The sequence below is a fragment of the Mirounga angustirostris genome, unplaced genomic scaffold, assembly GCF_029215605.1.
Source record: "Mirounga angustirostris isolate CCGP_5_RB_7025 unplaced genomic scaffold, mMirAng1.0.hap1 SCAF_4, whole genome shotgun sequence".
Taxonomy (NCBI): domain Eukaryota; kingdom Metazoa; phylum Chordata; class Mammalia; order Carnivora; family Phocidae; genus Mirounga; species Mirounga angustirostris.
Genome location: NW_026991712.1, coordinates 26812852 through 26957030, shown reverse-complemented (window position 1 = coordinate 26957030; position 144179 = coordinate 26812852).

The window sequence follows — 144179 nt, the reverse complement described above, 5'->3', positions numbered from 1 at the left end:
TCTTTTCAAAGACCAGCTCCTGGTTTCATGGATCTGTTCTATTGGTTTTGTTTTGTTTTGTTTGTTTGTACTTTGTTTATTTCCTTCCCCTTATTGGTTTTGGGCTTTGTTTATTCTTTGTTTTCTAGCTCCTTTAGGTGTAAGGTTAAGTTGTTTATTTGAGATTTTTCTTGTTTCTTGAGATAGACTTTAAACTGTCCTAGTAGAACAGCTTGTGCTGCATCTCAAAGATTTTGGATCTTTGTTTTTTTTTTTTTTTGTATTATTTTCCTTTGTCTCCATGTATTTTTAAATTTCCTCTTTGATATCTTGGTTGACCAATTCATTGTTTAGTAGGTTCTATTAAGCCTACATGTATTTGTGTCCTTTCCAGACTTTTTTTTTGTGGTTGATCTAATTTCATAACATTATAGTCAGAAAAGATGGATGCTATGACTTTCAGGTTTGTTTGTTTGTTTTAATTCATTAAGACTTGTTTTGTGGCCTGATATGATCTAATCTGGGGAATGTTCCATGTGCAATTGAGAAGAATAGGTATGCTGTTTTAAGATGAAATGTTCTGGATATATCTGTTAGATCCATCTGGTCCAGTGTGCTATTCAAAGCCACAGTTCCATGTTGATTTCTGTTTGAATGATCTATCCATTGTTGTAAGTGGGGTGTTAAAGTCCCCTATTATTGTATAACTATCAATTACTTCCTTTATGTTTGTCATTGTTTTATGTATTTGGGTAGTCCCATGTTGGGTGCATAAATATTTACAATTACTGTACCTTGTTGGATTGTTCCCTTTATGATCATGTAGTTTCCTATTTTGTCTCTTTTTACCATCTTTGTTTTAAAGTATATTTTGTCCAGTGTTAAGTATTGCTACCCTGACTTTCTTTTCACTTCCATTTGCATGATAAATGCTTTTCCATCCCTTTACTTTAAATCTGCAGTGTCTTTGGGGCTATAGTGAATCTCTCATAGGTAGCATACAAATGGGTCTTGCTTTTTCATCTGTTCTTCCCCCAAGTCTTTTGATTGGAGTGCTTACTCCACTTACATCAAAGTAATTATTGATAGGGGTGTACTCATTGCAATTTTATTACTTGTTTTATGATTGTTTTTGGAGTTCTTTGTTCCTTTCTTTCCTTGCCCTATTCTCTCATTGGTTTGTTGCCTTTCTTTAGGTATTTACTTGGATTTTTTCTCTTTATTTTTTCCATATCTATTATTGGTTTTTGATTTGTGGTTACCATTAAGTTTGTAATAACATCTTATGTATACACTTATCTATATTAAGTTGATGGTTGTTTAAGTTTGACCCAGTCTTTATTCCTCTGCCCCCCATGTTTTAGGAATATGTTGTCATACTTTATTTCCTTTTATTTTGTTAATCCCTTGACTGATTTTTATAGATTTAATTTTACTGTTTTTGTGCTTCCTACTTTTTTTACTCCTGCTTATGGTCATTCCTTTCCACTCAAAGTGTTCTTTTAATATATCTTGTAAGGCTGGTTTAATGGTGACAAATTCCTTTAACTTTTGTTTGTCTAGCGATATCTTTAGCTCTCCTATTCTGAATGATAGTCTTGCTGGATAGAGTATTTTTGGCTGCAGTTTTTTTTTTTTTTTTTTTTTTTTTTTTTGGTTTCTATCTTTTGGCACTCTCTTCTGGCCTGCAATGTTTCTGCTGAAAAATCTGCTGATAGCCTTAGGGGGTTTCCCTTGTACGTAACTGTTTTCTTTTGCTACATTTAAAATTTTCTCATTATCACTACTTTTTGCCATTTTAGATGTTTTTTGGTTTTTTTTTTGGAGGGGGAAAGGGCAGTGGGAGAGGGAGACAGAGAATCTTAAGCAGGCTCCATGCCGAACATTGAGCCTGATGGAGGGGCTTGTTCTCACAACCCTGAGATTATAACCTGAGCCAAAATCAAGAGTTGGTTGCTTAATTGACTGAGCCACCCAGGTGCCATTTTAATTTACTTTAACTTTTTGCCATTGAATTACTATGCGTCTTAGTGCAGACCTCCTTGGGTTGATTTTGCTGGGGGATCTCTGTGCCTCCTGGATTGATCTGGATTTCTGTTTCCTTCTCCAGATTCCAGTCATACATTGTTAGCAAGTTTTGCTGGGTCTGCTGTGTGAGGGGTCCTGGAGCTGAGGACTGACTGGAGGGGACATACCCTCAGGAGAAAACATTGGTGTGGCATGCTGTTAGCAAGTTCCATAGTGAGAGGTGGTGCCATGCTGGTTCCTGCAGGTGTCCCTATACTTATGCCAGGGAGCAGGAGAGGGAAATGGTGCCCACCAGCTCCTTTGTTCCTGGAGAGGTTTCCCAATGATCCCTGCCCCTCCAGTATGTGTTCTGAGATCAGTAAATAAATTCCTTCCTGTATACCCAAGGTGTTTTTCTGCTTCTATGCTGTATCTCTGAGGGGCTGTTCATTGTGTGGTCTAAGGGTAGGGACTCAGTTTCCTCTGACCCTCCTGGTTCTTCCTGGAGCCTGCTGATTTTTAATATTATAGGTGTTAAGTCCTGTTGTTTGTAAGAACTTGCAAAATTTAGCCCCTCTGGTTTTCAGAGCCAAGACCCTGTTTCTCTCCCTTCTACATTCCCATGGTGTTCTTCCTTCCTGTGGACTGTCCCACCAGTCCTGACCATGACTCCACCTACCTTCTTCAATGTGGTCTCTTGTGTACATTTAGGTGTGGAGAGTTTGTTCTGTCAGTCTTCAGGTGGTTTTTCTGGCCATTGGCAATGATGTGGCTGTTATCTAGTTGTATCTGTGGGAGGAGGTGAGCTTAGAGTCCTCCTATTCTACCATCTTCTCCAGAAGTCCTCTCTTTGTCTTTCTTTTTTCACAACAAAGCAGAGCATCCTATCACATAACATCTTCAAATTCAGACCATGTAAATAATTTTTTGCTTCATCCCAAATCTCCCATTCCTGTAAGCATTAAAAGAGATAGAAAACTACCTGCTCTTAAGTTTTAGGGAAAATGTGTTAAACTTCCAAGCTGTGTATTGTATTATATAGTGTAGTTACACTATTTTTTTTTTTTTTAGCTATAGTGAAAATAACATCCCTACATTGATGATGTAAACTTAAACCTATAAAATTGTTCCCCTAGAATTATGGTACATTTAATTATTTCAGGATTTTCTCAATATCTCTCTCTCTTTTTTTTTTAAGATTTTATTTATTTATTTATTTGAGAGAGAGAGAGAGAGAGCGAGAGAAACAGCATGAGAGAGGATAGGGTCAGAGGGAGAAGCAGGCTCCCTGCCGAGCCAGGAGCCCGATGTGGGACTCGATCCCAGGACTCCGGGATCATGACCTGAGCCGAAGGCAGTCGCTTAACCAACTGAGCCACCCAGGCGCCCTCAATATCTCTCTTGACACCACCACTAAAAATGCAATGACAAAATAAACCTAGAACATATATTGACGCAGTTATTTAAGGTGAAAAGACTAGGATATCCACTTTTCCTTGACGTCATGATAATGCTGAGCATTGAGTATCATGGAGAGCAATATTATATATTATAGCTTATAATATACTGTTGACGTGGTTTGAGAAAATCATCCTCTTAGAATAAAATTTTCCTCATCTTTTATAAAAATAATATAATTTATATCCTGTTTCTCCAGTATAGTGCTTGAAATTTTCAGTTACAGAAGGATTGTCTGATCTAATTACACAGATGTTAAAGAGTCATTTGTTTCTATGGGTGATTTCTTACTAACCTAAAAAAATCAAAATGTATATTCTTCCTATTCATAAGCCAAATATTATAACAAAGATTCATTTTATTTTTCCAATCATAGAATTGAACTATGCTCTATTTTCCATTCTCTTATGTTATAAGTGACAAGATAACATGATGATTCATACTAATTATCTTATGATTTTGTATCATTAAAAAGTCTAGACCTTTAGAATTACATGTAGAAAAATATTATTTTTAATTTATGTTATTTAAATTCAATTAGTTAACATATAATGTATCATTAGTTTAGATGTAGAGTTCAGTAATTCATCAGTTGCCTATAACACCCAGTGCTCATTATATCATGTACCCTCTTTAATGCTCATCACCCTGTTACCCAATTCCCCCACCTCCCCTCCAGCAACCATCCTATAGTTTCCTATAGTTAAGAGTCTCTTATGGTTTGTCTCCCTCTCTGATTTTGTCTTATTTTATTTTTCCCTCCCTTCCCCTATGATCCTCTGTTTTGTTTCTTAAACTCCACATATGAGTGAAACCATATGATAACTGTCTTTCTCTGATTGACTTATTTCACTCAGCTTAATACCCTCCAGTTTCATCCACATCAATGTAAATGGTAAGATTTCATCCTTTTGATGGCTGAGTAACATTCCTTTGTGTGTGTGTGTGTGTGTGTGTGTATACCACATCTAGAAAAATATTCTTAACCCATAGCTTTATATAATATGTTGGAAAATTACTGGATCTCATGGGAAAATATGTTTGTTCAAGCCAGAAGTTTTTGGTTTTACATTATTCTAATCATTATGATTTTCTTAATCTCAGTTCCTTTGTATAAAATTAAGATGATGTTGACCTTAATACTTTCCATATAACCATTGTAAAGCAAAAGTAGCATATGGCACAGTGTTATATAAAACATATTGATGGGGCACCTGGGTGGCCCAGTCCTTAAGGATCTGCCTTTGGCTCAGGTCATGATCCCAGGGTCCTGGCATCGGGCCCCACATTGGGCTCTCTGCTCGGCGGGAAGCCTGCTTCTCCCTCTCCCATTCCCCCTGCTTGTGTTCCCTTTCTCGCTGTGTCTCTCTCTGTCAAATAAATAAATAAAATATTTTTTAAAAAACTGATTTTTTTGTAGCCATATATACATAATACAGAAAATTATTTTAAAGCCATTTAAGTAATTATCAGATAATATATTTAAATATAACATCATAAAATAAGTTAAAATGTTGTAATTTCCCAATATTGTACTTTGTTTTAATTTTCAATTTTTATAATCTGCAATTAGATAAGCAAAAGTACTTAGCCAATCTCTTGGGTAGAGTTTAGTAGAGTCCTATAATTTAGGTATTTTTTTTCCTTATTTTTTCAATACCCAAATGCATTTAGTACAATTCTTTTATTACATTCTTGTATTTTCCAGCAAATATATACAACCATAAAGTCTATTTTCTTTCACATTACTCTTATAGTATAGTTTTCTGCATTAAAGCCATGAATCCAGTTCTTGGTAGTATTTTCTATTATCCATATTTTATATATTATTAAAATGAACATCTGAATGTACATCAATTGTTTCATACCTGCTTTTCTTTTCTATTACCATGAAACTTATAAAGCTTCCCCTTTACCATTTTATTTCAATGCCATCCCTGTAATACATAGTATATGTTGCTGTAGTTTTATTTAAGTGTTTGCTTCTGTAATTGATTACTTAGCAGAAAATGACATTGATCATGTTTAAATGTAATAACATGCCTTTTAAATAAGGTACACTTTATCTGTTGTAGGCATCAGTTATTTTATAAGGAGATTTACAGATAGATTGATTTATATCACCATAAATCAGAAAATAAACATGCATTGCAATTAAGCTTTCAAATAATTCAAAGTTATTATTAGTACATATATGTTGTGTAACTCTTTCCAAATGATCAGCTTGAATTTGCTTCATAACATACCACTCTAAATCTTCTATATTAAATTAGTAACAATTTATTATGTCTCACTATTCTGTAGATTCACTGGTTGATTCATCTGGGTGAGCTGGATTAGCTGCGGTTCTATGGTCTAGGATAGACTAATTCACATCTCAGTTCGCAACTGTGATGGCTGGGGTGGTTGGTACTACTGGGGCCTCACCCTCTACAAGATCAATCCAGACTTGTTCACATGGTAGCAGAAGAGATCCAAGAATCAAGAGAGGATAAACCCAATGCTTAAGCAGTTTTAAACTTCTGCTCATGTTTACTTTTGCTTTATTGGCTAAAGCAAGTCATATGCTAAGCCCAGAGGCTTTAAGAGCATGGAATAAGGAGGAATAAATTATCAGGGGTCAGTACCGCAAAAATTTAGCATGCATGATAATAGAGAGGCTAAATTAAAACCTAAACTGAAATCACTTATGTTTTTATCTTTAATTTCATCACATTTTAATATCATGCTTCCTTTACATTCATATAGCTCTCTAGATTCCCCTATCAGAAACTTTCAGGCTACTCTTGGAAAAGGTCAGAATCTATCTTAACAGTTACATAAAATAAGTGACTGACAAATATAATCACTTATCACTTTTTGTTAAATTCCATCATGGTATGGTTGCAAGGGTCCAATTTGTTTTCTGGGATCAAATTATCCATAATTATTTCCATTATCCAATTTTATTTCCATAAATTTTACACTTTATATCACTACACATCAACTTACAACTTGTCCTCATCCTTCAAATTATTAACTTAAATCACATCCATACAAATAAAGAACACAAGTAAATGAATGTTGAAATTGAGGTTATACATGCAATTACATCAATATAATTTTATGTTTTGCTCGTACTGACGATGTGTCAAGAAAACTGCACAAAAAAATGAAGATAGTTTGGGGTGCCTGGGTGATGCAGTTGGTTAAGCATCAGACTCTTGATTTTGGCTAAGGTCATGATCTCAGGGCCATGAGATCAGTCCCAGCATCAGGCTCCATGCTCAACACAATCTGCTTGAGATTCTCTCTCTCCCTCTCTCTCTGCCTCTCCTCTGGCTTGCTCTCTCTCTCTAATAAGTAAATAAAATTACTTATAAAGTAAATAATAAATAATTTTATTTTATAATTATAATCGTGATTATATAATTATAATTGCAAGAGAGCACATTAGAGAGAGATCACAGAGGGAGAGGAATAAGCAGACTCCCCACTGAGCAGAGAGCCTGGACATGGGGCTCAATCCCAGGACCCTGAGATCAGGACCTGAGCCAAAGGCAGATACCTAACCAACTGAGCCACCTAGGTGCCCTGTAAATAAAGTCTTAAAAAAAAAAAAAATGAAGATAGTTTGTAATAGCAAGAGTAGATTACTTAGTAAAATAGTAGCTATCAGTATCTTTCTTCAATATTTCCTTTGATTGTAGGTATTATTTATAAAATAAGTGATTAGTACAAGGAAGAGTCACATTCCTTAATTTATGAAATTTCAGTCACCCCAACATACATGATTAAACTCCACTACAAAAATCTCATTTTATTGGGATACGAAGGTAAATGTATAATTTATTGCTAATCCAGTAGCATATGTAGCTAGTTTTTATTTTGTCCACATTTTGAATTATTTCTATTGCTTCAATTTTAATAGAACACTTAAGAAATGTAAAGCCATTATTATGGATCTACTAGAATTACACTTAATATTAATTAATGTACTGTAACAGAATATTGGTGTTTTTGATATATTACAATAATATAATAGTATTGCAATAGCAACCTTCTGATGTATTGTCATAATATATCCTCAAAGGGATATCAGAGAATTAAGAAGATGATGGTATTTATAAGACTTTTGGGTAAAAAAATATAACTTTGTGAACTATTTGTAACAGAAAGAAAGAAATGAAAAACTAAGAAAAATGCACATAAATTATGCAAAGATCCAAAAGATATGACATAATTAATCACAGGGGGAGAAGGCTATTTGGGGGAATAGCTATAAGAGAAAAAAGAAAATACTTTTGTCAATAGTTTTCTATTATTAAATTTTGGCAGAAATCTATAAGCAACATAAGAAAAAATCATAAATGTGTATGTATTTATTTTCAGATATCTTATACATTATATGTGTATATCTATTTACCAATCTAATATAAATGATCCAGATCTTGACATAAATAATGTTTACAAGAAACATGAAACTGATATTAATTCTCTTCATACATTCTTTTATTCTATTATTCAGCAGTAGAATAGCATTATAACATAGAAATTGAAATGTATTTATTATCACATTTGTTCCACCAATATAATTAATGCTTAAGCAGTTTAAGCTTACACCATTTTTTTAAATGTACTAATTTTTCTTGGTACAATTAAAATAAAATAAACTATGACATAGGTGATCCAATAATTACTAATTACTTATTTTACAGCGTAGTATTAAAATGAGAGGGGAGCCTGGGTGGCTCAGTTGGTTAAGTGACTGCCTTCGGCTCAGGTCATGATCCTGGAGTCCCGGGATCGAGTCCCGCATCGGGCTCCCTGCTCAGCAGGGGGTCTGCTTCTCCCTCTGACCCTCTCCTCTCTGGTGCTCTCTGTCTCTCATTCTCTCTCTCAAATAAATAAATAAAATCTTGGAAAAAAAATAATAATAAAAATAAAAATAAATAAAATGAGAAAATGTGAACTCTCTACTTTGATTTGAAATACTTATATTAATAAACTATTCATAATCATGAATACATTTTGACAAAAGCTTTATAGCTCTGTGTGACAGATCTCTAAATCAATCTTGTTAACACATCCTTGGAAGAAGGTCACTGAAATCACAATCCTTCAGTCTAGGGAAATAATATACTCAATGTATTTGTAATCTACTGACAGTGGCTTTAGAAATGCACAAGAGGTAATGTAAAATGTTCAACTCATAAACTCATTAAGAATTCATTGATTCTAATGTCCTCATTCTATAGTGGATTCCCAATTCATAGATAATTTACTTTTGTTTGATTAATGAAAATGTGCCTATTGCCTGCCTCTATTAAGTCAGTGGAAATTTATATAAATATTAATGATTATCTTTAGGCTAATGGAAGCCATCCAACATCATGTATCTCAACAGTATAAGCAAAATAAAAAGTTTCACTTTGGTTAATGTTCATACATAGTCTTAAAATAAGTCATGTAAGCTAATTATTATTTAATATTATAAATTATTGATTTTTTATATCTTTGACAGGGAATACATCTTTTTTTAAAAGATTTTATTTATTTATTTGAGAGACAGTGAGAGTGTGTGGGAGGGAGAGGGAGAAAAATACTGAAGCAGACTCTATGCTGAGCGTGGAGTCCCATGCAGGGTTGGATGACTGTGAGATCATGACCTGAGCTAAAACCAAAAACCAAAAGTCATATGCTTACCTGACTGAGCTACCCAGGTGCCCCAACATGGAATATATCTTACTACTACTCTTTATATTTATTTTAATAAACTAAATGGTATTTCATGATGTACAATATCTGTGTCATTCAGGAAATTTAGTTGTATATATTGCTTTGATGTAATTTATAAGATTCCTGTTTTCTCCCCAAGTGTTTCCTATATTTCTAATATAATCTTTCCAAAAAATCTGAGAATGTGTATGTAAGTTTAAAATAGGACAAATAAATAAACAAGTTTATAAATAAATAAATTTTCTTTTTTTTCTTTTGTGTCCTCAACATTTCTATTTATTAGTTTACTTTTAGTATTACAAGCATGCTCCTTCTTTCTTGAAACAAAACAGAATCTACAAATAAAATGAAACAAATTTTAAAAATGATGGAATTCTTTAGCGTACTTCCTCTTTCATTGCTTTCTTATCCCTCTCCTCTATTTTAGTCATCTATACCTTTATACATTTTACCATTTATTTCTCACTCTTGTGTATATGATCCAACTGCTTTCACAAGTCTGCAATAATCTGCCTCTTGCTAAGCACTAGACATGGAATTTAATGCTTATTTGGCCTCTCAATAACATTTATCAAAGTTCTTCTTCCATGACAAAATAATGTTCTTGTTTTCTTCCTATACTTCTGGTTTACTTTTCTCTCAGACTCCTTTTTTGTGCCCATTTAAAAAATATTGATATTTATTAGAACACCACCCTAAGTTTTCTTTTTAATACAAAAATGCTCACTCTTTGGCAATTCTCTCTCAAGACATTCCTATTGAAACCCATCCATCACCTATAAGAAGCCCAAGTGGAAGAGTAATCCTATAGACATTGACAGCCAAACTCAGAGCCTCAGCTAACATCAATTTATAATGAATTGTGTGTGAATTCTCTTGGACATCTAGTCCTATAGAACCTTCAGATGAGTGTACCTTTAGCTGGTATCAAACTGCAATTTCATTAAAAACACCAGGAAAGAACCATGAAGCTAAGCCCAGTTACCCCATAGAACCCACTGTTTGGGGGTTGATTTACATGCAGTGATAGTCAACCAAAACCATCACTAAGAAAATGTTAGCATGATCCCATATCAATACCAACCATAGATTTTATTGAGTATTAGAGAATTAAGGAGGTCAATTATTAGAGTTGTTTATTGAATATTAAATTTTTATTTTTAGTAGAAAAGTCCAAAATGATTGGTTGGTTCCTAATAAAATAATAATAATAAAGATGTGGAATTTTTTTTCAAGCACTTGAAAGCACTGTGGCAGATACCTTTTAAAGAATTTAATATATATTTTAGTTACAGAACTTCTGATCCTATCATATCACTGTTACTGAATGGATGACTTTTCATTCTTTATTTCTCAGTTCTTTTAACTACAATCATAGCAGTGATTCACCTATATCCTAGACATGTAATATACATAAAAGGGGTTTTTGAGTAATAGAAATGAAAGTAACTATAACAATGACAGGTATTACATATTATTTTAATTTTGATCAAATCTATTTTCTATCTTCATGTATTTGGGAAAGTAGAAATTGATAATAAAAAGCATAACATCTGGAAAACCTTTTCCTATCTCTTTATAATATTATTTATTGAAAATAGCATTGATTAAGAATGTTAATGGCTCCATTAGAAATCTCCAGTAGTTAATTTTTGTTTTTAATCCTTAAAACTGTCTGTGTAAGGTAATAAAAAGTGTTCTACATCGTCTTTTTCTAAGAGGATAAATTAAGCAATAAAACCAAAAAGGAATATATTCGACAGATTTGTTCTTCTGTGTTCTTTTTATCTCATGTTCCCAATCACTTCATGAACCTGCATCTTGTCTCATGTAATGTGTGAGTAACAATTATGGAAGCCAGCTCATAAGGTACATTTTACATTGAATGGCAGCTCCGCTTTCCTCCCAGCTTTTACTGTGTTATTCTAATGAAAGCTATTCCTGGGAACACCAGGCTTGAAAGATATTGACATGGAAATTACATAAGCCTGGCTTCAGAGAAAAGTAGGCAATTTTATTTTATCACATTCTAAGTTGATATTCTCAGTCGGAGAATCAAAGTGAAAGAAGTACATAATTTGTGTTACAACTGTATTTATTATTCACCCATTTTTCTTCCAAGATGGTTACATTCCTCATGCTAGAGTTATTTCGAAGGCAGTGAATAATTTGGAGGATACTTTTTTTAGGATCCTTTTAATGTGAATATGTCTGCACATGCACATAAATACAGTCTCTTAAGTAGTATGGTATCTCTTTTAAAAAATAAAATGGCTCAGATGGTTAAGCGTCTGCCTTCGGCTCAGGTCATGATCCCAGGGAAGCAGGGAGCCTGCTTCTCCCTCTGCCTCTGTCTCTCTCTCTCTCTCTCTGACTCTCATGAATAAATAAATAAAACATTAAAAAATAATAATGAATAAATAAATAAATAAATAAATGAATAAATAAAATGTACTGGGTGCCTGGGTGGCTCAGTTGGTTAAGTGTCTGCCTTTGGCTCAGGTCATTATCCTGGGGTCCTGGAATTGAGCCCCACATCAGGGCTCCCTGCTCAGTGGGGAGCCTGCTTCTCCTTCTCCTCCCCACTCGTGCTTTCTGTCACTATATCTTTCTCTCAAATAAATAAACAAATCTTAAAAAATAAATAAAATGTATCTAATAAGTGATTAAGAGTTGCTATGTTTTGAAAAAGAGTAGTTATTTTCCAAAAGGGATCCTTGTAGTGATGGAACTGTTCTATATTTTACTGCGATAGTAGATACACAAACCTACATGTGGTAAAATTGTGTAAAACTAAATACATATAGCCACACAAAAATCAGTATAATTAAGACTGAGAATATGTGAATAGGATTAGTATATTGTATAAAAGTAAACTCCTGATGTGATATTGTATTGGAGTTTTGAAAGAAGTTACCATTGTGGTAAATTGTGTAAGGGGCAGGCACGTAAGATCTGTTTGCTTTATTTTGTACAATTACATGTAAATCTATAATAATCTCTATAAAATTTTCAATTAAAAATAAGTTATTACTGTTTATAAATTCTCTTTAATTTAAATTAAAGTAAAAAATGACTTGTAAAGAGGAACAATTCCTAATTTGCTACTGCTCAGATGCTATCATGAGAACCTACCATATTTATAGCATTGTTTTAATTTTTATGAAGTTACAATAAATCCTGGTTCAGCAATGTTTCTCATGAAACCATTTTTTTCTCCTGCCATTTCACAAACATTTATAAATTGATTACTGAGTGCCACACAATGTTGTAGGCTACCTAGTGCTCTATACCTGGAAAAATAATACATATCCCATGTCATGAGGGGCTTACAATCTAGACTTAGAATGCTTAAAATAAGTCTGTATGGATTAAACGTGAGTGAAAGGAGAGAGTATAATTTTCCTTCAGGTAATAAAGGAAGTCTTCATAAATTATATAAAACATAAAGTGCAAGGGATAAAAAAATATTTTGGGGAAGGAATTGTTTAACAGTATGCCTTATTATACCTTCTTCTATTACCAGAGATACCTAAAAATGAAAGGAGGCTATTTTCAGGACAAATACCTTCTTAAACATGGTGATTTGACAAATTTTACAGGCAAAAGCAGTAATATTTACTAGAGGGAGAAACCTGGGCACAGAATGCTTTTATGAGTACACCTTCTCCAGGGGTGCCTAGGTGGCTCATTCGGTTAAGCATTCAGCTCTTGATTTTGGCTCAGGTCATGATCTTGGATTCCTAGAATCAAGCCCAGCTTCGGGCTCTGTGCTTAGTGGGCTAGTCTGCTGGAGAATTCTCTCCCTCTCCCTCTGCCCCTCTGTTTGCTCATGCTCTCTATCTCTCTTTCTCTCCAGAACAAATAAATACATTTTTTAAAGAATTAAAAATTTAAAAAAAAAATTTAAAAAGGTACACCTAATCTGACTGGGGACTTATTATAAAAAAATCTACAATTTATATATTCAAGGAGCAGAGATTATTGAGAAACAAGTAAACTATGTAGCTAATTGAGTATAAGAAGATATTCCTTAAAAATGTTTTCTTATGTAGGTGAAGAGGTCATGCATCTCTTAGATCTTTATGCCTTAAGTCTGAATCCCAGAGCTCTTAAAACCAGAGTCAAGACACAAAATTGACAAGGCATTGTATAGGTAGAAATCAGATACATGTATAAAGGGAAGATAATGCTGAGTTTCTGCTTTGAAATCTGGATTGTGCCATTAAATGAACCTGAGAATACAATAGCAGAAATTACTTGGAAGAAGATAATGAGCTCAAGCTGTGAATACACTGAGTTTGGGGCTTCGTGAGATATGGGGCTTTGTGAGATACACTAATTTTCATTTATTCAAATAACAACCTCGTTGTATGCTAGTCTCTGGCTTGATGCTGTATATCCACTCATTTACATGTTTTAAACCATATGTACACTATTGGTCCAGTGCAAAATTCATAAACTATTTTCTGTCTTCAATTGAAAACACTTCTATTTTCTGCCAGACCACATGATCTGATTATCTTTTTCTTTTATTACTTACGACATATTAAGGAATTTGCTTCTTTGTAAATTATCTTCTTTACTACATGTTATACATTTTTAAGGATGCAAAATCCATGAATTTTTTTATTTGGTAAGGCATTCATATATTTTTATACTATTCATTTACTTTTCATTATGGTAAAATACACACAAAATTAAACATTTTGATCATATTAAGGTTACAGTTCTGTAGCTTTTAATATATTGTCAATGGTGTGTAATCACTACCATTTTATAATTCCAGTACTTTTTCATAATCCCAAAGGAAACCCTATACCCATTAGCAGTCATTCCCATCCCTCCCTTCCTCTAGCATCTGGCAACCACTAACCTGTTTTTTGTTTCTATGGATTTTTATATTGTGGAAATATCATATAAAAGTAATCATACAAAATGTGCCCTTTTGTGTCTGGCTTTTTACGCTAAACATAATATATTCAAGGTTCATCCATGTTGTAGCATGTATGAGTACTTAATTTCTATTTATGGCTGAATTCAATTATATGGGTATAGCATATTTTTTTAATCCATTCATCAGTTGATAGAAACTTGAATTGGCTACAACTATAGTGGTGATGAGTGTTACTATGAACATTCATGTGCATGTTTTGTTTGAACATCTGTCTTCAGATCTCTTGAGCATATATCTACAAATGGAATTGCTGGGTCATATGGAAATTCTGGGTTTAATTTATTATGGAACGACAAACTGTTTTCATAGCTTGAGCATTTCACATTTCCACTAGAAATGTACAAGTGTTTCAGTTTCTTTACATCTTCACCAACACTTGTATTACTTATAGCCACTCTAGTAACTGTGAAATGAATCTCATTGTGATTTGATTTGCATTTTACACATGGCCAGTTGTGTTGACTGTATTTTCATGTTCCTGCTGGCCATTTGTTTATATTCTTTGGAGAAAGAAGTTCTTTGCTTCTTTTAAAATTGCGTAGTTTGTCTTTGTGTTATTGAATTATATGAGCCCTATGTATTTTCTAGATATTAGGCCTTTATCACATATGATTTACAAATATGTTGTTTCATTTGTGCGATTATATTTTTTACTATTGATACTGTCATTTGGCACACATACTTTTAATTTTTAGAAAATCCTATTTATGTACTTGTTGCTGTTTATATTTTTAGTATCATATGTAAGAAACCATTACCAAATCGAAATTCATGAAGATTTATCCCTACATTTTTTTCTATTAGTTTTATACTTTTAGCCCTTATATTTAGGCCCTTGATCTATTTTGAGTTAACTTTTGTATATGGTGTGAGTTAAAGTTTAATTTTCATTTTTCTGCATGCAGATATCCAGGTGTCCCAGCACCAATTTTTGAAGAGACTATTCTTTCCATCATGGAATGTCTTCATACCATTAGAGAAAACCAACAGATCATAGATCTATGGGTTTATGTCTAGACTCTCAATTATATGCTATTAGTGTATTTATATATATAAATACTGTTATATTGGTACCACATATTTTTGATTACTATAGCTTTGTAATAATTTTGGAATTGGGAAGTATGAACCTTCCAATTTTGTTTTTTGGGGGGGGTTTTTTGTTTGTTTGTTTTTCCCCCAAGGATATTTTTGTTATTTGGTGTCCCTTGCAATTTCATGTGAGTGTCAGAATTAGCTTTCTATTTTTGTAAAAATGGCCACTAGGATTTTGATAGGGATGTCACTGAATTTGTAGATTGTTCTGGGAAGTACTATTACCTTAACATCTTTGAACACAAATACCTTTCTATTTACTTAGGACTTCCCTAAATACTTTACTTTCAGCAGTATTTTCTAGTTGTCAGTACACATGTTTTGCATCTTCTTGGTTACTTTTATTGCTACATGTCTTATTTGTGTAGCAACTATAAATAAATTATTTTCTTAATTTTCTATTCAGGTTGTTTATTGGGAGGGCATAGATATACAATTCATTATTGTATATTGATTTTCTATAACCTTGCTGAATTAGTTTTTTAACTCTAATATTTTTGTGGATTTTTTAATGATTTTATATCGATCTATTATCTATCTATCTATCTATCTATCTATCTATCTATCTATCTATCTATCTATCATCTATCTATCTATCATCTATCTACCTGCCTAACTACCTACCTATTACCTGCCTACCTACTATCTCTTCTTTATCCATTCACATCCATCAATAGCCATTAAATTGTTTGGTTGTTTCCATATCTCAGCTATTATAAATAATGCTTCAATGAACACAGGAGTGCAGATATCTCTTTGAGATTCTGGTCTTCATAAAAAGAAAAAAAAATGAAAGGTCTGAGGTAGGGGAAACAGGGACAATTGTGTGTGGTGGCTGTGTGTAAGATGGCCAGAAATGTCATTTTTCCTATGAGGAATCCAGAAGCATTCTTCTCCCTTCCAAGAAGAAAAAAGTTCCTGTTGCCTGTGACAGCTGTGAGATGGAGGTTGGGCTAGAGGTCCCTGAGTGTTTATAATGGACTATGTACCCTCAGTTTAGCCCGTATCACAATTTACGATTCCTGGCACATAATGAGCATGTAACAATTATTTGGAGGATGCATGAATGAATGAATAAAGATGAAGATTGGTTTATTTTGCCATATAACAACATAATTATGGTGTGACATCCCACCACCTTTGCCATATTCAGTTGGTCAGAAGCAAGTTGCACATACCGTTCACAGCCTCAAGGGAAGGGATTAGACAAGATGTGACACTAGGGTCCAGAGATCAAGAGGCCATCGAATGTATCTGCCTACCACTCCCTGTCTCATTTTCTACACTTCCTCTTTTGTGCTTCCTAGGGAGACTTCCCACATAAACTTCTACATTTATGTCTTTTGTCAGAGTCTGCTTTTCGGAAAATCCACACTAAGACAATGTACTCAATTTAGAATATAGTAACTTCATGCTCCTCTTATTATTTTTCCAGAAAAAATTTTAACTATATATTTGTCTGATTATTTCATTAATTGAACAAATGTTTGTTATAGGCCTACTTTTTGCTAGACTTTAGGTCTGTGATTTCAGTGAACCAAAGCTGATGTCACCAGATCTACTGTCTTCAACTATGTACACCTCAATTTATCGCATTCTGGCTTTCAATTTAATCATGCCAATATAGCACTCAAATTTTACTGTTCCTTCATATTTGACAAATAAAATGGTCACATATTACTCATCATTTTACGGGACATAATGGTATTTGCAATTACTACTATGCTCTCTTTTCAAAATTTTTATAAAATCCATTTTCTACTGGTACTTAAATACTCTCTTAATATTGGTCATTAATGTTTTCAAAGTTTATTTTATTATAAAAATGAAATGGTGCCATTGTATATAAAGATTTATGAGTATCTTTATTCTGATATTTCTTTAAATTAGTAGTGAGAGTAAATTGTTCTCATATCTGTGGTGCTCAATTGTTTTTCTTCATGTATAAATTTCATATCAGAATGTCTGTCTTTTTTGTATTTCACTTATTGACTGCTAAATTCTGTTAATGCTTATTACATTTATTTTTGCCCAGGCTCATACTTCACTTTAAATTTTGTTTATGATGATTTTTTTTGAAGTATAATTGACAATACAACATTTTATTAGCTTCAGATGTACAACATAACAATGCAAATTTGTATACATTATGAAATGATCATCATAGTAAGTCTAGTTACCATCTGTCACCATACAGAGTTACAAATTGTTTTTTTTTTCTTGTGATGAAAACTTTGAAGATTTACTTTCTTCACATCCTTCAAATAAGCAATACAATATTATTGACTAAGCCAGTCTGGGTGGGAGCCCTTTAAGAGCTATAATTCAGTTCCTACAGCCCCATGGTTCTCCTGGATATACCCCATTGGTTTTCTTCTTTTTTTTTTTTTTAATTAACATATAATGTATCATTTGTTTTAGGGGTACAGGTCTGTGATTCATCAGTCTTACACAATTCACAGCACTCACCATAGCACATACCCTCCCCAATGTCCATCACCCAGCCACCCCATCCCTCCCACTCCCCTCCACTTCAGCAACCCTCAGTTTCCTGAGATTAAGAGTCTCTTATGGTTTGTCTCCCTCTCTGGTTTTGTCTTGTTTCATTTTTTCCTCTCTTCCCCTATGATTCTCTACCTTGTTTCTCAAATTCCATGTATCAGTGAGATCATATGATACTTGCCTTCCTCTGATTGACTTATTTCGCTTAGCATAATACCCTCTAGTTCCAACCACGTCACTGCAAATGGCAAGATTTCATTTTTTGATGGCTGCATAATATTCCATTGTATATATATACCACCTCTTCTTTATCCATTCATCTGTTGATGGACATCTTGGCTCTTTTCATAGTTTGGCTATTGTGGACATTGCTGCTATAAATATTGGGGTGCACGTGCCCCTTCGGATCACTACATTTGTATCTTTGGGGTAAATACCCAGTAGTGCAATTGCTGGGTCATAGGGTAGCTCTATTTTCAACTTTTTGAAGAACATCCATACTGTTTTCCAGAGTGGCTGCACCAGCTTGCATACCCACCAACAGTGTAGGAGGGTTCCCCTTTCTCCACATTCTCATCAGCATCAGTCATTTCCTGACTTGTTAATTTTAGCCATTCTGACTGGTGTGAGGTGGTATCTCATTGTGGTTTTGATTTGTATTTCCCTGATGCCCAGTGATGTTGAACACTTTTTCATGTGTCTGTTGGCCATTTGGATGTCTACTTTGCAGAAATGTCTGTTCATGTCTTCTGCCCATTTCTTGATTGGATTCTTTGTTCTTTGGGTGTTGAGTTTGATAAGTTCTTTATAGATTTTGGATACTAGCCCTTTATCTGATATGCCATTTGCAAATATCTTCTCCCATTCTGTCAGTGGTCTTTTGGTTTTGTTGAGTGTTTCCTTTGCTATGCAAAAGCTTTTTATCTTGATGAAGTCCCAATAGTTCATTTTTCCCTTGCTTCCCTTGCCTTTGGCGATGTATGTAGGAAGAATTTGCAGCAGCTGAGGTCAAAGAGGTTGCTGCCTGTGTTCTCCTTTAGGATTTTGATGGATTCCAGTCTCATATTTAGGTCTTGCATCCATTTTGAGTCTATTTTTGTGTGTGGTGTAAGGAAACGGTCCAGTTTCATTCTTCTGCATGTGGCTGTCCAATTTTCCCAACACCATTTGTTGAAGAGACTGTCTTTTTTTCCACTGGACATTGTTTCTTGCTTTGTCGAAGATTAGTTGACCATGGAGTTGAGGGTCCATTTCTGGGCTCTCTATTCTGTTCCATTGATCTATGTGTCTCTTTTTGTGCCAGTACCATACTGTCTTGATGATGACAGCTTTGTATCAGAGTTTGAAGTCAGAATTGTGATGCCACCAGCTTTGCTTTTCTTTTTCAACAGGCTTCTGGCTATTTGGGGTCTTTTCTGGTTCCATACAAATTTTAGGATTATTTGTTCCATTTTGTGAAAAAAGTTGATGGTATTTTGATAGGGATTGCATTAAATGTGTAGATTGCTCTATGATGTGGATTGCTCAATCCATGAGCATGGAAAGTTTTTCCATTTCTTTGTGTCTTCCTCAATTTCCTTCATGAGTATTCTATAATTTTCTGAGTACAGGTTCTTTGCCTCTTTGGTTAGATTTATTCCTCGATATCTTATGGTTTTGGGTGCAACTGTAAATGGCATCGACTCCTTAATTTCTTTATCTTCTGTCTTCTTGTTGGTGTACAAAAACCCTTTTGGTTTTCAAAGCCCAACATTTTTGCGGCTCATCTCTTTGGTACAGGCCTCATGTGATGAGGTGTCTGATATAGAGCACAAGCCCCTTGCTCCTCAGGGAGAAACTCCATATTTGTGAGATCCTTCCCAATTGGGGGCCACTGCACTGGGTGTGGGGTTTTGGTGAGATCTTGTTTCTGCCTTTTCTACCTGTCTCAATGTGGTCCTTTTCTCCTTTGTTTTGGTGGAACTGTCCAGCTAGTTTTCAGAAGGAATTATTTCACATGTAGTTATAGATTTGCTGTGTCTCTGGGAGGGCATGAGTTTAGGATCTTCCTATGCTGCCATCTTGAAGTTGGAATTTCATGATGACTTTGATTTCTAGCAGTTTTATATATATATATATATATATATATAGAGAGAGAGAGAGAGAGAGAGAGAGATTTTATTTCATGATTTATACTTTTGTTTGTAGAATTAAGAAGATTTTCAAAATAGAAAGCTACCTATACCAACATAATTATCTCTCTTTTATGGTTACATTCTTTCATGGTTACATTTTTATATTGAGGTAGAATTCCAAATCATTAATACCTGTTCCAAATAATTTTCTTGTTGAAAAATTTATTCTTTTCTTAATATTTGTACTATAACTATATTTTAAAGTTATATTTTTTGTGTAATTTGCTCTGTTTCAACATTCTAATATTCTTATAGCACCTGAATCAGACTTTGAATTAGAAAGTCAGGAATATGGCTTGAAGGAATGGCTTGAAATAGTTTCCATAGTGATTATGATATTTCTCCAGTCACTATGTGGTCATTGTTCCTAATTACATGTGTCGAAACTAGATTACTTTTGAGATATGGATCTACAAATTCTATAGCCTAACATGTGTTCACTCCAATGATACTCATAAAAGAGAAATTAAATATATTCAAACTAAGACCATCTTCTTTCTCCAGTTGCTTATCATTCTGTATTTTCTAGAACGGTGAAAGGCATTACCAAAAATTCTTGCATATGGTACCCTATTTGTTACTTCCAAGGTACAATTGATTCTTAAATAGTTTTAATTTAGATTTTGAATATATTTTCTATTCATTCCTTCTACTATATCTACACTGCTCTGGTCTTACTTTAGGACATCTTCCTTTCTCAACTAGATGATGACCTTTTTATATTTTCCTGCCATCTACCCCCAGCTCCTTTCCTCCTTTTAATGCATTGTTGCCAGAGTAATATTTTTAGATATCCAAGTTAGTCCCTGTAAAATATGGAATGAAATCTAAAGATCTGTATGTGGCTGTCTGCATATTCCTCATCACTTAAAGAATAAACTTTATATGTCTCTGTGGTTTTCTGGAACCTTAATGATTTAGACCTTTCTTTATACTTCAACAATAAGAAACCGCTGATCATCTTCAGAGCAGTGTTCTTTTTTGCCTTGTTGCCTTTATGTTATTAAATTTACCAGAAAAAGTCTCCAGTTGATTGCCTACTTAGCAAATTCATATTTGTTGTTTAAGTCTCAGCAAAATGTTACCTCCTCTAGGCAAACTCCGTTATTCTTTCACTTATGCTTCCACTGCAGTTTTTAGAAACATCCATTAAACAATTATTTTATTGTATTTAGATTCTTTTTATTATTTCTTAGGAATGCAGACTTCATGAGAACAAGAATAATGAATTTTCATCTTTAAATCTCTAACTCCTAAGATAGTGTCTGGCCATAAGAAGTACTTCATATATACATTTGAAATGAATAGCCTGTGGATACTTAAATCAAATTATAATTTCTCCAAGTAATGAGTCTCAGTGAAAAGAGCTAGAATTTCATGTTTCTAAGTTAAGTGTCTTCATATTTCACACACAGATTCACTGACTCCAGAAGTCAAGTAATTCTATTTAGCTACAAACCATGGTAACTAATTTTCCCCAAGATCTAAGCACAGTGGAATTTAATGACTGTTTGATACATTATCAGCTAATTTGTTCCATCATACACTGTTAAAATAGACAAACTTTCTGAAATGAAAATATATGTCCCCACAGATACTTGTACATAAATGTTTATAGCAGCATTATTCATGATAGCCAAGAGTTTCAACCAACCCAAATGTCCATCAATGGAGGAGCAAATAAACTATGGGTTATGCATACAGTGGAATATTACTCAGGCCTAAACAGTAATTAAAAACTGTTACATACTACAACTCAAATTAATCTAAAAAATATTAAGTGAAGGAAGACAGACACAAAGACTACATATTATATGATTCCTTTTGTATGGCATATCTAGATTAGGCAAATACTTAGAGACAAAAAGGAAGACTTGCAGTTTGTAGAGACTGGGGGAAGGGGACAATGGGGAGTAAACCATATGGGATGTTCCGAGATGATGAAAAGGTTTTAAAACTGGAGAGAGGTGGTGGTAGCACAATGTTGTAAATGCACTAAAAGCCACTTTAAAATATTAGTTTAAAATGGTCAATTATGAGTTAAGTGAACTTCTCATCAAAAAAAAGAAAAAAGAAAAACTGGCTGGGCTCTTCTAGTACGTGCTTATGTATTCCTTTCTGTCTGACCTCAGTCACTAAACTTCCCTGCATTTACTATTATAAAGAATAATAAGATTTATGAAGTCATTTTAACACTTAAATAAGAGCATGTATATATGCCTACAACTGGGGACAGATAATTAATTATCACCCAAAAGTATTAAATAATTAGTAATAATATAATAATGGCAGATTATTTTTAATTAAAATAAGAAATCTTAAGGTCTATGGTGTGCTGGCAACTGAAGGCAAGGGTCATATTCTGAGAATATAATGGGGGAGGTTCTGTTTCACTTTAAACTAATTACAATAATTAAATTCCTTCAACAATCTACCTGCATTTGTTTCCCACTCTAAATTCTCATAAAATTGTTTTCTGTATTTTATCTTGAGTATATAGTTGTTATCAGTGGAAGGGCTGAACTGTTGTAGACCTACACAGATATACTAAAAGTAGAAACCCTGATCAATGAATTTATTGATTGAGTCCATGAACCTGTCTGAAAATTTTATTAGATTTATAATAAAATAAACAAAACTTTTTAAACCAAAAATGATTTAATTAAAGAAATTTAAATGATATTAAACCAATGTCTTTAGGTTTAGCATACAGTTATGCAGGCTACAGACCTATTTGTCTTGATTGCTGCTTATATATTCAGCTCACTTGAAATCCTGATGCCCAGTAAATATATGTTTGTTATTTCAATGAAAATGTCAAGTAGATGTTATAATGAACTATATTGATAAAATTTTGGATAGTAATTCCTTTATGGCAAGTTCTGTTATTTCAGTAACCATGCTAGTAAACATATTTATGGACCAATATATAGAAGCCCAAACTCTTTTTGGTATTATGCAGATAACCAAGTTGTATTTGAGGTATATATATTTTGGTCTGTTTTATCTGTTAACTGCTATAGTATGGGATAGATTCCAGAAACATAACTCAAGTATCCTAGAGACATACTGGGACTCCTTAGAATGTACTCCCCTAAGAATGAAAAATTATGGGAATTTTGTGCTTCTTATAAGAGTGGTAGCCCATAAAAGTGCTATACCCATGTTTGTGTTGAATTTATACTCAATAGAATAAGAGAGAATGACTATGTGGAAGTAGAACATGTTACCCTGGCCTCTACACATGTGGCTATTAAAAAATGAAAAAGTGAAGAACGAATTTTCAGGTGAGTATATGTACTGGTGATTATGACAGCATTCTTCCCTCCCACAATTGTAAGTAATGTAATTTGAACATCAGTGTAATTGTTCTTTTATTCAACATTTGCTTTCAGAGCAATCTCTATGCATCAGACTTTATGCTCGATGCTACAGATAAAAAGATCCATGCTCTTTTTCACAGCAATGTATAACAAATATGTGCACGTTAAAAGTATTTCTAGATGTTATTGTTGCTTGCATATATGGAATTTTTATTAGATATTTACAAAAATAGTCCCCTCTTTTTTTTTTCTTTTTTCTGATGATCTAGTCTCTCCCTTTCTCCCTCTTTCCATTTCTTTATAATTAGTTTCACTGTCAGTGAAGATATTTTCATATGGTGACATCTGACAATCCCAAACCTAAAAATTGTGTATCAACATCAAAAAGAAAGAAATTTCCTATCAATCCTAAAGTTCACTCCTCAAATTTCAAGGGTGGACTCTGAATGGCCATGAAAAATGCAATTGCTATGATTGAAAATAATGTGAATATAATTGATACATATACATTTTAGAAACTATTTTTTTGATTTCAGTAATGTTGGCAAAATGAGGCAGAGGATAATTTCTCTTTTCTCTCAGCTTTTTCCTACTCCTACTTCCAAGGTTGAACAAAATTTAAGTCATGGATTGGTACATGACTGAGACATGGCTTATGCCCTAGGGCTCACATGATAGAAAGACTGTTCTTCAAGGAGTTATGAATACTTCATGGGTTGCACCCTTTTATTTCCTTGATCAACTTTATTAAGAAATAATTTATATAAATACGCTATGTATTTAAAGTATACAAATGAGATTTGACAGTTAATACATCAGTGAAACCAGAAGCACATTTAAGATAAAATATATTTACCACTCCCCCAAAATTCCTTATATCCTCATCCCTTCCTTTTTTTGTGATCTGATCTGCTTTATTCAATGTGCCAATCAGGATTCTCCAGATAAGTAGAAATTTAAATAGATATAGAATAGAAAATACAAATAGAAATTTATATATATTTATTATTTATATTATCATAATATTTATATATGACTCTTTATTATATATCATATAACATATATGAGTATATACATTATATACAACAATATATAAATATTATGTATTTATTATATACATTATATATAACATATATTATATAACAATATATAAATATCATATATTTAGAGAGAGAGAGAGAGAATTCTGATGTCTCATACTTTTCCATGATGTTTAGGCCCATTTTATGTAGGAAGTAAATTTCCAACTTGCACATTTGCCCAATATAACTTACCAGAATTTTGCATTAGCCGTTTAAATTTCCACCTTATAATGAAGTTGTATGTAATTTTTCTTTGCTTTCTGAAAACATGTCTCTCTGAAATATTGTTTGTGGTAATGATGGGTAGGGGTTTTAGATAAACTCAATTTCTGATCAGTGAGAAAAAAATACTATATTGATACATACTCTTTAGAGAATGAACCACATGCAATCTTGGTAACTACATTTTATTATGTGATTTAAAACAATTTTGATTGTGTACAAATACACAGTAAATTAGAAAATTATTTCATATTTCAATAAGAACAAATGAGAATCTAGGTGAGAAAGACTGTATATTTTGAAAATTGATAGACTAAAACTATCCAAAGAAATATTTCAACCAAGCAGAGTAGAAAGTACACTTTGCAAGAATGCCTTGCATCATTTTATCAGTTCTAGATACAACCAGAACAGCAAATTATCAACAGACATGTTATGCCCTGACATCTATTAGTAGTAACTAATAAGATATCAGAAGTCTACCATGATGACTATCTCATCATGGCTGAACTGCAATGTAATCAGAAAACTCAAAATAGTCACCCAAAGGAAATGTTAAAATCATATGAAATCTATGCATATAATGCCAGACTTGTGCAAATCCTTGGATTTTATATAGAGGACATTACATGGTACTTTTAGGGTTCATTTGATAGAAAATAAAACCAGGAGAGTTGACCTACAAGATCCTGCCATTCTGATTCCATAACACATATGAACTGTGTGCGTAAGGAAGGAATAAGGGAGTGAATTTGATGAAAAAATAGGTTAGCAATTTCTTTCTTAGAAAATAAATTATGTTCCTCTGTATGATATTTTTCCTACCTCCAGATTAATTTCTTCTTTCAGAGATTTCACATTTTTTAGGATAATATAACATTTTACAATTATGCTATTTGTTTTTAATACAGATTCCACTCTCTATTTTCTGTAATGCACTAAGATTTGTTTCCGTTGGGGATGTGTGCTATCTGAAAGAATGTATCAAGTATCCTTCCACACAAGAAAACAAAAATCAATTAATTTGTTATTAAGCACTTTTTTATAACATCTGTAAAACTTCAGATTTTTAGTTATCTGATGACCTTTCTATAATATAGTATTTTATGATTTTCATGTTCCTGGCTTGTATCCTCATACGTGTTCAATAGATGTTCACAGTTATCTCTTCAAATTATCTCTACGTGCCTTAAAATATATAATTACTGAACCCATTAGCAATTATATCACTTTAATTCACTTGCATTGCACCTCAAATATCTTTTAGTAGTGGACTTTGGAAGTTGTCTACACAGCATTTATTCTCTCCTTTTCCACAATAGAAACCCATTTTGTTCAGATATCTAACCTTCCCCTCTTCAGCCCTGTGCCTTAGGGGAAGTTCTAACCCAGTTTCAGCTGGGCATTTCATTTGTCCAAGAATATTTTCATTTGCCATGACAGTAATTGGTTCAGAGATAGGCAGATAATTAAGTTCTGGCCAATGAGGTGCAAGAGAGTCTCAGAGAAAGAGACACTTTCTATTCTTTCTCTGGATAGTGTCAAGCTTGTTATGAATTCTGAAAATGCTGTAGCCATCTTGATATAAAGCCAGAACTTAAGACAGCAAAATGAAAAAAAAGAATGAAACTGGGTCATGGATAACATCGTTGATCTGTTAAATCAGACAATTCTGGAGCCATTGTTCCCACTACAATTATAGATATGTGAGGATAAAAGCCCATTTGGAGTTGTATTTTCTTTTATTTGTAGCTACAAGTATCAAAATACATAACCATCTGTCATTCATTTTGTGCATTTAAAAAATCAAGGAAATGACTTTGGTGCCAGAAGTAAACTGTCCTGGATCCCATGGTCATTTAATTTTAAGTAGAGAAACTATACATAATGAGGCAATTTGCAGAGAAGTTGAATAATACATAGAAAGCAAGATTAAATCTTACGACCATCTTACTTAAAAGGCTTAAAAGAAAAAACCCTCTTTCAGGTGATCTGGATTTTCAATCATATGTTAATCATGTCAATCATAAAAATTTCCAGAATTATGCTTTCCGTAAGGAGGTAAAATCTTCTTTATCTGAAAGCTTAAAATGATGACTTTTGTGCCTATAACATCTAACATATTACTCATAAATAATAAATTGAATACACACATAAGCATATGTGTATGTATATATAATCTATGCAAATATGAGTGTATGCATATGTATGTTATATAAATATTATATATATCTTACATCCAGACATACTGTAGCTTTAAATAAATTTGCAAAATTATAATTGTTATTCTAACAATCCCCCTACTACTGTTTTATTACTACTACATTTATTTCCTAAACAAACAAGACATTATCAGCACCATGGACTTTGTAAATTATGGGATTTTCTCCAGAGTCATAAATTTATGTCAGGCATTTCCAAAATACGGAGATTATAGCATAATGGAATAAAATTATGTTTATCAGTTCCTTAGTAAGCAGTGTTTGAAATAACAATCTGACATGATATGCAAAAATTTTCAATCTTCTAAGTAATCTTAAATTCACATTCAGATGTTTTAATAACCGACACCCCTTTCTTAGGATAAAACTGAGCTCAGGACATCTGAGTAATCCTTGCTTTCTCAAAAATATTTGCATATTAGGTCAGGCAGTTTTTGAATGTATGACTCTTGAAGAACTCAGTTCCTTAAACTTTCTTCTTTTTTTTTTTTTTATTTTACTTATTTATTTGAGAGAAAGAGCGCACTAGAGAGAGAGACCGCACAAGCGGGGCAAGGGGCAGAAGGAGAAGCGGACTCCCTGCCAAGCAGGGAGCCCAAAGCGGAACCGGATCCCGGAAATCCGGGATCATGACCTGAGCCAAGGGCAGACGCCCAACGACTAAGCCCCCCAGGCGCCCCTCCTTAAACTTTCTTCTTTACAGTCTCTTCTAGTTATTATTTTGGGAAACCATTGTTTTCTGACATACAAATTTCTCTTTATGAGTAGCTTGTGTAATTTAAAAGGAATCTATGCAGGACAAACTATAATATAAAATGGTTATTTAACATGGAAATTTTGTAAGAAAAGTCAAGGAAAAAGAAATCATAAATAGGTATTCATATGTCTTAGTCTTAAAACAACCAGACTAGTCTTTAACATAATAAAGGAAATATTGGTTAAATATTGGAAAATTTGGTTAAATGATGCAGGGTGTTAATTAGAATTACTGAGCTATAGTTTATATAGATCTTTAAGTTCATTTCAATTACTTATAATAATTAAACTAAACACACAAAAATTTATCTTTTATAACTGAGACAAAAATATTAATCCATGCTATAATGTAATTTTCTATCAGGCTTAAACTATAAATTTGGGAATGCCTGGGTGTCTCAGTTGATTAAGCATCTGCCTTTGGCTCAGATCATGATCCCAGGGTCCTTGGATTGAGTCCTGCCTCGGTCTCCTTGCTCACCAGGAAGCCTGCTTCTTCCTCTGCCTACAGCTCCTCCTGCTTGTGCTCTCTCTCTCTCTGTCTCTGATAAATAAATAAAATCTTTAAAAAAAACTATAAATTTGTTCAGTAGATGTTTAATATATGGTATAAAGTTAGCACTTTAGCCTAGTTCCTATCTGATAATCAAAAAAGGAGCCAAGAGATAATGAATATTCAATTATTTTAGATTGTATATTTAGCATATAGGATACATTTATTATTAAGATATACAGAAAATAAAACTGTCATTAATGGCTCTTTTAATCAGTAAGTTTACATCTGTTGATCAGGTGTCTGATTTATGTTGTACTTTTCTTTTTTTAATATGCGACTTGTGTTTTCTGGAAAATGTCCACTTTGCCAAGAAGATATTCTTCCCACATAGAGAAAAGTAATTCTTTGATAAAAATCATGCCTGAGTACGTTTTCCAGACTGGTGCCATTTGGTGAGAGATACCATTATTATATAGCTATCTCATTTTCATGTTATAAGATCTGAGATTACAGTATATTCTAGACAACTAGAAGACCAAGTAGTTCAAAAGATGGACAGTGTCTACACTGAATATATCAGTTTCACTTAAAAAAATTGTACCTCAAAGAAATCTGTCCTCTAAAGTGATAGTGATAAAGGTAAATCTGGGTATAAAACCTTGGCTTTTGGTTTTCAATCAAAAGATTTTAAACAAAATTACTTGAGCCTTGAAGACTTTAACAAATGTATCACTCTCTGTTTTACTAAGTATTTAGTGAATATAAAGAGTATAATTCTATATTTAAACTTTATATCTAACTGGGTAAGTAGGTAGGAAAGTAGGTAAAGGGAAAAATTAAAAGGCTAAATTATTTCTTTCTTTTGGAATGTTAACTATACACATTTCCTCCACAATTTTCTTTTGAGATCATGTGAGAAAACAGTAATTTATTCATTCTCTGCATTATCTTATGCTTTAATGACCATTTGCCATAATTATCCCTTTGTAATTGACATTTTAGTTATTTATGTAATTTAATAAATAATGTACATTTAAATTGTTAAATATGGAAAGTTTTACTTTTTTTAAATTGAAATATAATTGACATACAATATTACATTAGTTTCAGGTGTACTACATAGTAATTTGACAAGTCACCAAAAGTGTAGCTACCATCTGTCACCATGCAACACTATTGCAATATCATTGACTATGTTCCCCGTGCTGTACCTGTTATTCCTGTGACCTATTCATTCCATAACTGGAAACCTGTATCTCTCACTGCCCTTCACCCCTTTGCCCATGCCCCCACCTACTCTATTTCTTCAGTTATTCCTCGTTATCTGTGTATTTATAGATTCATTTCTGCTTTTTGTTTGTTTGGTTATTCACTTGTTTATCTAGATTCTACATATAAGTGAAAGCATTGGTATTTGTCTTCCTCTGTGTGACTTATTTTACTTAGCATAATACCCTCTAGGTCTATCAATGTTGTTGCAAATAGCATGGTTTCATTCTTTTGTATGGCTGAGTAATATTCCAGTGGGGGGTGTGTGTGTGTGTGTGTGTGTGTGTGTGTGTGTGTGTGTGTACCTACACATTGCATCTTTACCCATTCATCTATTGAATAGATGCTTGGGTTGCTTCTATATCTTGGCTATTGTAAATAATTCTTCAATAAATGTAGAGGTGCATATATCTTTTTGAATCAGTGTTTTTGTTTGTTTACTTTTTAAATTTTTTTTACCCTTTGTTTTTAATGTACTCAATATTATCTCACAAAAACAGAGGAAGCATTAAACTTTATACTTAATGAGTTTGACTCTGTTATAGCCTTATTCCTTATGTTAAATAAAGTATATAAAACAAATAAATCTGCTTCTGAAGAAATGTTTAACTGTATGGTTGAAAATCTTTCTCACTAAGGATTGATCACAAAGATGTCTTTAAAATTATATAACTGGGCTCACTTGCATCTATTTCAATAGTTTTTTACTTTTGTGAACAGGAAGAAATAAAACATCCTTCCATTATAGTATTATATTTCTATGAATGGGTTAATTATTCCATTTGATTTAAATAGAAGATTCTAGAGTGATAGTAATACAATTGAATAAATGTTTAAAAAATTAATGGAATTTTTGGGCACCTGGGTGGCTCTGTAGGTTAAGCGTCTGCCTTTGGCTCAGGTCATGATCCCAGTGGCCTGGTCCCAGTCCAACTCTTTGCTCCACAGAGCATCTGCTTCTCCCTCAGCTGTTCCCTCAGAACAAGCTCCCACTTGTTCTCTCTCTCCCTCTCTCTCTCGCAAATAAATAAAATCTTTAAAAAAATAAAATAAATTAACTGAATTTGTCTTATACTTGATTTTTTCAGCATTAAAAATTCAATTTTCAGGACACCTGGGTGGCTTAGTCGGTTGAGCGTCCAAGTCTTGGTTTTGGCTCAGGTCATGCTCTCTAGGTCGTGAGTTCAATCCCCACAATGGGCTCCACGCTCAACGGGAAGTCTGCTTGAGCTTCTCTCTCTCTCCTTCTGCCCCTCGCCAACTTGTTCTCTCTCTCTCTGTCGAAAATAAATAAACCTTTCAAAAATTCAATTTTCAAGTATAAATATGGTTTCAATGATGAATATTAAAATATATTTCCTAGATTGAGAAGCAGTTGTAAAAGGAGAAGAAATTTTGAGTGACGTTGAGTAGCAATTTAACAAAAGCCTATGTAGTTAAATTAAAAAAAATACTATAGAAGTTTCAGTTGAACACTTTTAAAAACAAAAAAAATCAGTTTTTATATGATATTTTATGAAGTGCTCTGTTTTACTGTTATAATAATGTTATGATAGCTATTTGAGTAAAATCTAGTCTATATAACAGTGATGAAATTACATCAAGACTGAAAAAGATGAAATAAACCTTAAATCAAAATTTCCAAAATTCTAGAAAAACATTTTTCCCCTGAAAGATGAAACCAAGATTTATAATCTTAGCTAAATGTAAACACTTAAAATTCTGAAGCAGCATTTCTCCAGCTACTACTGGTGTCCCACAGAATGATAATGTCATAACAGGTCAAAGGTAGAGAGGGGTTAATGGCCAAATGAACTTAAGAAATTCTCCACAAAGCACCACTTTCTGAAGATTTATATTAAATATTAGCATATAAAGATTTATTTATTTATTTATTTATTTATTTATTTGAGAGAGAGAGCATGGGAGGGGGGAGGGTCAGAGGGAGAAGGAGACTCCCTGCTGAGCAGGGAGCCCCATGCAGGACTTGATCCTGGGACTCCAGGATTATGACCTGAGCTGAAGGCAGACGCTTAACCAACTGAGCCACCCAGGTGCCCAAATATTAGCATATATTTGTATATGATATAAAGTACCCATAATGGTCAGCTTTAAAAAAGCAGCTTATCTTTGTCCAAACTAATATTTTAGAAATATATTTAACCACAGGAACTTTAAAAAATTGATTTAAACTCAGTTTTGCCCCACAGCTTCAGTGTCCCAAGACACATCAGTTTGGAAATATCCTTAAAGGCAATTTAATTAAAGACAAATAATTAGCTATGACAAATGTTACTACTTCTCCAGAGAAAATTCTACCCATGTAAATGCTTAAGCAAAGTCTATTTTGCTATCTGGAAATATTAATAAAGATAACTAACTATTATAGAGGACTAACTAAGCATCAGGTATTGTGCAAACATATGTAAGCAACATTTCTTATATTTCCCTGACCATACACTTGCTCTTTCTATTTCATGCTCCACACTGTGAAAGTAATTATCTACAAAGCAATTTTATATTTTAACATCATTTCATTTTGATCATTTGCCATTTAACAAAAAAAGAATATTCCAGACTCCATAATAGGATATACAAGGCACCTCATAATTTGTTTATGTGTTTATATTATATCCATTTTGTCCATTTATTTTTTTATTTTTTTAAAGATTTTATTTATTTGAGAGAGAGAAAGAGAGAATGAGTTAGGGGAGGGGCAGAGGGAGAGGGAGAAGGAGGCTTCCCACTGAACAGGAAGTCCCACTGTGGGGCTAGATCCCAGAACCCTGGGATCATGACCTGAGCCTAAAGCAGATGTGTAATGGACTGAGCCACTCAGGTGCCCCTTATCCATTTATTTTTAATAGTATATACCGTGCTAGATGTTTTTTAGGTGATTAGGGATCTAGAACTTAAGTTAGACGAGGGTATCCTTCCCATATTATGCACATTTCACAGTAAGGAGAGACAATAAACCTATTATTCCATGATGAATAAGTTAATTTAAAATGGGGGCAAGTATTCTAAAAGTAATACGTTAAAACAACATGATAGGAATGAAAATTCCTTTAGATAGGGTAGTCAGGGAAGACTTTACTCAATAGGTGATAATTGAGTGAAGACTTCAATGATGAGAAGAAATTAGCCCCAAGTCCCAGAGAAATTAATAGTGGTCAAAACAAAGGAAACAGAAAGTGCAAAAGAAGTCCTTGAGATAATAGAAAATGTGATGATCAGACCTAGGCTGGAGAATAAGACCATAATCCTGTGAAGTTTCTAACTATAGTCCCTTCCCAACCACACCCAACAAAATCATTAAGGATTTTTCCCACTAGCTAAACCAAATGATTGCAAGTTCCTGGTTTTCTCTTAAAGCTCTGTACCTTTAAATATGCTACTCACTCTTCCTGGAATATTTTGCTACCCTTCTGTATCTACTCACTATTAATATATTCTTCAAAATTGCTAATGTTTGAAGACACAGATTGAGTTCCAAAACAACTTCTCCAAATAATTTATTTGATATAGCTTATTATTTTTTCCAAAGATTTCAGAATTTTATCATTCTATATCAGTTTCAAAGTTGTTTAGGTTTGCATTAATCCAATGTAAGCCTTAATTTACATTATAATAATAGAAACATCACTTTGTACATTTAATATACAGTAAGTTGCCATGTATCATATTGGAGCCAGATATTTGGACAAATATTGGGTTAAGGGTTAAATAAATTAGAGTTTTTCTAGACATCTTCTTCAAGGATAGATAACTAAAAGTTTATCAGAAATGTAAATAGAGGAAAAAATAAAGAGTTCTTGAGTATTTTGGTTATTTATATGTTGCCAGCATAATTTATTTGCTAGTAATAATGCAGTGAATTTTTTCTGGTTTTCATGCTGCTTGGCCCAGATGAGGTATCAAGGTCATATAATTTCATAAAGAGTAGGGTGACTAAAGACTTCACTTCTGGGAAAAAGAAGAAACTTCACTTTCTGGTCATATAATTGAAAAGAGGGGCACAAGGAACAGAAACTACCTTGCAGATCGCAGCAAAGAACTTGGAAAATAACCCAGTTCAGTTTTAAAAGGATAAACTCTTGGGCTCGCCATGTGGATCCCATCCTACTGAGCACACCAAATAATCTGAGTAGTGAACCAACAGATAAATCAACACCCTGGTCAGTGATCCCCAAGTAGAACAAAACCAAAGAAATCCATGCATGGGCACATCATAAACTACTAAAAAGTAGTATGCAAAATCTTGAAAGTGGCCAGAGAAATATGACTGTTTACTTAGAGGGAATAGTGATTTGAACAACAGAAGATTGCTCATCAGTAACTCTGAAGCCAGGAGGAAATGACATAACATCTTTAGAACGCTTAAAGAAAAAAAATAAGCAACCCAGAATTCTACAACCAGTTAAAATATTTTCCAGGATGAGGGTATAGAAACATTAGCAGATGAAGAAAGATTAGGAGACTAAATTTCCAGCAGAATTGTTCTAAAATAATTGTCCCTCAAATTCTTTACACAAAGGATACTACACTTCTATATTGACACTGTTCTTTATGTGTGATGAAAAAATATATTCTGTATACTTTTTGTTTTTCCTACTGATATAAGAGATGGAAAGGTCTATTTTCTAAAAAAGAAAGAATAATAATTTTCATTAGCTGAAAATAGAAATCTTCATCAACTAAAAATAAATGTGTCTGTAAGTAATCCAAAAACTATCAAAGTGATGGTGAAGCTTTCCTCATTTTTCTCTCCTTTTTTCTACCTTCCTTCTTTTTACATCTTTCTATACTTACATCCATCTTTCCTTTCTTCCTCCCTCCCTCCCTTCCTTCTTCTTTTCCTTCCTTCTTCTTTCCATGTTTCAAAGTTTTTTTTTAATTAGAAAATCTTTAATTTTTTGGCATGCAAATATCTCCTTAGGAATAATCTTTATAGTTTTAAAAACAATGCATTCGGGGAAAGGTATAAAACAATGTAGCTTGGAGTGCCTGGGTGGCTCAGTCAATTAAACATCTGACTTGGTTTGGGCTCAGGTCAGGATCTCAGGGTCGTGAGATCAAGCCCTGCATAGTCTCTGCACTCAGCCGAGTCTTATCCCTCTCCCTCCCTCCCTGCTCCACCCCTTACTGGCTCACTTGTGTGCTCTCTCTAAAATAAATAAAATCTTAAAAAAATATAGATTAAGTAACATGGAAAATCTATGAGAAAAATTTAAAAAATGGGATTAGAAATAATCTTTAAACTACCTGAGTTTGGCCATGCTTTATATAGACTGACACTGTCTTTTAATTGTGTGTTTAGATGATTTAAATGTAATTTTTGATATTTGTATCATAAATCAAATGTACCATTTTATTTTATTTCTTCTGTTTTTCATTTATTTCTACTTTAATATTTTGATTACTTTATCATATTTACTATTCCATTTTAATTTATATATTGTGTTCTTGTATATATCTATGTATAGAATTATTTCCATTTGTTGTTATAGGGAATATATATAGGAACTGAAGCTTTTGGTCTGTTTAGAATCAACATTTTACCACTTTAAAGGAATGTAGAAACCTTACCACAATGTGTCTTTTTACTTTCCCTCTTGATGTTTTTGTATATATCGCATTCTCATCTACTGAAGACCCCGTCATACAATGCTATATTTTTTTGCTTTTAACTGAGAAATATTTTTCAAATAACTTAAGAGGATAAAATAGTCTACTTATATTTGCCAGTTACTTGTGATTTCTGATGTCCTTTATTTATCGCCCAAAACTATCTGGGGCCCAGAGGTTTTCACTAAATAATTCTACCAAATACTTCAGAGAGAATGAACATCAGTTCTACACAATCTCTTCCAGAAAATGGAAGAGGAGGGGATTTTTATGAACTTAATATTTTATGAACTTAATATTTCCCTGATACCAAAATCTAACCAAGATGGTACGAAAAACAAACAGAAAACCTACATATGTGGACAGAAAAATCCTGGACAAATATAACTCCAAAATATATAAAAAGAGTGATACAGCATAGCAAGTGGGGTTTATTTCAGCTATGCAAGGCTGGTTCAGTATTCAAACATCAATGTAATCTACATTGACAGTCAAAAGAAGAAAAAGCACATAATCATATCAATCAATATATATTTGACATATGCATAGACATATGTGTAGACATATGCAAAGAATGCATTTGGCAAAAATTCAACAACCACTCGTGATAAAATCATAAACAATTACAGAGAGAACTTCCTCTACTTGATAAAGAACACCTGGAAAAAAAAACATTACAATTAATATTACACTTATGGTGAAAGACTGAAGTTTTTTTCCCCTAAGATCAGAAAAAGGCAAGGATGTCTACTGCCTTAACTTTTATTCCACATAGTGCTGAGTTAAATAAGGGGACAAAAAAGACATGAAAGGTATACATATTGAAAAGGAGGAAATAAAACTGAGTATATTTGCAATTGAAATGATTGCCTATGTAGACAGTTTCAAAGAATCTATTTTAAAATCCTAGAATTTATAAGTGTGTTTAGTAAGGTTTCAATGTACTTCAAGATCAACATACAAAACCAATCATATTTCTATATACTAGCAATAAGTACATGAACACAAAAAGGAAAATTAGAATACTATGTACTATCATAAAAGACAGTTGTAAATTTAATAAAACATATAGAACTTGCATGCTGAAACCAAAATATTCTGATGAAAGAAATCAAAGAAAATCTAAATAAATAGAAATATGGACTGTGTTCAAGGATCGGAAGATTCAACAGAATAAATATGTCAGTTCTTTCCACATTCACATATAGATTTCCTGTAATTACTATCAAAATCCCAGCCAGATACTTTGTAGATTAGACAAGATCATTCCAGAATTTATATGGAGAGTGAAAGAACTAAAATAGCTAAAATGATTTTGACAAAGTACAAGTGGGTGAAATCAGCCTCCCTCAGTTGAGAAGACATAGATATGACAAATCAGAACATAAAGAGATGTTCATCATCATTAGCAATTGGGAAAATTTGAAAATTATATTCAAATTCTGACAAACTAATCAGAGCAGCTACAATAAAACTGAAGAAAATACTGACAATACCAAACACTGGCAAGGATACTGAGAAATGGGATCACTTTTATATTGACCATGCAAATACAACATGAGAAGTCTACTCTGGAAAACAGGTAGGCAGTTTATTACTCAACTAAACATGCAGCTACCACGTGAGTCCACAACTGAGGTCTTAAACATTTATTTCAGAGAAATAATGATATATATTCACACAGATATCTGTACAGTAATGTCCATAACTAATTTATTCATGATAGTCTCAAACTGAAAACAACCCAGATGTCCTTAAGTGGGTAAGATGTTAAACTGTGGTATGTCTATACCATGGCATACTACTCAGCAATAAAAAGGAACAAACTATTGATAGGCATGACTGTATGAATCTCTAGATAATTGTAATGAGTAAAAAAACAAAAAAATCAAAACAAAAACAACAACAAAAACAACACCCCCCCAAACTCAAAGTTTACATATAGTATGATTCCATTCATATAAAATTCTTGAAATGATAAAGTTATAAAACAATGGAAATAGAGAACACATTAGTGGTTGCCAGATTATTTTAGGGGTCTCCAGAGAAACATATATACATAGATATGAAATTAAATATAGGATCTATATAAGAGATAAGTATAGTATATATAATATATATGTATTATATAAATGTATAAACATACATAAAGAATTATAATGTATGATATATGTATATATAATAGGATATATATCTTGAGAGAGAGGTGGGGTGAGAGAACTAGAAGAGAGATTTATTTCAAGGAATTGGCTCATGCAATTCTAAGGCATGGCAAGTCGAAAATCTGTAGGCAGACTGAGACCAAAACCCAGAGAGGGTTACCAGTCCAGTCTTGACCTTAAAATGGTAGGTCTGGTGGGTAGACTGGAAACTACAGGCAGGATTTCTTCTCTGGTAAAACTCAGGTTTTGTTCTTAAGATTTTCAACTGCTTTGATGAGACCACTCCCATTATTGAAGATAATCTTTACTTGAAGTCCCTCTTGTAGATGTTAACCACATCTACAAAATACCTTAAATAACAGTACTATAGACTACACAAGTTGACACATAATACTGACCATCACACAACAATGTAGTGCATAAGTTCAAACAGAAAATAGTCTGCTAAGATTTCATTTTCACAGCAACATTTTGATTCCTGTTAAACCAATTATTTTATATTTTATGTTAGGGGTAGAAGCAAAAAGCTCCATTAGTATTGTAATTCAAACTCTGATTATGGATTGTGTACTATTTTAAAGACTATCTGATGTAGAGATTTTAAAAGACAAACATGCAAACGTAGGTAATACACATTCACCATCTGCAATTTGGCTTGGGACCATGTAAATAGCTATGGAAAAATACATGTCTTCCGAAAGGGTCTTTTGAAGAGTTGCTTAAAGAGTGAACTTCTTGGTGTGCTTAATATGTAGTTTAATTTGTAAAATTGAATCGAGACAAAAATATTAAAACTCAAAGTTTTTTAAAATAGTCCTAAGTTCCTGGAGGATAATCAAAGGGAATTTCAGACCTTCACAAAATTGAACTTCAGAAGGCTTCCTGCTGTTAAGCAATAATAAACTAATTGTGACTTCCAAGTAGAAAACCACAGGGAAGATAGCACATCCAAGAGAAATTTAAATCTGAAGTTAGGGTGACTGGGTGATAGACACTGGGGAGGGTATGTGCTCTGGTAAGCGCTGTGAATCGTGCAAGACTGTTGAATCTCAGATCTGTACCTCTGAAACAAATAATGCAATATATGTTAAGAAAAAAAAAGAAGAAAAAGAAGGTAGCGGGAGGGGAAGAATGAAGCGGGGGAAATCGGAGGGGTAGACGAACCATGAGAGATGATGGACTCTGAAAAACAAACTGAGGGTTCTAGAGGGGAGGGGGGTGGGAGGATGGGTTAGCCTGGTGGTGGGTATTGAGGAGGGCACATTCTGCATGGAGCACTGGGTGTTATGCACAAACAATGAATCATGGAACACTTCATCTAAAACTAATGATGGAATGTATGGGGATTAACATAAGAATAAAAAAAATCTGAAATTAGAATCCATCTTCTTATTATAGTTATTATCCTTCATTCAGTTAACATTTTTGTCACTTAATAAGACCATCTGGAATCTATTGTGACCTCAAACATAGATTTTGCTTGTCTTCATTTCTATCCAGAGATGCTTTACAATTAAATTATATGGTTTTAAATTACTTTTACTAAACTATATATGACTTAGCAATGATTACACTAAGCATACAGATTGAGGTTATTTGTACTTTTGACTTGGGGAGGTTTCTGATAAATATTCTATCATATCAGTCATTGGAGCTGATTTTTGTATTTGGAAGTGATATATGACTACTTCTGGGTGCTTCAATATATTTTCACTGGTTTACATAATTTATATTTTTATATTTTGTTTTATCTCTCCTTTATTTGTAACATCCTGTGTTCTGTGATTAAAGGTGTTTGTTATTACATATTTAAATATATGGCAAAGAGCAAATGCAATTCACCCAAATGGAAATTGCTCCCAACTTTATTATTATTTATTGTGTTCAAAGTATTATGCTCAAATAAAATCTTGTACACAATAATGTTTTAATTTGTATGAAGACCAAAAAAAAAATGACAAAGAAGCAGCATGGAGAATATTTAAAATTAGATAAACCACTTATATTTTCCTTTTATTTCACATGGTACATGCTTAAAATGAATAGCACTTTCAAAAAGATGTATAGGTAATATTTATATAGTATAAATGCACGCAGACTGTACAAATATAATCCAAATGACCAGTGAAGCAAGTTTGTTAATTGTGCATATGACTTGATATGGATTGTGGTACATAAATAGAAGTTTTGTTAAAATGCATATTTCTTGAAGGATTATTACTTCTTTTATTCCTACTGATACTTGTTATAATGGTCTCCAACATTTATCTTTGTGATTTTTAGATCTTTAAACCTCTTAAAAATTTAAATTATTATTTACTACATTTTAAAAATATTTGGCTATTTAACATGAAGTTTTAGAAAATTTCAAGTGAAAAATTGAAGCAAATTATTTAGATTCCTACAAACATATTTAATTTATTCACAAAGAGTTAATACAAGGACATTTTGTCTATATCATTTTGTTCTGATTTAGAATATAGCCACAATTTGAAGTCCAAATAAAATTATTAAAATATCTGGAAAAAGACTTATTACAATATTTCATATTTTAATTATAAGCTATAAATTAGAAATTTTCTGGGAATTTGTTAATTGATACCTGAAGAAACATAAGACACAATCCTATTCAGATATTTCCTGGCATATTGTCTATAAATCTGGGCAAAATAATTAAACCTAAAATGTATAGAAAGTTTTGATTCCAAAAGAAATGCTTGCTACCTCTGTCAATTAACTGTTTATATTATTAAAACAAATGTATAAGTATATATTCCTACATAAAGATCAGACTTGATTTTTTAAATTATGCCTTTCCATAGGAATCTGACTATGTTAAGATAATAGTACCCTCAGAGAAAGAATACTACCAAACTCTAAGATATAGGTGGAATGTTATTTTATAGTGTTTTAAGCAAAATAAAACACATAATTGCGACTGCATATTTGAAATACTTCAAAACTCTTCTCCCATTATACAGTATATTTATTGCTATCCATGTTATCCAAAATTAAGTAATTAATATTTTAAATAACATATTAAAAAGTTGGTGTAAAACAAAAGAGTTTAATACTCTCAACATAGGGAAGTTGACAAATGTCACCATGAGTTAAAAATTAGTAGATAGAAGTTGATTGTGGCTAAAGTTTAGAAAACTAGTTAAGTACTACCAGATGAGGTGGTTTTCAGGCAAAGAGCAAGTAATTTAGAATCTTATTAATTGGAAAATGATTGGAGGATTTATGATTTTTCTTTTAAAGTATCCCTTTTTTTGCAGCATATAGACTGTAGGTTTGCTGGGGGGGGTGGGATAAATTAACAAATATTAGTATCATTAACAAATTATAGAGCATTATTGTTTTGGAGGTGCTAAAAACCTCCTCTACCCATTTCTGCTTTTCTAGATAATCTACACTCATATATTTGCCTCACATTTATTTGATAGGAACTAAAACATTTTATACAGAAAATTGAAATTAAAGTTTAAAATATAAATAACACTGGTAAGTATAAGTTGGATGATTTGGGTATCATATCTTTTCAGTGATGGGAATAAAAATGGCATTAAGACATTCACAAATTAATATTTCATATATTACCTTATATGGATTTTATAAAAGTTAAATCAAAATGACTATTAATTACTTAATGTTTATGTATTTTGACTGGTTTCTGGTGCTGAGTCAAGAAGGATTGTTATTTATAGCTGTTTGTTTTCTTTATATCAGTTTAGAAATTACCACTTTGCTATGGCAAACAATCTTATGCTTTCTATAACACAGTAATGAGCAAATACAGCCACTGAAGATTTAATCTTAACAAGACATTCAGGGAACTCATGGGGATTTTACTCTTAATTGGAAATTGAATGACAAACTCTAAGTGTCTTATTTACCAAAACGCACTAAATTACCTGAGTCTACTGATGAGAGATGAAAGTTTCACTGTTAGAAAAACCTGTTTCAGTTTAAATATTTCAACATTTTTATTTTTAATGTCTGAAAGAAAGCTGACAATGAGATAAAGAATCTGTTTTCTCCAAATTCAAACTTAACCAATCCAAAAACTAAGTCTGCTTAGTAGGAATGAAAATGCTGTTTAAATAATGTATCATTTCTTTGTCTATAATTAAATTTCTTTTCTCTTATTAGCATCCATTCAGCCAGCTAGCAGAAACAATCTCAAAACATTGTTTTTCTGTAATTACAGTTTTCTACTCTACTTTTCCCACCCACATCCATTTATTGGGGAATCTCTAAGCTCTTGTCTCCTCAACAGGTTCTACTTGGAATCAGGGTACAGCTTGTCTTTGCCAAATGAATTAGCTCCTATTGCTGATGTAACAACATATGACAAATTTGGTGGCTTAAAACAACACAAATTTATTCTCTTACCATTTTGGTGGTCAGAAAACTAAAACCAAGATGGCAACAGGGCTGAGTTCTTTCTGGAGGCTCAGAGGAGAATCCATTATGTTATCTTTTTTCCACTTCAAGAGATCACCTGCATTCCTTGGTTCATGGCTGTTTCTCAAATCACTCCAACCCTTATTTCCATTGTCACATCTACTTCTGACTGATCTTCTTGCCTCCCCATTGTGAGGAGTCTGGAGTCTTCAGATTACATTTGGCTCATCCAGATAACCCAAGATAATATCCCCATTTTAAGATCCTTAATCACATCAAAAAGCCTCTTTTACAATGTAAAATAATATATTCACATGGTCCAGGGATTATAATGTGAGTGTCTTTGGGAAGGACCTTAATTAGCCTACCACACCAAGCTGGTCAAGATTTTCATTCTCTCTTCTGGAATTTGGCCCTATCATCATAGGGTGACTGGTAACAGGGAGAATCTTTCCTAAGAATATAATTTCTTGCTTTATTTCCATATTTCATTTCCTTCCTCTGATTATGTAAAATTTTCACTTGTCTGAGCATGAACTGATCTTGCTTTTTCTATTCTTTGAGACATAATGCCTTAAATTCAGCATCTTAAATGTCCATGTTAAGAATTGATTTCTCTATACTCTTTGGTCTCCTGTGTCAGAGCCGGTAAATATAGAACATCTTATAGAATATGTAGCACCTAGTGTGAACAGTAATGTAAACTATGGACTTTGGGTGATTATGATGTGTCATTGTGGGGGGTCATCAATTGTAACAAATGTATCACTCTCATGGGGGATTTTGGTAATGTGGGAAGCTATGCATGTGTAGGAGCAGGAACTTTATGGGAAATCTTTGTACCATTCTCTCAATTTTTTTTGTGAATCTTAAACTTCTTTTAAAAAATAAAGTCTTTAAAAATTAGCTACATAAGGGGCGCCTGCGTGGCTCAGTCGTTAAGCGTCTGCCTTCGGCTCGGGTCATGATCCCAGGATCCTGGGATTGAACCCCGCAATGGGCTCCCTGCTCAGTGAGAAGCCTGCTTCTCTCTCTCCCACTCCTGCTGCTTGTGTTCCCTCTCTCGCTGTCTCTCTCTCTCTGTCAAATAAATAAATAAAATCTTTAAAAAAAAGTTTCTTCTTTGAATTAAGAAGAATATATCAGTGTTCTTCAAAGGTTGTAGAGTAAACTGTTGAATAGAAAAGACAGCATGAGGGAATTATTTTGGTAGTAGGGTAATTCTATATCTTGTTTGTAGTGGTGGTAACATACCTCTATGTGTATTTGTCAGAACCGGCAGAACTGTAAACTAACACGAGTATGTTTTATAAGTCACAAATAAATAAATATATAAATGAATGTAATTCTCTTTTAGGGGGATAAAACTGTCTTCGAATTACATTCACTTGTAGGAGTGAAAGCATAGCTATTTTAAGATCACACTAGCATAACTCCCTAGTTGCATTCTCCGTGAACAGGAAAACACTGTTTAGAGATTTCTTTATTTTTTATTTTTTATTTTTTTTTAAGATTTTATTTATTTATTTGACAGAGAGAGACACAGCGAGAGAGGGAACACAAGCAGGGGGAGTGGGAGAGGGAGAAGCAGGCTCCCCGCAGAGCAGGGAGCCCGATGTGGGACTCGATCCCAGGACCCTGGGATCATGACCTGAGCCGAAGGCAGTCGCTCAACTGACTGAGCCACCCAGGCGCCCCCTGTTTAGAGATTTCTTGCATGTGAAGTACCCTGAAGATATCAAGGAAGAATAGCAATTATTTCCAAGATGCATAATATTACTTAGCTAAAGAAAACATGTAAATTTCTATCCTTTTTCACCTGAAATATATAATCTCATATTTGGAAAACAAGTGGGGGGCAGACGAGGGCTAAATTATTAGCATTTTATTTGTGTAATAGAATTAGAAGAAATGCTATTAATTTAAATTAAAGCACAGCAAGGCACTTCTGCATAATTCAAGCAAACAATTTAACAAATAAATTCCAGCCTTCTCATTACTGATTCCTAAATTGCCAAGCAGCTTGAAGACGATGAGAAAACTATTTTATAATGAAGGGTGATCATGAGAGGGCAGAGGTGAAAATCTAGGAAAACTCACTTTCCAGGAAATAGATGGGGAGATGCAGCCAAATGTTTAATTCTCAGGACAAACTTTACATGTTGTAATTATAGAATGAAATACAAAATCATATTTCTGAAGGTGAATTCAATCATTTGAAAGAAAAGTATTTCTGAACTCATTTGCTTCCATTTCTGTTCTTTGTTAATGCTTCAAGGAAGCAAAATAAATAACCTCAGAAAGGTGATGTTTAGGTAATACAGACAATGAATACATAGGCCAATTATAGAAATCTGCTGTTAGATCTACACTTGCAATGCAGAAACCAATTATTTATGCTGTGGAAGACCCAGGAAAGACATACCGTTCATTCAAATGTCCTTATTCCTGTACAAGGAATTTTTTCCTATGAGCTTCTACAGTAAATTGAATTGGGGGAAAAAACTGTATATGAACATCTCTTACCTAAACTCCTACATGTACTATAAAGCATTTAAATAATAATGAGAACTACCATTTACATCTATTTCTCCAATCCTTGCTATACAATTTGCATATGACAAAATTGAGAATATTGAAAATATGAATAAATTATCTAAGATCCAAATTTAGCGAAAGATATAATTGGTTTTCATATCTAGCTTCATCTGACATCAAAGCTCATGTCTTTTCATTTATTGATGTGCTTCTTTTTTTTTTACAATTTTATTTATTTATTTGACAGAGAGAGAGATAGCAAGAGCAGGAACACAAGCAGGGGGAGTGGGAGAGGGAGAAGCAGGCTTCCTGCTGAGCAGGGAGCCCGATGCGGGGCCTGATCCCAGGACTCTGGGATCACGACCTGAGCTGACTGAATGCAAACGCTTAATGACTGAGCCACCCAGGAGCCCTTATTGATGTGCTTCTTTAGTAAATATTTATTGAGTGCCATTCATGTCCCAGGCATTCTATGATAGGGATCAAAACAGACAGAGTCTCTGGCCCCATTTAGGACTCATTAGAGAAGGAGAGAAAAACACTTAACAAATACTTATAAAAATTATTTTGTCATTACAGTGGTTGCCAATGTAAAGGAGGAGTGAAGAGGGCTTTGAGAATGTGTTACAGAGGGATATAACCTAGTTGGAGACAGTGAGGGGAAGGAGGTTATCCAGGCAGTCTGACATAAAAATATATAAGATCATAATATTCCAGAGATTAACAACAGAGATTACAAACTGATATAGGGAGCTACTACATCATATGTAATAACTATTTTGCAAAGTGAAGTTTTTATCTTTTAAAAACACACAGTAAACTTTATTGTATCACCCATCACCACACTGATAATTGTTTTGAAAATGCTTTTCCCAAAGCTCTTCTCCAATTTCATTACCTACGTTGGTAAACATTATTTAAGTTACCAGTCAATACGTTTTCATACTCCATTACACTGATTGAATTGATAAGTATAAGATAAGGAGCTAGGCAATTCAGTTCAAAGTCAACTCATCTTTCAAGGTCCAGGTGAAATGTCATCTCTGTCATGCTTTGCTTAACAGTTTCCTTTAATGCAGAATTATTTCCATCTGAATGTTCCAATATGTTTTAACGATTCCTGCAATGACGTTTTGAAACAAATCACCCACACTCTGTGGCTTTTACAGTAGGTACTTATTTCTCACTCATGATCTATTGGACTTGCCTTGGATCCAGACTGTGGATCTGGTTTAGTTCTGCTTTACCATTCCACATTCCCCTTGAATCAACAAAAATCTGAAACACACTCTCATCATTGGCAGACCCACAGGACCACAGAATAGTTGCACAGAAAGACACAATACCTCTTGTGACTTCAGCTCAGAACTAATATACTGTTACTTCTTTCCATATTCCTTTGGCCAAACAAGTCATGGCCAAGACCAGTATAAATATTGGAAAGAAATATTGTGCCCATCTGCACAATTGAAAACAGTAACCCAAGTTAATATAGCATGGCATTTAATATGTAAATAGGTTTAGCATTCTTTATACTATAGTCAAATATATCTTAGTTACTTGTTAATATATACCCCTATTGGTGTAAGAAGAACCTGCCAAGTTGCATAGTGCAACTCAGAACATTTTCTTCTGCCCCTGAGTTAGCCAATATCCCCATTTTTGTGATAATTATACCATTGCTTTACTTTAGAGTTTTACAATCCAAGGGTTCAACCTTACACAATATAATTTCATTGTGACTCTTTAAATGTTAGACAATTAAAAGAACGCTGTATGAATTATTTTGTGACCTGTTTTTTCACTATTCTGTTTGTGATTCATCCATGTTGACATATGCAGCTATAGTTCATCCATTTACATTGTTATATACTCTTTTATTTTATTTTATATTTTATTTAATTAATTAATTAATTAATTTTTTTTTTTTTTTAAGTAGACTCCATGCTCAGTGCAGAGTCCAACTTGGGGCTTGAACACATGACCCTGAGATCAAGGCTTGAGCTGAGATCAAGTTGGACATTTAAGTGACTGAGCCGCCCAGGTGCCCCTATTTTTATAAACATATGAATTTATAGTTTTCTTTTTTTAAAGATTTTATTGATTTATTTTTGAGAGAGAGAGAGAGCACGATTGGGGGGGAGGGGCAGAGGGAGAAGCAGACTCCCCACTGAGCAGGGAGCCAGATGCCAGGCTCCGTCCTAGGACTGTGGGATCATGACCTGAGGTGAAGGCAGACGCTTAACCAACTGAGCCACCCAGGCACCCACAATTTATATTTTTCATTATGACTTTATAAGAGTTTTCATATATCATACATACCAGTCCTATATTAAGCAGTTTTGAAGCCAAAATCTTCTCTAATTGTTGATTTGTTTTTACAGTTGTAATGCTGCTATTTGATGAGCAGACGTTCTCATCTTAATATCTTCAAATTTGGGCGCCTGGGTGGCTCAGTTGGTTAAGCGACTGCCTTCGGCTCAGGTCATGATCCTGGAGTCCCTGGATCGAGTCCCGCATCGGGCTCCCTGCTTGGCAGGGAGTCTGCTTCTCCCTCTGACCCTAACCCCTCTCATGTGCTCTCTCTCATTCTCTGTCTTAAATAAATAAATAAAATCTTAAAAAAAAAAAAAATCTTCAAATTTATCAAAATTTTCCTTTATTGTTAGTGCAAGTGTCTTTTAAAATATATCAATAACTTGAATGCATAAACATTTTCCATTATTATTTTTATTTCATCTGAGACTGTTCCTATGTCTAGTAATGGAATGGGTGTCCAGTACAATTTTTTTTTCTTACAAATGCCCAGTTGTGGGGTGCCTGGATGGCTCAGTCATTAAACGTCTGCCTTCGGCTCAGGTCATGATCCCAGGGTCCTGTGACTGAGCCCCACATCAGGCTCCCTGCTTGAAGCCTGCTTCTCCCTCTCCCACTCCCCCTGCTTGTGTTCCTGCTCTCTCTATCTCTCTCTGTCAAATAAATAAATAAAATCTTTAAAGAAAAAAAAAAAAACAAATAAATGTCCAGTTGTTTCAGCATCATTCATTGAGGAATTAATCCTTTACTCAGTGATCTGTACAAATAAATGTTCATATTGCAACTGGGTCTATTTTGGGTTTTTTATTCTATCCTAATGTCCTGTTTACCTCTATGCATTGATAGATATTCTTGATATCTGTTAGAGTTAGTGATATCTTGTTTTTATTCAAGAAGAATTTTAGATCTTTTTTGTCAATGTCCACAGAATCACTGTACATGATTATGATTGGGTGGAAGTTATCCTCTTTGTTATTCTTCCAGTCTTGAACATTGTATATCTATTTATGTGTTCCTTCTTGATTCCTTATTTATGCATGATAAAATAATAATTTGTTCTATAATTATTGAATTATAAAATTATAAAAATTCAGTAAATTATTGAATTTATTACTAAGCATATCACATTTATATACTATTGTAAATAATATATATAAAATACATAATCCTTTTAAAATGGATTTTTTTAACATAAAGTATGTTGATTTTCATTATTTTCACTCTGGAGCAGAGAACTGATTAATCATAATTAATCCTTGTTTCATAGTCCACTCTTGGCATTGGTCTTCACTTGATTCTTCTTTTTTTGTTTTATTTATTAATTTTACTTTTCAAATAAAATAATTCATGTCCATGTACAATGAAACAATTGTTAGTTTTGTGTATAGAGTTAATATGCATTTAGATATGTTAAAGTACTTACCCCATTTTTAGCTATTCCTTCTCATTTCTATCTCAGACCTTTCTGCTTGGAACACGTTCCTTCTGCCTAAAGTACATCCTGTAGAATTTCTCTAATAAGGTCTGCCAATTTTAATCTCCAAATTTTTAACCTAATATTGTCTTTATTTCATACTTGTTTTTGAAATATATTTTCACTGAGTGCAGGATTCCAGCTTGGCATTTGACCTCCTTAGTACTTTGAAGATATTGTCTGCAGGGTAAGGATTCAGAATGGGTTTACTCCTGGTTGGACCTCACATTGAGGTTGTAGGCATTTGTAGCCCCAACTTTAAGGAAGACACCTTCCTATATGACTCCCCTAGTAGCATAGTGTCTGGGCATTTTGTTCTGCAAACCAAAGCTCAAAGCTCAAGTTTCACAAGTTTTGCAACCACCATCAAAGCAACAGTAACTTTAGTACGCTGCTGACCTCTGTGTTCACCACTGTCCATTCCTCCTTGTGTTCCAGCATTCACTTATTCTCAAGCTAGCTCTTTTATGTGTTTGACAAAATTGCATAAAATGTTTTAGCCAGAATTTTATGTTATTTTTCAAAGAGAGGTCTTAGGATATCTAGCCAGGCATATTACTGGAAACAAAATTGTCTAACATTCACAGGTTACAAACATTGAAAAATTCTTTAATTACTTAGGAAACATTTTTAAAAATTTTTTGCTGACGATTTTAATATTTATATATTTGTGAACATGTGTTCTTAGGCATTATTTCTGAGTTTCATTTGCTCCTTGAAAGACAACATGGAAGAATCTATCTGGAATCCTTTTCTCCCTTCATAATTGGGATGGGTTAATTCTCATCTACAAGTCATAAGCTTGTCGCTGGCCTAACCCTACACTAAGGGCTAATTAAGCACAGCTTACACAACCCTTTATCTCTATTTGGCCCTGATTGTGTTTCTGATTATTATAACTGGGCTTTCTTCTAGATCCCAAGTTGCTTTCTCCATGTTTTAGCTGTGGGAACTGGATCCCTATGTTTGTTCCTGTCTCTGAGTCTTGGTTTTGCTGATTTGACCAGTATTCCAATATTCCATGGACTGTAAGTGGTATCTTGCCATTTGGATCCTAGCCATAATTTCTAGATGTCTAGGGCACTTCTACTGGTAGCCTGCTTTCTCCCTTTAACCTACTTGGTTCTCGGGCTGGAAGCAAGCATTTCTGCGAGTCTATGTGTCCTGTGACTAATGAGTTCTGCATTAAAAAAAAAGATTATGCAGAACACATTTCCAGCATTGTATATCCAAATGACTCAGGAGGTTCTGTGACATTCTTGTATTAATTTAGAATCAAAGGAGTATGAGAGAACTAGAGGGGAAAAGATCATTTAGAATCAGAAGAGTATATAAAACCTAGGGAGGAAAGGAAATTCATGAGAAACTCCTGGGGAATAATATGTTTAGTATTAGTATGATTTTGAACCTATTAACTTAGTTTTTTCCATTATACAGATTTGTTTAAAAATAGATCAAGTTTACTTAATTGGTTCTGAACTTTTCAAGACTTTAATTTCTCAAAATTGTTCAAATACCTTAAATCAAGAAGAAATTTTTTAATTGTTGGAACACTATGTAATTCACATTTTATAACATGATATTAGAAATATTTTATTTTTTTCAAAGATGTAGATCTTTTCAACAGATGCAGTTATCATCAATGAAATCCAAACTCAGAAGGCTGTTGAAAACTGCACTTTATGATTAATTGTACTTGATTGATACCTAACTTAAATTTCATGCTTTCCATTTTAAGTTATAAGTTTGCATCAGTTTTGTTTGGCTGTATTGACCAACAGTTAACCACTTATGTGGAAGTGCTTGCATATTTTTATATTAGTGTAGTTTAATGAGAGTAATTTTGAAGTCTAAATAAATAAAACTAAATAAACTAAAACTAAATAAAAAATAGCATTAGTTTATCTCTACAGTTCAATGACACAAGTGTAAAGATTTTTTCCAATGTAACTTCTACGACTCCTTAGAAATGTTATTAAATTGTTGTATTTTTGAGTGTGGTTTTGTGGTGTTAAATATAATTTTATGAATAAAAACTAAAAGTTCTTCTTGTTTTCCCTTTTTATCCCTACCCCTTATATTTACTTCCACCACAAAGGTGAGTTCTAAATCCAAAACGTATCCCGGATTATCTGTATTTTTCCATCTCTAATCTCTTCAGTCTAATCTAAACCAGCATCAAATCTCACAAAAACTATTAGATTTTCCTAATGGTTCTCCTACTCATTCTGGTCCACATTACCAGCTCCATCTCTCTCACACAGCAGCAGTAAAGGTGATTTTTATATAATTTGTCTTTACATAAATCACATAATGACATTCACCTGTCTGTAACTGCCCTAAGGGTTCCATTATACTTTATATAAAAAACAAACAAGAAACCCTCAAATGGTCTGCAATATCTTACTAGATCTCACTTTGCCTCTTTCTTTTTTTTTTTTTTTTTAAGATTTTATTTATTTATTTGACAGAAAGAGAGAACAAGTAGGCAGAGGGAGAGAGAGAGAGAGAAGCAGGCTCCCTGCTCAGCAGGGAGCTGATGTGGGGATCCCAGGACCCTGGGATCATGACCTGAGCTGAAGGCAGACGCTTAACTGACTGAGCCACCCAGGCGCCACTCTTTTTTTTTTTTATTCTTTCACTTTCTTCCTACTTTATTATATTTTAGGCGCACTTACCCTTTTTTTTTTTCTCTCAAGAGAAAGTTTTTCTCAAAACCTTTGTCATTGGTATTCTCTCTCCCTGAAATGTCTTCAGTTTTTGCATGTTTTTTGTCTTAATTCAAATTCCAAGCTTATCTTGCTTGCTTGCTTATCTAATGTTACTCTCCCTTCCACCTTGACCTGTCATTTTCTATCAAATTATCTTATTTAAAAGTGCTCATATTTATGCATTTAACTTATTTATGCTCTGTCTCCTTTTCAAAAACTTTTGAGCTTTATGCATATATACAAAGTGCTCATATTTATGCATTTAACTTATTTATGCTCTGTCTCCTTTTCAAAAACTTTTGAGCTTTATGAAATTAAGGGCTTTATCTCTTTGCTATCTTCGCTATCCTTCACAATTAGAAAGAAGCCTGGCACATAATAGGTAGCATTATTGAATAAATCAATGCACATTTTTTCAAAACAAAACTGTAAAGTATGAATACTTAATAGATTAGAAAACCAATGATTAATGACTTGCCCCAGATCTAACGAGAATTAAGAAGGAAATGAGGATGATTTTTTGACACACAGTCAGTTCTCTTCTGAGTATAGAACACCAATGTCATAAGGACCAGACCAAAATTGATTTAACTAAAACAGGAATGACATACATTTCTCAACTTCTAATTTAGTCTCCACAAACAGAATATGTTCACCTCCAAAATTAATATATTTTTTCTTAAATGCTATTATTCCTGTTCATTCTTTCTGTTTTTAATCATTTTTCTAGTAATTGAATCTTTTTTTATTATTATGTTATGTTAATCACCATACATTACATCATTAGTTTTTGATGTAGTGTTCCATGATTCATTGTTTGCGTATAACACCCAGTGCTCCATGCAGAACGTGCCCTCTTTAATACCCATCACCAGGCTAACCCATCCCCCTACCTTCCTCCTCTCTAGAACCCTCAGTTTGTTTCTCAAAGTCCATAGTCTCTCATGGTTCGTCTCCCCCTCCGATTTCCCCCCCTACATTCTTCCCCTCCTGCTATCTTCTTCTTCTTCTTTTTTTTTTTTTTTTAACATATAATGTATTATTTGTTTCAGAGGTGCAGGTCTGTGATTCAACAGTCTTACACGTTTTCTAATAATTGAAATATATATAATAGTCAGCCAGGGCCGAGTAGTTTGCATTGGTCTAACTTTTTATAGAAAGGACTATATATATTACACACACACACACACACACACACACACACACACACACCCCCCAAGTATTTGAAAACAGTGGAGAGAAACCAGCAGAGGCAAAATGGGACAGGTTGCAATCCCTAAGGGAAGGGAAGATTAGCTCCACATTCAACCTAGTCTTTTTCCCCCCTAAGGTAATTATTGCTGATAGTTCTGGAAAGCAGAGTTACAGCAGAAAACTGTAGTCTTACTTAATTAAGAGGAAAGACAGGAGTTCAGGGCTGCTAGTCTGTGACTTAAAGGGTCATATCACAGGGAAGAGGGAACTCAGCAACATGAGCCCCAAACTCTGTGTTCAAATTCTCCCTCAAGGTTTTTACTGATCCCTAGAGTGCAAATGTGCATAACCAAACTGGTAAAAACAAAAACTCTCATAGAAAGTGACACTGAAGGACTAAAGTGCTGAGCAGAAATTTTAGCTACTATGGGATGCCAGTGGAAGGAGTTGAGTTCAGAGCTCACCCAAGGTAGAGGCATTGATTAATACCCCAATTTGTCAGCTGAAATCCAGGAAGGGCCATATCTTAGACGTATTGGATTAAGATGAAATGTAACAAAGAAAGAATTAAGAAAAAAGGATCCAGATTAAATATGACAACCATTGAAAAGTATAAAACCAAACTTTCATAGGAAGAAATGACGTACCTATGTTCTTTCTGCATGGCAGAAGAAAAAATAATCTTCCATAGAGGAAGACAATATCTTCTAGAAACTTAACCAAATTTTGTACTCAATATTCTGTGTTCAATTTAAAATGGCCTGCTAAAAAATGATCCAACAAGAAAATCTGGCAAAAGAAATAAATCCAAAGGGGATTCATGTATGGAATTTTAGAGAGGGATATTATAATATGTATATTCAGAAAAACAGAGGTAAACATGGATAATTACAGAAGAAACCAGAATCAATAAAATATGAGTCAATAGAATATTCTAGAACTGAAAATAACAATTCAATAGACTAATTAGATATCATATTCGGCATACATATTCACAAGAAGAGGAGAGAAATTAGTGAAATAGAAGATAAATCAATTGGAAATATCCAGGCATGTGTGAATTATTAAAATATAAAGATGATGCAGAGATACGTTGTGTTTCAGTTATTCTTCCAATTATTTTAGGGGTTTTGAAAGTATCTGCAGGATGGGGAATGGCAGAAAATATGTATAAGTTTTAGACCCTCCTTGTCTTTAGAATAGATTCCTCTGGGCAGGAATCAGAAAAGCTACTAGATTATGTAATGGTAGGCTTCTCCCAGATGAATTCTGACACCTGGTCACATAGACATTCAAACCATATTAGTTGTCCAAGCAGTTTTACTTCTATTGAAGTTCTTTATTCTCATGTATAAAATAGGAACGATAACCCCCCTTTCTCAAAGAGATAGAACTGAATGAAATGTTTTACGATTTTGAACTATATTACAATCCCAATTCCTGGCACATAGTAAGAGTTCAACAAATCCATGTTTGTTTTGTTTTGATTTCCCTTCTTTCCTCCAAGGTTAAAGTACTAGTTTAGGGATAAGTGGTTTCCTAATGGTGAAATGAGTGGTCTCATAAACTCAAGATTTTTTGAAATTATTTTATTTTCCAGTAAAAAGCTTTCCTCTGCTTTATGTGGAGTACTTTCCAGTGGCCCCCCACTTTTCCATCTTTTATACTTCCTACATAAGTGATTGAGTTAACAAATAGCCATTCATTTGAAGCCAACTGATTATCTTTAGAAATAATACCATGAAAAAACCTCCAGTTTAGCCGAACACCATTCACAATTCACATTCAAAACTGATTAGTGTATTTGTTCTGCCTATCTGAGCAAACAAACACAAAACCAACTCTAAAATTACTTAGCTGTAAGGGAAAATTTAACATTATTGAAAAAAAAAAGTGCCAATATTCCTATCAAGTAATTTGGTTTGAGACAGAGCCAGCCAAATGCACATGCATAAAATCACAAATACTTATATCTAATACAGAAAGAACATTCGAGATTTATACACAAAAAATAAAACAAAATATAAAACAAATTAGTGTTCCATATTTTGAGACATTGAGGGCAATAAATGAATACTTCCAGTAATATATGTTAAGTACTACTAAATCTCTCATAATGAATACCTCAATTTTTCATTGCCATAGTTTCTAGATAATAAATCTGGTACTATATGTATAATCCAAGCTATGTCATAAAATAATGGTCACCATTGTCCTTCAAACTAGATCTACCTTTCTACTTACATACCAGCCTCTACCTCTAACCTCCTATATTCAAATTGAATATTGTCACCCCTTTGAAGTTTTTTCTGACTGCTCTCTGTCTATATCCTCATCCCTCAGATTCTTAATGTATTCATGGCTTTATTTATTTATTTATTGTCACTGCATTGTGCTGGATTTTTTTCCCTAAGTTTTTATTTAAATTCAAGTTAGTTAACATATACCATAGTCCTGGTTTCAGGAGTAGAATTTAGTGATTCCTCACTTACATATAACATCCAGTGCTCATCCCAGTAAGTGCACTCCTAATGCCCATCACCTATTTAGCACATGCCCCCACCCTCCTCTCCTCCAGAAACCCTCAGATTGTTCTCTATAGTTAATATGCCTCTCTCTCTGTTTCTATTTTTTTCTTCCCTTCCCCTATTTTCATCTGTTTCATTTCTTAAATTCCACATATGATTGAAATTGTACGGTATTTGTTTTTCTCTGACTGATTTATTTCACTTAGTATAATACTCTCCAGTTCCATACACATCATTGCAAGTGGCCAGATTTCATTCTTTTTTTATGGCTGAATAACATTCCACTATATATAGATACATGTCTTCTTTGCAGAAATGTCTGTTCATGTCTTCTGCCCATTTCTTGATTAGATTATTTGTTCTTTGGGTGTTGAGTTTGATAAGTTCTTTATAGATTTTGGATACTAGCCCTTTATCTGATATGTCATTTGCAAATATCTTCTCCCATTCTGTCAGTGGTCTTTTGGTTTTGTTGACTGTTTTCTTTTTGCTGTGCAAAATCTTTTTATCTTGATGAAGTCCCAATAGTTCATTTTTGCCTTTGTTTATCTTGCCTCTGGAGATGTGTCTAGTAAGAAGTTGCTATGGCCAATGTCAAAGAGGTTTGCTGCCTATGGTCTCCTCTAGGAATTTGAGGGTTTCCTATCTCACACTTAGGTCTTTCACCTATTTTGAATTTATTTTTGTATATGGTGTAAGAAAGTGGTCCAGTTTCATTCTTCTGCAAATCACTGTCCAGTTTTCCCGACACCATTTGCTGAAGCGACTGTCTTTTTTCTATTAGATATTCTTTCCTGCTTTGTCAAAGATTAGTTGACCATATATATTTGTAGGTTCATCTTTGGGTTCTCTATTCTGTTCCATTGATCTGTGTGTCTGTTTTTTTGCCAGTACCATACTGTCTTGATGATTACAGCTTTGTAATACAGCTTGAAGTCCAAATTATGATGCCTCCCACTTTGCTTTTCCTTTTCAGCATGATTTTGGCCGGTTCCATACAAATTTTAGAATTGTTTGTTTTAGCTCTGTGAAAAATGCTGGTGCTCTTTTGATAGGGATTTCATTGCATGTATAGATTGCTTTGAGTAGTACAGTCATTTTAACAATATTTGCTCTTCCAGTCCATGTGTATGGAATGTCTTTCCATTTCTTTGTGCCTTCTTCAATTTCTTTCATAAGTGTTCTATAGTTTTCAGAGTAAAGATCTTTTACCTCTTTTGTTAAGTTTATTCCTAGGTATCTTATGGTTTTTGGTGCAATTGTTAATGGGATTGATTCCTTGATTTCTCTTTCTCCTGCTTCATTATTGGTGTATAGAAATGCAATAGATTTCTGTATGTTGATTTTATATCCTGTGACTTTACTGAATTCATCTATCAGTTCTAACAATTTTTTGGTGGAATCTTTCAGGTTTTCAACATAGAGTATCATGTCATCTGTGAAGAATGAAAGTTTGACTTCTTCTTGGCTGATTTAGATGCCTATTATTCCTTTTGTTGTCTGATTGCTGAGATAGGACTTCTAGTACTATGTTGAACAACAGTGGTGAGAGTGTATGTCCCTATCATGTTCCTGACCTTAGGAGAAAAGCTCTCAACTTTTCCCCATTGAAGATGATACTCACTGTGGGTCTTTCATATACAGCCTTTATGAAGTTGAGGTATGTTCCTTCTATCCCTATTTTCTTGAGGGTTTTTTTATCAAGAAAGGATGCTGCATTTTGTCAAATGCTTTTTCTGCATCTATGGAGAGGAGCATATGGTTCTTACACTTTCTTTTATTAATGTGGTGTATCACATTGACTGATTTGCAGATATTGAATCACCCCTGCAGCCCAGGAATAAGTCCAGTTGATTGTGGTGAATAATTCTTTTAATATACTGTTGGATTCAATTTGATAGTATCTTACTGAGAATTTTTGCATCCGTGTTCATCAGGGATATTGGTCTGTAATTCTCCTTTTTAATGGGGTCTCTGTGTAGTTTTGGAATCAAGGTAATGCTGGCATCCTAGAATGAGTTTGGAAGTTTTCCTTCCATTTCTATTTTTTGGAACAGTTTGAGAATAATAGGTATTAACTCTTCTTTCAATGTTTGGTAGAATTTCCCTGGGAAGCCATCCGGCCCTAGACTCTTGTTTTTTGAGAGATTTTTTATTACTGATTCAATATCTTTGCTGGTTATGGGTCTGTTCAAGTTTTCTATTTCTTCCTGTTTCAATTTTAATAGTTTATATGTTTCTAGGAATTTATCCATTTCTTCCAGATTGCCCAATTTGTTGGCATGCTGGAATTTCATATTAGGACAGATTGTTGCCTTCCAGGAGAGCCATATTACAAGATTTTTACATTTCCCCAAGTGTGCAAATATAATATGTTTAAACAGATCTTCGTCTTTTCTACAAGTCACAGTTTTGTTGAAATCATAAGATTTTATTTGTCTACCTTCATTTTACAATACTTGCCATTTCATCACCCATACATGTTTATCTTTCACCTATGACCTTTTCATACATAAGCAGTATTAGTGTTCCTCCATGAGAATTTATGCATATATAAGGGCAATAAAAGAATAGCACCAGGAGATGTATTAATATCTGTGGTTAGGTTCATTCTTTAGTTCAGTGAGTTTGTCCACCAAATGAACCAACTTCAGTATTTTGCAATTTAAATGTAGGCTTTATTAATCATATAAAATGCTCTATGTCATTAGCCAATAAGTTTGCTTGTGAGTACTGGGCATAGTAAATATTTAATTTGTCTGTCCCACAGTTCTATTCTACTTTTCTTACTCTAGAAAATTTACCTTTCTGTTGTATATCTCCTTTTCAGCTTCTAGATGGTAAGGTTTTATATGAGATGCTGTAAAATTTATGTCCCAACTGTACCCCATAAAAAGGTAGATTGACCCAAATATTTATATTAGCTATCATTGTTAATGGCCTCATAAACTCAAGACTTTAGAAATTATTTTATTTTCCAGTAAAAAGCTTCCCCCTGCTTTATATCATTAGCCAATGGGTCATATTCAATGATAATATTAACTATAATTGCTTTTCTATGTAATTCATTTTAATTGGTTATAAATTACATTTAATAAAGTGCACAGATCTTAGCAGTACAATTCAATGATATTTTATGCATTTAAACACCCCTGTAAACTTCCATCCAGGTGGACATATAGATCTTTCCCATCACTCCATCATCTCTGTCCTCTAATTACACATATTAGACTTTTTTTCAATGTCTCATTTCTCATCTTTTCCCTCTGTGTTTCTGTTTAGACATTTTCTATTGTTCAGCATTGTGTTTACTACTCTTTATCCTCTATAGTTAGTTTGTTATTAATTACATCCAATGATTCTTAATTTTAGTCATACTATTTAACAGAATGTTTGTTAGAATAATTTTTGTAGATGTTAAATATCTGTTGAAATTCTCCATAAGTTAAGCTACTTTGCCCATATTTTCTTTAATTCTCTTTATTTTTAGTGCTCTTTCTCCCAGAACTGCATTATCCCACCTTGTACATGGACACCTCAGAAGTCAGCCAAGTAATCTGAAGTACATTTTTACACAGAATCCTGAGGCTCCTTAAATGCATTTGCCTGTATTTCAGTGTCTTTCCCTACATGTCTTTCCCTTCCTTCTCTTCTCAGTAAGGCTGGGACTCCCTGCTTGGGATTGACAGCCTTTTGCTACAGTTTGAAAATTACCTTGAAGAAGAAGGCTGAGGTAAATGTGAGGCTCCTGTCACATGTTTTCTTTCTCTCAAGAATGGAAGCTTCCAACTGATTGCTTCCTATACCTGTAAAACTTTTGTTTTATAAATTTTGTGCAGCTTTTATACATTAATTTTGGCCATTTTTAATCTAAATGGAAACATGAATTACATGGCTTTTGTGTTCCCTTCACCCTCTCATGTATTGTGTGTCAAGTACAGTTTATTTATTCATCTCAAACTATGAACATGCCACAATTATTTCCACAGTTAGCATTATCAGGTCATTTTTAATCTAATTTTTACCTCTGGCATGATTTAATTACACTTTGGCTTTATTTTATACTTTCCTTTATATTATAATGAGCTTGGTAACTTTTAAGTTGTTTACTAGATGTTAGCTTATTTCCTTTGTAAAATGCTTAGTTAAGTCTCTTGCTCACTTTTCTATTCTTCTTTCTTCTTATAGATTTACAAAAGTTCATCATGTGTCCTGGATACTTTGTGTTTTGCAAATATCTTCTCAGTATTTATAATTTAATAGTGTCTTTTAATGAACAGAATTTCTTAATTTTTAAATAGTCCATATTCTCAATGTTTTCAGGGATGGTTAGTCCTTTTTGTGTCCTATTTTAAAAATATTATGTTTTCAAATCATGTATCTGATGATGGGGTAATATTCAAAATATATAAGGAATTTGTACAACCCAATAACAAAACAAAAACAATCCATTTAAAAAATTGGCAGAGGACGGGGCACCAGGATGGCACAGTTGGTTGGGCGTCCAACTCTTGGTTTCCACTCTGGTTGTGGTCTCAGTTTCGTGAGATCAAGCCCCATGTCAGGCTTCATGCTCAGTGCAGAATCTGCTTAAAACACTCTCTGCTCCTCACCCCCTGCACTTTCTCTCTCTCTCCCTCAAGTAAATAAATATTTTTAAAAAATTGACAGAGGATCTGAATAGACATTTTTCCAAAGAGGACATACAGATGGCCAACAGGCACATGAAAAGATGCTGAACTTTACTAGTCATTAGGTAAATGCAAATCAAACCCAATGAGATACCACTTCACCTCTATTAAGGTGGCTATTATCAAATAAAAAAACAAATGAAAAATAACAAATATTGGCAAGGATGTGTAGAAATTGGTATTCCTATACACTGCTGATGGGAATATAAAATGATGTAACACTATGAAAAAAAGTTTAGCTCTTCCTCAAAAGCTAAATAGAATTACCGTATGGTCCAGCAATTTTATGCCTAAGTTTATACCCAAAGGAACTGAAAGCAGGGTCTTGAACATATATTTGGATGCCACTGTTCATTACCACATATTTCTCAATAGTCAAAAAGTAGAAACAACCTATGAATGAATAAAAAAAATGGTGTACATAATATATAATGGGATATTACCATTATATATTATGGTATATAATATATAATATTATATACCATATATACACGGTATATGTGGTATACACGGTATAATATGGATGAAGTTTGAAGACATCATGGTTAAGTGAAGTAAATCATACACAAAAGGACAAATATCCTATGCTGCCACTCATATGAATTACCTAGAATAGGCAAATTCATAGAGACAGGAAATAGATTAGAGGTTACCAAGGTTTTGGGGAGGGGGAATAGGGAGTAACTGCTTAATGATTAAAAAGTTTCTAATGAAAACTGGCGATGGTTGTACAACATTGTGAATATGATTCCACTAAATTGTACAATTTAAAATGGTTAAAATGAAAAATAAATAAAATGGTTAAAGTGGTAAGCTTTATGTTATGCATACATTATCACAATTAAAATACCAAAAATATGTTGTCTATCATATGATGCATGATCACAATGAATCTTTAAAATGAGCCTGTATTTTCTAGAGCCACTCCAATTAGGACAATATCTTAACTCTCACTGTGTCTTCACTCCTACATAATTTTATCATTAGAATAGTTGCGTCTTTCTTTCACCAACCGGATCTTGCGGATTCTAAAGTAGTCAGGCCTCAGATCTTCAATAAAGGCTTCTTATTTTCATTTTCCCTAAAATGTGTGATTCCTACTTTCAAAGTAGCCCTAAACTGTTCACTCAATATTCTTCTGATCTCTTTGCTTTATATCCGCTACTCTTTCTTCTCCAGCAAAATCTATGATCGTTGTTTCATACTTATGAAAGCTAATGTTAGTAAGAATATAATTAATAGCAGTAGTAGAGTAGCAGCAATAGAAGGAGTAATTATAAAGTAATTTATGGAATTACCACATCGCAGATGCTCTTAGACATTATTCATACAATATTTCACTACTAAATGAAGGACCTAAGGTTTGAAACCAGATCTACCTGCTCCAAAACCTGTGCTTGTTTCAGGCTGTTTAATATTCTCTAGAAAAATTTCTGAATATATTAGAGTAAGTACTCATTCATTCTTCTTAATTGATTGACTATATATAAATCCTTTTGTGTTTTCATCCTATTAAAATTTGTATGAAATTATTCAAATTATTTTACATAATATTTTTAAAAATTTTTTATTATGTTCAGTTAGCCAACATATAGTGCATAATCTTTTCTTAAAATTAAGTAAATAAATAAAGCTGCCAAAGTTCTCTTCTTTATTTCATAAATCATTTGTGATTTTTTTCTTCTTTTTATTATTGACCAAATATAAGCCTTGATTTTTCAACTATACTCTTAATTTAATTATATGGTTTAAGTAAGTTGTTATTCTAAGATGTTTAAATGCTGGACTGGGAGCTTATTTTCCCAGTCCATCTCCTGACTTAGCATTTTTCCACTTCAAGTACCCACACCCCTTTTCTCACCAACACCTGCTTCAGAATAAAATCAGATACTGATTATTTCTAATATATTAAAATATGTATCAGTGATCACACTCTTCCAGTATAGATGATTGGTGCCCTCAATGGTTGAGGAATGGAAGGCTTGTTCCATGGTTATGAGAATTCCATGGATCAATGACTACATGAGAAAGCTTTGTGTCTTTATTTTCTGTAATATCATATATTTGCTTATTTACTCTCTGGTGCTATTTGTGATTTATAATTCATATTTATTCTAATTTCTCATATATATCTAGTCTTTGTCCACAGTTCCTATCTCACAGTTCCCCAGATTCTTGGAATTTCCTGTGTTGAAAGTGATAAAGGTGTATTTCTTATGTTAACAAGGTGACTTTTGGATCCCACCTAAGGATTGGGGCTGGTTGCCAGGAGAACCAACCATATGATTAGAGGATTGGAACTTCCACTACCCCCCATCCCCAGATCTCTGGGGGGGGGGGGGCTCTAGTTTGAATCAGCCTATGGCCAATGACTTAGTTAATCATGACTATGTAATGAAGTCTCCATTAAAACCCAAGGGGGGAGTTTTTTGGTATTTCTGGAGAGCTTCCACTCTTGGGAAACAAGAATTCTTCTACATGCCACCAAGCCAGGCTCCCAGCTCCATGAAGACAGAAGCTCTCCTTTGTTTAACCTTGCACTTCATATCTTTTCATCTGGCTGTTGATTTGTGTCTTTATCATATCCTTTAATCAACTGGTAAATGTAAGTCTTTCCTTGAGTACTGTGATCCCTTCTAGAAATTAATCAAACCTAAGGAGGAGGTCATTGGAACCTCTCATCTGTAGCTGTTGAGCCACAAGCGCAGGTAACAGTCTGGGGCTTGTGATTAGCATCTAAAGTTAGAGGGTGAGGGGCTGACTTGTAGGACTGAACCCTTAACCTGTGGAATCTGATGCTATCTCCAATAGATGGTGTCAGAATTGAGTTAAATTCTTGGACATTCTACTGGTATCTGAGAATTGCTTGGTGTTGTGTAGGTCGCAAACCCTGATAGATTATCCCATACTTATGTAACTCTATGTGAAAAAAGAGTTTCCATGTAAGAAATGGAGGTATCAATCAAATCTCATTTGTAAGATGGAGATTTAACTAAATGATTTTTGGTTATTTGTTCTTTCATTTTATGGTATTATTCCACAGCAAAGATATCAATAATCTTTAGATTCATTATTACAATTTGTTTACATCAGTAATCTTATGGAAAAGAAGAGTAAAACTCTTACTTTCCAATTTCATTAAATGATTTAATAAGGAAAATTGGCTAAATTCATTCAGTTCTTGTACACAGTATACAAATTTTTGTGTGATACTTTTTTGAAGTGTTAATGCTATTAAAAATACTGGAATTTATATCAAACATATTTTTTGAAACCAAGCAGTATGGTCAAGATTCCTTTGAACTTAATTATAAATGAATTTAATTTAAACTCCAATAGTTTTCAGTAAATGATTTATTATAATATCTGATGCATAGTCTTTTCAATAGTAGAATAATTTTCTAGTGCATTGCTGTCATTTGAAAATAACATAAGATCTTGGTTTGCTTAAAATATCTTCTTATTGCTGATGATTTATTGTTGTAGGTATTTCAAATAGTTAATAAAATGTTCTTATTTATCACTACAGTTTTAAAAAATATTTTATGAATTTGGGGTCACTGCATCAATCATTTATGTGAAAAGAAATCATCTTTTTAATTGATAATATTTTGTAAAACCAAGATAACAAACATATAAACAGATAAATAAGATATATAGATATTTGTTTAGCATCTATTATATATCAAACTCTGTGATAAGTACTTCAAATATATAAGTGGATAAAACAGAGCTCAGTATTTAAGGAGCTTAATTCTAACAGATTAAAAATCAGAGGAATTTAATAGTCCTCTTATCCTTAAAAGTTCCCAGCGCTAGTGACAGTAAATTAGTAAGTCATTTTAATAAATGGAGCTAGAAGTTTACTTCCAAGTCTTAATATACATTGTCTGTCTTCAAATTTTCATGATTATTAGTACTTTTCATTCTGCTTTTCAGTAGAAACTTGATTTCTTATATATCAGTCTTATATTTTTAATAAGTACTTAATATTTTAGAGATGCCTTGGTGGCTCAGTTGCTTAAGCATCTGCCTTTTGCTCAGGTCATGATCCCAGGGTCTTGGGATCGAGTCCCACATCGGGCTCCCTGCTCAGTGGGAAGCCCGCTTCTCCCTCTGCCTATGGGTCCCCCTGCTTGTGTTCTCTCTCTTTCTCTTTCTCTGACAAATAAATAAATAAAATCTTTTTAAAAAAGAATTTAATATTTTATTTTACTCCATATAACAGTATTATCTCATATTAAATCCAATCTATATAAGCCTCACAAAAATTCTTTCATGATCAAAGTTCCTGATACCTGTCTTAAATTGTATCCAAGGAAACTATATGTTATGCATATATATGATAGCATACAGCATGAACAAGAACATAGTTGCATTTCTAAAGACCTTCACACTCTTACTTCGGATATCTACACTATAAAGATTTTTCAAGCAATGTCAGAAAATATGCACACTCCCAAAATTGTGAATAATTACAACTAGAAAGTGATTCTAATGCAACAGCTCATAGACAATTGCCTAAGACATTTAATGTTTGAGATAATTGACCTGTTGGACATGCTAAGTATTCATTTATGTTCTCTTAACTTTCCTTCCTAAAATTCGTTTTAATTAGAATGTCTGGAAATAATATACCTAACTCAGTTTCTTGCAGTAATTCATTTACCAAATTCCAAGTAATTCCTAGCCATTCAGTTTTAGTAGGAAGCCAATATGAGAATTTTAGATTGTAAAAAATGTTTTTGAGTCTGTTGCACATCTGTAGTTGCAGATATTAACATTTAGATAACAGTCCACATAATAAACTTTCGATTGTGACTGGAAGAAGTTTGTTCATGCCCATAAACATATTTACTTTCTTTCATCAGATAGAGAACACTTATAATGAAATATGCTTCCATTTAAGGGTTAGTGGCCAAGAGAAGCAGCATTAGCACTTTGTTTAACAATATTAACTACCAGAAATCAGGTAACAGTTTCTTCTACGTCTTATTCCTTTTACTGTCATATTTTGTTTTAATTTTCTTTTTAAAAAGAGTTTTAATGAGATATAATTGTCTTACAATAAACTGCAAATTTTAAGATACTTCAAATTGATAAATTTTCCTATACGTATATACTGAGGAAAACATTACCAGAATCAAGATTAAAGAACATATCCATCGCCACCAGAAAGTTTCCTAGTGCCCATTTATTCTCCCTCTCCTTCTGCCACTCCTTGCACAACCACTCTTCCCTTTGTCCCCAAACAACTATTGATCTATTTTATCCCTATACAGATCAGTTTGAATTTTCTACAATTCAATATGAATAGAATCATGTGCTTTGTAGTCTTTTTTCTCTGTATACTTTCAATAAGAATAATTATTTTAAGATTCATCTATAGTATAGCATATATCAATAATGAATACCTTCTTACTGATGAGTAAGATTGCACCATATGACCATACCATAGTATTGATGAATATTTGGATTATTCCTAGTTTTACACTATTGCAAATAAAGCTACTAGGGACATTAATTACAGAAGTCTTTGTATGAGCATATGCTTTTATTTTTATTGGTTTTATATCTAAGCAGTGATATGAATATATAATTTGTGTATTATTTGTATTGGTATTACTGAATTTTGAATCACTTGTATTAGCTATGGTACAATATTTTTATCAGATATGTTATTTGCAAATATATTGACTCTTTGGCTTGTCTTTTCATTCTTTCAACAGTGTCTTTCAAAGAGCAGTTTTTAATTATAATGAAGTCTGATTTATCAATTTATTCTTTTATTAATTACACATTTAGTGTCATATTTAAGCAATCTGTACCTAATCTCACACAGGTGGCTGAGAATCCTCCCCTGGTCCCTTGGCATATGATGCCAGATCCCACACCTCCTACAAAGGCACTTTTTTCCAAAGATAGATGCCAAATTGTTGTTGTTGAGGGACGAATACAATGAGGAATGTCGTATAAGGCCATCTTGCTGATGTCACCAAGGTAAACACTTTTATAGTCATTACATTGATGTGGTAAATAGATATTTCCCTCAAAAAGTTTATATTCTAGAGGAAGAAGACTGAATAAACTAATAAATGTATGGTGTTAGGAGGTGATATGTCTAGATGAAGAAAAATAAAGCAGAGTAAGAATAAAGAAAAATGGGCAGTACTACTCTGTTACAAGGAGATCAGTGAAGGCATGTCTTTTAAAATGACATTTAAGCTAGGCTTGAAAGAAGAGAATGAGGGATTCACATGATATTTGAGGAAAAAAAGACAGTGTCGAGTACAAATACCGTAGGGTGACAGTTTTCTTATTAAATTAAGTCATATAAAATGGTCAAAAATTGACCATTTTTTGCCTATCTAAATCCCTATGTCACAATTCAACTTTACAACCTTCAAGGAACTGTGAAGAGGCCTGTAAATGTGAACAATGGTAAGTGAAATGTTCAGAAAGATAGGGTTATGAAATAGACCATTTAGCACCTTGTAAATCCTGAGATGTATGTTTGAGTTCACTCTGAGGGAACTGGGAAGCTATTAGAGATTTGAAGAAAAGGAGTAACATTATATGATTTGGATTTTAAAAGGGCCCCAGAGACCACCATGTCAAATCCCTGTTGGATTACCCTGCCTTGCAGGTAGGGTAAAATCTCACACTCTTCTCAGTTCTTGATAACAGAGAGATAAAGTGAAAGGAAGAAAAATTTGTAAACTATTATAATAAAAATTCTTGGACTTTGGACCAGTGTCAGAGATGTGTTGAGAAGTCTTTGGGTTCTGGATATGTTTAGGAGGAATTGTCAACAAATATTTTTGGGCAGTTTAATATGAACGTGAGAGAAAAGGGGGAGTCAAGTATGCCTCCAAAGTCTTCTGCCTAAGCAAATTGAAGAATTGGAGCATTGTATACTAATATGGGAAAAAACAAGAGTACAAAATGTCATCTAGGAGCAGAAATCTGATTTAAGACAGTTGAGTTCTAGATAATTTTGAGAAATCTCTTAGGCAAATCTCTTAGTTGTTTCAAGATAGCATCTAGATATACAAGTAGAATTCAGGGCCTACATTTGGATGAGGTATGCAAATTAGGAATTTAGCAGCACATACATAGCATTTGAACTTATAAAATTGAATGAAATAATCTAGGAAATGAACATATAAAATAAACCATACCAATACCACCACAGCAAATATATCTGGGTTTGAAAGAATGAAATTAAGTGATCTAATTACCAGAAGTAAAAGGAAAAAATGATGTCAGACTGTAAGTATAATTTCATGCTGAGACAAACAGTTGAAGTTCTAGATCCTGATATGGGTTCTAAAAGTTAGGGGCTGAATATGTAACATACACATGTAAATGTGAAACAGGTTTCTGAGCACTCAGAATGGAGGCAGTTGGAACTGAGACTCTTGTATAAAGATTGGTTATTCTAAAAAGGCTTCATCTATGAAAAGGGAACTAGGAAAACTCTGATCATATTTCCTGCAATATCACAAGATTATGTACCATCTGCCTCATCTCTTTATTGGGGAGAAATCACCCAGGAGCAATAAAAATTCTATACCCACACTGTATGGGAATATTGGAGCTGAATTAATACTTCCTGCAAGTTGCCTAATTTCAAAGCCCAGAAATAATTAAAATTGTCCACTATCACTGAAAACTATAGGGTCCAGGGGCACCTGGGTGGCTCAGTTAAGTAGCCAATTCTTGATTGGGCTCAGGTCATGATCTCATGGTCATGGGATTGAGTGCCTTGTAGGGCTCCCCACTCAGAGGGGAGTGTGCTTGAGATTCTCTCTCTCTTCTCCCTCTATCCCTTCCCTAACTTGTGCTCTCGCACTCTCTCAAATAAGTAAATAAATCTTAAAGAAAGAAAACTATAGGGCCCCGACAGAAAAGAATGGAAAAATCCCTATTTGGACACTTGAACCGTCAGTGTACAAGAACACTACCAGAAGAAAAAATTGAACCCCATTGAAGGCAGAGTTAATATGCCCCTCAGGACCAAAGGGAAGGTTTGCCTATAGTAATGGAAGACAGAGATGGTATCTCCCTATCGAGCAAAGGATACGCATGATTCATTATTATAGGTTCTTGTTCTCTCAAGTCAGTGTTTCTTTCCTGTAGTGAAACCCACTGTGTTTACAGGTATCATCAGATTCTCTTTACTTCATCTTGTGGGAATTGGGGCTTGGAGATCCAGTGCAAAAATGTTGATACCCTGGTTACTGATAATGCTGGGAATGAGAAATAGATTTTTGTCTCTGACTCTGTGGTCTCATATCTTATATCAACATCCAGAAAACTATGGAGGGCTCACTTGTTGCCTTGCAGGTAGGGTAAAATCTCACACTCTTCTCAGTTCTCGATAATATTCTCTCTCATTTTTCAATATATTCATGAGCTATTCTGTCTGCCTTCGCTGTCTTCTGTCATCTCACTCCTCTAAGCCTAGATTTATAGCTAGTTAACTTCTCTTTGATCTTCAAAATTTACCTGAGGTATGATTTCCTTGAGAATAATTCCCTATCACCATTTTAACTGGCTATCTTTATACTCCCATAACACCACATATCTTCCCCCCTCCTTAGGCTTCTCTTGGCTGTGACAGTTTCTCAAATTTGCCTTGCTTTTTTCTTAATATTGAGGTAAAATTGACATATAACATTGTATTAGTTTCAGGTGTACAACATAATGATTCGATGTTTGTGTATATATATTATGGAATGATCGCCACAATTAATCTAGTTAACATCCATCCCCATACACAGCTACAGTTTTTTTTTCTTATGATAAGGACTTTTGAGATCTACTCTCTTAGCATCTTTCAAATATGCAATATTGTATTATTAACTATAGTCACCATGCTGTGAATTACATCTCCATGATACTTATTTTTAATATCCTAATATTAGCTTTCTTTTTGTTCCTATGAAAAAAATGTCTTATTGATTTTCCCATGGGTATTTGTCATCAAATTTGTTTATTCTTAGTGTCCCTAGAACCAAATCCATGTGGTCTAGTACATGAATCAATAAATAAGTTTTCCATGAATTAGTTAATAATAGACCTAATCCCTGTTAGAATGGCCTGGGGATCATTTCAGTTTTTTCCTCACATTCACTCAAACCTTTTATCAACTATTTATCACAAACTGTCAACTAACAGGTTACAGAAATGATAGATTACTTAAATTTGACTTCTTCCTACCCAAAACTAGGTTTGCTGTTATATTTGTCTCAGAAATATGTTAACAAGGATAAAGTTACTACTTTTTCATATATTTATTATGATAGGAACTTAGTGCTCTGTCCACTTTCTGTCTGAAATCTGCAAGATTTGTATTCTATTTTCTGAAAATTGTTACCTGATTAGGATTTTTGTATTCCACTAAGCAAGCACCTAAAAATCATAGCTTTATGCTACCCCCTGAACTGTAGATTGTGTATGATATATATTTATATTACATAAATTCCCTCCATGGTGCAGGAGCTTATATATTACAGATTATAAATCTACCTTAATGGATAAGCCTCCTATCACCAGGAAATATAGTATGCCCCTAAAAAACAGGATGACAAAATCTCTCCTCAGAGATTTTCTTGCCTTTGTTTTTGTATCAGTCTTGGATAATGACTCAGGTATCACTGATACTTAGCACCATACTACAGATTTCTGTCCCCAACACAGATTACTACCAATGTACAATACTAGATTGGGGGGGGGACTGTTTGCCCTAATTTTCTAACTCAAAATGAACAACAACAAAATCCACAGCATGGATAAAACTTCTCTCTAGATTTTACAAATCGTTCAAAACTAATAAAAACTAATAAAACTAAAGAAATAAAACCAAAAAATGCTGGGTACACAATATGGTTTTTCATTGATCCTTCCCTTGGGTTCACTTATGTGTTGCCCTGTTTTAAACATGGCTGTTTTTATATCTACTTCCTGGACTGTACTCTTGTAAGAATAGCCATTTATTCCCATCCACGTCTCAGTTGTTCAGTTTTCAACAAGTCTAACAAGAACACTATCGGAGACACATTTGAGTGTTACCAAGACCAATTCAATTCCATTTAGTGATTCTTCTTCCAGCATCAGTTAATGATTATCCAGTGTCTTTGTCACAACGACTGTATACACACACACACTTCACCAAGAATAATCAAGATACATGAAACACTGTAAATTTTTTGTCAAAATTATAGAAAACATTGTAGAAAAAACATTTCTCCAAAAATATGTTGTTTGCGGAATTTCAATTTTGCTGTATGCACATGGCTTTTGAAATAATCACATAATTTTCTTCTTTAAGGTCCCACTTTATATATGACTCCATCATTTCTTACACAATGGTTTCTTTCTTTACTTCATGGTTCCTTGGGTATTGAGTTATGACCTCTACTTTCTAGCTTTGTAACATCTTTTTCCCCCTGATTTCTGCAATTCCTATCAAGGTTTTAAAGATCATAAGGCCAAATTGCTGAGTTGCAAGTACCTATCATTCTTTCACACCTGCTATCTCTACACGAAGAAGTTGTACCAGTCATACAGTCCACATATATTAGATCAACTCTTCAGGCCCTTCCTTCCTCTTTCCCTATGAAGTTGATAATTGAGCTCTCTTTTAAGTATCACACTATCTTGCCTTAGGCTTGGTGAGAAAACATGTATAATATTTAAATTATTTTTAATCACATTTTCTTTCTAAGTTAAAAATTAAGAAAGTTAATAATAATTATTTATTATTAATAAAGTAAATGGTCAAGCACTTGGGTCTGTGGAGTCAAAATAGCTGGCTGGAATCCTCTGTAGCTATGGTAAAACTCTGGGATTTGGGGCAAGTTAACTTACCTATTTCTTCCTCAATTCCATCATCTGTAAATGGTGGCATTAAGGACACCTGTCTTAAAATGTTTTTATGAAGAAAAAATGAGGTAATGCAAATGAAGGATTATAATCACCTGGAATAGAGTTATCATTCAGTCAAGTGACCTTTTGTTTATGTGGTATCATGGAAATTTCACCATTCACAGATAAGAACTTCATAAACATCTCTGATGACTCCAATGATGATTTAATATACAGTAATCTCTAACTATGTTTACCAATCAGAGAGAGGCATGTGTTGTGCATATTAAGGTTTTAAAATACTGGCAAGAACAGATTTGGTTACTTAGAGTTTTTTTTTTAATGAATCATTGGTAGGACACAGCTGTGGTTTGAAGGTTTTCGTACAATATACAGTAATTAGGATTTTCTTCCACTTTCATTTACTGCAAATGAGACACACTAATTGATGTATTTCCCTTTGTTTACCAAAAGAAAGTCTCTCAAATACTTATTGAACACATCTAATGTGGTTTTAAAATTAAAGTAGAAAAATAAATATTTTAACTTCAAGACAGATATCCCTAATATTTATCCTAGGGAACTAAGCCTTGCAAAATTAGATGTCTTATCATCTTGGCAGTAGGCATTAGCAAACATTTTACATTCCACTAGAATTGACTCTCTTCCGATATACTAAAATGGTGTTGGGTCTTAAACTCCTTTCTCCTAAAAGTTGTAATTAGTATAATAAGCCTACTTCAAGTTTGATTGAATTCCTGTTAAATATTAAAGTTCCACAAATAGAAAATATTATTATATAAGCATACACTTCTGACATTATGAAAACTTCAAGGAAAAATATAATTTTCTAGTGAAAGGCAGATGAATCTGATTTTCAATTTAATTGACTTATGCATATTATAAACTGAACATATCTTTATCATTAAATTACATTAAATATGTCACCTGTATATTATGTCAAATAATTGATAGGGTAAACCTATGTAGTTAACAATTACCTTATTTCATTAATATAACAACTATTTGATGTAATAAATACCCTTATTCTATTTTGCACATAAGAAAGCTAAGACTCAATTTGAAAGAGCCAGTAAGTGGTGGAGGATAAAATTAGAACCCAGGTCTGTAGAACTCCATAGTTCGAATGTCTCCACTAACTTTCATGCGTCTTCATCACTCACAACACAGCATAATGTAACTAAAACTGATATAATTTAGTTATTTTAGTTCACAAAGAAAGTTTCAAATATTATGGTATATAATATTAATATAGCCTACAATAATTTATTTTCTCTAGTCAATATGATTTCAGAGTATTCCAAAATGTTCTGTAAATCCCCAAAACAGATTCAAGTAAACATAAATTTAGAAAAATAAGTATTATAAGGATTTCAAAAGTGAAAGCAATCAACACCTTGAGCTCGCCTACTACTTAACTTATTTGATACCAAATTTGTCTTGGAACTTTCTAATATTAGGACAAGAAATATCTGAGCTTTTTGACTTATCTATCACTCTTTTCCAGTGTAATGTATTTGGAATGAAGGACAGATAGAGACAGGAAAATGAAAAACAGAAATGACCTGTTTTTTGTTTTTTATAGATGCCCCAAGAATTTCAGGAGAGAAGTTGATTGTAGACAAATGCATAGAAATAATCAAATAAATATGGAAGCAAAGAGGGGTGCCTGGGTGGTCAGTTGTTTAAGCATCTGACTCTTGATTTCAGCTCAGGTCATGATCTCAGGGTGGGGTCCTAAGATTGAGCCCCTTGAGCTCCCCCCCAGATGCTCAGTGGGAGTCTGCTTCCCCTCTTTCTCTCCCTCTGCCCCTCCCCCCACTCATGCACACACTCTCTCTCTGGTTTCTCTTATTTCATTTTTCCCTCCCTTCCCCTATGATCCTCTGTCTTGTTTCTCAAATTCCTCATATCAGCAATATCATAAAATACTTGTCTTTCTCTGATTGACTTATTTTGCTTAACATTATACCCTCTAGTTCCATCCACATCATTGCAAATGGCAAGATTTCATTTTTGATGGCTGCATAATATTCCATTGTATATATACACCACATCTTCTTTATCCATTCATCTGTTGATGGACAATATTCATTTTTTTAAAAAATGCACAGAGAAATTTTATTAAAAATACCAAATTCTGGGCTATAAGACAAATTCTAGCATTTTCAAATGACTTAAATAGTATGAATTATATTCTCTGACCCCAAGAGCAGAGAGGCCTGTAGCCTAAAATACCAAGGGAAAAAGAAGGCTTTCTCACTCAATTCACAAATGAGAACTAGTTCAGAATAAAATTATAAACAGGTATAGGTCATGGAGAAAACATCAGAGCCATTGTTGAATCCATTAAGAAGAGTAGTAGACCATTTCCTTGCTCTTTTTTTATTTTATTTTATTTTAAACCTATTTTATTTATACATATCATATACACTAACTAAAATTTGAAAATATTTCTCTGAAGAAAATGGAGTATATTTCACCAATGAATCAGTTTTAGATATTCAAGTCTGTCAGAGAAGCTGAGATAACCTTGTGCCTTCACATTAAACTGTGAGGCAAAAAAAATAAATAAATAAAATAGTGCCCAGAGTCATTTATTATAAATGACTTTCTCCCCTTCCATCAAGGCATTATCTTAAATTCAAAAATACTACAGAATTCAAATTTATCCATCCAGAAACTTAAAACTGGTTTAAACCTGTGATTTACAAATTCTACTTGTAGGAATTAGCTCTAAGTTAAAAAAAAAAAAAAGCAAGAATGTGTGGAAGATGTATATCTAAAGGTAATCATTACCATAAAGCTAGAAACAGGAAATGAATATTTTAATAGGGAATATATTATTCACTTAACAAAAATAGTGTTTATGAAGAACATTCAGTCTGGGGAGGACAATACATGATACTAATATGTTAGCAGTAGTTCTTTCTGTATTAGAGATTATGGGTAATATTCTTTATGATTCTATATTTCCCAAAATTTTATAAGTATAATTGACATATTACATTTTGGGAAATGGATAATTTTAATTTATCAATAAAATATACTATAACCATCAAAATCAGTAGATAATGCTTAAGTAATGTTGCATCAGAGAAGAAATGTTGAGGCTCTCCAAGACTACTCAATGATGACACAGAAGGCTGAAGTCTTCATTTTTGTATCAAAATTTCCAAGAGAGGTGACAATCACTAATGTTGAAAGGAATGATGATAGAGCATAGGGAATTTTTATGGCAGTAAAACTATTCTGTATGATACTATAGTGGTGATAAATATCATTGTAAATTTGTCCAAACTCATAGTATGTACAACACTGAGAGTGAACCTTAATATAAACTATGGAGTTGGGGAGATAATGATATTTCAACATAGGTTCATCAATCATAACAAATAGTGAGGCTATGAATATGGGAAATCTGTACCTTCCTCTCAATTTTGCTGTGAACATAAAACTGCATTTAAAAAACATAAAATAGATTTAAAAAAAGAGAAAATGGTGATGCAGAAATGAAGAATGTCAAGCAGGGCATCACAAATAGATCAATTTAAATCATAAGGCCATTTATATGAATTCAAGTGCTTTAGAAATTTATTTTTGCACTTGTTCACTTAGAAGTTTTTTAATGGTTATTATGTTCTATAAATTCTGATGAATTACATTAATACTCTGTGCAATAAAGCACATGTAAAACACCTTCATTGCTAGATGACAGTACATTTATCTTTGTGATCCAGTAGCATTGGGGTGTTACTGTATTCCTAATTTAACATGACAAGCACAAAACTGGATGATATGTGAATGTGAACCATGTAATTGAACATACTGAACATAGGTCATGGAAAACACATCTCATGTTTAGGACAAGCCCTATACTAACAAACAAAAAAATCAAAAAATAAATAAATAAGACAGGTTCAGAAAGGTTCAGTGAGAAAATAAATTTGTTAGCATTTATAATGATTATTTTATCAGTAACTATAATATGTCTGCAGATATTATACCAATACCAAGTTCAAAATAAGATATGACAAAAACCAAAATGTAAGTGACTATTTTGTAGTACTTCACATGAATATAATAAAACCAAAATCCAGATTTCAGAGTCAAAATGTGAGTGCCCTATGTAAATGAATAGGTAAGCTTTTTGTTTTTTGAGTTTACTCATACCAGTAAAAGTCCAATATCCCTGGTCCCCCAGGGAGCTAAAGTGTCAAAAAATCTAAATCAATAGGGTCAATTTTGCTATGCATGAATCATTTTCCTACTTAAACTCTTACATAGTTTTACGTTGAAAACAACAATTTTACTAAAATTATTATCATCACATTTTTGTGAAACATTTGTATAATCTGACAACGTAGTTAGCAGTTCACAGAACATATGGTGTCAGTGACTGGGAGCCAACTAATTAAATAATAAAAATTGAAAACTCAAAAAGATATTAAAATTAAAACTTTTTTTTGAGTGTAGAGGAAAGGCCCTGTTAACAATAAATAAATACATACATACAAAAACCAGGACATGTTTTCTATGACAAGAGTTGAATTTAAACAAAGCGAGGTAAAAAATGTGGAAATCATCTATATTATTTTAAGAAAAACTAAAGTACCTTTAACATAATTATCTTCAAGTTTGAGGCAAAAATGTTAAGGCATTTATTGATTGATAATGTTCTGAGTTTTCTCTTTTATCAAAGTGAGAGCATATTTTGATTTTCAACTCAAATTTTCCAATTTCAAATTCACTTCTGGGATATCAACCATAGATGCCTTCACAAACAGTACTGGGAGCTTCTGGAAGTCATCAGGAGGAATACATATCAATCTGAAAGATTTTGGAGGGGCTGGTTACGGGTTTGAGGTACTACTCATTCAATTCTATCATTATTATAGAATATCATGGGTACCTGGGTGGCTCAGTCAGTTAAGCATCTTCCTTTGGCTCAGGTCATGATCCCAGGGTCCTGAGATCAAGCCTCACGTTGGGCTTCCTGCTCAGTGGAGAGTCTGCTTCTCTGCTCTGCTCCACACCCCCCAACATGTACACGCTCTCTCTCTCAAATAAATAAATAAATAAATAAATAATTTAAAAATAAAAGAACATCTTATCATACAGTATAGATAAGTTAAATATGGTTCAAAATAAGCAGAATTATAGATTACAGTGATACATAATATTCATGAACCAGTAATTTTTCCTGCTATATTGAAATATTATTGACAAACTATCTATTTAGAATGTACAATGTGATGCTTTGATATACATATACATTGTGAAATATTTACCACAACTACTTAATACATCCATCACCTCACATGGCATTTGTGTGTATGTCTGTGTCTGTGTGTGTGTTAAAAATGCTTAACATCTAGTCTCAGCTAATTTCAAGTATACAATACAGTATTATCAACAATAGTCACCATGATGTATTTTAGATACCCCCAAACTTATTCATCTTATAACTGAAAGTTTATACCATTTGAATAACATGACCTATTTCCCCCACCCCACAAACCCTACCAACCACCATTCTACTCTATTTCATTGAATTTGACTATATTTGTTCCTTTAGGCTCTGCATATGAGTGAGAACATACAGTATTTGTCTTTATCTGTCTGGCTTATTTCACTTAGTATATTGTCCTCCAGCTTCATTCATGGTGTCACCAATGGCAGGATTTCCTTATTTCTTATGGCTGAGGACTATTTTATTGCATATATATGTATACATAATGTTCAATATTATGTATCCGTATGTCATATATAACATATATATATTGCATTTTCTTTATTCCTTCATCTGTAGAGGAACACTTAGGTTGTTTTCATATCTCAGCTATTGTGAATAATGCTGCAATGAATATGGGAGTGCAGATATTTCTTCCAGATACTGATTTTGTTTCCTTCAGATATATACCCATAAGTGGGAATGCTGGGTCATATGGTAGTTCTATTTTTAATTTCTTGGAGAAACTCTATGTTGTTTTCCATAATGGCTGTCTTAATTTTCATTCCCATCAACAGTGTACAAGGGTTTCCTTTTTTCCTCACCTTCACTAACTCTTGTTATACCACATCTTTTTGATAATAGCTATCCTACCAAATGTGAAATGATATTTCTTTGTAATTTTGATTTGCATTTCCCTGATGATCAATGATGTTAAGCATCTTTTTATGTGTTTGCTGGCTATTTATATGTTTTTAGAAAAATGTCTATTCAGGTCTTTATCCTGAAGGCAAATTTTTTATTGCATTATTTGGTCTTTGATATTGGGTTGTATGAGTTCATGTATATGAATATTTTACATGTTTTAGATATTAATCCCTTATTAGATGTATAGTTTGCAAGTATTTTCTCCCATTCAATAGGTTGCCTTTTCATTTTGTGTATTGTTTCCTTTGCTGTGCAGAAACTTCTTAATTTGCTTTAGTTCCACTTATGTATTTTGCTTTTGTTGTATGTGCTTTTGATACTATAGTCAAGAAATCTTTGTCCAAAAAAGAAAAAAACAGAAATCATTCCCAAGACCAATAAAAAGGAGAATTCCCCTTTCTCTAGGAATTTTAAGACTTCAGATCTTACACTTACAGTTAATTATTGTGACTGCTATATAATAGAGGTCCAGTTTGATTTTTTGCCTGTGGATATCTGGTTTTCCCAGGACCTTTTATTGAAGAGATCATTCTTTCCCCATTGTGTTCTTGATACCCTTGTCAAAGAATAGTTTAATGTTTACATGTGGGATTGTTTCTGGGCTTTCTCTTCTCTTCCATTGGTCTATATGTCTATTTATACACCAGTACCATACTGTTTTAGTAACAGTGGCTTTATAATATATTTTAAAATTAGGAAGTTTGATATCTCCAGGTATTAGAGCTTTGTTTTGCTTTCTCAATTTTATTTTGATTATTTGGGGTCCTCTGTAGCTCCATATGAATTTTAGGGTTTTTTTTTTATTTCTGTAAAAGATGCCATGGGATTTTGATAGCGCTTGCATTGAACTGTGGATCACATGGGGTAATATGGAAGTTTAACAATATAAAGTCTTCCAACCCATGAACACAGGATGTCTTTTCATTTATTTATGTTTTCTTTAACTTCTTTCATCAATGACATAGTTTTCAGTGTACAGATTTTTCACCTCCTTGGTTAAATTTATTCCTAATTTTTTATAATTTCTGATGCTATTGTAAATGGGATTTTTTTCTTAACTTCTTTTCAGTCGTTCATTATTAGTGTATAGAAATGTAACTGATTTTTGAGACGCCTGGGTTGTTCAGTTGGTTAAGCATCTGCCTTAAGCTCAAGTCATGATCCCAGAGTCCTGGGATCAAGTCCTATATTGGACTCCTTGCTCATCAGGGAGCCTGCTTCTCCCTCTTCCTGCCACTTGCCCTGTTTCTGCCCCCCCCGACAAATAAATAAATAAAATATTTTTTAAAAAAGAAATGTAACTGATTTTTGTATGTTGATTCTGTATCCTGCAAGTTTACTGAATTCTTTCATTATTTCTAACAGTTTTTTTCATGGAGTCTGAGGGATTTTTATATATAAGATTGAGTCTTCTCAAATAGAAACAAATATAGTTCTTCCTTTCCAATTCGGATGCCTTTTTATTTATTTTTCTTATCCAATTGTTCTAGATATGACTACCAGTACTATGTTGAATAAAACTGGCAAGAGTAGGCAAGCTTGTCTTGTTGCTGATCTTAAAGATTTTATTTATTTAACTGAGACAGAGAGAATGAGCGAGAGAGCAGGAGCAGGGGAGCAGAGGGAGAGGGAGAAGCAGGCTCCCCGATAAGCAGGGAGCCTGATGTGGGGCTCGATTGCATGAAAAATTTTGAATTCTGTCAAATGATTTTCTGCATCTATCAGGACTATCATATGATTTTTATTCTTTACTTTGTTAGTGTGGTGTATCACATTTATTTATTTGCATATGTTGAATAATACTTGCATCAGAGTGATAAATCGTACTAGATCATGGTATGTGATTCTTTTCTATCAGCATACCTCCGGAAAACAGAAATCCCACCAGTTATTATTCTTAAAAAGAAAATTTAATATTAAAATGATTAATGAGAATCAAATAAGTGATACTTACATAACTGAAAATACAAAGAACACTAACATGTCACAGAGTTAATAAGTATAGAAAGCAGCTTCCACTCCTATGGCTAGGGAATAAAGGGAGGAAGAAACATTGGAATTATTACAACTTAGAAGCTTGGAGAAGCCTCACAGAGCTGAGGCTAGAACAGGTGAGAAGGGGAAGAACTCAGCTACAAATGATGTCTCCATGTTTAGAGGAGGAATCCTGTGGGGGACAAGAACACCAAACTCTGTCGGGAATGTGCTCACTGGCTGGGGCTGGTATCTCCTAGAGAGCATGAAATAGTTTTAACACAAACTGGATTTAACTATTGGGATGCCTGGATGGCTTAGTTGGTTAAGCATCCAACTCTTGATTTTGACTCAAGTCATGATCTCAGGGTTGTGAGATCAAGCCCGGCATGGGGCTCTGTGCTGGGCATGGAGCCTGCTTAAGATACTTTCTCTCCCTTTCCCTCTGCCCCTCTCCCCCACCTGCTCATATGTGTGCATGTGACACTCTCTCTCTCTTTAAACAAAACAAAACAAACTGGATTTAGCTATTGTGACAGGTACAAACTGTCAATTCCAGAGTGAAGAAGCATTGCCAGAGTAATGCTTCCAGGAACAGAAAACAAACAGGAAGTCAATCAGAAGCAAACAAAACATGTGCTCTCCTCCTTCCTCAGCTTTTCCATTTCCTCTTAGCATCCCTATTGGCAAAGGCTAAGAGGACACAGCTGGCAAAACAGAAAAGTGGTTTGCAGAATTTCAGTTGCAAACTCTCAAGATGAGTATAGAAGGTTGTGTTTGGAGCTGAGAGGCCATAACTTAATAACTAATATATCATAGCAATCTGAGTGACTTAATGCACAAAGAAAACAGATAAAGTCCAAGAACTTTGTATTCTTTCTGCATGCACTGAAGTAGCAATCACTTTCCTCTCCATCAAGAAAGAACGAATGCTGGAAATTTTGGCAGCATGTGTTATATCAAGTACATGCCAGATAGTGGAACTCAATCATCTCATCTGCTCAAAGTCCGAGGCTGAATCTTGGCTTTCCAGACCATAAGGAAATAATCCAAAGATAAAATTTCAAAATGATAAGAGCTCTACAGAATATCTCAAGTACAACTTAAATCAAGAGAGTTAACAAAATTGAATTTACTGAGAGGTAATTTGTATTTGATCTCTCCATGCTAATTCTAAAGGCTCTAATCTGAATTGTGTGGCAGTTGGTTACTGGTACTATAAACTGGCCTCATCAAGCCTACTCTGTGATCAATGCCTAACATATGGAATCATTTATCACAAGCCTGAAAAAATTCACAAGAACAAATTTGGTCCTCCCTACTTCTTTCAGGAAAGACATATATTGTATCTCCATTTTAATTAATAGCACACTTAATCCTTGGAAGGTTATGTAATTTGCATAAGGTAGAAAATTAAAACATTGAGCTTTTATTTCATGGGTCATAAAAATCAAATCTTTCTATTCATACTTTTTTTTTTTTACCAGTTTTAGTGTCTTATTTTTTAAATCAGACCAAGTATGTAAGTTATCAATTCATATTTCCATCCAAAAAATACATAAAATGATTACTTACAGAATAGTGTTCTAGAACCATCTTGCAAGTGGCTTCCAACTTATGACTGTTAAATTTTCAGGACATGTTAAACTCAGCCATTATTAATGGTGAAATTATTTAAACTTGCAATTAAATAATGTTAAAACTAAAGTAATAAATACTTATTACTTTCTACCTGACTATATTTTATAATTATCTATGCTCTTGAGATATTTATGTCTATTATATCTGTATGGTAGAATTATAATGATGTGCTACTGCATGTCTCTTCTCAACTCTGTGTTCAGCAATGTCAAGTTCATAGATTGAACTCAGCTATGGTGAGATAATTTACACCTCAGAAATTGGCAGAAACTATAAGTCAGGACTTGATTTATTGTCTTACTGACTAAAACAGAGGCTGATAAAAAACATTCTGTGGCTCAAACCTATCCCAGTGCCTCTTCTGGTACATATCTTTTTAACATGGCCCAACCCATTTACTTACATATCGCCTAGGGTTGCTTTGGAAATGCAAAGACAGAGTTGAGTTATAACTGAATGATCTGCAAAACCTAAAATACTTACTCTCTGGCCCTTTATAAAAAAAAGTTTACCATCTTCTGGTACAAAGTTAACAAAGTGATGAAAAAACATAAACAATGTAGATTAAAGGTAAAAGTGTGTCAGATATATAGCACAATGTAGATGGTCTATAGCAGACAAAATGAGGCAATATTCTTCCAGTGTTACTTGATTTGACAAGAAAAATTCTCCCATCATTAATGGATGAGTAAATTTCTACTTATGTAGAAAGCTGAAAGGGCTTTAGTTTAATATAATTTTTATGATGGGGAAAAATAGCTAAATAGTAAATCATAGTAGATCATGTCAGACTTAGTGACAATAAATCTGAAAAAAGAGTCAGTTGATTGGACTACACTAATGTCAAATCATGGTTGAGTTGCAACCAACCGCAGTTTGGTTAAGAGTAGGTAGGTATAAGAGTAGGCTGGCATAAGAGTAGGTTGGTTAAGATTAAGAGCATAGCGAAAATCAGTGAAAACATTCTGTGAGAAACAATGGCTATATGGAATTTACAAGGAAAAATATTGTATATTTTATTCTTATTTATAAATTGTGTACTACATATTCCTTATATTGGTAAAATTTATAACAAATTTGTGTAAGTTTATATACACCTATTTTTTTCCTCACAGAGGAAACATTTATTAGTCCATCACTGTATGGGAGAAACATTTTTAAATATTTCTTTTAAAAATATCTGCTATAAATTATAAAAATAAATGTCACATAAATTTAAGTAAATATTACCCATTAATTAAAAATTTATACACAGTCTTTATATAGGGTTAATATAATGTTCAACTATCAGAGTTAAGTTCATCTCCTTGGGCTATCAATCACTGAGAAATGAATCTGTTCATAAAGGATAGCAAAAGATGACTTTAAGCACACTTAAATCCGGAGAATGTTGACTTAAACAGTGACTGAAATATTTCCATCCTTTGACTTTGGTTATTAAAAATAAGATTTTGAGATTTGATTTAATATGGAGACATCAAATTTAAACTTTTAAAATGACACAGAGCTGTTATAAGAATAATTTGCCACTCAAGAGTTTGGACCCACTCCAAGATAGGAAGACTCACTGCCTTCTGGAAACTAAGTAGCACTTAGGAAAAATGAATCATCCAAAATAACAGATCTTTGCCTGTTCACTCTAAAACTATACAGCAGATAGCAAGGCTTTGCTCAAATTCCTTTAGCGACTCCTCCTAATGTTTAGAATAAAGTCTATACTCCTTAATATGCCACTCCTATCTCTGTGCATTCCCCATCCTTCTCTAGCAACTCCTCTCTAGCACTTCTCTAGCAACACTGCCTTCCTTTCTGTTCCTGGAAAATATCAGACCTAAAAGGCACTTACACTTGCCTTTTCCCTCCATCTAGCATAACTTTGCCCTAGATTTTCATATTGTTATTCTTCATATTCCTCTGCTCAAATGTTATCTCTAAGGACTTTTTTCAGACTATGCTCCATCAATACTACTATTTTCCCCTATCTTTCTCTGTCCTATTTGTCTGACATATTTATTTGCATCACGCATCCCAAATGGACATTATTTTATTTGTTAAGTGTTCTCTCTTTTTTTTTTTTTTTCCTCTCCTACTAGAATGTGAGCTCCATGGGAGCTGAGATTTTTGTTTTGTTCTTCACAGTATTCTTCATGCTTAAGGAGCATCTGGAAAGTAATAACTGCTCAACTAATTGTTGAAACAGATTGTTGAAAGAAAAAAGAAGGAAGGAACAGAGGAAGGCAGGAAGGCAAGAAGGAAAATTTTCTTTCCTCTAATGTGATCTGCAAAATACTTTTTAACCAAAAGATATATACCATTTGGAGAGAACCCAGACATATTCTGACCTACCCTTTTTATTCTCATTTTCACATTTTTTTGTCTCTCATGCTGGGCATATTTTGACTCTTTGTACTGTTGAAGCAATTAAGATTTTTTTTTTTTTACTTAATGCTTTTTTAAATTTAAATTCAATAATTAATATATAATGCATTATTAGTTTCAGAGGTAGAGGTCAGTGATTCCTGTCTGATTATATATATATATATTTTTTTAATTTTTATTTTTTTTCTGGTTTCAGGTCTCTTCTGATTTGTTTACTGTATATTTCTCTGCAGTAGTTGTTGCCATTTTAGTATTTGGTTCTCTCATTCATCTATTATTTTCTGGACAGAATGACAAGACAGAAAAACTCACCTCAAAAAGGAGAACAAGAGGGCATACTGACTGCCAGGGACCTAATCAGTATGGATATAAGTAATATGTTGGAACTAGAGTTCAGAATAACAATTTATAAAGATACGAGCTGGGCTTGAAAAAAAGCATAGAAGACACTAGAGAATCCCTTTCTGGAAATATAAAATAACTAAAATCCAATCAAGTTGAAATAAAAAAGACTATTAATGAGATGCAATAAAAAAATGGAGGCTCTAATTGCTAGGATAAATGAGGCAGAAGATAGAATTAATGATATAGAAGACAAAATGATGGAGAATAAAAAAGCTGAGAAAAAGGGAGATAAACAACTACTGGATTACGAGGGGAGAATTCAAGAGATAAGTGATACCATAAAGCGAAACAATATTAGAATAATTGAGATCCCAAAAGAAGAGGACAAAGAAAAAAGCTGGGGTGGGGGGGGGCGACAGAAAGTATATTTGAGCAAATTATAACTCAGAACTTCCCTAACCTTGGGAAGGAAACAGGCATTCAAGTCCAGGAGGCACAGAGAACCCCCTCAAAAGCAATAAGAATAGGTCAACACTCCAACATATAAGAGTGAAACTTGCAAATCTCAGAGACAAAGAGAAAATCCTGAAAGCAGCTCGGGACAAAAGGGTAACAACCTACAAGGGTAGAAACATTAGACTGGCAGCAGACCTATCCACAGAGACCTGGCAGGCCAGAAAGGACTGGCATGATATATTCAGGGTGCTAAATGAGAAAATTATGCAGCCAAGAATACTTTATCCAGCTAGGATGTCATTCAAAATGGGAAAGATAAAAAGCTTCCAGGACAAACAGAAACTAAAAGAATTTGTGAACACTAATCACAGTGGCTTTACAGGTAATACAATGGTACTAAATTCATATCTTTCAATAGTTACTCTGAATGTAAATGGGCTAAATGCCCCAATCAAAAGACACAAGGTATCAGATTGGATAAAAAACAAGACCCATTGATATGCTGTCTGCAAGAAACTCATTTTAGATCCAAAGACACCTCCAGATTGAAAGTGAGGGAGTGGAAAACAATTTACCATGCTAATGGCCATCAAAAGAAAGCTGGGGTGGCAACTCTTATATCAGACAAATCAGATTTTAAACCAAAGACTGTAATAAAAGATGAGGAAAGACACTGCACCATAATTAAAGGGTCTATCCACAAAAAGGTCTAACAGTTGTAAATATTTATGCCCCTAACATGGGAGCAGCCAATTATATAAGGCAATTAATAACAAAAGCAAAGAAACACATCGACAACAATAAGAGTGGGGGACTTTAACACCCCACTCACTGCAATGGACAGATCATCTAAGCAGAAGATCAACAAGAAAATAAAGGCTTTAAATGACACACTGGACCAGACGGACTTCACAGATATATTCAGAGCATTCCATCCTAACACAACAGAATATACATTCTTCTCCAGTGCACATGGAACATTCTCCAGAATAGATCACATCCTGGGTCACAAATCAGGTCTCAACCAATACCAAAAGATTGGGATCATTCCCTGCATATTTTCAGACCACAATGCCTTGAAACTGGAACTCAGTTACAAGAGGGAATTTGGAAAGAACTCAAATACATGGAGGCTAAAGAGCATCCTACTAAAGAATGAATGTGTCAACCAGGAAATTAAAGAAGATTTTAAAAAATAATGGAGACAAATGAAAATGAAAATGCAACTGTTCAAACCTTTGGGATGCAGCAAAGGCAGTCCTAAGAGGAAAGTATATAGTAATACATGCCTTTCTTAAGAAACAAGAAAGGTCTAAAATACAGAACCTAAAGTTACACCTAAGGGAGCTGGGGAAAGAACAGCAAATAAGGCTTAAACCTAGCAATTAAGATTTTTTATACTCTTTGTTTTTTATGGGAAAATTAACTTCCTGCCTAAGTCGAAAGTTAAAACAAAAGCAAAAAACAAAAACAATCTCTCATTTATCTGCTAATCCCCTGTATATTAGATAAAAATAAATACTCTAAAATATTTCATATGATACAATAAACAACTATTTTTTGGTGCAGTCAACTGTAGCTTCCTGTTAATTTTTTCATGCTTGCTGTCATGAAGACTTTTGTAATATTGAGTATGAGACACTATATTGACAGTGATTATTACTAAAAGAATAATTCAATGGTTTTAGATATTGAGATTTACCTACCTGAAAGCAAAAGTTTATACCCATGATAATCACTAAAGCCCAACTGCTCCAGGGATTCTAATTTCTTGGCCAAATCTGTGTTTCAGTTTATTATCTAGTGTCAGGAAGATGCCCATATCTGTGACAAATTCCAAATTAAAATAATTATCCTAGGTAGATTTCCATTCTTTTACATTAGTTTAGAAAATGCAAAGATGTAGACATTGATTTATTTATCCCTTAGATAGGTTTAATGCTACGTCTTTGTTACACAACCTAACAAATTTATATTGAGTGCCTAATAATAGGTGTTTTATTAGACACTGGAGTAGTCCAATAAATGGTGAATAATGCACAAAAAATAATAGCTAAAATTTATTGAGTATTTACTATATGCCAGTTACCCTTCTAAGTGCTTTGCTTCTATTAATTGACTTAATCCTCACAAAGGAAAGGGAGCTTCTCCTTGCTTATTGCCTCTTCTAAATTTTCAATTATCTATCTCAAAATTCAATATTATTCACTATCCAAATTATTGTCCTGATCCTGGATTTCAGAAAATACACACATGTACACACACATACACACATACACACTTCCTGCTTTCAACATTATATATTATTTTTATGCAGGAACTGCTCCCTTAATGTTTTCAAGGTTATTAAAATCTGATGGTATCACTAACTAGTATTAAAATTCTGTTATTATTACCTTCATTAACAAAACTGTGTAAGGAAATCAAGGCCCAAAGAGAAAGGTTTGAGTAATAGCAACACCTGGATAGCACTTAACATGCTCCATCCACAGTTCTATATTCTTTATATACATTAGCTCAGGCTTTGCTGAATAAACTCATTTAAATCTCGAAGAAACTGTGTAAGTCAATTACTATCACTGTCATCCCCATTTTAGAGATGATGAAACAGGACTGCAAAGAAGCAAAGCAATTTGCCTGAGGTCACACAACAAGCAAAGGCAGAGAGGATTGTTGAAGACAGATAGTTTGGCTCCAGGATGAATTGCTTAAGGGAATTTTTTTAAATACAGATAATGAGAATTTATGATGATAAGACAGAAAGGTAAGAGACTTTAGTGTTACAGACACGCTGATTTGAATCTCACTCAGACACTTTCAAGCTGTGAACTATCCAGGAAGTCAATTAAGCATGACGTCTCAATGTCCTCACATGTAAAAGAGTGATAATTGAGGGTTGTGTGAAAATTAGAAGTCACATCTGATGATCCAATGTCTGATATAAATCAAGGTAGTATCCAGAGCTATTTTTATTAACAACTTTCCTTTTGGATACCTGAGGCCTTTACTGTTTCCATATAATTATAATGTTATTTTATTTCTCTTGCCCTTGGCCTGTGTTAAAGACAAGACAATAAGACCCCAAATCGAATCACTTATATGCTAAGTGCCATGTCACGAAACTGAGATTTACTTAATTATAGTTTGGGTCTCCCAGAAATGGAATATTTAACCAAGCAATCAAGAATGGCCTGATCAGCCTTAGTAAGGTAATCTGCCTGATAGACCTCTGTCATCCCTGTAGGGAAAGTAACCTTGCACTAATGGATCTACTTTCTGCCCAGAATAACTTCCTGTTCCTGCTCCTTTCTGCCTATAAAATCTCTTGCCTTGTGTAACTCTGTGGAATACCATTTTTTAAATTTGTTTTTAAGATTTTATTTATTTATTTATTTGAGAGAGAGAGAGAGAGAGCAAGAGCACAGGTGGGGGAGGGGGGCAGAGGGAGAAGGAGAAGCGGACTCCTGGCTGAGCAGGGAGCCCAACATGGGGCTGGATTCCAGGACCCTGGGATCATGACCTGAGCCAAAGGCAGACACTTAACTGACTGAGCCACCCAGGTGCTCCTGTGGAGTCCCTTTATATCTACAGATTGGATGCTGCCTGATTCATAAATCACTGAATAAAGCCAATTAAGATCTTAAAAATTTACTCACTTGAATTTGTTTAACACTGATAAAGACCTTTTGGTTTGAAAAGAGAATAGTTGATAAAACTTGAGTTCCTGCAGATATTTATTTTGATTTCAAGTTTTTATTTAAATTCTATTTAGTTAACATATATGGTAAAATTGGTTTCAGGAATAGAATTTAGTGATTCATCACTACATGTAACACCAAGTGCTCATCACAAGTGCCCTCCTTAATACTCATTACCCATTTAGCCCATCCCCTGCTCACCTCCCTCCACCAACCCTCAGTTTGTTCTCTGTAGTTAAGAGTCTCTTATGGCTTGCTTCCCTTTCTCTCTCTTTCTTTTTTTTCCCCTTCCCCTATGTTCATCTGTTCTGTTTCTTAAATTACACATATGAGTGAAATATATGGTATTTGTCTTCTCTAACTGACTTATTTTACTTAGCATAATACACTCTAGCTCCATTCACCTCATTGTAAATGGCAAGATTTCATTCTTCTTTTATGGCTGAGTAATATTTCATTATATATATATACCACTTCTTCTTTATCCATTCATCAGTCAATAGACTTTTAGGCTCTTTCCATAGTTTGGCTATTGTTGATAATGCTGCTATAAATATCGGGGTGTGGGTGCCCCTTCAAATCAGTATTTTTGTATCCTTTGGGTAAATGCCTAGTAGTGCAATTGCTGGATCATAGCATAGTTCTATTTTTAACTTTTTGAGGAACCTCCATACTGTTTTCCAGAGTGGCTGCACCGGTTTGCATTCCCAACAACAGTGTAAGAGGGTTCCCCTTTCTCCACATCCTCACCAATATCTGTTATTCTCTGTGTTGGTAATTTTAGCCATTCTGACAGGTGTGAGGTAGTATCTCACTGTGGTTTTGACTTGTATTTCCCTGATGATGAGTGATGTTGAGCATCTTTTCATCTGTCTGTTGGCCATCTGCATGTCTTCTTTGGGAAAATGTTCATGTTTTCTGCCCATTTCTTGACTGGATTATTTAATTTTTGGATGTTTAGTTTGATACACTTTCATAGATTTTGGATACTAATATTTTCCTGCAGATATTTAAAGGATTAATAAATAATTTCATAATCATTTTTATATTTCTCCTCACTCTTTTTCTTTTTCAGGAGCAAGAACCACACAGTGATATCCTTTGAGAATATTCTGGATAACCATATTTTTTCCATGTTAATGATGACTGTCACAAAAATATTTAGCAGAATCTAATCACCATATTAATTATAACTTATCACAAATAATTTTTTACTAATTGATATACCTTTTTGTGGATTTTTCTTTAGCTAGAGGAAATTTGTATTATATACCGGGATTTTCTTTTTACTTTATCTTTAACTATTTTTTAAAAGATGAAAAACAAATAGGACTTTTTTAATAATCAGTTATAAATGAGAACACAGAGATTGGATATTACCTACCAATATTAATAAAATTAAAAAGTGTGAAGAATTAATAGAGAATAACTTTTAATTATAAAGCGATGTTTCTAAACTTTAAGAAAACTTTGTACTTTTCTCGTTTTAGGTTTTGCTTCCGAATGTGAATAATTTTGAGATAACTAACCTTAGAACTCATTTAGAAAATATTCAAACTGATTAAGAGTCACCGCAATTCAACTTTTGTACAAATATCTATTCTTGCCAGCATGCAATTCCTCCTCACAGAATACTGAGAATTTACTCCAAGTAGTTTAAGCAGAGAAGAGAGAAGTGGGTGAGGGAGAAGAGAGAGAGGGTTAGAGAAATATTGGTTAAGCTCAATCATGGTGTTTAAAGGAGTATGTAGCTATGGAGAAAGCATAGGGAGATGATGTCTGCTAAGTATTTAATCCTATTTAATTTAACAAGGAAAGTCTACATTTCCTGTCATCTTTTGCAGTGGTAGAAATTTAGAATATGTTTTGTGTCACATTTGCATTTCATATAATTGCCTTCATATTGCACATACAAGGTGAATTTCTCAACTTGTGTACTCAGCATGGGGTAGAATGCAGCTTCCACCTCATTGCATTCAAGTTGTTTGCCTCTACTTCACATACAATGGCAGGATGAAACCAGCTAAAATTTAAGAAATACCGGCAATATCTATCATAGGATAAAATGGTTTTATATTGTTAAAGAAAAAAACTTATTCATGACACTTGTTGAAGATGGGTAAGGCAGACTTTATTCAGGACTGTAGGGATAGGTAGAGGGACCACTGCAATGGGATTTTGAAGTAGGAGGGAGAGATTAGACTTGACTCTGAAAACAGCAAGCAAAAGTGGGAATCTATAGCCAAGGAACAGGGTGGAGAGGGTTTGTGGATGGAAAATTACTAAGAGGAAACATCATGGGTAACAGGGAATTCTGGCTAAACTGATAACAGTTCTTGATGAAGGCATGCCAGGGTGATCAGATATCACCTGGGGGTTAGTTGGGGGTGAGGGATTTGGTCAGATATTGAGGGTGATTAGATATCAAGGGGGGGAGATTCTGGCTAAACCAACTTAGCAGAATTCTTGCTAAAATTGAACATGCCCAGTGATAGGGCTTAGGTGAAAGAGAGCTCAGAGGAGCCTGACTAGATTTGGTCAAGGAAAGAATTTTGTCAGCATAAGCTTTCCAAAAATCGTAGTTTGCTTTTTCTAGGGAAAAACAAAAAAACAACTTATTTGAGCATGAGTAATAAAATACTATTAAAAATACACTCTATAACTTAAATTTATTTTAAATCTAAGATATTTAGCATAATTCAATGTTTACTTGTTTACTCAGGGTTGTATTTTGAATTTTCATCATCTCACTGTACTTAGCTGGACAATTTTCAAAAAATACTAAGATCAGCATAGTCTAATGGCCTTGTCTGTTCCTAAAGGGCTCAGGTTAAATCTGATGGGTACTTCATTTAGATATGTTCTCCAAAACTGAACAATTCGGACCAGAATAGATAAAATGAATGCAAATACCTATTCAAACTTTTGAATAATTCAAGTGCTTTTATCTTGTAGGATGCCAGCTAATCAAAAGAAAGCTGGGATAGTAATATTAACCTCTAACAAAGTATATTCTGAATAAGAAATATTGCTAGAGATAAGAAGGGACATTATATACCGATAAAGAGGTCAATTATCCAAGAAAATAGATAACATGAATCACACCATCAACCACTGTGACCTAACGGACATCTATAGGCCTCTCAATCCATCATTTGCAGAATATACATTGTTCTCAAGTGCAAATAGAGTATTCACTATGATACATTATATTCTGGGCCATAAAACAAATTCTAGGAAATTTAAAAGAACAGATATAACAACAAGCATGTTCTTTGACTACAATGAAATTAAACTAGAAATCAATAATGGAAAAAATATTTGGAAAATTACCAAGATTCTGGAAATTAAACAACACATTTATAAACAATCTGAGTCCAAGTAGAATACAAGGGAAATTTAAAAAAAAAATTATTCATTCATGAATAAAAATGAAAATGCAACATGTCAAACTTTGTGAGGCATTGCTAAAGCAGTCCTTTGGGGGAAAACTGTAGCATTAAATGTGTACATTAGGAAAAAAATCTGAGATCGGTAACCTCAGTTTCCACATAACAACACTAGAAAAAAGTGTTAGCAAAGCTATAATTTAACACCTCATTGCCAATAATCCCAATGCTAGAAAAACTTTATTGGCTATATTTGTAAATCCCTATTCTAAACCTATGGCAGATGAACCCCTACCCCAAAATATACCTGTTATTTATTTCTGCTTGAAGATGAGAAGTTCTGATATTTCAGTAGAACTACTAACTGCCATTAATTTTTGAGAGATTGTTAAGTAGCTTCCTTAATTGATTTTATTACTACGTTCCCGGATTTCCCATGGACATTTCAACTTCTGTCTAAAGGACAAAAGTATTGTAATGTATTGATTTTCTAGATTTTTTTTTAATATTTCTCTGTCTTCCCCAATAGCTTCCTTATCTCTCAAAGTATTTTTGGGGTGGAAAAAATGGTACTAGTAATTTATTATCTAAATTCAGTTAACACAGGGTTACTTCCAGTTACCAGCTTCAGGAAAGCAGCTTGAAATACAATAGCATTTTTCTGAAGATGGACAGCAAAAGCTTCTCAGCATGAAAGGTTCAGTGTACTTTGAACATTCATACACATATTAAATGATAATGAAAGTGTCACCTGACTTCAGAATTTTAAGTTATCATAGAGGGCAAGGAGGGTGTTTCAATATGAGTGTAGCATTACAGCATAGGATTTCTTATAAAAGCTCAAGATACAAGTCAGTTTCTCTACTGCTGATGGAGGAAACGGAAGTTTAGGATTAAAAATACAAAGCTTTCCCCAGATTCATGCCTATCTTACTTTTTGCCCTTCCATCTTGCAAGCAGCTTCCTCTAGTTTATATTTAGAGAAGCGGCTAGTGGATACTTTGTGTCAATAGCCCCATGAAGTATCTAGAGGGATTCTGGGGGGAAAAAAAAAATAAATTTCCTAGATTCAAAGTTCATTTACTAGGTGGCTGCTGAACTGTTTAACAAATCCAAATTTTAAGATAGTGAAAATGAATTAAGATTTGGGCGTGGAAAGTTTTCCAAGAATTAATGATGATAGTCACATAAGCATTTTGACATATTCATAGATTTTATATGTTGTTTGTAGCTGCCATTCTACAGAAGCTCACGTGCTGGGAAATCATGAGTGTCATGCTAGAACATGCACATTTTCTAAGATTAAGGCAAAGCTCTTGATTGTGTCTAATTCATCATTCTACCATCTGTTTAACATGGATTTATCACTAGTTACTGGCTTGGAGTAAGTAATCTTTAAAATCTCTATTCAGTCTGGACGGTGATCTGTAGAGTTTCATCCACAGAGTCTCTGTAGGACTCCTATAACTCAGCCAGCAACATACTTAATACAAATTCAAAGCAGAAACAAAAAACAAACAAACAAAAAGATTTATATCCAGCTGTGGCCAGATTGTAGCTCATTGCTTTAACTTGTCCTTCTATGAATCCAAGTATTGGAAAGAGAACAGATGCATGGGCAATGCCACACTTTCCTTATTAACCATGCTCAGTTAAAAACAGCCAGAAAGGAGGTTTTTTATCTTAAAGGGATGTTTGTCTACAGCACTGAGGTTAATTTACTTAAATTGCAAATCATGCTTATAGCACTGGATCTCTAGTAGTCTGATAATAAGATCTAAATTATTGTTGATTTTCCCAGAGGGTATCATCCCTAGTAGTCCGAACAGTTATGAAGTTCTAGGATACTATAATTAAATTATTTTTATATTTTCCTCTTTTATATTTTGCTTTGTGGTATGCATCCATAAAACAGGCTTTCACTTGTCAAAAAGTCCATATATAAATCTGCCTATATTTGTATATAGGACTATGTCCTTCCTGTACATATTATATTTAGGTGTCCATATTATCTCTGAGCATGTGAACTCATTTGTTTCTAGGCTAAGCAATATTGCAAATCAAAGCAAAAACATTGACAGTGATAGAATTATTAATACAGTTGATGATAGACCTTTCATGAGATATATGGAGCAATAAAAATCAAAGATAACTGTAAATATCAAAGAGGGTAGTAAAAGACATGAAAGTTTATTTTTGAGAGGAGACAGATAAAACTTAAATGTAGAAAGGCAAAACTGAAGGAAGGCAAGTTTGAAGTTTAGAAAATAATTAAAAAAAAAAACCTCCAGGTATATTGCTTATGCAAAATCTAGTAAAATAAAAAGGGGGGATAACTTGGAACTTAAGAAATAAAGGTGAACAGAAACAAATTCAATGAATCCTGCTTCACAGAATATAAAATATAATTAGATTCTAGAAAAACTGGTAGAATGATGTCATAGATATATCTTGCACAATTTAGGAAACATAGGAAACTCAACATTTTATATTGTCTCAGAAAAGACCCTTTCAACCATTACAAATCCCCTATTCCATTTGATCTACCAGTTTGTCAATCAAGGTACCCAGGCGGGAATTCAGTTTATAGTGTATATGCTAGAAGAATATTTCTATTTCTATGTTAGGATTATTTTTATTGAATGCAGAGATGGCTTAGTAAATCGGGGAGTTTCTTAGAAGGTTGCTGGTTTTTCTCAAAGGACATACTCAACTAAAGAAAGGGCATCAGTTCTGCTGGAAGTCAATAAGACCTGGAACAAGAGATTTGAAAGTTATCAGGGCATTTTCTTCTCCCTTCTCTGATTTTCTGTGTGATTCTGATATGTCTACATAGTTGAAAATACTACGGTCTCGAGTTTCAGTCATTAACCTGAAGCTGAACCAATTATCTAGAAGAAAAAATATATATATATACATATATCAGCAAAGAGCTCTGCCCATCTTAGTTGTGTCCAGTTTCTCCCCCTGTACCAAGAAAATGTCGTTAGAGGTAGGTTCATTTTACATAAAATATTATTTTTATTTGGCAATCATCCATGTAGAAAAGAGTGTACATTTTCTGATAATTTTAAATGCCAAAGAGACAAACCCTAAATGATGATAGAATATATTTTATCAGATAGGAAAACATAAAGATTGAAATTATCCAACAGAAGTGATGGTATGCAAAAATGGATGCTCATCTAAATCCTAAATCATGGGATAAATTTCTAAGACATAACAACATTTCAATGTTGCCAACAATGTATATTGCAAGTGAAAACTATCCTAATGCATTTAGAAATCAATAAGAAAACTAAGAATAAGAGTGCCTGTGTGGCTCAGTCTGTTAAGCAGCGGACTCTTGATTTCAGCTCAGGTCATGATCTCATGGGTCCTGGCATTGAGCTTCAGTGGGGCTCTGAGCTCAGCACAGAGTCTGCTTGTCCCTCTCCCTCCCCCCTCTCGCACTCTTGCACTCTCTCTCTCTAAAATAAATAAATAAATAAACTTTAAAAAATAATATAAAAAAACTAAGAATAACTTAAAAGAATAAATGGACAAAGATTATAAATAATCTCACTGTAAAGAAGAGAGTGTAATTTCTATTGATTTCCACTGACATTAACTTTAACCCAAGCCACTATTATCTATTATTCCCCCAAATTTATCATTTTTATTCAGTTATTTTATGCTTCAAGTTACTTTATACTTCTCTATAATCTATAGATTCTTCACAAAGCAATCTATTAAAACAATAAAACAAAACAAAAACACACTATAAAACTTCACCATTATACATGCATCATGACTTATAATTGATAAAATCCAAACTCTTTACCATAGATTACAAAATCTTGCTTGCATGATGTGGCGACATGCTCTCCAGCCCCATGTAATCCCACATCTCTCTTGACCTGCTATCCTCTACCACTGGGAGGTTCTCTTTTTCTTTGAACATGCCAAGACATTTTTGAATTTCGGGCATTTGCATAGTGTTTCCTCTAATGCCATTGTTCTTCCTCCAGCTCTTCACAAAATTGTCTCATTTTTCTCCTTGAAGTCTCTGTCATTTAATCTGTTTTCCCCTGCAAATAATATAAACTTTATTCAAGATGGCCTATAAAATAAGAAAATGTATTGGCCCATGTACTGGAAATCCACATGGAATGCAGACTTCAGGTTATTTTAATCCGATGGCATCAGCTCTATGTCTTTATGATTCTCTAAGGGTTACTTCTGTGCGGTGGCTTTGATCTCAATAGTATTTCAAATGGCTTCAGCATCTCCAGGCTTCATCGCTACATACCATAATATCACACATAAGAGAAAGTTTTTTTTCTGCTACTTTTATGTCAAGATGCAGGTATTCTTAATATCCTGAGAAAAGCAACTTTATTCTCCAAAACTAGAGTTCACAATCTTTCCCAAATCAATGCCCATAGAACAGGAAATAGCAGGAACTGTTTTAATTAGTCCTATATCATCTGCCTCATTCCTAGGTGCTGTTAGCATTCCTCAATACATATGAATTGTGGTTATGAAAATACATATCAGAGTAGTTTCCAAGTGAGAGAGACAGTGACTACCATATCCTCTATAAGGACTCAGTTCAAATATCATATTTCCAAAGATAACATCTATGATCATCCTATCTAAAACAGCTTCCTGCAGTGAATTTCAGTCTCATCACTATTGATTTCCTTCTCTATACTTATCACAATCTGTAATTATGTTACATATTGTATTTTAACTTGTTAATTGCCTATCTCCCCCACTGCTGTAGAAGGTGCATGAAGGTAAAGACTTTATATTGCTACTTTTGTTTATATACTAATTGGAAAACAATTCATGAGTACAGGTTTTTTGTTAATTTTTAATTTGCTTTAAACCAGATTTCAAATATTGCAAACCATATATCTGGTAAGAAGTTTATATCTAAAATAATAAGTAACTCATATAAGTCAATAGCAAAAAGACAACCTGATTTTAAAATGGGCAAATGACTTGAATAGAAATTTCTCCAAAGAAGACATACAAATCACTCACAGGTGTGTGAAAGTGTGCTCAACATTACTAATCATCAGGGAAATACAAATCAAAACCATAGTGAGGTATTACCTCACACCTGTTAAGATGGCTATTATCAAAAAGATGAGAGAAAGTGTTGGCAAGGATGTGGAGAAAAATGAAGCTTAGTATGCTGTTAGTGGATCTGTAAATTGGTACAACTGCTATGGAAAATAGTATGGCAGTTTGTCAAAAAATTAAAACTAGAGATACCATAAGATCCAGCAATCCCACATCTAGGTATTTATTCAAAGGAATTAAAATCAGGATTTTGAAGAGATACCTGCATTCCTATATTTGTTGCAGCACTATTCACAATATGAAAACAACTTTAATGTCTATCAGTAGATGAACGGATTTTTTAAAATGTGATATATACATACAATGGAGTATTCAGTTTTAAAAAAGAATGAAATCCTGCCATTTGTGACCACATGGAGGGACCTGAGGATGTTATACTAAGTGAAATAAGCCAGTCATAGAAGGACAAATACTGCATGTTATCCCTTATATGAGGAATATAGAATAATCAAACTCATAGAAGCAGAGTAGAATGGTGACTGGCAGGAGTTGGGGGGATGGAAACAAGGTGATAGTTGAAGGGTACAAAGCTATATTTATGCAAAAGAAATAAGTTCTGGAGATCTACTATACAGCATAATTGCTGTGGCTAACAATACCACTTTGTATACTTAAAGTTTGCTAAGAAGGTGGTTCTTATGTTAAGTATTCTTATCCAACAATATTAATAATAGTTATAATAATAATAATAATGGTGACAGGAGGAAATTTGGGGAGGTGATGGGTACATCTATGGCTTTGATGGTGGTGATAGTTACATAGATGTATACTTATCCTCAAACTCATCAAGTTTTCATATATTAAACATATATAGTTTTTTTACATTTAATCATACTTCAGTAAAGTGGTTGAAAAAATAAGAAATGAACTCCAGTGACTTGCAACAATATCATAATATCAGTGAAATAATTAAAACCCAAGGATCTATATGCACCATGATATACTTATAAAATTAGAAGCAGCTAAACACACACACACACACAATTTCACAATTTTTAAGAAATGAAGCAAAGGAATAATGAATATGGAATTTAAATAATCATTTACCTCAGGTCTGGAAATAAAGAGGTTGAGATTGGGACGCCACATAATATGATTAATATTATTGTCTAGCTCTTAGCTTTTTGTTTTGATTGATAAAATTAAAGCTTTGGGAGTTTGTGACACTACTAAAAATAATTAAATAACTTACTAAATAAATGAAAGTAGACTATGAATGGATTAGGGTCCCACGAATCAAGATATCATGAATATGTAATTAATCCACATAGTACAAAGTAGAAAAAAAGAAACAAAAAAATCAGGCAAATATTTTCAGAACAATTCCCAATTCCTAATGATTATGGCCTTATAAGATATATATTTTTAAAAATAACTACTTTCTTAAATGTAAAAGAGTAAATAAATTGCATTTATTAAAGGTAATAATTAGTGCTTAATGTCATGAGCCATTCAAATGTTTACACAACTTAAATTTTCTAAAGAAACAACTAAAATATATTTTTAAGAAAAAATATTTCTCTTTTCTAGAAAATATAAATACTATATTCTGTATATAAAAATAATATTAATAAAAGGAAATTATTCCCATGAAATAATACCATATGACTTTTTAAAAACCGAATCATACTAAGTTTACTTTATTTTTGCTAAAAAAAAAAAAAAATTCACACCGAAGCCTGAACTTACTGTTCCATCTACACATATAACTCTGAATAATGTCTTTGGGAATTCTTTTACCCATTAAATAAACAAATGAAACATCTGTACAATTGTTTGAAAAGTTAAAACTTTTTTCTAATGAAAATATTTTTATTCCATCTTAAAAGTAATCTCTAAAAGAATACATTAAAAAGGTGAAATTTAAAATAGAGTAGAAACCTCTAAAAGCTGTAATTAAATTTTGGGATAAGGTGATTTGCTGAGAGTTAAAATCTAAGGAGATTTCCAGATGTCTAATAGGTGATTTTAATTTGCTGCATTGCCTGTAAACTCCAATTTTCTGAACTCTCAGTAAGTCTGACACTCTTAGTGATTGGGGCATGAAGGAATTAGGCAATAAGAGGACAAGTGAACAGTTCTGTATTAAGCCCTCTATTTCTCATGCTTATGCATATTCAGCATCCCTTTATCCGTAGGGGAAGTGGATCCTGAAGGTTCGGTTGATGACCATCATCAAGGTGAACAGTTATCTACAACTGAGCTAAAGCACTGTAATGAAGATGCAGTTTGGGAATAATTCAGGACATTACATGGGCTGGCCTCCTTTTCTCAAATACAATGAGAAAACTGAGTTTAGAAAAGGGGAAACAGACATCTGGATTACAGTGTTGTAACTACTTCACAGATGGAGGATGATTTAATTATTCCAGGAATTCCTATCTGTATTGATCAGCCAATAAAATTTAAAAAAACTTCTACCATGCCACTTAGAATGCCTCCAAACAGAACTTTATTCAAATAAAGACCACTGCAGTATATTACAACCCACATGATGGGAGCATTAAATCGTGCAGTCTTAGAGGGGTAACTTTCTGGCTGCAAGTAGCAGTTTTTACTGAAGGTGAGAGGTTGCCACAAGATGGAAGGGAATGAGCGGTGAAAGTAATATGAAGAGGCAAGTACACTTTAAATTTTGAGATTCAGAAAACAACCACAAATGAGAAGCCTTTTGAGTCATGTTCTTCTACATGCAATTATCCATCTGTCGGTTATTTTTTTTAGTACTTAAAGGCCGGCATGTTTATGAACCCCACCACCTTCGCCAAATGCCCCATCATCTGCAGTAATGCCAGGCAATTTGCCAAGGCCATTCACAGGCAGAGGGCATCTGAGGAATACATTTGTATTCCAAAGTAGCACAGAAAATCATGTCATCTCAAATGCTGACTAATATACAGATATAAGCAGCAACCGTCAAGATGAGAAAAGTAACTATACTGTTGCTGAATTCTGAGCAAGTAAGTCAGAATATTTCTGCATATTAAGACTGATGGGAAATAAAAGGAAAAACCCAGCATAATTAGGTTATTAAGTGCAATAGCAGAAAATACCAGATTAGAATGAAATGGAGAGTAAGATAGTATCTAATATAATGAGCATAGGAGGCTTTAGTCAAGAATAGATACACTAACTTTTCTACTATATATAGAAGTATCACCTAATCTTCATTAAGGGACACCAAGGGTTAGCATCAGGCTCACACTGTGGTATTACCTGTACATGATTTGTATATTTCTGAACATACTCATCTATAGTCTTTATACATTGTCCAGTTGAAGAACAGCTTTGGGTATTTTTACAAATAGCTTTTTTTTTTTTTAAGATTTTATTTATTTATTTGAGACAGAGAGAATGAGAGAGACAGAGAGCACATGAGAGGGGGGAGGGTCAGAGGGAGAAGCAGGCTCCCTGCCAAGCAGGGAGCCCGATGCGGGACTCGATCCAGGGACTCCAGGATCATGACCTGAGCCGAAGGCAGTCGCTTAACCAACTGAGCCACCCAGGCGCCCTTTACAAATAGCTTTTTAAATGGGTAGGAGAAACTGATTCTCAGATCTCTTCTTAAGTGAGCAGAATACTATCAATGCAAGAATTATTGCAATTTGCTGTCACCCTTTTTATGAGTACATGGATACTGGCAAGGTGTGAATAGGAAAAACACAAAAGCATGAGACATTGTTTTCAACCTCTATATTTATTATTCTTATGAATAAAAATGTTGGTTTTGGAGTTCTTTATTCATTCCAGAGACTACTGTGTACCAGGCTGGTAAGGAACGGGGGCAAAGAAGAAGAATCTTTAACAGCTTTGATTAAAGAAGTCTTTTTCATGGAGGTGACAAGATAAATCTTCCTGAAAAACGGTAGTAATCTAAGCAAAGAAAGGATGGTCTTCATTTTCAGTGGCACTATGCTGGGAAGTCACATTGGCAAGCCTCAATGAACCACACCATCCTTTATTCACACCCTTGTGGAATCCTGCTCACATTGATCTGACCTTAGCTATATGGCTTCTAACTATAACCAATGAGGTCTTTGCGATGTCACCAAAAGTTTATATGCACTATTTAGGAAGTTTGTGTCCCCATCCAGATTCATATGTTGAAACCCTAAACTTTCTCTCTCTGCATGCAAACACCAAGGGAAGGCCATATGAGGATGAAGAAAGAATGCAGCCATTTGTAAACCAGGAAGAGAGCTCTCAGCAGAAACTGAATCAGCTGCAACCTTGATCTTGGACTTCTAGCCTCCAGAACCATAAGAAATAAATTCCTTTTGTTTAAGCCATGTAGTCTATGCTATTTAGTTATGGTAGTCCAAACTGACAAAGACATGCATTTTCACATGATTTGGAATATGAAATCTGGTACCCAGCCAGACTATTATTGAAGTGCAGACTATCCTCCTGTTTAGAAAGGCTTCCTAGAGAAGTGTGAGTGTGAGATACCAGATGAAGAGAGAGGGACCTGTGAAAGAAAACTGAGAACCCAGCTCTTCTCTCCCCATACGGGCAGATGAATGACCTAGCTGATACATGGAGCAAAGGACCCATCACATTTACACAAAAGAAGTGTAACAAATATTAAATCATTGCTGTTTCAGACCACTGAGTTTTATTAGTTTGTTTGGCATCAATTGTTAACTGAAACAGGCAATTAGCTGGAAAAGTGTGCTGTGTTGGAAACACACTAAACACATAGTTCAACAGTGGTGAAAAAATAAGGTGTAAGGTAAGACAATTTACAATTGAATTAATAGAATATTTAGTATAATAATGTGTTATTAAACAAATAAATATAATATCTTTCTAAATAAATACATGGCTCTGTCAATTTGCTATGTTATAGTGAGAAACCAGATATATATAGCCTCTGGCTTTCAAGGAAGCTTGAAGGAAATTTCATTGAAACGATGTGACTCGGGGCGTCTGGGTGGCTCAGTCGTTAAGCCTCTGCCTTCGGCTCAGGTCATGATCCCAGGGTCCTGGGATTTTTATAGAATATAATCTATGACTAATACCAAGCATACTATTTTTATTTAATATATTCTATTTTTCTTTTTGCTACACCAAGTTTTTGTTAAAGATTATGAAGCAAGTCTCTGTAAGTATATGACCTGACCAAAACCCAAAACCAGCCTACCATAGGAATTTCATAAATCTTCAGATTTAAGCCACACATAAGCCTACACCACCAGGCTTGTTATACTATGTAAATAAAATGTTATCAACTAGTAGCAGAAAAACAAAAAGGTTCGTTACATAAAGAGGTAGTGAAAGCTCATTGTGGAATTGCCCCTACAGTTCACCAATGGCATTGTCACACAAAATTCTAGAACAATCAAATGTATTCATAGCTTGACACTGAAATGCATAAATTTAAAATATAAATCAAGTATGAGATCTTTCTGTTAGAATTTCTTTAGTATTTTTAATTTAGATTTTCAAGTCTATATCAAATTTATCCTTGAAGGGTATCTCAATTTTGTTAAGGCAAAATTCAGATCACCATTGCTCTATTTACCTTGTGTTTTGAAGAGAGGATTCATGGCATATGATTTTGACTTGGAATTACTTGAATATTAGATGGTAAATGAGCCCTAAATCTCTTTATTGCAGGAATCATAGTGGAAGAATTATCTACATTGTTTTGAGTTTCCAATTCAGGTTCTCAAATTTGAGCCAAAACTATAATATGAGCAGCTGGTAAACAATGTTGGTATCTCAGTGATTATCAACATAATGGCAAATCTGTGAAGTAATAGGATAAATTACAAAAAATATTGATACAAATTCTCTCAAAGCATAGATTATGTTGAAGCAATAAGTCAACCCATTTAAGAAGCTTTGTAGTAGACGATTCACTAAATTACTACTCATCACAAAAAAAAAAAAAAAGAGAGAGAGAGAGAAAGAAAGAAAAGAAAAGAAAAGAAAAATACAAATTTAAAATAAGAAAACCAAAGTTTGAATCCTGGCTCAGCAATTTGTTATTTGTTTGCTTAGAATGAAGTTAACTTTATATATCTCAATTTTCTCATTTACAATAGAGTGTTTTAAAAATGAAATGAAATAAAACAAGTGAAGGACTTTGCATGGATCATGAACTACCTATAGAACTGAATTATTGTTAGCTTGTCTTGTTATTGTGGAGGGAAAACATTTTCCTCCATTCCACTGTTTCTAGGAAAAGGTATTTCTCTCTATACCTCTGGCCATTGGACCTATACTTAACTACTGTCTATGGAGTTACCTGATAGGTGGAAGACAAACTTTAATAAAAAATCCTCAACTGGGTGTTGCTAATCTATCAAATATCCTAAATCTTTCATATTAATTCTTTGTCCCTCCTTGTAAACTTAAATTTTACCTCAGGTGGCAGGTTGGGAGTCAGCAATCTTATTCTTATATTTTAGCCACTGTAACACTTACCTTCATCTTTATTAGTAAGAAAAGCAATATTACATTTCTATGTGATCCTTTTTTTTTGTTTTCTGTCTCAATTAGCTTAGAACCACATTTGAATAGAGGTTATTTTATTTATTATTGGAGTCCATCAGAACCCAATAATTATTACCTGTCCTGTGGCACAATTCTGAGGGAAAAGGGATAACCCACATAAGAGTTTAAAACAAAGCATGGTAGGTATTAGATGTTGGTTATTATAATTCTTAATATTTTTTTAAAAAATCCAAACATTGTTAAGAACTAATTAAAATACAAAGGAAATCAATAACATTTTATGGCTCCTGTGTATCATTTTAACTAATAACTCATTATGTAAGTGTAAATTGTTTCCCAAATGAGGGCATGTGTTAGAGTGCATTCCAACACATTTTTTCTTAAAAAATACTGCAGAGTGTAAACATCACATTCTCTCAAAATCATCTGAATTAGGCACACTATACTAGAAAATATGTTAGTGGAACAAAAAAACTTCATGATAAGATTGGAGATATATATGATTTCAATAATAAAATAAAGGTGATGGATTATACTTTCAGTGCTTGAATATACAAGAAGATTCTAACAATACATTTTTTTTGTCTTTTGAAGGACATAAAAATATTCTAATAACCATTTTGATCCCCATCTCACCTATTAAATTTTCTAAAGTATTAGGAGATTGGCATAAGCATTTAGACACTAAGTAGACAGGAGAAAGCAGGTTGTATTTGGAACAGCTTTACAATTGACTTTGCCACAAAGCTAGACCTTTTGATGACTCTAGATCATGATTCAAGAATGAGTATCATATAAATTATGCTAAATCTTGAATGTGTCCTAAATTGACACATTCTCACAAAATGTATAATGTATAATACCAAGTGGAATATTATGCCCTTGAAGTAATTTGACATCAGTAAACTAGAATTTTTGTTATACAAACTCTTCAGGTAATTATAAATATTATTAGTAGCAAAAAGACCAAGGTGTTTCCAAGGCAGAAGCTACGAGCACTGGGTCACCTGCTAACCTAGCTCAGCCCTCCCAAATGGTGAGGATTTCAATAATCAGCCTGTTAATTATGTAGTTTAATATTTAAACAACTATTAGAAAGCTTCAGTAGTATTTTGCATGGTTAGATTTCCTGGTGATGTCAAGATTAATTATGCATTGCTATTCAATAAATTTAGTTCATTATTATATAGCATATATAAATCATCTCAGGCATAGTGAGAACTCTTTAAGTTGTCTTGTAGTATGCCTTAGTGAATAAAGAAACTAGTAATATTAAAAAGCAAATGCTTTTTCACCAACTATTCAATTTTGTGAACACAAGCATAAGGATGCATTTTGGATTACCACTGCCATTCATTTTTACTTTAACTGAAACATTCAATCAGAATTTTAAGTCATATCAAGCAGCATTTCATGAGCTATTAGATCAAACAGATTACTTATTCCTGATTTTTCAGGGTACACATAATACTAGAAACACTGAACAGAAAGAATATTTAAACATGTAGCTGTATGTGGCATCACATATATTTAAAAGTAGAAAAATACAGACTATACTTTCTTATTCTAGATGCATTATTACCCTGAAGCTGACTTTTGTAAATTATTCTATATTAAAGCACATAAATCATATATTTAACTCTCTGAATTGCCAAAGAAAAAAATAGTGCAAAAAAAAAGTGGCTTCAGAGCAAAAGGTGGTGGGATATTGGCTATAACACTATGGAATGTGAATTGTTAGCAGAGACACTAGCTCTAAAGGAAAGATTTTGATAATAAATGAATATTCTCTACTGATATTTAAGGAGGTAATATTTTTATTTTAATACATATACTCAAAATAATTACATAAAATTTTATGTCATTTCATTCAGTTATGAAATTAATAGGAGCATATCACATATATTTTACTTTCTATAAACCCATTCAAATCCATCATGCTTAAAGATATTTTTATTTAAGGAATATTACAGTAGCCATTACTCTAATTATACATTTAAAGAAGAGATTAAGTCTTTACATTTAAGGAAGCCAAATATAAAAACTGGAAAATATAAATAGGGTGTTACTTTACATATATTTTATACACTTTAGTATTTATCAATGAAATTATTAATTTTAAGAATATACTAATGGAAATGTGTAAACTCATGCTTGTCCTAAGAACAAAAACATCACTGAAAGTCATGTCTAGTTAGAAAATGTGCAAGATTTGATTCATGCTATTTGCCAAAATGTGTTAAATTACAAAGAGTAGTGGAACCAGAAATTCTAAGACATCATGGTTTATGTAGATATGCCTTAAAAATCAAAATGATTTGGAATTCTAAAGAATAAGCAAAGACAGCTTAATTGTGTTTCTGTACTAGAAAATTTCTCTTAGAGAAGATCAGAGTAAATCTATAGTATTGATGAGAGAGGGTTAATGTTCTGTTTGCCTAGCAAACCAAATTCGGTCTGTAATCTTTGGTTAATATCTTCAATATACTTTTCATTATATTTTACATGCTGTGTTTCTATATTTCTAAATATATCTGAGGAAAGCTATTAAGTCATAACATTTAGCAAATATTCTCATTCACATTTCTGTAACTAAATTGTATCATTCATTTCTGTATCATAACAGCATTACATTTTATTGTGAATCATATTATGAAGAGTTTAGGTAAGATTTTATGAATCTCAGAAGAAAAATTAAACCACCTATTATCCACATTCTTGTATTTTATTATACAAGATGTGCAATCTTAAAAAAAGTTCTTATTTCTTTAAATCAAAATATTTTTTTGAAAAAGCCAAGAATTCAGGTGTTAGAGGAATCATAAATATAAGCCCAATCTGGATACTTAGAGAATAAAGAAATTTCCCAAAGCTACCATATTTTATAGAAATATTACTTTTACCAAATAAAACAGAAGGAACAGTTGTCTGACAGTTATGTTCACATGACTCTAGTCAGCAGGAATGTTATGAGTCCCTGATGCCCATGCAAATCATCAAAACATGTTTTCATTGAGAAGAGAGTAATTAGGGAACTATTTTTATAAAATAAGTCATGTTTTTGTGAAAAGGCATCATGAGTTAGAAATTTTTGCAATCTAGTTTATTTTTCTTTTACCTTCACTTTAAGTCAGAGATGAATTTGTTTTATTCTGACACTTGATAAATATAAATGCTATAAAAGTGCCTACCAAGCATGCTATATTTTAGATGGAAACTTACTACAGGAAGTCGATGCACCTATGCACAGAACTGAAATCAAAGACCTAGGTGTTTTGTTGTTGCTGTTGTTGCTGTTGTTGTTTTCCTTCCAAATATCTCCTTATCCATCCTCTGTGTTGGCTTCATCATCACGGTGGTGTTAGGGTGACTTTAGCAAAACAAGGCCTTATCATACCCAGGTGAAGAAGTTAGACTATGTCTTCCTATGTCAAATTTCCCCTCATATTTCATTGGACAGAATGAAATGTGCCCACTTCTGAAATGATCCCCGACAACATAAATGGGATTACCCTGAGGCCTGATATGACAGTGACTAGGTTTTCAGCCTACCCCCCATACAAGCCTACAGAGGAGAGAGATGAATAGTTTAGATTCTATAAGGAAGAGAGAAGGAAAGAATGCCAAGTAGGAAACTAATAGTTCCTATCATATGAGCTATACAAAATAGACTAAAAATATTTATGTACACTAATTGATACAAAGCATAATGATACGTCTCCAAATAAATATTACAAAAGAGGTCATTAAAACCAATGTCAACTACTTACCACCCGTGATTTAGGATCTAAATATCTATAATAGTCTTCATATGACCCAATGAAATAAGCCATGAAGACAGGGTGTCCTGCTCACAGAAATTATCTTCCTGGTACTCTTAATTTTTTTCAGTGCTTTAATCATTTAAAATTAATAATTTTCCCATATTATCTAAGTAACCATTCATGTCAATCATTCACCAACCACTGATTAAACATTCTTTAATGTATACATACATGCTATAATGGAATGAAAACAACATAAGTATCATTGAACTTATAGGCTAACAATTAGTTCAGGTGTTACTAATAACACCTAATAAACTACTAATAACACCTGATAGAGGTTTTTTAAAACTAGGCAGAGAAATTTGGATTTGAGGGGCACCTGGGTGGCTCAGTCATTAAGCGTCTGCCTTCGGCGCAGGTCATGATCCAGGGTCCTGGGATCGAGCCCCGCATCGGGCTCCCTGCTCTGCGGGAAGCCTGCTTCTCCCTCTCCCACTCCCCCTGCTTGTGTTCCCTCTCTCGCTCTGTCTCTCTCTGTCGAATAAAAAAAAAAAAATTGGATTTGATTTAAGATGCAATATGAATAGTCAAATAACTTTTGGCAGTATACTGAAAATTGTTAAAGAAGTCTAGACTAGATTATCAAGTACTTTAAACAAACAATATAAGAACATGGGTAAATTCTGTGAGCAATTATATAGTGTGGTGTACTAAAAAAGCACAGAACCTTTAAGGAATGGACATGTATTTTTTCCTAGTCACTAATAAGCTGCATTCTTTCTTTTTGATTTTTTTTTAACAAGTAATATTTCCATCTTCACTGTCCCTCTGTCTGCTTTGCTTTATTATCCTTTATCTCAAGCATGTTTTCTCCATATATCAATGAGGTGACTCTGGTTGTTTAGGATTCTGTAACTTTTACCACCAGTGCTTGCTTCTAGAGAAAGAAAGATTAAGTCTCTCTCCTCCAGCATCCATACCAATGTCTAAAAATGATTTCTGTTAGTTCAACTATATTCTTATACCGGTAGCAAGGAAGGTGAAACAAGTTGACATGTGGTGGGAAAGCTGTTTTCAAAAGGAAGAGATGCTAAAGTAATAACAGATGTCTATTGCATGATATTCAGAAAGAAAAAGAAAAACACCCTTATTCATTGCTTAAGTACAAACAGTTAAAGATGGAATTAGCCTGAATGTTAAGACGTATATTGTGGGAATGAGAACGATAGAGAGTTTACTAATAAAAATCAGAAAAATATATTCTTCATTTATAATCCAAAGCATTTAATTAAATGGCTGGCAAAATGTCAAAAATAAGACTTGAGTGAATGAGTGAATGTATAGATGAGTGAAAAAAAGGTAAATTCGAACAGATGATTCAAATACTTGCTGTGTCAAGCCTTATATTAAAAATGCAAGGAAGGGTGCCTGGGTAGCTCAGCTGGTTAACCCTCTGCCTTAGGCTCAGGTCATGATCCCAGGGTCCTGGGATTGAGTCCCATTTTGGGCTTCCTGTTCATCAGGGAGTCGGCTTCTTCCTCTGCCCCTCCTCTGCTCCTCCTCTCTCTCTCTCAAATAAATAAAATCTTAAAAAATAATAAAATACAAAGAATAAAATGGTTTCATGTCTATCTTCAAGGATTTGAACCCTACTGGAAAAGATATTATATATATGCATATAATTATGATAAAAATCTAATAGATAATGATTGCCATATGAAACATACCAGCAAAGTACTTTAGAGGTAAAGACAAGATGATTAATTTCAGGCGGCCTGAAGCGTTGAAAAGAATCAAAGATAACTTTATTAAATGAGATTGTATTTACTTTGGGATTTCACGATGGAGAGAACATTCATCAAGTATTGGTAAAGAGACAGTATTCAAGATATATATATTATATATATATATATGAGATATGTTCCATATATAACTTAATATGGGTCAATGCAATAAAAAATTATGGCACTCTTTTATGTAACAAACATTATTGAGTCCTTATGATGTCATCCAAAAAGTTCTCAGAACCAGGGTTATAGGTATGAATCAAGTACTTCTCATTTCATTTACAATTTAGTGGAGAGGGTCAAACAAATAGAGGAAGAATAAAAAAGTGGAAAACAATACATATCAAGAAATGGAAATATTATGAATATTCATTATCTACTATGCTCCACAGGTACAAAATTAAAACTAAAATTAATATTTTCCTTGCAGCATAGATAATCAGTGCCATAAGCAACATCACATAAGCAACATGAGCAATATAATAACACTTTATGACCAGAGACTCAATATAACTGTGGTAATGTAAGTCCTGGAAAAAATCAAACTGGCCAGAGAAATTTAACTTGACAATTCATCTTCCCTCTATAAATTAGGATATTAAAAATAATGCCAGGAGAACAGACCGAAATAGTCCTTAATTTATGGATGTTAGCTTCATACATTTTTATTATCCACATTATTGTCAATAAATACCATTGGGATTTCAAATAAATGATGTCATGAAACTAAATACATTATGTGAGGCTCTGTAGTGGGTTGATAATATAAATAGTTATTTACAGTAGCTATACATTTAGAAAAAATATGTTACTGTTGAAAGCTATGTATGTAGTTACATTTATTGTATTAATAAATACAGTATATCATATTGAATTTATATACATTTAAACCTAGATGATGTGAAATATTTTAATGAGAAATTAAAAATTAAGATATTTCACTGCAAAAGTAGCAGAGAAATATTTTGTGATCCTTTGAAACAGCAATTACAATATTGCAATGTCAAACTAAGTCTTCCTCTTTACTTAGAAAGGTTCTCTTTGGATTTGGCTAATGATGAGCACTAACAAGTTTTCAGGAGTGGGGAGACTGCAACTGGGCTATTTATTCCTTTGGCTCCTCCTCTGTAGTGTGGTGAAGGGTGGCGTTTTTACACCATCCAAATTCGAATTTCTCCCCACTTGGTCCTCTTTTTTTCTGGTTTTGTAAGTGATCCCTCCTCTCTCTCAGAGACGGCCAATGATGTACCAATTGTACTAGTCCCATGGACTGCATTATTTCTCTTCAGTTTCCTCATACATTTATTAAATAGAGCCATAATTAGATTATTTTCAAAATAATTTGTGTGCAGATCTCATTTTTCCAAGACTCTGCATGATACAGGGAAAATTTTTTTTCCTGCCAGTACTGTTCTTATTCTTATGATTAACTCTACTAACTTTATTAAACATCTATTAGAATTTCTTGGGGAGTATAAAATGTGTTACAGTAATTTGTATACTTGCCTTTCATTGTATTATATTATAAATATTTTGACAGCAAATACTTTATCTAATTCATTTTACCCTCTATAGAATTACTAGCACAAGATTTTCATTATAGAAACTCAAGTAATATTTTCTAAGGGTAGAATTATGTATTGGTAAAATAATTATAAGTGAGTTTATTCATTTTCTCTTTTCATGCAGGGCAAACAAAACTCTCTTAAATACATATGCTTCTTTTACTCTCCAAAATAAGTTTTAATGAGTGAATAGGCAACTCATTGTCACAGAAAATAATACATTCTTTTCTATATTGAGTAATATGGCATTACAAAGTTTGTAAGTGGAAGCTACATAGCGTAAGGAGCTTGTACTTCCTTTATAAATTTTAATCAAGGTAAATTGATCCTTAAAACATTATATATGGAATGAAATATGAATATTTATGATAAAATGTGCATAATATACAGATTATTTAAACACACACATGCATTTATATAAACATATGTGTTTCTCTGTATGCATAGGAGGATTTTTGCATGATGCTTGGCAAATATTAAAAGCTCAAAAACAGTAGTTATTAATGACTGTTCTCTTAGACCAAATAATTGCACTACTCTTCTTATTCATCCTAGATATATTTAATGTCTTGAATAAATACAATTTCTCACTATACTATGCCTAATTCATTTTCTTAAACTTATATGACAGCCTGTAACTGAAACTAACAGTGCATCAATTCTCCACAATTGCATTGTTTTTGTTTTTGTCTTTTTATTGTTATTTTATTTTACTTTACACCACTTTATATAGGTGTGATTGACATTTAAAAAGGTGTACATATTTAATGCTTATAGCTCGTTATGTTTGAAAACTAACTTTCATTTGAACTTCAAGAAATCCACAATCTTCAATGAAGTATGAGTAAGCATTTTCTTCATTCATTATTTCATTTATGCTTTTTATTTACTTGTCTGTTTAGCCTGTATATAAAACTATAGATTACTTTTTCTTTTTTTTTTTAAAGATTTTATTTATTTATTTGAGACAGAGAGAATGAGAGAGAGAGAGAGCACATGAGAGGGGGGAGGGTCAGAGGGAGAAGCAGACTCCCTGCCGAGCAGGGAGCCTGATGCGGGACTCGATCCCGGGACTCCAGGATCATGACCTGAGCTGAAGGCAGTCGCTTAACCAACTGAGCCACCCAGGCACCCGATAGATTCCTTTTTCTTTTCTCTTTTCTTTTCCTTTCCTTTCTTTTCCTTTCTTTTTTCTTTTTCTTTTTCTCTTTCTTTCTTTCTTTCTTTCTTTCATTTTTTTAAAATTTAAATTTAAATTAGTTTAACAGGTAGCATAGTATTGGTTTCAGGAGTAGAATTTAGTGATTTATCACTTATGTACAACACCCAGTGCTCATCCCAGAAAGTCCCCTCATTAATGCCCATCACCCATTTAGCCCATCCCACCACCACCTCTCCTCCAGCAACCCTCAGTTTGTTGTATATTTAAGAGTCTCTTATGGTTTACCTCCCTCTCTGTTTTTATCTGATTTTATTTTTTATTCCCTTCCCTTATGTTCATCTGTTTTGTTTCTTAAATTCCACATAATGAGTAAAATCATATATTTGTCTTACTCTGACTGACTTATTTTGCTTAGTATAATACACTCTAGTTCCATCCATGATGGCAATATTTCATTCTTTTTGATTGCCAAGTAATATTCCATTGTGTGTGTGTGTGTACACACATTTCTGTGTGTACTTAACATATATAGTGTGTGTATATATATATATATACTTCTTTTTTATCCATTCATCAGTTGATGGACATTTGGGCTCTTTCCATAATTTGGCTATTGTTGATAGTGCTGCCATAAACACTGGGGTGCATGTGCCCTTTTGAATCAGTATTTTTATATATTTTGGATAAATACCTAGTAATACAATTGCTGGATCATAGGGTAGTTCTATTTTTAGCTTTTTGAGGAACCTCCATATTATTTTTCAGAGTGGCTGCACCAGTTTGCATTCCCACTAATAATGCAAAAGTTTTCCTCTCTCTCCACATCCTCACCAACATCTGTTTCCTGAGTTGTTAATTTTAAGCCATTCTGACAGGTGTGAGGTGGTATCTCATTGTGGTTTTGATTTGTATTTCCCTCATGATGAGTGATGTTGAGCATCTTTTCATGTGTCTGTTAGCCATCTGGATGTCTTCTTTGGAAAAGTGTCTATTCATGTCTTCTGCCCATTTCTTAACTGGATTATTTGTGTTGTGGGTGTTGAGTTTGAAAAGTTCTTTACAGATTTTGGGTACTCGCCCATTATCAGATATGTCATTTGCAAATATCTTCTCCCATTCTGTCAATTGCCTTCTAGTTTTTGATCATTTCCTTCACAGTGCAGAACTTTTAATCTTGATGAGGTCCCAATAGTTCATTTTTGCTTTATCCTCCTTGATGGAGAAAAATTGAGAGTTTTCCCCTAAGGTCAGGAACATGACAGCGATGTACATTCTCACCGCTGTTGTTCAACATACTACTTGAAATCCTAGCCTCAGCAATCAGACAACAAAAAGAAATAAAAGACATCCAAACTGGCAAGGAAGAAGTCAAACTTTCAGTATTTGCAGATGACATGATACTCTATGTAGAAAACCCAAAAGACTCTATGTAGAAACCCCCCCCCAAAATTGCTAGAACTGATAGATGAATTCAACAAAGTTGCAAGATATAAAATCAACATACAGAAATCTATTGCATTTCTATACACCAATAATGAAGCAAGAGAAAGAGAAATCAAGGCATCAATCCCATCGACAATTGCACCAAAAACTATAAGATACCTAGGAATAAACCTAACAAAAGAGGTAAAAGATCTGTACTCTGAAAACTATAGAACACTTGTGAAAGAAATTGAAAAAGTCACAAAGAAATGGAAAGACATTACATGCACATGGAGTGGAAGAGCAAATATTGTTAAAATGTCTATACTACTCAAAGCAATCTACACATAAAATGCAATCTCTATCAAAATAGCACCAGCATTTTTCACAAAGCTAAAACAAACAATTCTAAAACTTGTATTGAACCAGGAAAGACCCCAAATAGCCAAAATAATGCTGAAAAGGAAAAGCAAAGTGGGAGGCATCACAATCCAAGCTGTATTACAAAGCTGTAATCATCAAGACAATATGGTACTGGCACAAAAACAGACACATAGATCAATGGAACAGAATAGAGAACCCAGGCATGGACCCACAATTGAATGGCCAACAAATCTTTGACAAAGTGGGAAAAAATATCTAATGGAAAAAAGACAGTCTCTTCAACAAATGGTGTTGGGAAAATTGGACAGCAACATGCAGAAGAATGAAACTGGACCACTTTCTTACACCATGCACAAAAATAAATTCAAAATGGATGAAAGACCTAAATGTGATATAGGAAAATCATCAAAATCCTAGAGGAGAAAACAGGCAGCAACACCTTTGACCTTGGCCACAGCAACTTCTTACTAGACACATCTCCAGAGGCAAGGGAACTGTAGATTCCTTTTAATCTCAATTAAGTGACTAACAAGAAGAAGGCTGACATCATGTATCCTGTGTAGATGGGGAGTTATTCTCAAGAATTTGTTCCTTAGCCATTTTATTTCTTACACTATTTTATATTTCATCTAAATTCCTTCCAACTTCTGCCTTGCATATTGATAACAGCCATATCAACAACTTTAGCCCCATAAATCCCCTGAATTCCAGAATATCCCCATTATTTGTGGTGTAATAAACAGCTGTCCAAGATATTAAGCTTCACACTCTCAAAACACATTGTTTCCACTTTTTGACTTTTCTACGTCAGTGTTGTTTCCTGCTTTAAATATTGGCATCACCAACTATCAATTTCTAGTTACTCACCTGAAATTTTGCTTCTCATCACAAAATCCTATTGTTTCTAAATCTGAAATGCCTCCTGAATAAACTACTGCTTTCCATTTCTCCATGTTCACTATTATTCATTTTAGTTCTCTGTACAATTGATATAATCTCTTTCCTATCTCTATTGTCCCCTCATTACTAATATACCTCAATTTTGAACTCCACAATGCTGTCATATTAGTCTGAAAACACACCCACACACATACATACACACCCACACACACACACCTGCTCATGTCATATATCATATAAAAATTTTTGGCTACCTATTTGCTACTGAATGAAGTTCCAACTCTATAACTTGATATTTAAGCCCTTCAGATTCTGGTATTTTCAGCCTCATCCCCCCTGCTATGCCGTCTCTAATATCTTATATTCTGAACTCACTAGTCTTCTTGATGAACTTATAATATTTTACATACTCTTAGACACCAGAAAATTACTCAACGTCTTCCCTATACTCAGAATGTTCTTTCAAATTTACTAATATATTAAAATTCCACTCATCTTTTAAAGTCAAAATTAAATCTTACCTGATCTGTGGAGCTTTTCCACTGTCTACTTAGAAAAAAAATTTCAAAAATCATGTTGTGTTAATATTGTATATAGTACATTAAGATTGTATATAGTACATGAAGATTAATAAATTAATGGAACACTGCAATAGTGGCTCTCCACCTTTTTCCAACCCAAAACATATGGATATATTTATTATTTAAGTTGCTCACTGTGACAGTGATTTCTTCTTCTTCTTCTTCTTCTTCTTCTTCTTCTTCTTCTTCTTCTTCTTCTTCTTCTTTTTCTTCTTCTTCTTCTCCTTCTTCTTCTTTTTCTTCTTCTTCTTCTTCTCCTTCTTCTCCTTCTTCTTCATCATTTCAGAGGTAGAGTTTCATCAGTTGCATTTAACACCCAGTGCTCATTACATGAAATGGACTCCTTAATGCCCATCACCCAGTTACCCCATCCTCCCCCCACCTCCCCTCCAGCAACCCTCAGTTTGTTTCCTGTAGTTAAGAGTCTCTTATGGTTTGCCTCCCTCTCTGATTTCATCTTATTTTATTTTGTGACAGTGATTCTTAATTGTGTGTGTGTGTTGTATATGTGTTGTGTATGTGTATAAGCATTGGTCTTTGGGGGAAGTTAGTAGTTGGAAAGAAGCCTCATAAGATATTTTTGGTTTTGCTTTTTTTCAGATTTGACTTTCTTAAGCAGATTTTTTTATTTTGTTGAGTAAATCTAATTGCTATTTGCCAATTTTTGTAGAGTGCAAATTAAATGAGTAATTTATTACCTTAGAGCAGCAGTTCTTGATGGGGTTGATTTCTCTCTAGGGGATATTTGGCAATATCTGGAGACAGTTTTGGCTGTCAGACTGGGCGAAGAGAGCTATTGACATCTTACGGGCAGAGGCCAGGAATACTGCTAAACATCCTACAAATAAGACAGCCCTACAAAAAAAATATATATATATATCTGGTCCAAAATATCAGTAGTGCCAAATTTGAGAAGCTCAGTCTTAAATCTCATAGCTAATGTAGTTTAACATAATTGAAATTCAATACATATTTATGGAATTGGATTAAAAATTAGCACCATGGTCAATCTTTATAGCAGGAACTGGTAGTATTTTCAAAGAAAATAAAATGTTTTGTTTCTGGTGAAAATTAATAAACAACAATCATTCCATAATTATACTTTTTTTGTGTATGTAATCTCCCACCTCATTCAGTTTGATTTTACTTTTCCAGATTATATGTGCATACATATCTACGGAAACACACATACCTATTGGACAAATTAGTCTTTTAGGTTATGGTTTTAGAGAAACCATCAAAATGTTGGAATTCTTTAAGTGTAGTTTTGTTGGTCACAAATTATGCTGATTTTGTAAATGATAATAACATCTTAAGTGTTATCAATCATCAACTTTGTTAATTTATAATTTATTTAATATATCCAATTAAATAATAAAATTGAATAATCCATCATGTAACAATTCTTAGTCTTCCTTGATCAAGTATGGCACTATAGAACTAAAGAAATTAATATTAAAATGGTATTGTGTAACACAATATTTATTACATCTCCAAGGCTTTAATATAAAAGTTTCTTTATATATCAAAAATAACTTTCTTACTCTATCAGATAAATTTAATTAAAATTTGCAAATAAACTCTGGTCTCATAAATCCCTTTTGCTTTCAAAAGCAATGAAATTCCTGAATTACTAAATGAGTTCAACTTGTTTTATATCTCATTCAGCTGAATGCTTACCATTACCACAATGATATCAGAAAATGACTGCTTAGGAGTTACTATTTACATTCATGGATCATAACTGAAGAAAAAAAATATTATTGAATTACAACAACTATATGTTTTTTAAAGGAAAATGTACTGTTTTTATGGGTTGGATTTAGAGATGCAGGTGTCTCTACTTGTCTGTTTACCCACAGATCTTGACCATGTGTGAAGCAGGACTGTCAGGGATCTAATTGCCTGAAATAAAAGGAGTGAGGAAAGAAGTATAGTTTCAAGAAAATGGGACAGTACAGAAAAGGAGTTTTGTACACATAATAGTGGCTGTCACTCAAATTGACCTATGCTACAGTCTTGAAGGAGGCTAGACTGGAAGAATTAGAAAAGCATTATTTTTCACTTAAGTCTCTGTATGGCAATGAGAACCCAAGGCAACACAGTTTTATAGATTCAGGGAGTTTGGCTGAAGGGTGATTATCCTAATGGAGTTATTTGAATGGTGTCAGGGCATGGAATGAATAGAGTGGTCTAACTATAAAAGTGGACTGAACTCCATTTAAGGTTGAAGAAGAAGTTGTCCAGTTCTCAAGTATAGGAACTAAGGTCTAGACAGGAAGAGGGAGAGATACCACATTATCTCTGATATTTAGATTAGGAAAATAAATGTACAATTGAATAGAATACATATTTAGAAGTTGAGAGAACACCTAACCAAGATGTTTGATGAATGTTGCATATCAACAATTTTAATTATAATTCTGTTATTAATTTAAAAAATGTTTTGTTACGGAAATCTATTCCCTAATTCTATTGCCTAATCTCCATTATACATTTTGAGACTCCATTAAACAAAAATTAAATTTGTCATCTCTCTAGATAGATTTGTTATATATATGGTAAATTTGTTTTTTTTTAGATTTTATTTATTTTTGAGAGAGAGACAGAGCGAGCGAGAATGCAAGCAGGGGGAGCAGCAGGCAGAGGGAGAAGCAGGCTCCCCGCTGAGCAAGGAGCCCGATGAGGGACTTGATCCCGTATACGTGTGCATGTATTCATATATATGAAATTTGATTTTCTTTATATAAGCATTTTTTCTATCACTGGGATAGTTACATTTATTCATGTGGTGTGTTCTCTCTTATATGCATTTTATAGTGAATAAACAATAATTAGAAATCTATTTTTTCAAAAATTGTGTGTGAAAATAGTCTAGAAACCAGAGATATAATTAATTGTACATAATTATCAGATTTTCTCTTTCTGTAAGCAAAACACTTGAACTAAATATCTTCAAAATCTATATGAAAATTTTAAGAATGTATTTCCATCTTCAGGATATTCCAACTCCTGTTGACATCCTACTTCAACATTTTACTGTAAAATAGGATTTTTTTTCCACTTTAAGAAAACTATTTCACTTGCTATCTTGTCCAAATTTAAAAGGTGACTGAATCTTTCACTGCAGCATCTGTACAATAAGCATTAATATAGTTCAGTGGTGAGCAAATTATTTATCATGAAAAATTATATTCATGATAATTTTTCTCTTTTAAAATAAAAATAAATGTATATACTTGAGGAAAGTAAAAAAATGCTTTAAGCTAGGTTCCTTATTTTATAAAAGATTCCAATAGAAAAAAATGCAATTCTAAAATCATTAAAACATTAATATTTGAGGTTATAATATTTTGTCTATTATTCCTATTACATCTGCATAGTATTTTAGAATTCACCAGATATAGTCACATATATCATGTGTTCATATACTCAAAAAATAAACAGAAGAGTTGGGTTTGGAAGAAATCTTTTTTTGTCATCATAAAAAATTAAATATTTAACTCAGAATTGTCACATGGTTTTAATGGAGGGTTTTAATGTAGGAATATGGGGAGATTCAGGAAATAACAGGGTGCCAAATTATCCAGATAACCAGCAACAACGATAAGGCAGTTTGGCCAGTAAGGCCCACAAGGGAAATAGGGGGTGAGTGGTATGTTCACAGACCAGTGAGAAATGGAAGCCTGGAAAAGATCCCCCTTGACAGGAGTTATGATCATTCAGGAATTCAATCACTTCTAGAAAGGTGACTCAGGAGGGGAAAAAGCAGAGAGTAAATGCCTAGGCATTCTCCCATTTAAGAAATCTCTGATTTTTAGTTTGGTCCATTGCTGCCAGAAATAAAAATGAGATTGTCCCACCTCCCTGGCAATGAATTGGTCATATAACTAAGTTCTGACCAATGTGACAAAAGTAGAAGTGGGTTAAGGACAATTTCTGAGATGTGTTCTTAAAGGAAATGAGCTTGTCTTCTTTCGTTTCTGGAATACTTCCTGCTCAGTGAAATATAAATATATGGCTGCAACTTGAGAGTCCTTAGTGAGGATGGCTGAGCTAGTATCTTCCTTTTGCCCCTCCACATTGATTCTCCATATTTCTATGTCTTGTCTGCTGCCCTAGAAGGTTGATAGGTACGGGCTTCATTAACCCTAACCCTCTCACCTGCCCCCTCGTCTGCAATTGGATTTAGGCAATGGGAAACCTAGTCAGAATATTAGAGAAAGAGATAAGAGTGAGCTCAGGCTGTTTCCCAGTTGCTTTCAGAATTAATGATTCGGTTGCTACTAGCCTTGGGTTTTTAGTGTATCTCAACCATACCCTTTAATATAATCATTTTATAAACAAACTGTTCACATGTTATCCTAATTCAAGTTATCCCTGTTTCCTGTTGGAACTCTCAGGAGAGTGGTGGAGTAAAAAAATAGAAGGATCCTGGGACCCATGAAGAGCAGACTTACACTGCATTCCCTAAATATTGATTTATTTTATATGAGAGAGATCATATGCTTCTAATTTTTAGTGTCCGATACAGTTTTGGGTTTACTTTATCTGACTGACAATTTAATGTTAACATAATGATTATTGTGATTGCCTACAATATTAAGATTGTCCAGTTGAAGTTTAGAAAGGGAAATGATTGATCAATGGGTACACATCGATAGAAATGCCTAGGCATTTATTCTCTGCTTTTTCCCCTCCTGAACCACCTTTCTAGAAATGACTGAATTCCTCGATGATCATAGCTCCTGTCAAGGGGAGTCTTCTCCAGGCTTCCATGTCTGGAAGCTACAGTTAGCTTGTTTTATTAAAATCATTATCTACAGAGTATCTATTATGATCCAGAAACCCTGTTATATATTGAAAACATGGACAACAATAAATGTGGCTTTCTAACTTCCTATTTTAGACCCCCCTCTGCAGTGATTGTACGTAGGACTTTCTACTTGAGAGAATTGTAGGATGATCCCTGTGGACAGAATAGCACTCTTATTGTCCATTTTCTGAAAGCAATTGTTTGGACATACAGTGGAATCTAGTTTGAAAAGACATTCTGTATAGGCCATCATCACTTCCCTCCTGTTCTTCCCCATATTCCCACTGTTCTGTTTGTTGTTTGGTTGTTTGGTTTCTTGCACATGAGTTTTTGTCTCAGGGTCTGCTTCAAGGAGAACAAAATTCTAAGGTGTTTTATTTATTTCCAGATTTTTTTCCATTCACTTCAACAGAATGATTTTCTGCCTTCTGTCAGAACCATAATATCTCAGTTATAATAAACATGAAATAAGTCATGAGTATGGATAGGAGTTTCTGCTGCTTTTTTCTTCTTCAAGATTTTATTGGCTCTTCTTGGCCTATGGTACTTCCATATAAACTTTGAAACCACCTTACTTCCAATAAAAACTTGCTAATATTTTGAATGAAGTGGCATTATATCTATGGATTAATTTTGGAGCATTTGTGATATCATACTATTGAATTTGTCAAAACCAGGATAGGGTATAATCCTCCACTTATTAAGTTCTTTATTTTTATCTAGGTAGTTTATTTGGTAAAGTTCTTGCACATTATTTATTAGAAGTTTTAAATGTTATTTTAAATGACATTATTTTTAATTTTACTCATTTCACCATATATAGAAATACAATTGATTTTCCCAAATCGATCTCACACATTCACTCATTAATTCTCATATTTTATCTGCACTCTCACATGATATAACAATGGAAAAAAAGAAGAGGAATATTCCAACAACTATCTCGTATATTCCTGTATGAATCTTCATTATGCACAATTAATGTCCTGACTTTCTCCTTGTATTTTAGGAATAGCAGTGGCATATTTCTTATTGTCTTTGTGTTCCAGAATCTATGTTGGCCTGCTTGTTCTGCTCATATGAACTTCTGTAAGTTACCTCAATCTTGGATTGCTTCTGATTATCTCTTCCACTTTCATTTGGTAGATAACCCTTTATAAATATAGCCTGAGCGTTCATGAATACTGCATATCAACTCTTTTTTTAAAATCTCAGTAGATTAATTCCATAACTTCATTCATATATTTATCCATTCCTTCAGCAAATATTTACTGAGTGCCTATTCTGTGAGGCCCTGGACTATAGGAAGGAAAAAAAATCAATCTTGCTCTTTTGGGGCTTAATTTTACTGAGGAAAGACAGATAACACATTAATTCTCAAACTCTCATTGCATCATCATAACTGATTCAACGTATTTTGTGCATTTTTAGACTTACAGCCAATGCCAAGCTAACTGTAATTAGACATTCTCTAGGGTTGACTTATCCTACAGCTGCCTGAAGCCCTGTGTGGACAGTTAGGCATTGGGTATGCTTTTTACCTCTTTATGTAAAACTTGAGCTACTGAAGTAGTTAAGCAACCAGTTTCTATATTTGTTAAATATAATAAACTGTGAAATGAGCTGGTTCATTGTTCATTTTTCACATATTCAAACATAAAATGAGAATGCATTCTTATGACAGACAGCATTTGTTCATTTTTCTATATGAGGGAATGAACTGTTTCATTACTTATCATTAGCAGCCTATTCATATAATAGGGTGGTGAAAAAATAATGTCAAAACCAATTGGAGTTGTAGGACAATTTTGGATTTATAGCATGCAATTAATCAAATTTGTGATTACACTATGGTAATAATCCTGCTTGGTGAAAAGTACTGAAGAATCTGTAAAGGGTCAGAGGTGTGGTTACCAATCGTTTATCAATCTATATCTATCTCACTATAATAAATAAACTAAATTGACTTATGTAGAACACTAAATCAAATAAATATGCAAAGAAAGACATTGGGTGGTATCATCTAATGATGTGAGCCTAAAGCACTTAGGAAAGGAATTAAAGGAAGGAAGGAAAATGGTGTGGAAGCAGAAACGAGGAGCTGGTAGCAAAGACAATACCTACCCAAGCCACTGTATGAGAGAGCTAAGGACAAAGAACGTCCCCAGGAAAGAGCTCATATTCCTAAGAGAAAGAAGGAAATAGTTCAATAGAATACTATTTCAGGGAAAAGGGAATTTGGCTTATGAGGGTTGGGAAGATACAAAGTAGGAGTATTGCAGGAGTTGAGAAATGGAGTTAGATGAAAGGTTTATAGAACTGAGTGGGGGAAGAGCCTGTGTGCTAAGGAATGACTTGGATCTCTTAAGATCCTTGAGTTCCTTGTGTACTGAGGTAAACCAAGTTGGAGGGTAAATCAGAACTTTCCACGATGAGGACAAAATGATGAAACTTAGTGGTTAATAGGCAGTAAGGGTGGAGGTTTTGTTAGGAATATACCCAATCCTAAGTCTTGTCTCAAAATGTTGGTCTTATTTATTTGGAACAATCTCTGGTAAAGCAAACTCCCTTTTCTATGATGTTACCTTCCTGAACATCCACCCAACAATTTTTAGAGTATGACAAACATTTGCTCATTGTCCACTAGACTTTAATGGGCTTCTTTTGAGAGAAAACTCTCAACACTGAGAAACTTCTATCATTAGCAAATGGGTTTCTTTTTTTTTTTCTCTCTCTCTCTCTGGTGACCTGACGATCTTAAATTACTCTGATTATCTTCAGGATGAACAAAGTGTATACTCCTTAATGAACTGGGATCTGCATTTTCTTGATCCTCATCTTTTCCACAAATATCATTACACAACCGTATCGAATAATTGCTATGCACCTTAATTTCCCACCCTCTACCACATGTGGTTACCTCTTTCCAGGACCTCCCTTATAATTCCTTTGCCTCTCGAATGCCTTTTCAATTGAAAAGACTCAGTTAACCTTACCTCCAGATGCCTGACCCTAAATCTCAAAAGCGATTCAAGGCTTCAAGGCTGCCATAGCAACCTGGCTTTATGGCTACAAACTACTAGACACTAGAATCAACTGCTATACTATACATTCCTTGTCTATTTTGCATCAAATGATATTCAGGGTTGGGTATTACTGATAAGGAGGGGAAACTATTGTATTAAAGGGGGAAAAACACATGCTAAGGATAAGTTCACAAAATTTATGTGAAGGATTTGTACAGTAACAACCATATGGTTGTCCATAGAAATACTTGATAGGGAATACTATTGCAAACAGGATTACAGTTTAGAACAATTCTAAAATGGGGTCAGTGGCTACAAAAACTTTTTTCTTGTCACTACAAATATATGTATAACAAGATGAAAATTTGAGTAAGATAAAGTCCAGCCAAGACTAGTGTCAAAACCACTCAAATTTGTCTGAATTTCAAGAGCCCTTTTTTTCAGAGAATCAAAAAAAAAAAAAAAAAATTTAAGAAAGGAAGAAGCAGGCACATCACATCACCTCTTAAAGCAGTTTTTAAGGAGAAATTGTGATGGAGTTTGGGAGAGTTTTGAATATAAGCTAAGAATCCAATTATCAGGAGAAAAAAATGTTTAAGGGGGTGATATGAGCTCAACTGTATCAATGCAAAATTTATGTAGTGCAGTCCTAACCCAGTACCTCCAAATGCGATGACTGTATTTAGGTATAAGGCTTTTAAGGAGGAAATTAAGGTAAATTGAGGACCTATGGGTAGACCCTAATCCAATATGACCAGGGTCGTTATAAGAAGAGGAGGTTAAAACACAGACATCCTCACACAGAGATGACCATGCAAAGATATCAGAGAAAGCTGGCCATCTATAAGTCAAGGAGAGAAGTTTTAGAAGAAACCAGCCTTGCCAACACATTGATCTCAGACTTGTATTCTCTCAGACTATGAGGAAATCAGTTTTTGTTTGTAGGCCACCCAATCTGTGATACTTTGTGATGGCAGCCCTGGAAAACTAATACAAGTGGTTCAAAAATAAATATAAGGGGCGCCTGGGTGGCTCAGTTGGTTAAGCAACTGCCTTCGGCTCAGGTCATGATCTCAGGGTCCTGGGATCGAGCCCCGCATTGGGCTCCCTGCTCGGCGGGAAGCCTGCTTCTCCCTCTCCCACTCCCCCTGCTTGTGTTTCCTCTCTCGCTGTCTCTCTCTCTGTCAAATAAATAAATAAAATCTTAAAAATAAATAAATAAATATAAGTAGTTTTCCTGAAAATGATTATCTTGACAACCACACTGGCTTAATAATTTTTGTTGCTGAAGATGATTGTTTGGTTGTAATTAGGGTAGGATGAACTAAATGTTTATGAGTCCCTGTTGTCTTTCCCATTCTGACAAAGACTATTCACTTGGTGGCTTTCTTCAGTTAGTGCTAGTAGGCAGCGGAAGTTAGGTAAATTGCTTTCTCTGTCTCTTCCTGCTACTAAAGACCTCTGAGCCTACTCAAAAGAGGGAAGAAATAGGAAAATAGTGGTTCATTATAATCTTACCTATAGTGATTTTATTCATTGATTTAGCTTAAATGTTATAAAAATATATGGCTACATATATCAATGGATTTATTATTTTTTCTTTTTATGATTGATTGACTCAGTGCATGTGTGGTAAATGCCCCAATGACAATAGTTATTGAAAAAAAAATATTGTAAATGCATGAGGTAATTAAATAACCCAAAGAGAAGGTATTATATTGAATGTATGATGCATATTCTTATACAGTTACCAAAATGTAAACTGTCTATAAAGATAGACTGACTTTATTCTTTTTTTTTTTTTAAAGATTTTATTTTATTTATTTGACAGAGAGAGAGAGAGAGACAGCTAGAGAGGGAACACAAGCAGGGGAAGTGGGAGAAGGAGAAGCAGGCTCCTGGCCGAGCAGAGAGCCCGATGCGGGGCTCGATCCCAGGACCCCGGGATCATGACCTGAGCCGAAGGCAGACGCTTAACAACTGAGCCACCCAGGTGCCCCAAAGATAGACTGACTTTAGATCACTATATTTGCAAGTGTCATTTAGAATAATGTGAGGTTATTACACACAAAATTTTGCATTATTTCTTTATAAAATTTAGTTTATACTATTTACTCCAGAATTATAAATGCGTATTGTAATAGGAAGAGTTGAAATCAACTTAATAGGGTGAATATGAGAATCTTTTAATTAATTTCATAAAAGATCTGTAGTTAACATTATTAATTAGTCTAGTTGACTGATAACATGTTTATAGTAATTTCAGAATCATTTTTCTGGGTACGTTTAACACCTGGTCAAGATTTCAATTACGAACATCTTTAAAAAACTGCAATTTAGAAGTAATATAATGTTGAAGAACTGCTACCTAATAGGAAACATTGGTGAGTCAGATTTTTTTTCAAAGCTGATTTTTCACTTGGTGTTAAAGTGGGGCTCTGAGCTGGCACTTTTATTTTTAAAAAATTAATGCATTTGAGAAAAGTGAGAGATTAAATAAAAGCAACACTTAATTCTATATGAAAATAATACAGTTTTAGAAGATCCATTGCAAATTCAGGTAACTCATATTTTATTGTGTTATTCAAATTGTTCATTTCATTAATATTTAACAGGATGTCTGTGTATTCCCATTTTGCTCTGGCCATTGAAAAATGACTACATGTGAAAATAACTATACTTCAAGCAGAAACATTTTAAATAAATGACTAATGTCTAAAAGAATACATATTAAAAAGCACATGTTTTTAAGATATTCAAATTTTAAATTAGGCATATGTACATTTAAATAGAAGATTCAGTAACTTGATGGTATGGTTTTAATTATTTCTAAGAATGATAGATACATTTTCATTGTTTATTGTAAATTGAGAAAGCAAAGCATGCTTTTCTTTTCAAATGCAACCTCTTTAATCACATCTCTTTTAGCAAAAAATATTTGTCAGTTTTTTATTGAGATGCAATTAATATGTCAATTTAGTAATAATGGCACACACTATCCATGTGTGTATATATATATATATATAACAGTTTACATATTTTATTCATTTAATACTTACAAAACCTTATAAATTAGCTTTTTGCTAATATCCTATTTCAGAGTGATAGTAGATGAAGCACAAAGAGATTAATTAGGTTAATATGTGTCTTTTTATTTCACATGGGAGAACTCTGACACATAATTTGAACACTTCAATACTTAAGAGTTATGTAACTCTATAAATTTTATCTGCTGTACTTTTGAATAAATTATTGTATTAACATTATACATATAACCTCTCATGATGTGCTTTCTGGTTTTATCTGTGCACTATTTTGACCATATTACAAACAAGAACCCTTTCACACTTATCTAAGATATTGCCCTGCCCTCATCACTGGCAGAATTTCAAACACAGAGAAGAAACAGAGGCCAAGTGGCTCATATTGTCAGTAGTTTAATAACTCAGCTTTGTCACTGAAGTCTTAACTTGGTTCCAAGACTTTTCTATTATTTGCAATAGATTGAACGTTACATCCTTGTCTTTGTTCCTAAAGTAGCTTTCTGTCCATGAGAATTTGAACCTTGTCCTTACATCTTCATCCTTAAAATTGCTGAATCCCTGTTTCTATGACTATTTTACTGAAAAATCCTACTGTGTTTTTATTCATATAGGACTCTCAAAATTCTATCTTTGACACATTTTATATTTTAAAGACTATTTATTTAGAGCAGAGTTGGGGTCACAGCAAAATTGAGAGAAAAGTACAGAGATTTCCCGTATAACTTCTGCTCACACGCATGTAGAACCTCCTCAATTATCAACATCTATCAGAGGGGAGCATTTATTACAATTGATGATTTTACAATGGCAAACTGTAATCACCCAAAATTCATAGTTTATATTATGTTCGCTCATGCTATTGTACATGATATGGGTTTGGACTTATGGATAATGACATTTATCCATTATTATAGTATTATACAGAGTACTTTCACTGCCTGAAAACTCCTCTGTGCTCCTCCTATTCATCCCTCGCACAACCCTCAAATCCTGGAAACCACTGATCTTTTTACTATCTCCATAGTTTTGACTTTTCCAGAATGTCCTTTCTTTGGAATCATACAGTATTATAGCTTTTCCAGATTGGCTCCTATCACGTAGCAATACACATTTAAGGTTCCTCAATGTCTTTCCATGGCTTGATAGCTCGTTTATTTTTAATGTTGATAATATTCCATTGTCTAGATATTCCACAATTTATTTATCCACTCACCTGCTGAAGGACATTTTGGTTGCTTCCAAGTTTTGATGATTATGAATATAGCTGCTATGAACATCTGTGTGTAGGTTTTGCATGGACATAAATTTTCAACTTCTTTGGGTAAATACCAAGCAATACAATTGCTGGATCATATGGCAGAGTATGTTAATTTTGTTAAAAAACTACCAAACTGTTCTCCAAAGTGGCTGTACCATTTTGCATTCCCACTGGCAATGAGTGAGAGTTCCTGTTGCTATACATCCCTGCCAGCACTTGAATGTCTTCAGTGTTCTTGATATTGGCCAGTCTACTAGGTGTATGTTGGCAACACATTGCTGTTTTAATCTGCATTTTCCTGATGACTTAGAATATGGAGCATTTTATTTGTCATCTGTTAATGTTTTTTGGGGCTGTTAAGGCCTTTGGCCTGTTTTTTAATTCTTTTTTTTTTTTTCTTCTTGTTGAGTTTTAAGTGTTCTTTGTTTATTTTCAATAACAGTCCTTTATCAGATTTTTTTTGCAAATATTTTATCCCAATCAGTGGCCTGTCTTCTTATTTTCTTAACTTTGTTTTCCAGAGTAGAATTTTTAAATTTTATTGACGCCCATCTTATCAATTATTCTTTTCATGATTGATTTTTCTAAGAAACTTAACATTTTTTAAAAAGATTTTATTTATTCATCTGAGAGAGAATGAGAGAGAGCAGGAGCAGGGGAGAGGAGCGGTGGGAGAGGGAGGGAGAGGGAGAAGCAGAGTCCCTGCAGAGCTGGAAGCCAGAAGCATGACTCAGTCCCAGGACCCCCAGGATCATGACCTGGGACAAAGACAGACGCTTAACCAACTGAGCCACCCAGGTGCCCCTCTCTTTAATTTTTAAAGGATAATTTTGCAGTGTACAGAACTCTGTTTTTGTTTTTCTCTTAACATTAAATATTTCACTCCAATCTCTTATATGCTTTGTTTCTGAGGGGTTGGATATAATTCTAATCTTTATTTCTCTGTAGTTAAGGTTTTTTCCTCTTGTATCGTTTAAGATTTGTTCTTTATTTTTTTATTTTATGGAGTTTGAAAATAACATGACTCGCTGTTGTTTTTCTGGGCAGTTTTTCTGCTTAGTGTTCTTTGTGCTTCCTGAAACTGTGGTTTGGTGTTTAACATGAATTTCGGAAATTCTGTCATTATTATTTCAAATATTTCTTCTCTTCTTTTCTCTCTTCCCTTTTGGGATTCTCATTAGGCATATGTTGTCGTTGCTTCTTTTGTAGTTGTCCCACACAGGGACAGGTTCTGGTTTTATTTTTGTTTTTCAGTCTTTGTTTTATTTGCTTTTTAGTTTTGAAGGTTTCTAAGGAGATATTCTGAAGCTCAGAGACTCTTCCCTCAGCTGTGCTCAGCCTACTAAGCCCACTAAAATCAATCTTCATTTTTGTTATGATTTTTATCTCCGGTATCTTTTTGGTTCTTTCTTAGATTTTTCATTTCTTCTGCTTTCATTGCTCATTTGTTCTTGCATGCTGATTATCTATTCGAGCCCTTATCATGTTAATCATAGTTGTTTTAAATTCCCTGGTCTGATAATTGCGACATCCCCCCACTTCTGGTTCAGACGCTTGCTGTCTTTTCAATTGTGTTTTTGCTGTTTGGTATGCCTTGCAATTTTTTCTTGAAAGGCAGAAATGATATATTGGGTAAAAGGAATGTTATAAATAGTATTTTAGTAATGTGGTGGTGAGGTGTGAATGGAGGGGAGGCATTCCGTAGTGCAAGGGTTTAATTACAGGTTTTTAGTGAGCCCTTGTCTCTGTTCTGTGAACATCAGAAGTATTCAGGTGTTTTTCAGTTTTTTTTTTAAAGATTTTATTTATTTATTTGACAGAGAGAGACACAGCGAGAGAGGGAACACAAGCAGGGGGAGTGGGAGAGGGAGAAGCAGGCTTCCCGCCGAGCAGGGAGCCCGATGCGGGACTCGATCCCAGGACCCTGGGATCATGACCTGAGCCGAAGGCAGATGCTTAACAACTGAGCCACCCAGGCGCCCCCAGTTGTTTTTTTTTTAACAACTGATAATAAAGTTATTAAAAAGGTTAATTTAAGCATCTGCATTGGTGACTTCAACTTCCACTCCTGGTTCAGTGCTAATGGAAGTAATCTGTTTAACAATCTCAGAAGGATTGTGCAGGTCAGCGGGTGGCTCGTGAATACTTTGAAACAATCCCAAGTCTTAGATCCTTCACAGGACATCTTCTTGCAGTGGTTCTCAGAGTCTTACAGGCATGAAACTGGTCCTTTCATTCTGAGATTCTTCTTCTTTTTTTTTTTTAAAGATTTTATTTATTTGTCAGAGAGAGAGTGAGAGAGCACAAGCAGGGGGAGCAGCAGGCAGAGGGGGAAGCAGGATACCCGCTCAGCAGGGAGGCAATGTGGGGCTGGATCCCAGGACTCCCAGATCTTGACCCGAGGGGAAGGCAGCTGCTTAACCGACTGAGCCCCCCCAGGCGTCCCATCACTTTGAGATTCTTATCCCTTGGGTTCCCCCCCCCTCCCACTTTTGGAAGGAGAGAATGTCTAGAGTGGGTAGGAGTTGGGGATTTCCCTTCCCTCAGGTCAGTTAGGCTCTGATAAAATTCAGCTGCAGGGGAGGTTCTGGTTAACTAGCTTCTCCTGAAGGCAGGCCCTGTTAAGAAGAACAGAATGCTCTGGTGTATTTCAAAGTAGTTTCTTTCCCTCTCCCCCTACCCAAAGCACGGGGTGGGGGTAGGGCGGATTTTTCTCCAGTATTTATTGTGAGAACCTGGTGTGGCTCCTGGAGGAAAATCTCACGGAACTGTGGAGGGTCTTCTATGACTGAGTTCCCTCTGCAGGTTTTCTCTCTCAGAGCTATTCACTCTGAGCATGCAGTTAATTCTTCGATTACAGTTCAAGTTTTCCAGCGCTGGTTCCCGTGGAGGTGTCCGCTGGTGAGTCCGTGCTCCAGGAAGGTAAGCCGTGACTCCCTGTATTTGTGAAAGGAATCTGTTCAGAGCTTCCCCTGCCCAGCCATACTTGCAGACAAAACTCATGGGGGTCTGCACTCGGCCCTCTTTGTTTTTCTAGGTCACAGTGCCCTACATTCTTGGAAAGTAGACCCCAACTACAAAACCTAATTCTTCTCTTCGACCCCCTCCCCACACCCCCATCATGGGTACAGCTGTAACCCTCTCACATCCTGCAAAACCTTTTAAAAGGCCCAGCCTGCCAAAAACTCCCGGCGACATCTCTCTTGACGTCTGGCCCCTCTCCTCCCTTGGAGAGTGAATCAACTCTGTCCTGCTTGTTGCTCTACTCTCTGCAATTCTTTGCTGCCCAGGTCACCAGCCCCCCTAACAGTATGCCTGTCTGTCTTTCCAGTCTGGGGGGCAACAGTTTGCCTTGTGTCCTCACCTCCTTTATGGATCCTACATTGTGGACTTTCCAGTCTTCAGAGCTTTTTATTTGTTTGGATAGGTGGTGATTTTTAAGCTCCTTATGTGCAGTTTGGAAACTGGAAATCCCTTGATATGCATTATTCACTTCTGGGCTATTTGCATTATGTACTGTTAAGCTTTCCTTGTACTGAATGCCTCGCTTACCAGCGCATGCTTGTTGTTTCTCCATCACTGCGATATTCCATTTGGTGTTTTGGATTTTTCAAATCTCCTGATGACAACATTACTTGGGCAGCCTTTTTCATTACTGAGTACCAGCTGACAGGTACATATCTATTGCTAACTGAAATCTGCACCCTGTGCAGCAGGGTTTATGAGCAGCTTTGCTAATTTGAAGATTGTAAAAGGAAATTAGAGGCTTGCTTTTTATTTCCATGGTCCTACTACAGACATTTTATCAAATAGGAACACATGAGTTTGAAAATGAACCTGGTTTAAAATAATAAAGCTAAATTAACCATGAAATATAAACCATACAGAAATTAAAAATCCTTTCAAATGATTACTTAATTTAAGGCTCATTGAATATTGTTTTCTTCTATGCAGATTAATTTTATTGGCCATATCAACATGTTTCATTTTTAGTTTTTTGAGATTTACAGTGTTCTAGGCATTTGGTAGGTCAATTTGCTTAGTTTTAATTAGGTAATTATACTACAGTCAATAGTGTTGATATCAACAGAGCATTTTTGCAGATAAATTTCAAAACAAGGAAATTTTATTATTCCTGGAAAAATTTCACTCAATGCTCTTCAAAGATCGTGCAAAGGTTTATTTCAATGGTTTTTGCCGTGTACAAGCAGACTTAATTGAAGAGTTGAGTGCTTTTTTAGTATACTCATTAAGTAATGACAGCAATCAGGTGAACTGAAGACTCAACTAGGTTTTTTTGGTATTAACTATAATCTGACTTCATCTGGTTAATTGCCTTAGTATTTTTGCTAACTTTACCATGTTTGTATGTATTATTTTTTAAATAAGGACAAATACAAATTCAAAATCTTAATTCTTGTTGAAAATAAGGAAGGTGATTTCCTTTTCTTAGAGCATTTACTGTAGAAAACTTGTAATTCTTAATTTTTTCATCTCTTTGAAATGTATTACATCTTTTAAAAGTGAATTAAGTCTCTTGCCAGCTTTAAGACCCAGAAATGCCATGCTCAAGGACCTGGGAACCATCTCTTTGAAATAGCACCTCTATCTCCCAGTTGTTGTGGGAGATAGGAGCCTAATGTCCATGGGTGCCAAGTTGTAGAACTTCCTCTTATACTAGATAGGAGAAATTTAAAGCCAATTAAGTGACACAAATGGTCACTCCAGTTACCGAGTACATTTAGAGTAAGTTTTTTTGACAAATGGTGCTGGTGAGTCCTCTGAGTTGAGGACTAGTTATTGTTTATCTTGTGAATGCATATGTAATGAGTTGTATCTTATTGACCATATAAAAGGGTGAGACTTTGGTCTTTAACATCTCTTAGCAGTTTACCTGTGATGCAAATCACAATCTGGTTTATTCAATAATGAAATTGTTTCTTTTATGTTTGTGGAGAGGTTTTGTGAGATGAGAGGAAATTTTGTTTTTATTTCCTGACAAATAGAACTACTACATTATTCTTAGCATTTGCGATCAAAAAGAAATTGGAGCACGACTAGGAGAGAGCCCTTAAAGTCAACCAATGAAATCAAATGCTATTTCTTTAAAACAATGATAATATTAATCTTAAGATATTAACACCTATGCAACTAGTTATTTCATGTTTTGAAGTGTCAGAACTTCAGAGAATCATAACCCACAGAAGTACAAATTTTTAAAAATACCTTCAAACATAGCCTGTGGTAGCTTTTAGGTTTTTATATTTTCCAAAATGCTAAGTTGCATTGAATTTTTTTTTTGAAAATAGTTCTTGATCTTGAGCTTGTAATTTGAGTGCTTTCCAATTTTTTTTAATACAAAGCTTGAATTTTCAAATACACCAGTGAGGATGGGGGAGATGGAGACATTCTGCCACATTTCTATATTAGTATTTGCATTTCTCATACATTTATACATTATTATCTGGGGATTAGCTTTATAGCAAAGATCTATGTAATATCTAGGTGGTAATTTCTGGAAAGAGATATATAAAAACTGCATCTTAGGAAATACTTAAATGTTAGCCATTAGCAGGTTTATCTCTTTGCAAATCTTTTAAATTTTGTATCTTTAAATATATTCTGTATTTAGAGATAAAATATAATTTAGCAAACTCCTATTGAGTACCTGATATATACTGAGCAAAGTACATTGTCTTTGATTTTAATGTATTTTTTTCACTTAAGATGTGGACATTTACTTGTGTTTAAAATTATCCTTTTAAAATGCCATTTTAATGATTGTCCTATATCTCCTTCTGTACTAATGTAATTCTTCTAGTGTGGGTCATATTTGTTTTTAAATTCTTACCTATTTTGCTAATATTGAAATAGACTTGAATATACATTGTAGTGACAGATATTGCAGAACTAAGAAATCAGGGGGGCATTTCTTTACTGTTATTCTTGGGTAGAATATGTTAACATTTATATGACTCAGTTTCCTTGCTTGTGAAATGAGGATAAAAAGACAACCTACTTGATCATTTTGTTTAGGACATTAAATGAGTTAGTGCAGGGGTGCCTGGGTGGCTCAGTCGTTAAGCCTCTGCCTTCAGCTCAGGTCATGATCCCAGGGTCCTGGGATGGAGCCCCGCATCGGGCTCCCTGCTCCGCGGGAAGCCTGCTTCTCCCTCCCCCACTCCCCCTGCTTGTGTTCCCTCTCTTGCTGTGTCTCTCTCTGTCAAATAAATAAAATCTTAAAAAAAAAAAGTTAGTGCACACGGCACTGTCCCTGGAAATGTGTTTAAGTAAATGCCAACTAGTTTGATTGTTACAGGTGTAAGTAGTAGAGAATCTGGATTAAGTAACCCTGGCCTAAATATAATCTTCAAGTAACACATGCTGCATGTGTAAATGCATGAAGAATTATTATAACATCTTATTAAATGAAATAATAGTAAAACATACAAATTAATATCTGAATATTGGAAAAAAAGTACCAAATTAGAAGAGTCAAATAAAGCTTTTAGTTAGAGGTAACATCTTTTGAGTCTTAGAAGATGAATAAGAAGGTCTGAGGAGAAAAAGTTGTCAGTGTGAAGAGAAGTAAGAAATTACTTTTTTTTTTTTTTTAAAGAGTACAGTAAGTGGTGTTGCAAAATGAATGACCCAGAGATTGGAAAGCTGTATCTAATCGCTAATACACACAGAAACAAACTCCTACCCAATTACTTCCTTAATTATAAACATAGTAATACTAGAGCTCCAGTTGCAAACTAAATTAACCCCTCCCCCATTTTCTTGGGTGCTAATTGAGAATGTTCTGGGAACCATGGAAGAGAGAGGTAAGGAATCCTCTTCTATTTCAGGATCACATCTGCTTATTTGGAGGGTACAACTGCAGAAATACAAAATTATTGTCCACCAGATTATTTTGTCTATGTCTGTGAAGTTATCCTAGACAAAGATTAGAATCTTAAGGTTGGAGAGTGGTAGAGGTTGGTTAGCAAATTTGTGTATGCAAACAAACTCTCTTACGTACATATACTCTGACTCTAAATATCCATTCAACTCTAAGAAATCAGTTTCATTATCAGCCCTGGCACCAGGCCCCTCAACTGATACATATCATTAAGATCATTACTTATCTCAATCACCATCTCCATTCTATCTCAAAAATGATGGCTAAGAGAGCAGGTGATGACAATGTAATACCTGGTTTCAGATGGCAAGGCTGGAAAACACCAGTGTAGCGTTGTGACAGTTTGAATACTGTATTTTTTTTAATGTAGCAGAAAATAAAATTTTGAGAATCAGTTTTCTGTGGTTGTGTTGAGAGAAATACATTTTTCAATAGGAGCTAAATAACTTAATAGTGAAGCAAGAAAATATTAGTATTAAGTTTGAATCAGAAGTTCAGAATGAATTAAAGAAATTCAAGGTGTTGTCCTAAGGCAGTCCTTTAGCTACTTTCTTGCCCATGGGGATAGCAATACAAAGAAGTCACACTTTGGAGCTGGACAGGTTAGAGGTGTGAGTCATAACAACTGAAAGGAAATAATTATAAATTATCACAAGATAAAATCAATTTTACTAAACCATGAGCCATAAATTCAAATATTTTATATAGTAGAAAATATGTAATATGTAATATGACTCTGAAATAGCAAAATCCCCCTAGTAAGGACATTGGGAGTGATTGAGTAGGTGTCCAGGTTTGAGAACTTTTTCAAGAGCTCTTCAGAAGTCTGGCATAAATTATGGAAAAAGAATGCCAAGAAAAAGAGGAAATGGCTTTATGGTTGATGTTGGGAAACACGAGGCATAAGAGATGTCACTCATTCATTTAATGATTTTAGTATTCTTGATATAATTCTTCATGCTGTGGTAATACTTGATGAATAAGTGCTGGAATAAGACTAAAAGTTGGATTAGAATAAGGCACAACCACACCAAATAAAACTTCATATTTATGACCTCCTTTAAGCACTTTGGTGAAGTAATGGAAAAGGGAGATTATAAACATGTAAACGTTATTGGTGAAATCCTTTTATTTGAAGGATTATATTCCTGCCCCATTAATGCTGTATCTTAGTGTTGAAATAATTCATTATCTTTGAAAATCTAGTATTCAAACTTGTAAATTCTTCAAACATTTCTCATTCTAGATATTTAGATATTCTAGATTTGCTCTATTCTTAATAAACATGTTATAGGTGTCACTGGGGATTTCCAAATAAGGAGAAAACTGAAGATACGAATAGATTTCTTTAGAAATCTCACTCTTGCCACTTGTCCCCCTAGCATGTTAGGAAAATTTTCAAATCTACTGAAAAGTTGAAAGAAACGTAGACCCATGCAACACCACCTAGATTTTATTTTATTTTTAAATATTTTTATTTATTTATTTGACAGACACAGTGGTTTATTTAGCAAACCATTTCTCTTTCTCTCTCTTTCATTTGTTGGAGGTGTCATTTTATACTGCTTCATGGATGGTGTGATTTATTGTGAGGAAAATGAATGATAAGAGAAAATCCAAAGACTATAAAGACATGATCTTTATCTCTACGTAGGTGCTTTCAACACAGTGATTTCAGTGAATTTAACACCATTTGATTTTGAATACTATTTCATGATCAGTCTTTAGAAGGGAGCAGGTGTGCCCTATGTGGGAGAAAGTATTAATAAATACAACACCCTCAAGAGAAACATCCCATGTGTATAGGAGTCCTGAAATTGTTTCCTTCATGGAGTAATTCATACTATAATAGCTAACCTTAAAATTGCTGAAGAGCCCTATTTTTTATACCGTGGTAATGATCTATAAGCTGACATGTTTTCCAAAAATTAATATGGTTTTGGTGTGTAGAATATAGAAAGCAAATGCTTGAAAGCAAGGATACAATTCTAGTAGCAATAGTTCAATCATAAAAACCTATCTATCTGCACTAGGACATAATAGTAGGCATAGAAGGGAATAAATGTAAATGATATTAAAAGTGGAAAGGATGAAATAGGACTTAGTAAAATTAAATATAGAGAACAAGATAGGTAAGCCAGTGATTTTTTTTTTTTTTTCCTTGTGCAAGACAAAATGTCTAGGAAAGTAAAGCTACTGGTTTTAGAAATCTGATTAAATGGGGAGATGATGAAAAACTCCTAAATCTGAGTTCAATATATTCATACAATTCTCATTAGCAGTCACAATATAAAATTCCAATTATGTTTGTACAAATATTTTATTGGCTCTATTTTTTTAGGAATAAATCCTATTTCCTTATTTTAATTTTCCTGTATTTGAAGAGTGATCTCTGAATCTGCATATCCAGATACATAGAGATGAGAGATCGTTAGGGGAGCTCTCAGGGAGACCTCATGGAAATGATAGTTAAAACCAAAGGGAAAACGAAAGAAAATTCTCCACCGTATGAGTCTGCATAAAGAGATTGATCCTGCATCCCACCACAAAAAGTCAGAGAGACTTAGCTTCTAATTTTTACCCCCCCAAAAGACGCTGAGATGAGAACTTGAATACAGATTGTTTGGAAGATCCTAGTTGAATGAAGTAGCAATAAGAGTGAGACAGGAAGGAGGGAAAGCCATTAAAATTGTGTGTTTTTTTTGCAGAACTCTCCAATCTAGGAAATGGACGCTCAATTCAAAATTTTAGAACTTCTGAGAAGCTTACAAAATGCTATCCAGAACTGTCTCATGAAAGATGGAAAGTGAAAGCCTATCATTAACTTCATTGTATTCCCAAAGCTTGCTTTCATGTGCCAAGAAGATTCTTATAGTGTCAAATTAAATGTTGGCAAAAAAGTAGAAAAACAGAAGTGCATGCATTTTGAGAAAAGCATGCTGCCTGCCCAGGGTGAGTTTGAGCTCACATGGAGCTGTTTATTACCCATAGCTGCAACTAAAATAAAAAATAAATTAGGCTAGCTAGAATGTGGAGTAACACTTTTCATTTCCTCCTGTATGTCCGGCATAGACACAGAACCTAGGCTAATCTAGACCTTTAATATGAAGGTAAACATGGGAAGTATCAAAGACCATGTAAAATAGAAAGTACTAGTGAGGGCAATGATAAAAATCTGGCAGGATTTCTTTCTTTTGAATGGCTGAATGATATTCGTGTGTGTGCGTGTGCATGCACATTCTCTTTATCCATTCATCCATCAAAGAGCATTTAGGTTGTTTTCATATCTTGGCTATTGTGAATAAAGTCCCAATAAGTATCTTTTGAGATACTGATTTCAGTTGCTTCAAATATGTACCAGGGAGTGAAATTGCTAGATCATATGGCAGCTTACTTTTTAATTTTGGGGGGGAACCTCTATACTGTTTTCCATATGGGCTATACTGTTTTCCATTCCCACCAACAGTGCATAAAGGAGCACTTTCCTTTACATCCTTGCCAATATTTATCTCTTTTTGATAATAGTCATCCCAGCCAATGTGAAGTGCAATCTTATTGTGGTTTTGATTTTCATTTCCCTGATTAGTAATGTTGAGCACCTTTTCATGTATCTACTGGCCATTTGTATGTTTTCTTTGGAAACATGTCTACTTAGGTTTTTGCCCATTTTTAATTGGATTATTTGCTATTGAATTGTATGGGTTCTTCATATATTTTGGATATTAGCCCCTTATCAGATACAGGATTTGCAAATATTTTCTCCCATTTTGTAGATTGCATTTTCAATTTGATTTCCTTGCTGTGCAGAAGCTTTTTAATTTGATGTAGCTCCACTTGTTTATTTTAGCTTTTGTTGTCTGTGCTTTTGGTGTCATCGAGAAATCCTCGCCAAGGCCACTGTCAGGGATCTTTTTCCCTATGTTTTCTTCTAGAAGTTTTATGGTTTCAAAGGCTTATATTTGTCTTTACAAGTTAATTTTTTGTGAGTTGTATAAGGTAGGAGTCCAGTTTCATTCTTTGTATATGGATATCCAGTTTTCCCAACACCATTTATTAAATAGACTGTCCTTTCCCATTTTGTATTCTTGATATGCTTATCAAAAATAATTGACCATGTATATGTGGGTTTATGTCTGAATTCTCTATTCTGTTCCACTAGTGTATGTGCCTCTTTTTATGTCTATACTATGATGTCTTGATTAATATAGCTTTGTAATATACCTTGAAATCAAGAAGTTGGATACCTCCAACTTTGTTCCCTTTCTCAGGGAAAACTTGAAGGGATTTGGAAGGGTTATATATCATTTACTATTTTAACATGATATTCTATAATAGAATATTCAACTTTTAAATATTATATCTTGCAAATAATTATTTCCTGAATGGTACTTCGGGCAACAATTAGCCTTTATCAAGAAGTCAATATGTGTTTCAAAGATCTGGATATATTTGGAAAACTCTGTTCCTCTAAATGGCAAGTTGGGATTCTGAATGCACATCAGTATGCTTGCTACTGAAAGAATCCTACAGCAAAGAAGCTTATTTGTTAGATTTTAATTTAAGAAGTTATTATCAAACCCTTCTTGTCAAAATTAGCTTCCTTAGAAAAAATTTAGTTTTGACAAAGGTAATTAACAAAACATTATTTTGACTGCTGTCACCTCTTCCTTACCTTCCTCATAGTATCATAAACACAGTTTGTATATTTGACTTATAAGCAGAATTATTAAAGTCCTATTTTCTCAAATTTTTTCAGAATTTTTCTGTTCTGACATTTTCTAAGTCTATAATTTTCTCTATTCTTAAAATAGTTTCATTTCTTTGAAGTCCTACAATTACTGCTTTTTCCAAAGGTATTAAGTATTCTCGATACTGTTGTTGATCAGTTGTCAAGTACAATATTAAATCATACTAGTAGTAATTTTTATAAGAATTTTCTTTTCATAAATCTGGAGTATGATATTGGCTGTCAGCTTATTTTGAGGTGGGGTCCCCTTTTTTTTGAACACAAAAATGTAAGTTTTATTTTGAAGTAGGGCTCCCATATTTTTGGGGGGGAACAAAAAACAAGTTTTATTTGTTTTATATATTTAGTTTTGTTTTTCTTTTTTCTTTTTCTTTCTTTCTTTTTTTAAGATTCTGTATATTTATTTGACAGAAGCTAGAGAGGGAACACAAGCAGGGGGAGTGGGAGAGGGAGAAGCAGGTTCCCCACTGAGCAGGGAGTCTGATGAGGGACTCGATCCCAGGATCTCGGGATCATGACCTGAGCCTAAGGCAGACGTTTAATGACTGAGACACCCAGGTGCCCTATATTTAGTTTTTTTGAACCAGTAGAAAACATAGAGATACATTTACATGTTGCATCTTGAAATTTTCTTGTGCAATTGATGCATCATTCTAGAAATATCAGTGATGAACCTTGAGCACTAAATGACATACACTAATGAGTTAAATTTTATTGTGAATACTAGGAACAGTTTACAATTCACCAAGGACCACTGCAGGAAGGAACCAGAGAACTGGAATAATTGCTTAGGGATGACAACATTTCCGACATAGGTATGTTAGTGTTTCTACAATACAACCTATATCCTGGAAAAAAATAAATTTTTCTCCTTGGAGATGCAATGGAAAAATTCTGGCTCCCAAGTTTGAGAATAGTACATTTTTCCAGGGTGTTCTTTTTTATTTATTTGCTTAGATTTTCAGTGAATAGTTCAAGTACAGTATATATTAAAAAAATACCAACTTCTGGTTTCAGTTCTAACATTAAAGAACATGGCAGTCATCAGCCTCATCTTTAGGACAAGAAAAAGCAGAACGAATGTAACATCAAGAAAATTTTTTGGACTCATCAGAACTGAGTTTGCCAGGCAAACCTCCACTCTGGAATTTGGACAGGGAGCCCAAGTCAAAGAGTCATAGCCGAGAAGACCCCCTTACCTGGAGCAGAAGCTCTTGGAGCCATGAATCGGTAGAAACACTAAAATGGACTTTGGGGGCACATAGTCCTTGGGGGAGGAGCAATACTTCAATGTGGTTTTTTTTTTTTTTAAGATTTTATTTATTTATTTGACAGAGAGAGAGACAGCGAGAGAGGGAACACAAGCAGGGGGAGAGGGAGAAGCAGGCTTCCCGCAGAGCAGGGAGCCCGATGCGGGGCTCGATCCCAGGACTCTGGGATCATGACCAGAGCCGAAGGCAGATGCTTAACGACCGAGCCACGCAGGCGCACCTCAATGTGTTTTACCTTCAGGATATCCACCAGATTTTCATGCTGAGAATCCGAGAAAGATCAGCTCATGGTTCCAGCAGCGGAAGGAGCAGAATAGTTGTGATTAAAGTACGTGCAGAGCATTCTTCAAAACAGAGTCCTATTCTCCACAGAAAAACCTTTTTGTCTCACCTAAGCAGAAAAAAAATAAAGCTCCATACCACTGAACAAACACTTGGGAAGGTCCCCGCTCAGGAAGAGAGGCCCACTAAAAAACTGACTTAATGGTAGGATTATGGAACGCTGTCTCTCCCCACACCTCACTACAACACCAACAGGGCTCCAGTAGAGTAACTGTGAGTTACAGTTGAAAGAGCTGCAAGATGCAAGCTCTCTGAGGAGGAGTACTTAGGACAATTCAAAATTTAAAGGAGAGGCAAAAGCAAGGACACTGAAACCACTGGCACTTAAACAACTGTAGTAAACATTAAACACAGCCTAACTTCTAATAAAAATAGGTCTTGTGTTTAGGCCTTTGATCTAAAACCTAAAACTTCTAGAAGAAAACTTTGTGACATTTTGTTAGACACAGATTTATTTATTTTTTAAAATTATTTTTATTAATCCCCATATTTTATTTTTATTTTTAATTTTTTTATGACACAGATTTTTTTTAAGATAAGGCTCAAAATTCAAAAGGGAAAATAAATTTTTTATCAAAATTGACAATTTTTGCTTGCTAAGTACACATTTTAAAAATTATTAAAAGCCGTGTCACAGATTATTAAAAATTATTTTTGAAGTTTGTATTTAACAAAGGAACTACATCCTGAATAGGACACTTTTAAAACTTACATACAAAGATGGACAAGCAATTTTAACAGTCATTTTACTAAGATTGTATGTAAATAGCCAGCAAGCTCATAAAGTTGCTGAACAGTTTTGGTCATTAGAGAAATGTAAATTAAAATCACATTGTGTTACCACAGTATACTAGATAAAATAGCTAATGATACCAGCTGTTGTTAATGATATGGAACATCTAGAACTCTCTTGCTACGTCTTTAGAAACAACTTAAAAATGATGCAGCCTCTTTGGAAACAATTTGGCAATTTCTTAAAGTAACACAAACGAGTTACCTTATAACCAAGTCCTCTAATTCCTGTTTAATTTTTCAGGAAAAAAAGCATGTACCCGCACAGTTTTTTATGTGAATGTACCTGTCAACATTACTCATAATAGCCAAGTAGTAGAAGGAACCCAATTGTGGATCATCTGGGGGATAAACAAATTATAGTATATCTATGCAAAGTTAAATAATAAATAGGAAGAAATTAGTAATACACTCAACAACAAAGATGAATCCCAGAGATAACTTGCTAGGTGATAGAAGCCAGAAAAGACTATATCTGACTCCATTTCTTTGAAATTCTAGAAAAGGCAAAATTATAGCAACAGAAAGTAGATCAGTGGTTTACTTGGTTGTGTGCTAAGAGTGGGAACGAAGTGCAAAAAGATGCAGGGATGCCTTGCTATGGAAATATTCTGAAGTCCGTGTGTGGCAATTGTTGTGAGAAAGGGAAAAGCAACTCCTGACATCCAAACACTTCTAGCTTGGTGCGGTCAGCCAAGAATTGGTGTTACCATAAGCTGGCCTACGACTTACAGCTTAGCTATTGGTGTACTTTTGTTAAACAGTTTCAGACCATCAACATTAAATTAAAACAAAAAACAAAAATGACTTTGTGACCATGAAGGACCAAGACAAAAATAAGACCCCTCTGTAATCCTATCTGAAATATTCAAAATACGAACACTGTTTGAGACACCAGACGTTCCTCTATCCTGAGATGAGTGACTGCACTGTTACATCTCTGGTCAGTCTAGCCTTCCCTTCTATTGTAGAAGATTGAAGGTACCCAAGCATAGACTTACCTCTGCTTCCTGCCAGCCTCGAACCCCCACAACAAAGCCTTATCTTCTTAAACCCTACACAAAGTAAGTTAGCACAACCTCTAATACCCTCTTCCCGCGATACCCTCTTGTTCCCCAGGGGTGTGAAACCCAGTGTGTTCACCTTCAGGTGGATTTCTGAGACTTTTGGCTTGAAGGCATTTATAGTTGCCCATCTATAAACATTTACCCAAACTCATCAGACTGTGTACTTAAAAATGATAAATATTAATCAAGCTCAATAAAATTAAAGAATTGCTGTCCTGGCCTTTGAAAAAATTAAGGGCTTCAGGAACAAGAATTTTTTTGAGTTCTTCGTTACCTTCTCAAGATCCGGAGCCTGACTGAATTTTGGTTTCCTAGAAATAAGTCTGTTAGAGGGTTCCTCCAGTTTGACCCTATGTTCCCTGATGAACTGGTGCTAATCGTGTCTAAAAAATGTTTACAATCTGTCTTTTGCTCTCCAATCATTCTTTGCTTATGTATTTGTTCTTTATACATGGTTTTGATTTGCTGAATGTCAGCTCCCCAAATATAAGCGCAACATGCTGATGAGAAAAATCTGTATATTGCTTACCTTGATGACTCAACAGAGTCTTAGTAGTATATCCGAAAGGAAACACAAAGTCAGAATTTATCAGGAATTTGAAGTTTCTTTTAAGACTGATCTTTTATTAGATAAAAAGATCTAGAGACTTAACTATCTACCTGCTAGTGTCTATTAGTTAAACTTTGTGAATTGAAAGATTGGTTTTTTAATTCAGAGGCTTGATTAGGATGAATAACATTAATGACGTAATGTTTTACCATTAGTGGACACAGCAAGGTAAAGATTTTGAGGCATTGGTACAAAGGGTAAATATTATTTGCTGATGTTTTCTATGGAAGAGTTGATGCATCTTTTAGGAAATTTCTGTAGTAAATGATCAAGTTATTATCCCAAGCAAGAGTCTCCTAGAATGTGGAAATTTTGCTGAAGAAGACAAAATAGTGAGGTCATATTAATATAGTTAGTAAGTTGGGCTGGGGAGCATGTAGTTTCAGTTCTCAAAGTCCAAACTATGTTGGGGAAAAGCAAGTACATGGTTTCTGTCTCAGGTTAAAATTGGTATGTATTTTTTTCCTCCATTAGTCTCTCTCTTTTCCAGTCTGTGTTTACTGAAAATAATGTCTCCTACAGTAATAGTTTACTTAGGACAACAAAGAGGCTGCAATGACTCCCTATTGCCAACTTAAATTAAACAAAAACCTAATTTCTGCCTTATTTCTAATATTTATCAGAAACTAATAATGACTTAGACATCATTGGAGTTGTACTCCCCAGTGGCTAATTTCTTTTCTGTTGTCCCCCTTTTCCACGCAGGTTTCCTACTTTCCTTATATCCCTGCTACATCTTGAGTAATTTGTTTTTCACCTCTTATTTCTATGTTCTTTGTATGCATATTCACTGTGCACATTTTCATGAATGAATAAAGTTCTGTGTTCATTCTAGGGAAAATTCTACACTCTTGGGGAATTTCTATAAACCTACTAGCATACAAGTTTTCCCACATATCCTTCCTTGGTAAGGAAAGCAGCCTTAATCAGTGTAAAAGTGTCTTTCAATTCACACTTTCTCAGGAGCCGATTATGTAATGTCCCCCCTCCCAAGAGATGCAGTTTAAGACTCTGCTACTCAAACCTCAGAGTAGTGTGAAGCTAGTAGCCTTAGCCTAACCTGAGAGCTTATTGGAAATGCAGAATCAGACTCCACCCTGACCTAGAGTATGAGTCTACAGTTTAGCAAGCCCTCCTGGTGATTTAAAAGCACATTAAAGTTTAGGAAGCACTAGCTTAAGTTATTTGCAATATCTCTGAGGCAGTCTGTCTAATGGTATTAAGAGTGAATTGGAATTAAATCCTCTTTGTGAATTAATAATTTGCTTCAGGCACCAGAGCTTCTCGTATGCTTCTGTCAGGTTCTCAAAATACAATGTCCACCAGGAATTTTGGTTAATTTAAAGTTAGCAAAGCTCTTTTCTCCCTCCAGCCATATGTGGTAAGGAGATGATTTAGGAAACACTTCAACTCAGGTGGGCTTTGTTAATTTCAAGGCTATATTTATGCTGCAGAAAAATATCTTATTTTGACTGACAAGGATCATGAGAATGATAGAAATTCCTAAGTTAATTTTAATAAGCATGATTAAGTAAAGGATAGAATACAGTGAAACCTATATGAGAGTCTCTGGCAGGGAAGATCTTAAGGGTAATTTCAAATGAGATCTGAACGATAAGTGAGAATTATCCACATGAAATGGAATGTAGGAAATGGGAGAAGAGCATGTCAGGCAGAAAAAGAAGCAATGGATGCTGTTGACTGTGCTCAGGAAACAAAATGGTTGAAACATGAATATTGGGAAGAACACTTGGTAAAATCTGATAAATGATGGCTCTTTCTTAAACTCATGTGCATTTCTTTGCACTAAAAACACAAGCGGTCTTTTCTATTACAATACTGTTATAGCTGAGCAGAGTAAAGACAATTTCTGTCTGGACAATTTGACAGAAAAATGAAGAGAAGCCCATTAAAGATTATTTAGAAAGTAGAATCATTGTGACTTACCCTTGGGAAATTATAAAGGAGATTGTTTTGGAATAGCCAGCTCTTAGTTTGGTTAATCTTTTCTATGTTCTTCTAGTCTCTATTTCCTTATTTCTACTCTGATCTTTGTTATTTCTTCCTTCTGTTAACTTTGGATTTTGTTTGTTCTTGTTTCTAGTTCCTTGAGGTATAAAGTTGGGTTATTTGAGATTTTCTATTTTCTTAATATATACGCTTACTGCTATAAATTTCCCTCTCAAAATAACTTTTGCAGCATCCCATAGGTTTTGGTATTTTCTGTTTCTATTTTCGTTTGTTCAAGATATTTTTTGGTTTTGCTTTTAATTTTTTCTTTCACTCACTGGTTGTTCAGGAGTGTATTCATTTCCACGTATTTGTAGTTTTGCCAGTTTTTTCTCAATTTCTAGTTTCATACCTTTGTGGTCAGGCAAGATCCTTGGCATGATTTCAATCTTTGTATATTTGCTAAGACTTATTTTGTGTCCTATCATTTGATCTATCCTGGAGAATGTTTCTGAAGAATGTGATTCTGGTGCTACTGAATGAAATATTCTGTATATGTTTGTTAGATCCATTTGGTTGAAAGTATGCTTCAAGTCCAGTGTTTCCTTGTTAATTTTATGTTTAATTGCTGTATTTCTCTTTTCATAAATGTTAGTATTTGCTTCATGTATTTAGGTGTCCTGCTGTTGGATGTATATATATTTACAATTGTTACATATTTCTTGATAAATGGACTCTCTTATCATTATGTAACAAACTTTGTTTCTTGTTACTGTTTTTAGATTAAAGTCCATCTTGTCTGGTGTAGGTATAGCTCTTTTTCTTTTTGTTTCTACTTTCATGGAGTATCTTTTTCCATTCCTTCACTTTGAGCGTGTCCTTAAATCTAAAGTGAATTTCTTGTCAGTAGGACATAGTTGGGTCTTTTTTTCACCTATGCAGACAATCTGTGCCTTTTGATTGTTGAACTTAATCTATTTAAGGTAGAGTAATTATTAAATGTAAGATGTTACTAATGCCATCTTATTAATTGCTTTCTCGTTGTTTTGTATTTATATTATTTCCTTTCCCCTCTGTTTCTCCCCACCTTTGTAAATTGATGATATGCTCTACTTCCCTTTTCTTTTGTGAATCTGCTCTAGGTTTTTGCTTTGTGGTTACCATGAGGATTACATATAACATCTCAAAGATAAAACAGTTCATTTTAAGCTGATAACAGTTTAACTTTAATTGCCTAAAAGAGCTCCACCTGTTTATCCCCCTTTTATGTTTTTGATGTCAGTTTACCTCTTTATACTATGTATTCATTAAAAAAAATTGTAGTTGTTATAGTTATTTTGAATGT